The following is a 144,179-nucleotide window of genomic DNA, read 5'->3' on the forward strand; positions in this document are numbered from 1 at the left end:
CAAACTTGAGGCGATGCGCCCGAGAGGCCGCAGCAACATCGCCACCCGGTCCAGACGGGTGTTGGTGTTTCGCCGCATCCCGGCCAGCTCCCGCTCCAGCATGTCGAACCCGGTTTGCTGGAGCTGCAGGAACGGGTGGTCCTGCGGTCTCATGCTGCTGCTGCTGCCACGGCGTCTTGCTTGAGGGCGCCGCGCGGCTCCCTCAGCTGCCCCGTGCGCACTGGTCCCGAGGCCAGGGTCTTCTTCCTGAGAAGCTACGTGACATTGTTTTGATTTATTTTATGGCTGTGTTACATTTATTAAATGTCAAAAATGATTAAAAAGATTTTCACGAGACATCTCTATTTATGTGAACTTTATTTATGTACCTTCGGGTTGGACAGCTGGTGCATCGGGTTGGGTGCCGACCTCTAAGCCCCCAAAACCCTCAACACTTTCAGCGGTCAGTGTTGACGCAGCGATATCCTCTGCTGGCGTGAGGTCCTGGTAACTGCCAGATCCTCCTCCAGTCTTTTGACGTGCTTTCAAGTTGGCCGCAAGCTTGGCCTTGCCTCTTCTCCTGACGTCGTTGTATCGCTTACGGCAATGGAGAGATGTCCTATTTTGTCCAGCTGCTGAAACAATTACGGCGATTTCCTCCCAAGCCGCTTTCACGGAAGCAATTTTGGGTGGGTTTCTCCCATCCCCATATAAAGCCAACTCGCGTTCTTTGACTGCTCTGACAAGCACATCGGTATCTTCTGTGGTGAACCTTTCATTGCGTGCGCCTGGCAAACCCGCCATCATAATAGCAATCCGCCATGGAACATGCGCCGATCGTTCTTAAAGGGGATGCGAGAAAACGCTCTGATTGGTTCATTGCACGTTACGCCCAAACCACACCTACGGGTAATTAGGCTGCTTCAGACCAACCCTTTTGACACTTGCGCCGCGGCGGAAGTGTCATTTATCCGCCTGTAAAATAGCGATAGCGCCGTAGAACCGCCCACAAAGCTACTTGCGCTTTGCGCTTTCCCACTTGCGTTTCAGACCGTTAAAATAGGGCCCCTAATGTCTGTGGGCTCCGCAGCCACGAAAAAAATAGACAGTTTCTTCAATTCAGTACAAACGGACATCATTTTTATCCAGGAAACAAAGTGGGACAGAGCTAGTGTGGATTATGCAGCTAAACAGTGGGGAGGGCTAATCCACACGTCTTTGGGGATAGGGAAATCTGCTGGAGCAGCAACACTATTCAAAAAAGGCTCTGTGGCAGATGTCAAGTGCATTCACAAGGACAACTGTGGAAGGATCATTATAACAGATTTCAAATGCAACAATAAAGAATACAGACTCATCAACATCTATGCCCCAAATAATGAGTCAGAAAGGCAAGAAATGTTCAAGAATTTGGGAAAATGGTGTTTAAAAAACTGCATAATAATAGGTGATTTCAATGTGGCTTTAGCAAAAATGGACATATCTAAAAATAGCTTATTTAAGGGAGACATGAGCAGAACAGCCTTATTTAATCTGATAAATTATTTTAACATGTTTGATGTGTGGCGCACAGCCAACCCAAATAAAAGAGAATTTTCAAGGAGGCAAACAGTTTTAGGGGTCCTAAAACAAACCAGAATCGACCTTTGTCTCGCCTCCTCAGAACTCATCAATGACATCCAAAATCTCAAATACACCTTTGAGAGTGTAATACTGTCTTCCACCGAAAGTGAGGAGCAAGCCTCCTGCGCTCTAGCAGTTAACTTACACTGCAAGAGTATAGCCCAGACATCAAGTGGCCAGTGCAAAGCATGGGCGATACGTTTGAATGCGCAAAAATAAGATTCAACCTCAGTTTCGCGGAAAACAGGGAAATACGTTTACTCACGTCAAAAAAGGGAGTAGAGACCGCAGAGGACCTTACACCAAAAATAGCAGGGCCGATGGCCTCACTCTTCTGCAGCTCCAACTGACGCATCCTAACAGCAGTGTCAGCCTCCAACCTTCCAAGCTCTAACTCCCTCCAGAGAGTCCATTCACAAGTTTCTCTCTCTCTCTCTCTCCCTTTCTAGCTGAAGACGAGCCAACCGCACCTTTAACCGAGCATCAGCTCTAGCGAAAGAGAATCTACAGAAAGTGGATCAAACTGTGGCAACGTAAACGCTTTCTCCTCTGCGACTTCTCTACCCGAGGGGTAACAGTAACAAAACCAGAAACAGATGGTTTGGTCGCATCCTCTGCAGCCTGATCCTCAGCCCCACTGCTCACCAGACCCAGAGAGATCACTGCAGAAACTACCTCTGGGTTCGGCAAAATGAGGAAACCCTTGCTGGCTAAACCATCTACAACTGCAGATTTAAGATCCAGTTTACAGAGAGAGGTTGAGACAGATGCCATAGTGCAAAGCGAGAGCAAACAAATCAGCCTTCCTACACTTGTCCAACTGATCCAATGTAGGAGCCACAAAGTCATTTAAATTAAAATCTGCCATATCCTACTCAGCATGAAGCAGAAAGACACCAAAATCAAAATCAAATCACCTCCGTACAACTACGGTAACGAACAGCACCAACCAGCAGCGAGAGTGGTGGTATTAGTACAGGGTGTCACACACACAGAAAGAGGTCTGGCTTCAAACAAACCTCCCCAGGTCCTACTCAACCCCCACTCCACCTGCCTGTCTTCTGAGGCGTACCGGGCTCGAGAGATTTGCTCCCCTCCCCAGGATTACCTCAAAAATAAGGAAGGAAAAACAATAAAAGAGTGTTCGATGGAAAGGCTGAAACAGCCAAGCTGAACACTCACCCTGACTTTCCTGAGGAAGCTGTTACACTGAACAAAAAAACAGACAATGGACACCCACACACCAATACTCACCACAGAAGCCACTGGAGATGTTCAAACAACCCTTGTTCAACAATCTAAAACTACAACAATTCCCCAAACTCCTTCGTATCCCGGACGAGCCCCCAAATATGTTACGTCCCAGTGGGGACCAGGGAGTAACAGTTGATGGTAAGTGGTCGAAGGAAGAGGGGGCAACACCGGTTGAAAGAAAGAAAACTGTTTAACAAAAAAAAGGCAATGGCAACAAAAGAACACTGCTCCGCAGAGAATCACACAAAAACAGGCTTACACTGAGCAGGCCGAGACCGACCTGGTATCAACAAAAGACACTCTCAAAGCATGCACGGCTGTCAACTGAGCAGAGAAGGGCTGTCTCAGGCTCACTTCCTGGTCTTATACTGCTCACAGGGGGCGGAGCTCAGTGAGCACACCTGCACTCACTCAAGCAATCACTGCAAGTAGCACCTGAAGAAAAGGGGAGAGGGAGGAGAGAACAGCATCGCCACAACAAAATACAATCTCACATGTAACAATGGCTTTCATGATTCCTAAGCTCACCGATCATTTTCTTTTCAATTTTATGCTAACGTATACTACATTTCAGCAGTAAATATTAATCTTTCTACTGCACTACATTTGTGATCCTTATAGCCACTTTGTAGATTCTGATTTGACATTTAAAAGCTGTGAGTGTTTCTGGCAATCTGCCGGTGCTCCCTGCATAGATAAAAATAGCAAAGTGTGGTGTTAAAACATCTTTAATTCAATTCAGTTCAGTTTATTATGTATAGCCCAGAATCACAAATTACAAATTTGCCTCAGAGGGCTTTAAAATCTGTACACATACGACATCTTCTGTCCTGGAACCCTCACCTCGGCACAGGAAAAACTAGCATATCTAGGGGCTGGACCAAGGTGAACCTGAACCAGCCCTAACTATAAGCGCTATTAAAAAGGAAGGTCTTAAGCCTGTGTAATATAAAATAATCATGACAGCAGTATTAACCAACACACTTCACTTTATTAGTGATATAGGATAGCCATGACAGTTGTATTAACAAACATAAAGTAACCATGACAGCTGTCTTAACAAGCACGTTTTACTTTATTACACGTAAACTCAGGCACTCAGAAAGAGTGGAAAGGTGCTGCAAAAGGTCAGAAACGGCGTGGGAGCATCCCCGCGTCTACACACCAACCTTGAACAGCCACACCAGGCCAGGAAGGGCCTGAGACACACACATATACAAATGATGAATCAGTCACACCAGGCCAGGGAGGGCCTGACACACACACATATACAAATGCACACCAGGCCAGGGAGGGCCTGACACACACACATATACAAATGCACACCAGGCCAGGAAGGGCCTGACACACACACATGATGAATCAACCACCTGGCTTAAGGAGTAGGCAAGGTCGTACTCTACGAGGACAATACCCTCTCTGTAGAAGACAGACAAATAATAAAGATAAGGAGATAGAACAGATTGCCCAATAAAACCCGTTCACACCAGATTCGCACATGTACACTCGACAACATACACACACACTGAAAGATGACAGCAACCAATGGGACGTGAGCCAGTGTGGGCGGATATGCCCAGAGCTCCAACCAGGCCGCTTATAGCTAAAACAAGCACCGCCTGCTACTTTAATATTTGACCAATAGGCTCCCTAAAGGAGAACCTATGAAATCCGCTGCGCACCGTGTGTTAAGCGCCTTTTTTACTTTGGTACTCTAACTCTGTTAGACATCCATAATTAGGACCGTGCACGTATAAATGCCGGAAATGTAATACTCTCACTAAGCTTGCAATAAAGCGTTTTGACTTTAACTCAACTGTTTCTCTCTGGTGTCTGACGAATCCTAAGCACAACAAATTTGGTAGCAGAGGATGGTTTTCGGAAAAGGATTCGCGACAAGGAGAAGTTTTTAAACTTATTTTCTTGTCTTGCAGACGCCGGAGCGCTCGCCGACAAGTAGAGGGATTCTGCTGACCTCGGGCCCGGTTTCGGAGACAAGGCTTAAATCAAGACTGGAGTAGGCCTAAGTCAGACTAGTTAATCCTGGCTATTTAAGTGGCTTGCATGAACATGGCATAAATTTGGCTTAGTTAGTCTGAGACTATGGAGTCCTGGAGTAAGCTTAATGAGAACACTTGGTTCAAGCCTCATTAGACTAAGTGGAAGCACAGGCTGTTGGTCCAATTGTGCTCATGAAAACCTGAAATGGAGTATGAAACACCATTGTTGCAGTGAATTTTGAGACAACACAATGGCAGAGGCAAAGACAATTCGCTCCAAAAATTATAGTGAGCATGAAAAAACACTACTAAAACTAATTGTATCGAACCATCCAGTCATTGAAAGCAAAATCCATACTGCTGCTATTGAACAGAAGAAAAGAAGTGCTTGGACTGCAATTGGCAATGCATTCAATGCAAATGAAGATGTCACCACAAGAACAGTACAACAACTGCAGGTGAGTTAATCTTCATTATTAGGCACAAAAATATGTGTTTGTTTCCTGTTGCCTATACCCTGCTTATTTATGGCCTACCCAAATACAATACTCCTGCTGCTTGTAGCATTCACATTGAATGAATATCCTGTTTAAAAGGATAGTAACCTATTTTAAAGGGGCATATGCATGTGAAACATGGTGGTAGAGTAAGATATGTTGCACAAAGGAAAATCCATACCTATATGTGAGGGGGAAAGAAATATAAAATAAAATCATTTCTCCACCATGACCTAAATTATCAGGAGACAAACTTATTTTTATTATGCCTTATCAGTACCAGTATTTCAGATTTCCCATATTACTATTTTTGTGACATCAAAAAAGAAAACTAATGAATGATATCTGCCTTCATAGGTTCTATGGAAGAACATTAAACTGGGATTAAAAAAAGAGAATGCAGCAAGCAGAAGAGAGCGATTTATTACAGGTGGTGGACCACCAATAAAGGACACATGTGATGAATTGGGTGACTTGCTGTCTGGTATAATAGAGCACCAGCAACCTCTGGATGGTATTCCAGACAATGACCATTTGGACAGTGAACATGGAGAACTGAGCACAAATGGTAAATATACCTTAGGAAGTAAATTGGTTACAGGACCATATTAGTTGATTTGAGTTTGTAACAGTGGTCTTTTTTTCCAGAGGAAACCAATCAAGAGCCAGTTCACAACGAGCCTGAACCCTCCACATCTGCTATGGCACCCCTGGGAGATGAAGCTGCTACCATCCAACAGAGACCAAAAAAGATAACTATGCATGAAAAGTTAGCCAGAGAATTTCATGAGCGTAAAATTGAATATTTAAAAGAAGAACATGAAATGAAAATGAGAATTCTAGAGGTTGAACTGGATATGAAATTGGGAGAGAGGGCTATGCTCCAAAAAAGAATTCTGCATACCAGTAGCCATGGTGAATATGAGGAATTGTGAAAAATAAAAATAAATGTATTGTCATTTGGCATGTGAGTGTGAGTGAGTATTAATCATCACAAACTACATTTTAACCAGCATTGGTTCACTCGTTTAATTTTGCTACATTATTGTAATTTTGTACAGAAACAGTATGCAAGCAAAACTATACCATAATGAATACATTCCATATTTAAATGCTGAAGTGCTGCACTGTGAAAGCAGCTCTGTGTGCAAGTCCTCGCTGGTCATTGGCTGCCTCTGCCACCATGGGCACATCTGCATCATCCTGATCTTCCATTGGCAGATCAGGACAGCCATGCTGCTTCAGGTAGTTGTGCAGCACAGCTGTAGCAATGATCACTTTGCAGCATCTTCTTGGCTTGAAACGAAGCGTATTTCGTAAGCACTGGAATCGAGTTTTCCATACTCCAAACATACGCTCGATCATCCCTCTAGTACGGATATGAGCTCTGTTGTACCTTTGCTGCTCAGCTGTTGTGGGATTTAGATGTGGTGTGAATAAATAGTTACTCTGACCATATCCACTATCACCAAGTAGTAGTCCACTATGTTGTCCTCTCTCAAATTGTGCACACAATGAAGAGTTGAGAAAAATCCTTGAATCATGGGTTGCACCTTTCCAACGGGCAACAATGTTTGAAAACTCCAAATTAGGAGTGCATACACCCTGAACATTGATTGAAAAAAAGTTCTTACGATTCCTGTATTCCTCTGCATCAGGAGTTGATGGACACTTGATGGGAACATGACATCCGTCTATACAGCCAATCACTCCTGGGAAGTGCCCATATTCATAGAATTGCACTTTATAGTTGGCTTGCCCAGCAGCATCAGGGAACTTGATGTAAAGACTCCTCAGTTCACAAATGGCACTGCAGACTTTGTGAACTATTCTACATACAGTTGGTTCACTGACACCACACAAATCACCAGTTTCACGATGAAAGATTCCACATGCCAAGAACCTCAAAGTGATCAGAACTTGCAGTTGATTGGACACAGGCCTTCCTCTTTGAGACAGAGAGGAAAGTCTAGGCTCAAGCAAAGTAATTATCTCCAATGCATTTTCCTTGTGCATACGAAAGCGGTCTCGAAAAGATATTTCATCAAACTGATTCAATGGATCACTCCTATCCAGCAGTATTCGTCTGGCTGGCCTTTGTCGTGCATGTTGGTCCTCATTTAGATATTCCAAATAGTCCATGCTCCCAAACAATCCAAGCTCAGTTTCACAAACAGTAGCCTAGCCTACTAAGCGGGAGTTAAACCTGCCTCCTTGGCAGATTAGTTTAAGCTTCAATTCAGTCCAATTTAGTCCTGGAGTAGCTCTAATGCTCAATTTTGCAATCGGCTTTGTTTAATCCAGAACAGGCTTAATCCACAACTATTTTAAGCTACGTCTGTGCAAGTGAATTTCAGTTAAGCCAGCTCAAACAGCATTTTAGTCTGGGACTAGGCTTAAGCCCTGTCTCCGAAACCGGCCCCATGAGGACTAGAGTACCAGCTAGAGGAATTGCGGTTGCGGAAGGAAGAGTTAGAGAATGAAAACTCCAAACAATCGGCCACGACAGATAGAGTGCGCTTTAGAAAACAGTTGAAACCCAGCAAGATGATTCCAGTGGTCATCCGAGGACGGAATTTGGAGTATAAGCCTTGGCAGAGTACAGATATGTCAAACATACTTGAAAAGTTACCTACTCTTCAAGATGGAGCACATCCTTGGATTTCGAAATTGGAAGAGATCATGGTGGGAGAGCAACCGGCCATGGGAGATATCAAGAGACTCTTGGCCAACCTCGTTGGAGTTCACGCTATGGGAGAGATTCTACAGAAAGCTGGACTTAATCGATATGTGGGAACTGCTGTGAATGATTCAGAGCTGTTTGCTGCAAATAGAGGTCAAGTGTGCAGGGCGCTGAAAGAAACATTTCCGACAAATGTACATCCTGACAATATTTTTATTGAACCACTGGGACAAGAAGAAAACCCGAGGGCCTATGTGTCGAGAGTTCATCAAGTGTGGAGAAATGTCACAGGAAATGACCCGGATTTGAATCAAATGGAGAAGTCAATTTTGCGAGCCAGAATACAGAAGGGGTTGCCCCTGCCAGTGAGAAGCAAGTTGGCAGAGGTGGTTGGTCTTGGAAGCATGGCAAAGGGTGTTTATACGGATCATATAGCCCACCAAGTGGAGCTGTATAGGAAAAAGGAACATGATCAGAAAGACCAGGACCAAGAGACCCTCAGGAAACTTAATCAAATACAACTGATGGATAACAAGAAGATGGAGAAGAAGCAGGCTCTGGTTATGCAGAATCAGGCTCCACTAAATCAACTAGTACCACAGCCGCAGCCGAACCAGGTTCAGCTCCAATCATTCCAGCCACCGCCGGTGGTTCCAGTCGTCTCCTACCCACAGCCAGCTTTTGATCAAGCGCAGCCCTGGAGAGGAAGAGATCAAAGAAATTTCGGAAGAGGAGGAAGGTTTAATCCAAACTTTCAACAGCAATCAAACGAATGTTATACTTGTGGACAACAAGGCCATTTTACCTGCGAGTGCAACAGGTCAAGAGGAAATTTCAGAGGAAACTTCAGAGGGGGATTCAGAGGAGGATTCAGGGGCCAATTAGGGACACCCAGAGGACCGGTGAACCCTTACAGAGGCCCGGAACCTGGGTACTAGGGGTGCCCTGAAGACTCGAGAGGGGGTGTCAGCTGGTAGTATCAGGGCCGGAGAAAGATCCAACAATAGAGGTAAAAGTAAATAATCGTCCAGTGGAAGTGATGGCGGACAGCGGAGCTGCTTTTACCTGTATTCGGCCTGAAGATGCTATACATCTCCCCATGTCTGATCAATTGATTCGGACAATCGGGTTCGAGGGAGTGAAACAGCTAGTTCCTCTCACTAAACCAATCGAGCTCAGCTATAAAAAGCAGAAGATTACGTTACCCATATTGGTATCAGAACATACACCTATTGCACTTTTGGGAAGAGATGCTATGTGTAAATTGGGGTGTACAATAAAGTGTAAACCAGACGGCTGTCAGGTTGAAATGCCAAACGAGAGTGTTCACCAATCATGGATGACAACAGAGACCGAAGCTTCTACAGTATGCTGGATCGGAAATCTTAATGAAGATTTTTTTGAGCCAGTTAAGTTGTGGGAAAAGTTTATCATCGTAAATATGCCCAACGCGAAGCTTCCAGAGTATCCATTTCACTGCACGCTCAAGTATTTCAATAATGATGCTCAAATAAACGCAGAAGAATGGCTGAGTCGACAACCAAAACAAGCTCAACTAAATTCGGGCTGTATAATTTTGGGACCACAAGGAGCAGCTATGAAGATACACAGAAATGACTATTTGGACAAAGAGTTTGATATCGAGAAGAGTGTGCCACATGTGACCTTGTGGGTGTGTGAAGAACATACGCAGAAGCAATGATGGCGGAGGCAGAAGAAGCTGTTTTTACACCAGTAACAGAGAATCTTGCCATCTGGAAGAGTGAGGATCAGAGGTTCATTAAGATCATGATCTCTGCTCAAGGACAAGGACAGCCACAAACTGTGCGAATGACACATGATGGACACTAAGATGGACACTAAGATGGACTCAGACTCAATGAGAGAAGAGATGCTACAACAAGTTCCAGAATGTTTGTGGGCTCGGCCTAGTACTGATATTGGACTTGTGAAGTCAGCTCAACCAGTAAGAGTTGAACTCCGACCAGGAGCCAGACCACCTTGGAAGAACCAGTATCCACTGAGTGAAGAGGCAATCCGAGGAATTGAACCACAGATTGAAGGACTTTTTAAGGCGGGTGTTTTAAGGATAACACAGGATCCCCAGAGCAACACGCCTTTGTTGCCGATAAAGAAGCCAGATAATTCATATCGCCTGACACATGATTTAAGAGCGGTCAATGAAGTGGTGGTTGATTTTCCAGCAGAAGTGCCGGATCCACATACTTTGTTAGCCCAACTTCCGCCAAATGCGACACATTTCACAGTGTTAGATTTATGTGGTGCGTTTTTCAGTGTTCCACTTAGTAGGGAAAGCCAAAGCTTATTTGGGTTCACGTACAACGGACAATCTTATGAGTATGAGAGACTGCCACAAGGGTTCAAACATAGTCCTCACATTTTCAACAAAATAGTGAAAGACGATTTGGATGGGATAGAGCAGGTATTAAAAAGCAATGTAATTCATTACGTGGACGACATCATCATTTGTTCACCAGATGAGGAGACATGTCATAAGGACTCAATTAAATTGCTACAAATACTGGCAGAGAGGGGTCACAAGGCCTCTCTGAAGAAACTGCAGTATTGTCAGGAGAAGGTAACTTATTTGGGTCAAACAATAACGCAGGGACACAGAAGCATCTCTGATAGTCACGTGGAGGCTATTCGCAAGGCTCCAAAACCCAGAACAGTCCGAGAGATGATGACATTTCTTGGTATTGCAGGATATTCTTCAGCATGGGTTGAGGATTATGCTAGCTTGACGGGGCCTTTGAGAGCTATGATTAAAAGTACTGGGAATGCTAAGCTACACTGTAATCTGTCCTGGACACACGATGGCCTTTTGGCATTTGAAACGACAAAAAAGAAGTTGCAAGAGGCTCCGGCGCTAGCAATTCCAGACTACTCTAAGAATTTTGTGTTATATGTATCGACTTCTACTGGGGGTAAACATGCATATGCAGTTCTTTGTCAACCAACGGGTACGGGGACGAGTCCTCAACCCATTTCATATTACTCCACGGCTTATTCAGAAGTGGAGCTAGGGTTACCACTGTTACAGAGCTATGGTGGGAGTTTCTCTAATGTACAATAAAGCATCATCTGTAACAATGGGTTATCCAGTGACAATTCTTACACATCATAGTCTCAGAAATCTTTTGAATTATGGTAAGAACAACTTGACTATGTCTAGGCTCAGAGACTATCATAGGCTCTTAGAGCAGGAAGATGTTACCCTAGCAAGGTGTGTTACGGTAAATCCAGCTGAGAATTTGCCAACTCCAGAAGATGGTGAGCCACACGATTGTGTTCAAGAAGCAGAGAAATACTCTAGGCTTAGATCAGATTTACAAGCTCTCCCATTGCATGTGGTGGACCTGGAGTATTGGACTGATGGGTCTTGTTATCGTGTGGGCGATAAATTAAGTGCTGGCTATGCGGTAGTAAAAGCCCAAGGAACTGGATTTGCAGTTGAGAAGACTGAAGGGATACCACAGCCTGCATCGGCACAACTTGCTGAGCTGGTGGGGCTAACTGAAGCGTGTTTGTTGGCAGAAGGGAAGCGAGTGACGATATATACCGACTCTGCATATGCACATAATGTGTGCCACTTGTTTGGAGCAGTGTGGAAGAACCGAGGGTTTAAGAAAACGGATGGTTCGCCGATACAGCATCACGCCCAGATCATGAAATTGCTGCATGCTATGATGAAGCCTAAAGAAATAGCAATAGCTAAATGTGCGGCACATAGGAGCAGTGGTGTAGTCCAGGGTATACGCGGGTATACGGCGTATACCCATTTATTTTTCAGTCAGCATTGCGTATACCCACTTCTAAACCCCCCCAGATGCGCACCATTCAGTAGTATCTGCAAGCGAAATCGCGCACTTTTCCCCGGTGAAGCCATGACCCACGCTACTCTGCCACTTATTGGCTAATACTCGCTGCCTTTACTGATTAGATTGGTTAACTGTAGGCATGACGACGAATGAGCCAATCGGAGGGAAACAAGTGCGGGTCATGCCGAAGTAAATATCGCGAAAGACTAATTTACTTTTACAAGTTTACTTTAAATGATTTTCTATAATAATCCGGTAAAATGAAGCGAGCTATCCAAACAAAAATTTCATTTGACAATTTCAAACGTCCTCGCGAATCAATATCAGCCAGCAGCTCAGCAGTTAATGTTAGCGATCGTACACCGGTACAGTTACCGTCGACGCCCGCTTGCCCCCGCCCCGTCGGAGAGGAGGCTGTCAGTAAAGGAGATGCTGCCTCTCCGCCCACAGCCAAAGATGCCGGTACAACTGCTGATGAAGACGTACAACTACGGTAGGTTTCATAATAGTGGCACACTCTGGCCCATGCTATGTGTTGCGAATCAGCTGTTCAAAGACACCGTTTACAAAATAAATTACTGATTTGCCATGTGAGAGAATAAGTGTCATTCCAGGAATAAGGAATAGTTGTCTCTCACTAGTCTGTGGGCCAGTATTTGTTTAGTCATTTCATAATCCTTCCTCCCTGAGATCAAGCAGCAGAAATTATGTGCCAATGTAAGTAAACTAAAAAGAGTAGTCTCAAATATCACTGTTTCTAAAAAAGGGTGTTTAGGGCGTTAAAAAAAGGGCAAACATTTAGAGTATACCCACTTCTCCAGGGACCACTACACCACTGCATAGGAGGGATGCATCAAGGGTTTCACAAGGGAATAGAGCGGCTGATGAAGCTGCAAGAGCAGTCACAGGAGCAGATAAATTGGGCAAAGTTCTTCTCGTCACGCATGAAGTGAACTTGGAAGACAAAATTACGCTCAAAGATGTGATTTTAATGCAGGAAGCTGCTCCTGAAATGGACAAACAGTTGTGGCTAGACCGAGGTGCCACCCGAGATTTTACTGGACTTTGGAGAAATCATGAGGGGCTGATACTATCACCTCCAGACCTGTTGGGTCTGATGATTGTATTTTGACTCTGGAGGGATACTGAACTACTTGATTCTGCTAGGATAGACTAAGTATATTGTTCTCTGCTTTCTTAAAATTGATCTTAAACTGTACCAAGCCTGCTTAAAAAAGGGTTAGTGACTGATGCTGATTCTCTTGATTCTACTGTTCTGACATTCTCTAATCAGGAAGTGTTTGATGCTCTGTTGTGTTTGATGCTCCTGTGCCTTTAATCAGGAACTGCTTTGAGAGGTGTGCTTTAGCTTCAATAGGTCAATTGTCCTCTTAACTGCTAGGGGGAGTGGCTTACACTCCTGGCAGACAATGAGCAATCAGTAGGTAGGTCCTTAACCACTGCTGCTGCCTGGAAGCGTCAGGCAAACGAAGGCTAGGGCGAACAAAGGCAACAGGGCGACTTATTCAAGCCAGACTTCGTCAAGCAAAGACTTCTCGAGCGTGTACTTGTACGGGTCAGTAATTTGTTTGTACTGACTACCATGTGTCTGCATCCTATTTCTGTCTGTTCCTCTGTCCGGTGGTCACGTAGACAATGGGTCACTCCCAGGTGCCGTGACCCCACTAACCTCATCTATCCCACTCTCTCAGCCCATGGTGAAGAAGTGGTGTCGAGGGGGCTTTGGAACTGCCAGTCGGCAGTGCCGAAAGCTGAGTTCATCTCAGGCTACGCATCCTTGCTCTCCCTCAACTTTCTTGCTCTAACTGAGACCTGGATCACACCAGAAAACACCACCACACCCGCAGCTCTCTCAGATGTGTACTCCTTCTCTCACACTCCTAGAGCTGCGAGGCGAGGTGGTGGCACTGGCCTGCTAATTTCCCCAAAATGGAAATACTCTCTTGTCTCTGTTCCACAGTTCTCCCCTTCCTCTTTTGAATTTCATGCTGTTACTGTCACTTATCCAGTCAAGCTCACCATTGCTGTTGTGTACCGCCCACCAGGCCCTCTTGGTGAGTTCCTGGAGGAGCTTGACACACTAGTCTCGCACTTCCATGACGATGGCTCCGCGCTCATCATGCTCGGCGACTTCAACATCCAGACTGATAAGTTAGAACCTCTGCTTTCCTTCCTCTCCTCCTTTGACCTCTATCGCTCTCCCTCTCCTCCTACCCACAAGGCCGGCAACCAGCTGGATCTTATCTTCACTAGACACTGTTCTACTGCTAACCTCTCTGTCACTCCCCTCCAGCTCTCGGACCACTACTTCATGTCCTACTCCCTCTCCCTCTCCTCTCCCCCCTTACTTCCTCCACCTACCCACATGGTTTCTACCCGTAGTCACCTCCGCTCCCTCTCCCCCGCTGATCTTTCCTCTTCCGTTACCTCTGCCCTCCCTGACCCTGAATCCTTCTCTCTCCTATCCCCCGATACTGCTACTGATCTTCTCTCCACCCTTTCCTCCTCTTTGGACAACCTCTGTCCCTTCACCTCCAGGCCTGCACGGCCAACTCCTCCTGCCCCGTGGCTGTCGGACTCAGTGCGTACTGATAGACGGAGCCTAAGAGCGGCTGAGCGTAAATGGAGAACAGGCAAACTCCCGGAGGACCTTCTTAACTTCCAATCTCTCCTTTCCACTTTTTCCTCCTCTCTAGCTACTGCTAAAGTGGCTTTTTTCCACTCGAAAATCCTAACCTCTGCTTCCAATCCTAAAAAACTCTTTGAAACTTTCTCTTCACTCCTCCAACCCCCACCCCCTCCTCCTACTTCCTCCCTTCTCCCTGATGATTTCGCCAACTTCTTTGACAAGAAGGTAAACGATATCAGATCCTCCTTCTCTCAGCCCCCCTCTCCCTCTCTACCCTCTACAGCTCTTCCCCCTCAGCTCCCCCTTCCCTCTCCACACCCAATCTTACCCCATTTTGCTCCCCTCTCCCCTAACGAGGTCCTCGACCTTGTTACATCTAACCGCCCCACCACGTGCTCCCTTGACCCGATCCCCTCCCCTCTTCTTCAGTCTATTGCCACTGAACTCCTTCCTTTCCTCACCCACCTCATCAACGCATCTCTCGTCTCGGGATGCTTTCCCTCGGCTTTCAAGACTGCCAGAGTCACCCCCCTTCTGAAAAAACCATCACTTGACCCCTCTGGTCCTTGTGCACCTCCGCCCCCTGGTGATCTCATCTTTGGACCCTCTTCAGTTCGCCTATCAACCTGGCATCGGGGTGGATGACGCTGTCATCTACCTGCTACAAAGATGCCTTTCTCACCTGGAAAAGGCTGGAAGCACTGTGAGAGTCATGTTCTTCGACTTCTCCAGTGCCTTCAACACCATCCAGCCTTTGCTTCTGAGGGACAAGCTGGAGCAGACCGGGGTGGACCACCACCTCACTGCATGGATACTGGACTACCTCACCAACCATCCACAGTATGTGAGGATAGGGGAGTGTGAGTCAGATCGGGTGTCCTGCAGCACGGGGGCCCCACAAGGAACCGTTCTGGCTCCATTCCTCTTCTCCATATACACTTCGGATTTCACATATAACTCTGCTACCTGCCACCTGCAAAAGTTATCTGACGACTGCAATCGTCGGCCTCATCCCCGTCGGCGATGAGAGGGAATACAGAGAACTGAACCAGGACTTCATAGGATGGTGCCGGCGGAACTGCCTCCAGATCAACTCTGGTAAAACCAAAGAGCTGGTGGTGGACTTCCACCGGGGAAAACACTGTCCTCCGGAACCAGTGAACATCCAGGGACAGGACATTGAGATTGTGCAATCTTATAAGTACCTGGGTGTTCACTTGAACAATAAACTGGACTGGACTAATCATTCAAATGCACTGTATAAAAAGGGTCAGAGCAGACTATCTGCTGAGGAGACTGAGGTCCTTTGGAGTGCAGGGAGCACTCCTGAGGACTTTTTTCAACTCCGTGGTGGCATCAGCCATCTTTTATGGAGTGGTCTGCTGGAGCAGCAGCATCTCAGCAGCAGACAAGAAGAGACTGAACAAGCTTGTCAGGAAGGCCAGCAGTGTGCTGGGGTGTCCATTGGATACGGTGGAGGTGGTGGGAGACAGGAGGGTGATGGCCAAGCTGTCATCCCTGATGAACAACACCTCCCACCCCATGCAGGACGCCCTGGCAGCTCTGTGCAGCTCCTTCAGCCACCGGCTGCTTCACCCCCGGTGTGTGAAGGAGAGGTACCGCAGGTCCTTCCTTCCTGCTGCTGTCAGGTTACACAACCAGCTCTGCTCCCAGCCGACCACATGACACATGACAATAAAAACACTCTGCAATAATAGTTAATATAGTTTTTTTTCTGTCTGTAAATATTATATTTCAGTTATTGTGTTTTTCTACTGTTTTTATTGCTTATTTATAATACTTGTTTTTTTATTTTATTTTATTTTCATTTTTATTTTTATCTTGTCTTTCTTTACTATGTCTCTTGTGTGCACTTTAACTCTATGCTGCTGTAAGCCTGCAAATTTCCCCGCTGCGGGACTAATAAAGGATTATCTTATCTTATGTCAAGAACTTCAGACCGGTTTCTCTTCTACCCTTTCTATCCAAAACACTTGAACGCGCTGTCTCTAAACAACTGTCTTCCTACCTCCACCAGAACAACCTCTTGGACCCCCACCAGTCCGGGTTCAAGGTGGGTCACTCGTCAGAGACGGCCCTCCTTGCGGTGACAGAGTCGCTTCACGCTGCGAGAGCGAACTCCCTCTCCTCTGTCCTGATTCTCCTGGACCTGTCAGCGGCGTTTGACACGGTGAACCACCAGATCCTCCTCTCCACCCTCGAGGGGATGGGCGTCTCAGGCTCTGCACTCTCCCTGCTTGCATCCTACCTGACAGGCCGATCCTACCAGGTGACATGGAGGGGGGCCGTGTCAGAACCACGCACACTGTCTACGGGGGTTCCACAAGGCTCAGTTCTGGGCCCCCTTCTCTTCTCGCTCTACACAACATCTCTGGGTTCTGTTATTCGCTCGCATGACTTCTCTTACCATTGTTATGCCGATGACACCCAGCTGGTCTTGTCATTTCCTCCCGGTGACACCCAAGTGGAGGCACGCATTGCTGCGTGCTTGGCTGACATCTCGAAGTGGATGGCGACACACCACCTGAAGCTCAAACTGGACAAAACCGAGCTACTCTTCCTCCCGGGGAAGGGTTGCCCGCACCGAGACCTGTCCATCACCATTGATGATGCCGTGGTGACGCCAACTCTGACTGTGAGGAATCTGGGTGTGACCCTGGACGACCAACTGTCGTTCTCAGCAAACATTGCATCGGTCACACCTCTCTCCTGCAGATTCCTCCTCTACAACATCAGGAGGATTCGCCCCTTCCTCACTGAGGAGACGGCGCAGGTGCTCATCCAGGCTCTGGTCATCTCCCGCCTGGACTACTGCAACTCACTACTTGCCGGAGCCCCGGCGTCGGCCATCAGACCCCTGGAGCTTGTCCAGAAAGCTGCAGCACGTCTGGTGTTCAATCGCCCCAAGTTCTCTCACACAACTTCCCTTCTCCGTTCTCTACACTGGCTCCCTGTAAGAGCTCGCATCCAGTTTAAGACTCTGGTGCTAGCCTACAGGGCAGTGAAAGGAACAGCTCCTTCCTATCTCCAGGCCTTGGTCAAGCCCTACACCCCTGCCCGACCACTTCGCTCTGCTGCCTCGGGGCGACTGGTTGCCCCGTCGCTCAGAGGTCCCTGCGGCCGAGCCACCCGGTCACAGCTTTTTTCTGTCCTGGCCCCTCAGTGGTGGAATGAACTCCCCACCGACGTCAGGACAGCAGAGTCGCTGCCCATCTTTAGGCGCAGGCTGAAAACTCACCTCTTCAAGAAGTACTACCCTGAGCCTTCCTCGTAGCACTTATTGCACTCGTATTAGTTGTTGCACTTACTGTAATTGTATCAGTTCGCTGCACTTATTGAATTTGTATGCTGCACTTATCCTATTCGTAGTAGTTTGTAGCACTTACTATATTCGGATTAGTCTGTTGCAATTATTGTTTTCGTAGTAACTTGCCTCTGCACTATACTTTTGCTCTGGCTTATGCTTTAAGATGCTTGTTTAAGAAAGGAGATGCACTTATGACTTCTGGTGACTAGTAGTTCTCTTGAATACCTATGTTGAATACACTTCCTGTAAGTCGCTTTGGATAAAAGCGTCTGCTAAATGACTGTAATGTAATGTAATGATTCAGGAGGCGCATGGTTTAGCTCACGTTGCAAGGGGGGAAGTTAAGAGAAAGATTACAAAAGAGTATGGTTTTTGGGCACCATGTTTGCTTGAACAGATTGATTATGTCATAGGCAGGTGCACTATCTGTCTGAAAAACAATGTTCGGAGTGGAGTGACGGTTCCTCCTGGCCACATCCCAACTCCAAGAGGTCCTATGCGTGAACTAGTTGTGGACTATGTTGACATGATAAAACCGATTGAAGGGAAAAGATACATGCTAGTCGTTGTGGACAGATTTTCACGATGGCCTGAGGCTTGTCCAACAAAACGGAAAGATGCTCAATCGGTTGCCAAGTTCTTATGTAGAGAGGTCATAAGCAGGTGGGGACTTCCAGATCGAATATCCTCAGACAATGGGAAAGAGTTTGTGGATAAGACGGTGAAATTGATTTTGCAAAAACTAGGAATTAAACAGCGTCTTGGTGCAGTCTATCATCCGCAAAGTCAAGGGATGTGCGAAAGAATGAATGGTGTTCTGAAAAATCGTATTGTCAAAATATGCCAGCACACGGGGTTAAATTGGATAGCAGCGCTTCCATTGGCGTTAATGGTATGTCGCTCTAGTGAGCTCCGCAATTTACATATGACACCTCATGAGTTGGTTACAGGAAGACTGATGCCAATGCCTTGTCTGCGGACAAGTGGGAAAGGTCCAAGTCTGGCCCTTTTAGAAGATGAAATGCAAACATATGTCACATACATGGTTAATCTACATAAAAGAATATCCACATATGTGTCTGACAGGCAAACTAAGGAGGAGGTGCAGGAGAAGCTCAATGAGCAAAAAAGGATCACAGTGCAACCTGGAGACAAGGTGTTCGTGAAGGTGTTTAGACGGAAGTGGTATAACGAACGCCGGGAAGGACCATTTGAAGTAGTTCGCAGTACTGGAACCGCGGTCCAGGTTAAAGGGTCTCCCACGTGGTATCATTTATCACATTGTGTCAAAGCGCCAAGTGAAGAGGCGCCACATTCACCGATCCAAGATGTTGAAGGCTCAAGAGAGCCCGAAGACAATGTGGAAGAACACACACCAGAGAGGGAGATGCATGAAAATCCCCAGAGTCAGAATTCAGAAGGAGAGATCGTCCAAGTTGTGGACAATGTGGACGTTTCTGTGCATATTCCTGATGATGCCAGAAATGACTCGGCAGTTGATGGACAGGAAAGAAGATTTAGAGACATTGTCTTTCAACATGTCCCAGACCCAGCAGGACCTATTTCAGTTGCCTGCAGAGATATCAAAGGGCGGTGACTCCGCTGCAGGACAACCCAGGGATCCAGTTAGACAAAGGAGCCCGAGACCAGTTAGGAGAAGAGTCAAACCAAACAGTTACTAGAACCAGGGTTGAAGCAACCTTGGGGGAGTCAGTTCGGCTTCCATGTCAGTGTACAGAAGAAAATAGTGGTAAAGGGAAACTCAGAGTTCAGTGGGAAGATGGCCATGGTAAGATCTTAGATCTGTCAGAGACATTACCATTAGGGAAATATACATTACTTAATGACAAAAGGAGAGTGAAGGTTGAGGGAGACTGTAGTCTCTATGTACATAAGCCTCAACAGGAAGATCAGGGTGATTACAGGTGTTCTTTTTACGATCGACATATTGGAAGTGAGCGGTCCGAGTTAGGATTTAGAGTTTGCGTAGTGTCTCTAGTGATACTAGGGGGGAATAAGAGTATAGACTTCCAAGATGTTGGGGAAACAAGAGAATTGACAACGATGACATCAACTCTCCAGACGAAAGCTGGGAAAATGGAAGAGAAATCTACTCTTTCAATGGCAAAAGCTATTGAAAGTATAAATGCATCACATGTAACTACAAAGGCGCCTCAGGTGGTATCTATAACGTCACCTCCTTTGAGTACTGTGATCAGAGTTAGGTTAGGAGGAACAGTTTACCTTCCTTGTCAATGTGGGAGATGGAACAGTGGTGGTAACTTGCCTCCCAAATGGGAAAATAGTCGTGGTGAAGATTTGTTGTTGACAAGACCTGAAGATGACATTGTGCCTCGTGATCAAAGGAAGTATATTTTGTTTAATGAGGTGAGGTGGAAGAAAATTAAAGATGATTGTTCCCTTGTCCTGCGTAACGTTACTCGGGAAGACGGAGGAGAATACATGTGTACTTATGTAGAACCGGAGTTTAAATTTGTTCCATATCAAAATTATTGGATCGAAGGTCGTGTAACTCGTAGAGTGTCACTCCTGATAAGAGATTTGGGGCCTATTGGAGTTTCTACGAATACTAAAGGGGTTCAGAAACAATTTACTACAGTAACTACTCCAAAGGTGATTAGTACACAGATGAAGCTTGTTACGTTAGTTCCAGAAACAACTAAGAATGTTCATACACCTACTCAGGCTACTACTCTAGCTATGACTTCAAAGGGGATGAATGCTGTGGCTCAGTGGAGAGCAGGGTCGTCCCCCAATCAGAGGATCGGCGGTTCGATCCCTGGCTCTGGCAGTCAATGTCGATGTGTCCTTGGGCAAGACACTTAACCCCAAATTGCTCCCGCAGGCTGTTCCTGCGGTGTATGTACGTGTATGAATGTTAGTTAGGGTCCTGATGGTCAGGTGGCACCTTGCATGGTAGCTCCTGTCATCAGTGTATGAATGGGTGTGAATGGGTGAATGATTAGTAATGTAAAAGCGCTTTGAGTGGTCGGAAGACTAGAAAAGCGCTATACAAGTACAGTCCATTTACCATTACAACAGTGACGACATCTGTGGCATCTACGACATTTGTAAATATAACGCAGACATCTAATATGACATCTTGGACATTTAAGGATGTGATTAATGTAACCCAGAAGCTAATGTCAAAAATAGAGCCTAGCGTGAACAGCAGTAATGACATTGTTGAAGTTAGAGAACAGAGGATAGAAGAGAGGTATGTAGAGTCATCTATGACAGCTCAGAGGACTATTTCAAACGTAGATAATAACTTTGTTGACTCTGATCAGACACCAGAGTACATGATGGATCAATACCATACAGTACAAAAGAGACACTAAATGGAAGGCATTTGGGTTTGATCCTTCAGTGTTACAAATCGCAGACCCTTGGGCAGGTAGGAACTTATGGTTCCAGCAAGTAACCCACTCCGTAAGATCGGTTGTGAAAACGGATGGTCCATGTCTGGTGAAAGTCCTATCGCCGAACTCATGGCCTTCGATTTTAGAGACTATACCAGAACCACTAACCACTAGGTGTCAAGGTTATGCATTATCATGGCTGTTGTATCACCAGCAGTCAGCAGGAGATGTACTGATGTCTTGGTCAGTGCATCTGTTTAGGCCTAGATTTACTTGTTCTTGGTTGATGGAATTATCATATGTAAATTTACTTGATCAGCATGAAGATATCAGAACAGCGTTCCCTGATATGACCGTGAGGGAATTTTCCTGTCTACATTGTTTAATGGATATTTCAAGGTTTTTCACTCTCACTTTTATACTCTGTACAGTTGCTTTAATGTCATTGAGGAGAGGACGCTGGCGTTTGTCTGTTCGCCGCTTCTCCTTCTGTGACTTAAAACTCTGTGATTGTATCCTATCTACCTTGTGTTTTTGAATGTTTTAATTGCGGTACCTTGGGATTCCAACTTTTTCGGATCTCTGGATCTCATCGTTTGACCATCCACTGCCTACCGATGGTGTACCTGCCTGCTACCGGCTACCTGGAGCTGCCGTCCTCGCCCTGGGGGAGTTCCGCGCCCGGGAACATCGCACCATCCCCGGCGGATAGCCTCTTCCCGGCGTCCGCGGCGAGCTGATCCTCGGGACTGCTCCCCTCTGCACGTCTGCTCTCCATCTCTGGGACCCCGGTCCAAGACCACCAGCAAAGCGACACTAGCAGGCAGGTGGGTGGTGCTGGCGTTGCTGTGGCTAGCGGCTAGTGAGGCTACACAACATCTTCCCTTGGACAGCATGACACTCACTTATTCCGCCGCCCAACTCCTCCGAATCAAATCCACAATCTCCCCTGGATATGGAATCCCCCTCGCCATCAAGGAACTCGGACTCCTGAGTCGGCCCCGCTATATCCACAGAAGCTGTCGGAAAAAGTTTGTTTACCACCGGCGGCATGATCGTTACATTCCTTCCATCTGGACGTCTGTCGCACATCTGACACGTCATCAGAGCGCTGCCGCCTCGGGCTGTAGTCCGTGCCGTAGTCTCGCAGGAAACACCGCGAGACGGTCACACACCAAGCAGGACAATAAACGGGGAGCTGATTCCAGTATACTCCGCCCTCTTCAGCGTCACACCACCTCCTCAACAAAAGTCAAATTTGAACTTTTTAACACACAATCTCTGAACAATAAATCCTCCTTCATTCAGGACCACATTGCTGACAAACAGATTGACTTCATGTGCCTCACAGAGACATGGCAACAACCTGAGGTCTATTCTGCCTTGAATGAAGCTTGTCCTCCTGGCTACAGTTACCTGGAAAAAGCCCGCTGCACTGGCCGTGGTGGTGGCTTAGCTGTGGTATACCGAAGCAATTTTGATTTGTCTCCCCTGCCCCTGCCTGCATACGCTTCATTTGAATGCCTTGCATTTAAATGCAAACCCCCTTGCTCATTTACAATACTCTTGGTCTATAGGCCCCCCAAACCTAACTCAGCTTTCATCCCAGAGATACATGACCTCCTCACCACACTCTGCACAACCTCAGCTAATATTATAATACTTGGTGACTTCAACATTCATGTTGACACTCCCTCCTGCCACCCTGCTTCTGAGTTTCTGCATCTCCTTGACTGCCTCAACCTGACACAACATGTTGTTGCCCCAACACACACCAGGGGGCACACTCTTGACCTAGTCATCACAAACTCCACTCTCATCAGCAACCTTTTGGTATTCGACCTGGGCGTGTCTGATCACAAGGCCATTTCAATGGAGCTTCCAATCCTGTTCCCCCTTGACAAACCCAAACGTCAGATCAGCTTCAGGAATTTAAAAAATATCAACCCGAACTCCCTAACTTCTGACCTACAGCATCTTTCTTCTGTTAATTTTCAAACAGCCACTGACTTTGTGAATTTCTATAACGCATCACTCAGCAGTCTCCTGGATCTCCATGCCCCTGTCAAAACCAGAACAGTTACCTTCACCCATTCAGCCCCCTGGTATACCAGCCAGCTGCGGGAAATGAAGAGAGCAGGACGTGTCCTCGAACGGCGTTTCAAGGTTTCAGGTCTCACAGTGCACAAAGCAGCCTATCGGGAACATCAGAAGGCCTACTCAAAATCCCTCAGTGATACACGGTCTCGCTTCTTCTCCAATCTCATCAACAATAGCTCTGGAAACTCCAAAAGACTTTTTTCCACTGTCAATAACCTTCTCAAACCTCAAATCCCCCTGAAACTAGACACCACACAGGAGCAGTGCAACAACTTCATCTCTTTCTTCAGGGCAAAGGTAGATAACATCCGTGCTATCCTCTCCACCCCCTCTGCCCCCACAATCCCAACTGTCAGCCCTCAGCCTGGGACGACCCAACCTCTCTGCTGCTTCCAGGACATCACACAGCGTGAGGCTGAGGAAATCATGAGGAAGATGAAACCCTCTACCTGTGCCCTCGACCCATTCCCTTCAGCTTTGATAAAAACACACACCTCTGCCATAAGTCCCATGATTACTAAAATCATAAACTGCTCCCTCCAGACTGGCCACATCCCATCTGTCCTGAAAACTGCAGTCATTAAGCCACTCCTTAAAAAACCCAGCCTTGACCCGGAAGTGCTTGCTAACTACAGACCAATCTCAAATCTCCCGTTCCTTTCAAAAGTGCTGGAAAAGGTAGTTGCTGCCCAACTTCACGACCACCTTCAAACAAACAACATGTTTGAAAAATTTCAGTCTGGTTTCCGCCCTGGCCACAGCACGGAAACTGCTCTGGCCAGGGTCACTAACGACCTACTGATGTCAGCTGATGCTGGCTCACCATCCCTGCTCATTCTCCTTGATCTCACTGCAGCTTTTGATACGGTTGACCACCACATTCTCCTCCATCGCCTACACTCCACCATCGGACTATCTGACTCAACTCTCAACTGGTTTACCTCCTATCTCACTAACAGAACTGAATACGTCTCCCTGGGAGAAGCCAAGTCAGACACACTCCCCGTCTCCTGTGGTGTCCCCCAAGGGTCAGTCCTCGGACCCCCCTTTTCACTGTCTACATGCTTCCCCTTGGCCGTGTCATCAGCCGGCATGGAATATCTTTCCATTGCTATGCTGATGACACCCAACTTTATTTCAAAATCAACCCAGCATCCTCTGACACCCTGCCATCTTCCACACTCACCACCTGCCTGGGGGAGACAAAGGCGTGGATGAAGGAGAATTTTCTGCAGCTTAACAGTTCAAAAACTGAAGCCATTCTCATTGGCACCCCACATCAGACCCGGTCATCCACCATTACCAGTATCACCTTCGCCGGCCACGACATCCACCTTTCTCCATCAGTCACCAACCTTGGTGTAATAATGGACCCCCACCTGACCTTTGAACTTCACATCAAACAGCTTTGCAAAAACTCTTTTTACCACCTAAAAAACATTGCAAAACTCCGTCCATCACTCTCTCTCCCAGATGCAGAAAAACTCGTCCATGCCTTTGTCTCCACCAGGCTGGACTACTGTAATGCTCTTCTTGCCGGGATCTCCAACAAAAACATCCAAAAACTCCAATACATTCAAAACTGTGCTGCCCGGATCCTTACAAGGACACGAAAATTTGACCACATCACACCAATTCTCAAATCCCTCCACTGGCTCCCTGTCCCATTCAGGATTAAATACAAGGTTTCCCTACTGACCCACCAGTGCCTCCATGGTAATGCTCCTATTTACCTGAAGGAGCTAATCACCCCTCAGCCCACTTCACGACACCTCCGCTCCGGTCAGGCAAACCTCCTGCAGATCCCAAGGACCAAACTCCGAACCATGGGAGACAGAGCTTTCTGTCACGCCGCTCCCTGTCTTTGGAATGCTCTCCCTGACCACCTGAGAGCACCACTGACCCTGGACACTTTTAAAAAAGGCCTAAAAACCTACCTTTTTAAAAAAGCCTTTCATTAGTTGTTTCCTTTGGAGAGACGTTCTATCTCTAAATTTTAACTTTTACTTTTCTTTTTTTTTTTTATGTAGCACTTTGAGATTGTTTGCTCAATATAAAGTGCATTACAAATAAAATTCATTATTATTATAAGAAATCTGACAGTGATGATCGATATCGAAGGAGAGGAGCGCATCACGATGATGGAGATGCTAAAAGAAGTAAGAAAAGAATGTGGAGTGGTAATAGGATGCAGATACAAGACCCCGAAGCAGTACGAGGTGACAATGAAGGAGATGAAGGGGAAGGAGCGCCTCTTGGATGGCATAAAAATTAAAGCAAGCCGTATATGTGCCAAGGAATTAATAAACGACAAAATGGTTGTATCTTTTATCGGACTGCCGACATACATAGAGGACGAAATAATTAAGGAGAAACTGAGAGAGTGGGGTGTGTCGGCAGTGTCACAGATAAGAAGGAGGATGTGGCCGGGGACGGAGATAGCTGACGGAACCAGATTTGTCAAAGTAAAGTTTACGGCAACAGTGAAATCATTGCCATACTCCACAAAACTTGAGACAGTTGGGGGGGTGGAGCACTTCCGAGTAATACACGACAGACAGGTAAAGGTCTGTCGGATGTGTATTCAGCCGGGCCATGTGGTCAGAGACTGTCCGGATTTCAAATGTTTTAGATGTGGCAAAAGTGGCCACTACGCACGAGAGTGTGAGGGCCGCGACAAATGCCAAACATGCAACAAAGATTCAGAAAAATGTGTGTGCTCGGCGTTTGAAGGAGAGAGGAAGGAGGGCCAAGACCCCACTGACAGAGAGGAGGAGGAGGTGTCCCAGAAGGCGGAGACGCAAGAGGGAGCGGGAGGCCGAGGACAGGAGGAAACTTCGGTGGTCCCTGAAGTCGCTGATGGTGATGACGGCGGTGATGGTGGAGACCCGGAGCTTTGGCAGAGCGAGGAGGCTGGTGTTGTGGGTTCTGTATCTGAGTGTGGGCGACAAGTCACCAATGCGGACCCACCCAGAGATCTGCTGCCCGCTGAGGACGGCGGGGAGACGGGTGGAGCGACGGAGGGAGATGGGGTGGAGCAAAGGTGCGGCAGCGGTCACTCCGAGCAAGGCTCTGAGGAGGAGATGGAGATCTCCTATGAGACTTTAAAACAGTTGAAAAGGAAGAAGAAAGCGACGGAGAAAGTGAAGGTAAAGAGATAACACATGATGATGGCTTTAATACCTTTATTCTAAGATAAAAACAATGAGTGCCATGTTGAAAATTGCCTCGCTAAATGGCAATGGAATAAGAGACAAACAAAAGATGGAAAAAATAATTGCAGCATTAAAGGTAGATGTGCTCTGCCTACAAGAGACACATTGGACGGACGACATTATGGGGAAGATCCGCATGTTATGGAAAGAATATATATTTTCAAACAACGGAAGCCACAGAGCATGCGGGGTAGCGATACTGGTTAAAAAAGGGAGCTTAACTAACGTCAAAAAAGTTTTCCAGGATGAAAAGGGGAGATTAATTGTCATTGATTTTGAACTTAAAAATACACATTTTCGGCTGATTAATTTATATGCACCAAATCACGAAACAGAACGAGTTGAAATATTTAAAAAAATGGAACAGCTCTGCGTAGGTAACTGTCTAATAGTGGGGGATTTCAATGTGTGGTGCACAAAATTAGATACTTCAAACAGTTCAAAGATAAGATCAGACGCATCAAGGAGCACACTTAATCAAGTGATGTCATGTAAGAATATGGTTGATGCGTGGAGATGTGAGAACCCTTACAAGAGAGAGTTCTCAAGAAAACAAATGGTCATGGGGATTTTGAAACAGAGCAGAATTGATTTGGCATTAGTAAAAAGAGATATCCTAAGTTTAGTGAAAAATATAAAATATAATTTCTTTGGAGTTAGTGACCATGCTGCTATGGTTTTTGATTTTGGAGTTAACATAGAAGAGAGAGGAGGGGGTATATGGTGCTTAAACTCAGACCTACTGACAGAAGAGGCGTACAGGAAAAATGTGTGCAATCAAATCAATGATGAAAAAGAAAACCCGCTGTTTGAAGAGAATGTGTGTGTGTGGTGGGATTTAGTGAAAGAGGGGATTAAATGGAGGAGCATCAGATATGCTAAGCAGAGAAGTTTCATAGGGAAAAAGATGGAAAATGACTTAAGGAGGAAGATACAGAGGGAAGCAGAAAAAATAGAGCAGTACCCTAAGCATGACAGAACACAACATAGCCGTTTACAAGCGGATTTGGAAAATAATGAAAGGGTAAAATGTGTGGGAGCGATGGTAAGGAGCAGAGCGCAGTATGCAGTAGAGGGGGAAAAATGCACTAAGTTTTTCCTCAATTTAGAGAAAAAAAAACAGGGAAAAAGATATATTACAGAGATTGAAAATGAGAAAGGGGAAAAAATAACTGATTTTGTGGGCATTCTGGAGGTAGTAGAATTATACTACAGGAAGCTGTTCAAAAAAGGGGTAACTAGACAGGAATCTGTGGACACAGTTCTGGATACTTTGAATACAGAGATATCTGAAGAGAACAAAAAGATGTGTGATGAGGACATCACGATTGAAGAAATAAAAGCAGCAATAGAACAAACACAACTCAACAAAAGCCCCGGGTCGGATGGTCTAACCCATGAATTTTACAAGACTTTTGCAGATATCTTGGCGCCAATAATGTTGAGGGTGTTTAGATGCATGGAGGAGAGGAGGATGATGCTGGAGTCGATGGCAACAGGGGTCATCACTGTATTATTCAAAAACAAGGGAAGCCCTCTTAGCTTGGATAACTATAGGCCTCTTAGTTTATTAAACACTGACTACAAGATTTTAGCGAAAGTACTCGCAAACAGACTAAAAAGAGTAGTAGGGACAATAATCTCGCCGAACCAAGCGTACGGTGTACCGGGGAGGAGATAACAGACACTGTATGCACCATTAGAGATGTGGTAGAGAGTATGGTTAAGGATAAAGAAGGAGGGTTGATACTGAGTCTAGATCTAAACAAAGCCTTCGATAGAGTAGAACATGTTTTTTTGGAGCAGGTGATGGAGAGATTTGGTTTTGGGGATAGGATTATGAAATGGATAAAACTTTTGTACAGAAATGCAAAAAGCTGTGTAAAAGTTAATGGAGCTCTAACTGATGCCTTCCCACTAGAGAAATCAGTGAGACAGGGATGTCCTCTGTCCGCAATATTATACTCCTTAACGGCAGAACCCCTAGCAACTTTGGTTAAAAACGACACTGAAATAAAAAGCATCCCAATCCCGTGGGCAATGAATAGTGTGATACACCAATTTGCGGACGACACAACATTTACAGTCAAAAATATAGGTAGCATAAAAAGAATAATGAAACACATTGAAACGTATGGGAAAGCATCAGGAGCCAAAATAAATATAGAGAAATCAGAGATAATGTGCGTTGGGGATATAGACATCAGAGAGTGTGATATCCCCTTTAAAGTAGCAGGGGACTTCATTAAGATCCTGGGAGTCAACATAGGAGTAAAAGCAAGGGAAGCTAGGGATGCCACCTGGACAGGGATTCTGAATAAAATAAAACAATCATTAAACTTTTTGGAAACTAAGAGGCTTGAGATTGCGAGGTAAGGTATTGGTTGTAAATTCTTTGTTATTATCTAAATGTGTTTATGTGATGGGAGCAATTGATTTGCCAGAATGGGTGCTGAATGAGATGAGGGCTGTGATTAATAATTTTCTGTGGGGTGGGAAAGGAGTTAAGATATCAATGAAGACAATGATAGCAGATTATGAGGAAGGAGGGCTGAAGTTGGTTGATCTAGACATAAAAAGGAAGGCAATTAGGGTGAAAATGTTGAGAAAGTAATTATATGATGAAGTGGATTATGGGTGGAAGGGGTTCTTTAAGGAATTCTTATGCAAAGGTGGGGGTGTGGAGAAAATGGAATTTTTATGGGCTTCAAAAAAACAATGACAGAAAAACTGCCAATCTTCTACCAGGAAGTTTTCAGTGCGTGGACTGAATTTGTTGAACATTTGAGATATGATTGTAAAAACATCAACCAGGTTATAAATCAACCGATCTTTATGAACCCAATGATACGTTAGATGGCAAAATGTTGTACAACAGGCTGTTTATGTGTGCTGGAATCAAACAGATTAAGGATATAGTATATGAATATGTTACTGGCTTTCTACCAAATAGGGCCATTTATGACTGAGATTAGCAGATCAACAGTTGATAATATGTACGGGAAAATCAAAGCAAGCCTCCCTGGGAACTGGGTAGAACTGATACCAGAGCTATATATTGAGCAAAAGGAAGAGAAAAAACATTTATCGGCTAGATCTCAGAGGAGGGGAAGAGGAAGGTGCGTCCCGCTTGGTGAATACCGACTTGTGCGTGAGGGCAAACTCATCGTCCTAGGAGGAAGCCTGCTGCAGGGTGGTAGCCTTCTGCTCATTTAAGTAAATGACAGTACGCTCAGGTACACAGATCTTAAATTCCTCCAAAAGCATGAGTTCACGCACAGAGGCAAAATAGTTAGCTTTACAGGCAGCACACCACCGATCGAACAAAATCCCCTTCTCTCTCGCAAGATCCGCAAATGTCTGTCTGGAGGTTTTCCTGAGATTGCGAAAATGCTGCCTATAAGCTTCAGGCACCAGCTCATATACCCGCAGTATAGCATCTTTTATTGTCTCATACACAAGACTGTCTTCCACCGAAAGTGAGGAGCAAGCCTCCTGCGCTCTACCAGTTAGCTTGCACTGCAAGAGTATAGCCCAGACATCAAGTGGCCAGTGCAAAGCATGGGCGATACGTTTGAATGTGCAAAAATAAGACTCAACCTCAGTTTCGCGGAAAACAGGGAAATACGTTTACTCACGTCAAAAAAGGGAGTAGAGACCACAGAGAACCTTACACCAAAAATAGCAGGGCCGATGGCCTCACTCTTCTGCAGCTCCAACTGACGCATCCTAACAGCAGTGTCAGCCTCCAACCTTCCAAGCTCTAACTCCCTCCAGAGAGTCCATTCACGCGTTTCTCTCTCTCCCTTTCTAGCTGAAGACGAGCCAACCGCACCTTTAACCGAGCATCAGCTCTAGCGAAAGAGAATCTACAGAAAGTGGATCAAACTGTGGCAACGTAAACGCTTTCTCCTCTGCGACTTCTCTACCCGAGGGGTAACAGTAACAAAACCAGAAACAGACGGTTTGGTCGCATCCCCTGCAGCCTGATCCTCAGCCCCACTGCTCACCAGACCCAGAGAGGTCACTGCAGAAACTACCTCTGGGTTCGGCAAAATGAGGAAACCCTTGCTGGCTAAACCATCTACAACTGCAGATTTAAGTTCCAGTTTACAGAGAGAGGTTGAGACAGAGATGCCATAGTGCAAAGCGAGAGCAAACAAATCAGCCTTCCTACACTTGTCCAACTGATCCAATGTAGGAGCCACAAAGTCATTTAAAATCTGCCATATCCTACTCAGCATGAAGCAGAAACACACCAAAATCAAAATCAAATCACCTCCGTACAACTACGGTAACAAACAGCACCAACCAGCAGCGAGAGTGGTGGTATTAGTACAGGGTGTCACACACACAGAAAGAGGTCTGGCTTCAAACAAACCTCCCCAGGTCCTACTCAACCCCCACTCCACCTGCCTGTCTTCTGAGGCGTACCGGGCTCGAGAGATTTGCTCCCCTCCCCAGGATTACCTCAAAAATAAGAAAGGAAAAACAATAAAAGAGTGTTCGATGGAAAGGCTGAAACAGCCAAGCTGAACACTCACCCTGACTTTCCTGAGGAAGCTGTTACACTGAACAAAAAAACAGACAATGGACACCCACACACCAATACTCACCACAGAAGCCACTGGAGATGTTCAAACAACCCTTGTTCAACAATCTAAAACTACAACAATTCCCCAAACTCCTTCGTATCCCGGACGAGCCCCCAAATATGTTACGTCCCAGTGGGGACCAGGGAGTAACAGTTGATGGTAAGTGGTCGAAGGAAGAGGGGGCAACACCGGTTAAAAGAAAGAAAACTGTTTAACAAAAAAAGGCAATGGCAACAAAGAGAGAATCACACAAAAACAGGCTTACACTGAGCAGGCCGAGACCGACCTGGTATCAACAAAAGACACTCTCAAAGCATGCACGGCTGTCAACTGAGCAGAGAAGGGCTGTCTCAGGCTCACTTCCTGGTCTTATACTGCTCACAGGGGGCGGAGCTCAGTGAGCACACCTGCACTCAATCAAGCAATCACTGCAAGTAGCACCTGAAGAAAAGGGGAGAGGGAGGAGAGAACAGCATACCCACAACAAAATACAATCTCACATGTAACAATGGCTTTCATCATTCCTAAGCTCACTGATCATTTTCTTTTCAATTTTATGCTAACGTATACTACATTTCAGCAGTAAATATTAATCTTTCTACTGCACTACATTTGTGATCCTTATAGCCACTTTGTAGATTCTGATTTGACATTTAAAAGCTGTGAGTGTTTCTGGCAATCTGCCGGTGCTCCCTGCATAGATAAAAATAGCAAAGTGTGGTGTTAAAACATCTTTAATTCAATTCAGTTCAGTTTATTTTGTATAGCCCAGAATCACAAATTACAAATTTGCCTCAGAGGGCTCTAAAATCTGTACACATACGACATCTTCTGTCCTGGAACCCTCACCTCGGCACAGGAAAAACTAGCATATCTAGGGGCTGGACCAAGGTGAACCTGAACCAGCCCTAACTATAAGCGCTATTAAAAAGGAAGGTCTTAAGCCTGCTCTTAAAAGTGGTGAGTGTGTCTGCCCCCCGGACTGAAACTGGAACCTGGTTCCACAGAGAGGAGCTTGGTAGGCACAGTTTTTGCTTACAGCCATACCACCCTGAACACGCCCCTTTGAGGAAGTGAGTTGAGGAGTGAATTGTTTGAGTGCGTGGCACATGTCTGGATTTTCCTCTCGTCTTCTTCGCCCTTTCTACGAGAAATACCGACTTTTAGTTTAGTTTTTTCTTTGTTTTTTTTCCCCCAACAGTGTTTCACTGTCTGGGGGACCTTTTTCTACCTTTTTTTTTCTCTCTCATCCCCTTTCTTGGGCGCTTTTTTGTTTAAAACATGACGGACCAACACTAAAACGAACACGGAACGGCAAAACGGCAACTGAGACGGACAACGGACTAAAAATGAATTCAATGATGGTCAATGGGAATGCTGAAAAAGAAAGATGACAGAAAACTCAGTGAGTGTTGAGCTGGAGGGAGAAAACTCCATAAGCGCAATGGAACTAATGAGATGTGTGCGAGAGCTCTGCGGGGGTCTGATGGCCTGCCGCTTTCTCAGCACAAACAAGTATGAACTGACAATGAGCCATCCGAAGGGGAAGGAGAGACTGCTGGAGGGACTCAAGATCGGCGACACCAGAGTGCATGCGAGGGAGATCAGCAATGACGAGCTTGTGGTGTCCTTCCTGAATCTTCCGTTCTACATCGAGGACAGAGAGATCCTGGAAAAGCTGCAAGGCTGGGGAGTATCGGCGGCATCACCAATCAAAAGAAGGATGTGGCCGGGGACAAAGATCGCAGATGGAACCCGTTTTCTGAGGGTAAAATTTAATGATGTACAGTCACTGCCATATTCGACCAAATTCAATACAGCTTTGGGTACAGAATATTTCAGAGTCATCCATGACAAACAAATTAAAGTGTGCAGGATGTGTGTACAGCCAGGGCATATCCTGCGTGAATGCCCCGAATTCAATTGCCATATATGCGGTGTACAGGGACATTAAGCAAGAGAATGCGGACAAAAAAAACAAAAACCCAGATGCACACTGCCACAACGCAGAAAACATGTGCATATGCAATGAAAGCGAGAGTGAGGAGGATGCCATTTCAGCGTCAGAACAAGAGTGTAGTGATGCAAATGGCGAGGGTGATATAAGCGGAGAAGCAAATGGGAGGGAAATTATGTTGAAACACACCGTTATTGCCGCAGGTGGAGAAGCTGAAAAGCCCTCCACTAAAGCGCAGGCGAGGGTGAAAACTGGGAGAGAGATGCGCTGAGAAGCTGGTATCCAGCACAAACGGCACGTGCGTAATTACGCACGGGGAGAAGCAGGGGGAGAGTGTGGGGGGAGAAACGAGGCTCCTGTGCTCTGTAACGGCAAAGACAGACACACCGACTGTCTTACCTGATATTGTAATGGAAAATTATATTAGTGTATGTTGGAAGTATATAGTGTAAAGGTTTTGAATGAAATGTACTATGATGTGTACTCTAAAGGTCGAGAACCTCGTCTCTCTGTATGTTAAGTTACACTGTGTGGAGATGTTACACACCCCCCCCCCTCCTTATGTCCCTTCACCTCTTTGTCATTCATGCCCCCACCTTTTGGCCCTCTCACACCTTGGTCCTTCCTCCCCACCTGAGACTCATACCCACCTTTTGGTCATTTTCCTCTCCTTTGTTTCTTCTTTGATATTCATGCACCCCTTTTGTTCTTCATACCCCCCTCCATGACACATTACTCAGAACTGAGCCTGGCCACCCCGGCTCCCATATATACAGGGGTGAGCAGCCTGACTCGGGAGTTCAGTACTTTGCAGGCTCCCGGTGACTCTGTAAACTTCTGGCTCTTTCACGCAAAGAAATAAAATACCGCAAGGACATTTCATTTGTCATTTGATCATTATTTCAACGCTCATTGGGACTCATCTCGGGACATAGATAGTACTAGTACAAATTGGGTATTAGTATAGTAAATTGTATTGGAAAACTTCCACCACAGTTTTGGCGTTGTTGACAGGATCCATAGCAGATCGCCCTGAGGAGACGGAGGAACGGTGACTGATGATCCAGGAAAAACACGCCTGCCTCTACCTTGACATTTTTGAGAGAGAGAGGACCGATCCACCGACGACCCTGGGCCATCTCTACTGTGATCCAAAGAACCTGATTGAGTCCACAAAGCAACAGATAACCGGGTGAGACGTTGAAGTTCTGATCTTTGATTTATGAAATAGTCATAAACAATTCTATTCTTTTGATGAGAGTAATGCTATCCTTTTGATGAGGATAAGGTATAACACAATTCTATTCTTTTGATGAGTAATAAGTTAAAAGGAGAACTGGAAAACAGAAATGGACGTTCAGATTAATTAGAATCTGAGTGTGGTAGTTTGTTGACCTAAGAAACATTGGTGTAAAAGTGACTGTTGTTCATACACAGTGTTTGAGAGAGAGGTGACTGCGCCGGAAAGCGTAACTCATTGTCTGTCTTAGCTTTATCTTGGTTAAGCTATAGTAACCTAGGCCTCACTGGGAAGCAGTGTTGAAAAAAAAAATAATTAAAAAAAAAAAAAAATAAATAAAATGAGAAAAAGTTGTGTACACACACCAGAACTCGTCGATTATGGGTTCAGGTAAAAGCAAGGCTCAGGTTTCTCCTCCTGAGGGGAAATGCATTGATGCCATGAGGTCCAAATATGGAGCAGGAAGTATAGAAGGTGTTGGGATATGGATAAAAGAATATGGGTTTCCTCCAGGAGGATCATTTAGCAAAACTCAACTAGGGAAATTAGAAACAAAATTAAATGAAGTGAAGAAAATCAGAACTAAGGATTTAAAAGATGTAGAAGAACAAATAAAGTGTTTGAAAATGTGGCAGGATGAAGCGGAACGTAGGGAAAGAAGGAAAGTACGCAAGCAAATGTCTAGAATCACTAGAGTCACTCCTGACACAGAATCTCCAGACACAAATCTAGATACATCACCTTATGCTTCTCTGTTTAAGGAACTGTCTGGTGTGGACCCTGATCTGGACACCCATCCTCCCCCATACAGCCCTCCACCGACAGGACAGCAGGCCGAAGCCGAGGATGAAAGGAACGTCTCCCAAAGCAAAGCCTCAGCCCCTAAAGCAGGACCCTCCAGCTCATCCTCCCAAGGAGGGGGCTCAACCTCCTCTAAAGGGCAGGGTGAAGCCTGCGGAGGGCCCGCACCCGCAACAACTCGATCCAAGGCAAAGTTGGAGCAGATAACTGTGCCTCCACCTCAAGCCTCCGCTTCCGACGTGTCTGATGAAGAGGAAGAGATGGATGAAACGACCCTCCAGGCACCTATGGTACAGGTAGCCGGTGCACAAGGCACCACCCTTGTCCATCGACCATGGACAGCGAGAGACATTGATCAGGCCCGTATAGAACTTCCTCCGCTGTCTGCAGGAGGAGACAGACTGGCAAAACAACTGTTTATGTTCTGCCAAGAATGGCAGCCAACTGAAAACGAACTGAAAAGACTGCTCCTTAAACATCTGGGCGCAGCAAACTATGCTAAAATAAAGGTAACATTTGGAACGGATGACAGGCGGCTCAAATCCGCTAACTGGGATAACGAGGACAACAACCCCTATTCCAGATTCCTGGAAAAACTCATGAAAGAGATCACAACGGCTTTCCCCGTCAGAGTTGACATGAAGAAAATCACCACATGTAAACAGAGCGCTAACGAAAGCATTGATGAGTACTACACCAGGCTCCATCAGGTCTACGGCCTCCACAGCGGACAAGAGGAGCCTATGAACCTGGGAGGAGAATGTGGTATGTGGGAGACCCACCTGCGTAATGCCTTCGTGGATGGTCTGCATGGAGAAATTGGAAGACGGGTTAAGGAAGGCTGTGTCGATTGGGAAAATGCCAGACTGTCTGAAATCATGAGACATGCACGTCATGCTGAAAAACACTGTTCTGCAGAAAAGAATAAAAAAGAGCAGACACAACAGAGTGAGCTCCACATGGCTCAACTCTCCCTGCTCCAGGCTGTTGAACAGATAAAGTTGCTGCCTCAAGGACAACAACATCACCAGATACAAGAACTGACAAGATGGCAACCACAAGAACAGCATCAGCGTCAACCATGGCATGTGGGACGAGGGCAAAGACGAGGAAAGGGAAGGGGGAGAAGGGATCAAAACCAAAGTGCCCCTCCCCTTGCAAAAGACCAATGCTACATTTGCAGACGTTATGGGCATTGGGCATATGACTGCCCTGATAGACAAGGCCAAGGAGGAGACGGGACAGGCAGCCACCATGAACAGGCAGATTGACATCAGGCTGTTGCAGAAGGGGGGAGAATGGAGTGTGCAGAGACGGGAAACCACCCACCTACAGCAACTGAGCAGGGAAGTAACACACACACACACACACACAAATGAAGAAAATACTTTGTCTACTGATTTGACACAGGCCATTCAATTATTTGAGAAGAGAACATTAAAAAGGCCTCTTGTAGAAACATATGCTAAGTATATGAGTGATGCTTACAAAACTATGCCTATGACCAAGGTCGATGTTACCGAATTAGAATTTTTAGTAGACTCCGGAGCAACAAATTCAGTTATAATGACAAAATGCATGCCTACAGCTAAAATAAGTGACAAATACATCTATTCTCAAGGTGCGTCTGGGGTCACTGTGAAGGAACATTTTACCACTCCTTTTAAGTGTAATTACTCTGATGACGTTGGACAGGTAAAAACTAAACAAGCTTTTCTTTTGTCTCCATGCTGTCCCATTAATCTCATGGGTAGAGATTTGATGTGTGCACTGGGCATTAATCTCATCTCAACCCCAGATGGACTCAGAGTAACAAGAACGCTTCCTGCTGAGCCTTCTATGGTTAAATACAGCTTACAGATTCCTCTGTATGTTTACCAATGGAGGATTCCATTTCCGGTAGCTCAGGAAATGGCTTCCTTGGCTCACAGCCTAGCTAGTCCACTAGCAGATTTCATGTCCCCTGAACATCTACACTGCACCACACATGTTCCACATGGACCTGACAAAGACTATGAGGAACATTTCTTCAGAGACTTGAACGACAAACTTTACACATGTGACTTTTATGTATCAGACTCATGTGCTATTTCTGTCTCCCTCTCCACTGACCAGTTGTCCCTGTTCAAGATTGATGGCTCTTATCCTCATGTCTCTCTCTCAAAAAGCGATGACGAGAAATGGCGAAATCTGGGACCCTTTGTGAGAAGGTGCAGATCATTAACCGACTGGACTTCCACTCTGGATCCCAAGGTCATGTATTCTTCTTCTTCTGCTGGTGTGTACAGACAGCCGTTCCACTGTTGTCTCTACACCTTAAGAAAACAGGTTGCTACAGCTCTGCCATCACCTGCCAGCACACCTCTGCGCAACATCCAACCGGGTGACTATGTGGTAGTGAAAGATTTCAGGAGGAAACACTGGAAAGCAAAACGTTGGCAGGGTCCCTTCCAGGTGCTCCTGGTTACCTACACAGCTGTCAAGGTAGCTGAAAGAGCCACGTGGATCCACGCCAGCCACTGCAAGCTGGTTCCTCTGCCAAGAGAACCCCCACAGACACCGACTACAACAGAAGGATAAAGCATCTAGTAAAAAGACGAACGTCCTCGTTGGAACAAGCTCAAACGTGACGTACAAGCGCAGTTCTTGTGTCACTACCGCGGGATCAACTCACTCCATCATGGAACGACCACAACCATGGTATCCAGTCCGTCGCCTAGGCTGTGGCCTTAGGGGTTCCGTATGTGTCCTAACGGTTGTTACTGTAATCATTGTAATCCCTATCCTTCTTCTATGTAGACCATATCCTCAGCTGCCCACAACCTTGGTTAACGTTAACTTCACATTAGACAACGCAACCAACCAGATTCCATCCGGCTATTCAAGTGATACTGATGATAGTGACTCGGATGAAGAAGCCCGTGTATGAATAATATGTATATACTATGTTTGATCAATATAATGATCAAAAGGGGGGAATGTAATGGAAAATTATATTAGTGTATGTTGGAAGTATATAGTGTAAAGGTTTTGAATGAAATGTACTATGATGTGTACTCTAAAGGTCGAGAACCTCGTCTCTCTGTATGTTAAGTTACACTGTGTGGAGATGTTACCACCCCCCCGCTCCTTATGTCCCTTCACCTCTTTGTCATTCATGCCCCCACCTTTTGGCCCTCTCACACCTTGGTCCTTCCTCCCCACCTGAGACTCATACCCACCTTTTGGTCATTTTCCTCTCCTTTGTTTCTTCTTTGATATTCATGCACCCCTTTTGTTCTTCATACCCCCCTCCATGACACATTACTCAGAACTGAGCCTGGCCACCCCGGCTCCCATATATACAGGGGTGAGCAGCCTGACTCGGGAGTTCAGTACTTTGCAGGCTCCCAGTGACTTCTGGCTCTTTCACGCAAAGAAATAAAATACCGCAAGGACATTTCATTTGTCATTTGATCATTATTTCAACGCTCATTGGGACTCATCTCGGGACATAGATAGTACTAGTACAAATTGGGTATTAGTATAGTAAATTGTATTGGAAAACTTCCACCACAGTTTCGAAGGCAGCCAAGACACTCCCTCCTCGCTGCAACCCCCGTTAACCCATACAAGTATTGACTGACTGAGATGGACATCTCTCAAATAAATCAAATAAGGAAAAGGCAAACAAATGATTGGCAACTACAGAAAAAAATCCAAAAGAAATAAGAACAGGAACAATAACTAATGGCAAAAAGTAAACACATACTCTCTTTTTTTCTACTCCATGTAGAAATAAAAAAAAAAAGCCCTCTGAGGCAACATTCTCTCACTTAATGTCTGTGGGCTCCGCAGCCATGAAAAAAATAGACAGTTTCTTCAATTCAGTACAAACGGACATCATTTGTATCCAGGAAACAAAGTGGGACAGAGCTAGTGTGGATTATGCAGCTAAACAGTGGGGAGGGCTAATCCACACGTCTTTGGGGATAGGGAAATCTGCTGGAGCAGCAACACTATTCAAAAAAGGCTCTGTGGCAGATGTCAAGTGCATTCACAAGGACAACTGTGGAAGGATCATTATAACAGATTTCAAATGCAACAATAAAGAATACAGACTCATCAACATCTATGCCCCAAATAATGAGTCAGAAAGGCAAGAAATGTTCAAGAATTTGGGAAAATGGTGTTTAAAAAAACTGCATAATAATAGGTGATTTCAATGTGGCTTTAGCAAAAATGGACATATCTAAAAATAGCTTATTTAAGGGAGACATGAGCAGAACAGCCTTATTTAATCTGATAAATTATTTTAACATGTTTGATGTGTGGCGCACAGCCAACCCAAATAAAAGAGAGTTTTCAAGGAGGCAAACAGTTTTAGGGGTCCTAAAACAAACCAGAATCGACCTTTGTCTCACCTCCTCAGAACTCATCAATGACATCCAAAATCTCAAATACACCTTTGAGAGTGTAATACTGTCTTCCACCGAAAGTGAGGAGCAAGCCTCCTGCGCTCTAGCAGTTAACTTACACTGCAAGAGTATAGCCCAGACATCAAGTGGCCAGTGCAAAGCATGGGCGATACGTTTGAATGCGCAAAAATAAGATTCAACCTCAGTTTCGCGGAAAACAGGGAAATACGTTTACTCACGTCAAAAGGAGTAGAGACCGCAGAGGACCTTACACCAAAAATAGCAGGGCCGATGGCCTCACTCTTCTGCAGCTCCAACTGACGCATCCTAACAGCAGTGTCTCCAACCTTCCAAGCTCTAACTCCCTCCAGAGAGTCCATTCACGCGTTTCTCTCTCTCTCTCCCTTTCTAGCTGAAGACGAGCCAACCGCACCTTTAACCGAGCATCAGCTCTAGCGAAAGAGAATCTACAGAAAGTGGATCAAACTGTGGCAACGTAAACGCTTTCTCCTCTGCGACTTCTCTACCCGAGGGGTAACCGTAACAAAACCAGAAACAGACGGTTTGGTTGCATCCCCTGCAGCCTGATCCTCAGCCCCACTGCTCACCAGACCCAGAGAGATCACTGCAGAAACTACCTCTGGGTTCGGCAAAATGAGGAAACCCTTGCTGGCTAAACCATCTACAACTGCAGATTTAAGTTCCAGTTTATGGAGAGAGGTTGAGACAGAGATGCCATAGTGCAAAGCGAGAGCAAACAAATCAGCCTTCCTACACTTGTCCAACTGATCCAATGTAGGAGCCACAAAGTCATTTAAATTAAAATCTGAATACGGACCTAAGAGTGGTAAGCATGCAAAGCTGGAAACTTGTGTCACAGATTTCCTTAAGGACTGGTTGAAGGACCTGCCCACTGTTGATTCACACTACTGCAGAAGCACAGCAACCTACAAAAACAAGAGGTTCCTTCACCCAGGCACAACCATCTCCCAACTACATAGGGAATATGAACAGGCGGCTGCAACTGTTGAAGTGAGGGCAGTTGGGATACGACATTTCACAGATGTGTTCCATGAAGAAAAGAAAACTATTCCGTATTCATCCCGCGAAAAGATCAGTGTGATGTTTGTGTTTCATTCAAGCATGGGAATATCAGTAAGGTTGAGTATGATGCACATGTTGCCAAGAAAGATAAAGCGAGGCAAGAGAAATCCCGCGACAAGGATTCTGCAAACAAAGAGAAGTCCGTTTGGACAATGGACTTGCAAGCCGTGCTGCTGTCTCCAAGAACCCAAGCCAGCAGCATGTATTACAAAACGAAACTGCAGATCCATAACTTTACCCTCTTCAACTTGGAATCAAAGGAAGGCTACTGCTATACTTGGGACGAATCAGAGGGTGGCCTGAAAAGCGAGGTTTTCGCACATCTACAATATCGCCATTTTGAAGGTGTGATCAAAGACCATCCAGAAATCAAGGAGATAATAGTGTGGAGTGATGGCTGTGGTTATCAGAACAGAAATGCAACTGTGGCAAATGCATACTCTGAGCTTGCCAGGAAACACGGGGTACTAATAACACAGAAGTACCTTGTTGCAGGGCACACACAAATGGAGTGTGACAGCATGCATAGTACCATTGAACGCAAAATGGTTGTGGATATCTTCACCCACAGAGACTATGTAATCATACTCCAGACTGCAAGAATCAGACCATCACCCTACCATGTGAAGGTGCTCAAGCATGAATTCCTGAGTATGAATGATTCTTACTTCTTGAGCATCAGACCAGGCAAGAAAGCTGGAGATCCGACTGTGCATGATTTGCGGGCTCTTCAGTTTAGCAGCGATGGCAAGGTCCATTTCAAGCTATCCTTTTCAGAGAACACTGCATGGGAAGCACTGCCACAGAGGATACAGGTGCCAAAAGAGCCGATGGCATGGATAAGAGTATTTCCATGTGCTCTGCCAATCAAGGAGAGAAAATTCCAGGACCTTCAGTCAATGAAACATGTCATGCCGATCGAGTGTCATCCCTTCTTCGACAACTTGCCTCATCAATAGGCATCAGTCAAAATAAGTGAGAATAACCCAGCTCAGATAAGCTGGAGGGAGAAGTGAGGAGATGCACATGCCTCCTCAGCGTTTTGTTAAGTTATTAACGTTAAGGCTTAGGCCTACCCTTCCTCATGGTCTGTTACAGTAGTGGGAAAAAAAAGAAATGCACTGTTTTGCCTCACTTATTCCAGAATTAATTCGGCCCAAGTCAGGTTCAAAATTTAGTAAATCACAAAGGCATGTTCATAAATTGGCCTAAGTCATCTTATCCTCTTATGTTACACAATTGACTGACATCATTATTTGTATATCAATAGTAATCTATTGTCATAACCTTTGTGTTTGAAATGATTCATAAATATCATATACTCTATATATGGTTCAGTTTTTTCTGTTTTCTGAACAACTTGAAAATATGACTTAGGCCATTACTTTAAGAGGGTGACGATATCCTACTCAGCATGAAGCAGAAACACACCAAAATCAAAATCAAATCACCTCCGTACAACTACGGTGACGAACAGCACCAACCAGCAGCGAGAGTGGTGGTATTAGTACAGGGTGTCACACAAACAGGTCTGGCTTCAAACAAACCTCCCCAGGTCCTACTCAACCCCCACTCCACCTGCCTGTCTTCTGAGGCGTACCGGGCTCGAGAGATTTGCTCCCCTCCCCAGGATTACCTCAAAAATAAGAAAGGAAAAACAATAAAAGAGTGTTCGATGGAAAGGCTGAAACAGCCAAGCTGAACACTCACCCTGACTTTCCTGAGGAAGCTGTTACACTGAACAAAAAACCAGACAATGGACACCCACACACCAATACTCACCACAGAAGCCACTGGAGATGTTCAAACAACCCTTGTTCAACAATCCTCAAACTACAACAATTTACTAAACTCCTTCGTATCCCGGACGAGCCCCCAAATATGTTACGTCCCGCTGGGGACCAGGGAGTAACAGTTGATGGTAAGTGGTCGAAGGAAGAGGGGGCAACGCCGGTTAAAAGAAAGAAAACTGTATATTAACAAAAAAAGGCAATGGCAACAAAAGAACACTGCTCCGCAGAGAATCACACAAAAACAGGCTTACACTGAGCAGGCCGAGACCGACCTGGTATCAACAAAAGACACACTCTCAAAGCATGCACGGCTGTCAACTGAGCGGAGAAGGGCTGTCTCAGGCTCACTTCCTGGTCTTATACTGCTCACAGGGGGCGGAGCTCAGTGAGCACACCTGCACTCAATCAAGCAATCACTGCAAGTAGCACCTGAAGAAAAGGGGAGAGGGAGGAGAGAACAGCATCGCCACAACAAAATACAATCTCACATGTAACAATGGCTTTCATCATTCCTAAGCTCACCGATCATTTTCTTTTCAATTTTATGCTAACGTATACTACATTTCAGCAGTAAATATTAATCTTTCTACTGCACTACATTTGTGATCCTTATAGCCACTTTGTAGATTCTGATTTGACATTTAAAAGCTGTGAGTGTGTCTGGCAATCTGCAGGTGCTCCCTGTATAGACAAAAGAGCAAAGCGTGGTTATATAGTATCTTTAAAAGGCCCTTTGGTAGGCACAATTTTTGCTTACGGCCATACCACCCTGAACACGCCCAATCTCGTCTGATCTCGGAAGCTAAGCAGGGTCGGGCCTGGTCAGTACTTGGATGGGAGACCGCCTGGGAATACCAGGTGCTGTAAGCTTTTTTCACTCCTCTTTACAAAAAGCAGAGGGCGCTGCTGCTTTTTCAGTGGACACCGACGGGGCGGGATCTTCAAAGTGATAAATAGCAGCTTTTGGCAGCATTTGTGGTGTTAACTTCAGTTTTACATGAAATTGACCTGCAATTGCAAATACTGCTGTTTAGAGCCAGTTTCTTGTTGGCAATCATGTAAACTAGGTATTATTTCAGATAATCAAAACTTCAGTCACTATCCTGCAGAAATGTGTTTTGGGAGCTTTACAGTGATAGTTTTACATGAAAATGACCTGCAATTGCAAATATTGCTGTGTAGAGCCAGATTCTTGTTGGAAATCATGTAAACTAGGTATTATCCCACTGGATCGAGTGATATTTGAAAGATTCACAACACTTTGTAAGAGTTTAGGATAACAGAGACATGTGTATTTCAAGGAGTCTTTTCCCTCCCCCTCTTCAAACACCAGCTACGGAGCTCTGATTCTGGGGGACTGCACTGACTCACTGCTGAATCAGCAAATTGACATTTACACAGGTTAGACCACGCCAGGCCCACTGTGACTCTGGCACCGATGTTTGCACTAACTGAAGGTCTGTCCCCTGGAGCTGCCGTCCGCCCTCCAATCTGCAAAATAGTCTACTGGCGGAGGGGAGAACGAAACGAAAGGATAAGATGTTTTCTTGTTTCTGGTGCTTTGGATTTAATCCATTGGATGAATCTAATAAACAAATCAAAACGAACTCTGACCCTGTCCATACAATGTAATCGAAAGCCCTCTGGGCAGCTCTACGTCTTCATCCTCTTATTTTTGACTAAGGACAGACTCTTGAGGTATAAGTGAGGACTTACAAGACAGGACGGGTAAAGCCAGCTGCTGGTATTTCAAGTCACAACCCTATGAATTGTGGGTATCTCTCTGTGTGCGAGTTGCCGATTTCACAGTGCAGCCCACTGCGGGTCTGTGAGTGTGTACATTGGGATTGGGACTAGATATAACACAATGTCTTTGACAAACGTCAACACTGTAGCCTTCTTACATTCTGTTGATAATGTTAGTTCAGTTTTTAAATGTTTTGGACTAAAATTCAGGCCAGATTTGACAAATGTCACCTTTAAATCCCATCACATGCAGTTTAAAGTCGATTCAAAAGGATCCCTCCTCTGTCGCTCTCCCATAGGTTTCTTCCTTTTTTCTCCTTGTTAAAGGGTTTTTTTTTTTTAGGGGAGTTTTTCCTGTGACAGAGGATCACATGTGTACAGATTGTAAAGCCCTCTGAGGCAAATGTGTGCTCATGAAATATGGGCTGTTGTGATATGTCAGACACATTAACCTCTGGGCTAATGAACTGTTCTGCTGTCTGTAAAACATCACATTAATTCAATACATAAATACCCATACATTTATAAGTGACTTTAAAGACCATTGTTATACATATATGTATTAATATTATAGCAATAGGGAAATTATTAAGATGAATTACAATTAGTGACACACTTTTGGTTTATTATGTTTTATTCCAAAAAAGAAAGGAAACATCTACAGCATTGTTGAAACGTTGTATTCACAACATTATAGACCAATTATGCTCCTGAAAGGGTTACAAATGAAAGAAAGCATTATGTACAATATAAATAAAAGTAAAAAAAAAGAAACATTTCTGTGTGAACCGAACTGAAATAGTTGTTCTTAAATTCAAAGCTTTTTCCAGAAAAAAGGCTGAACAATGTAAAATCAATGAAAAACAGCCTCCTTTTACAGTCCCTTTGTTGTTTTAAATAGGCTAATAAAAATATAACAGTATGGAACACTGTCTTCTTATCAATATTAAAATGGATATGAGGCAATAACAAAGATTAACCAGGCAAAGGACAATACAGATGAGAATACTGCTTACATTAAAATATTGCGAGAGCTAATGGAAGACATTTATTTTACAATCCTCTGTGTCTCTGCTAACACTGCTGGGTCAACAGATGAAGTTGAAAATTGGCATTTCAAGTCAGAACAAATTTAAAACATTTAAAAATCTGAACATTTCTGAACCGTTTGCTGTCTTCGATCATCTCATCCATGTACCTCGACTCAGACCGCTGACTGGAGGCATCCCAGGTGGCAGCGGAGGGGGTAGCTGATTGAGTCCAGCAGCTGGTGGAGGGGGGTACCCACTACTCAAACTAGGGGCCATCCCCAGGACTGAGGGAGGAGGAGCAAGCAAGTAGCTATAGGCTGAGAGTGGAGGAGTGTGGTAGGATGTGGTACCTGGGGGGTAGTGGTGGTAGCCCAGTGGTGGAGCACAGGCCTGGGGTACAGTGGTGTAACACTCTGTCTTCATCAAGGATTGGAGCTTCTGGTAACCCTCGCTGGACACCAGGGAGCTGGAGGTGGGGAGGTCCATGGGTAGAGGAGGCGGTGGAGGTGGGCAATGGGGTAAAGGTGGGGGGGGTGGTTTAGACAACAGATCTGGGGCTGGTGGGTAAGAGGAAGGGAGTTTAAGGTCTGTGGGAGAGGAAAAAGATGAAGTGAATGTGTGAAAACAAAGTGTGGACGAATTTGTCTTTATGCAACAGAGCGAGACCATGGGTACATCGCAAGTCTCTTATTTGTCATTTCCTTGCTCCTATATATCCTATATATATATTTCTGTATGTGTATGTATGGATTACTTGGGTTGTTACCGACATCTGGTGAAAATTTCATGTCAATAGCACCTTTAGAAATATATTTACTGAGAAAAATGGTGACGTGTTCAATACTTATTTTACCCGCTGTATATACATATATACATACAAATACATCCATTTTCCGTAACCTGCTTATCCAGTTAAGGGTCGCAGGGGTGCTGGAGCCGATCTCAGCTGTCAATGGGTGAAGGCAGGGTTCACCCTGTGTGTGTGTGTGTGTGTGTGTGTGTGTGTGTGTGTGTGTGTGTGTGTGTGTGTGTGTGTGTGTGTGTGTGTGTATACATACATACATACATACATACATACATACATACATACATATATACATACATATATACACATATATACATACATACATACATACACATATACATACATACACATATACATACATACATATATATACATATACATACATACATATACATATATATATATATATATATATATATATATATATACACACACACATATATATATACATACATACACACACATATACAGTGGGTATGGAAAGTATTCAGACCCCTTTAAATTTTTCACTCCGTTTCATTGCAGCCATTTGCTAAAATCGAAAAAGTTCATTTTTTTTTCGCATTAATGTACACTCAGCAACCCATCTTGACAGAAAAAAACAGAAATGTAGAAATTTTTGCAAATTTATTAAAAAAGAAAAACTGAAATATCACATGGTCATAAGTATTCAGACCCTTTGCTGTGACACTCATATTTAACTCACATGCTGTCCATTTCTTCTGATCCTCCTTGAGATGGTTCTACTCCTTCATTGGAGTCCAGCTGTGTTTAATTAAACTGATTGGACTTGATTAGGAAAGGCACACACCTGTCTATATAAGACCTTACAGCTCACAGTGCATGTCAGAACAAATGAGAATCATGAGGTCGAAGGAACTGCCCAAGGAGCTCAGAGACAGAATTGTGGCAAGGCACAGATCTGGCCAAGGTTACAAAAGAATTTCTGCAGCACTCAAGGTTCCTAAGAGCACAGTGGCCTCCATAATCCTTAAATGGAAGAAGTATGGGATGACCAGAACTCTTCCTAGACCTGGCCGTCCAGCCAAACTGAGCAATCGTGGGAGAAGAGCCTTGGTGAGAGAGGTAAAGAAGAACCCAAAGATCACTGTGGCTGAGCTCCAGAGATGCAGTAGGGAGATGGGAGAAAGTTCCACAAAGTCAACTATCACTGCAGCCCTCCACCAGTCGGGGCTTTATGGCAGAGTGGCCCGACGGAAGCCTCTCCTCAGTGCAAGACGTATGAAAGCCTGCATAGAGTTTGCCAAAAAACACATGGAGGACTCCCAAACTATGAGAAATAAGATTCTCTGGTCTGATGAGACCAAGATTGAACTTTTTGGCGTTAATTCTAAGCGGTATGTGTGGAGAAAACCAGGCACTGCTCATCACCTGCCCAATACAATCCCAACAGTGAAACATGGTGGTGGCAGCATCATGCTATGGGGGTGTTTTTCAGCTGCAGGGACAGGACGACTGGTTGCAATTGAAGGAAAGATGAATGCGGCCAAGTACAGAGATATCCTGGAAGAAAACCTCCTCCAGAGTGCTCAGGACCTCAGACTGGGCCGAAGGTTCACCTTCCAACAAGACAATGACCCGAAGCACACAGCTAAAATAACAAAGGAGTGGCTTCGGAACAAGTCTGTGACCATTCTTGACTGGCCCAGCCAGAGCCCTGACCTAAACCCAATTGAGCATCTCTGGAGAGACCTGAAAATGGCTGTCAACCAACGTTCACCATCCAACCTGACAGAACTGGAGAGGATCTGCAAGGAAGAATGGCAGAGGATCCCCAAATCCAGGTGTGAGAAACTTGTTGCATCATTCCCAAGAAGACTCATGGCTGTACTAGCTCAAAAGGGTGCTTCTACTCAATACTGAGCAAAGGGTCTGAATACTTATGACCATGTGATATTTCAGTTTTTCTTTTTTAATAAATTTGCAAAAATTTCTACATTTCTGTTTTTTTCTGTCAAGATGGGTTGCTGAGTGTACATTAATGCAAAAAAAAATTCTTTACTATGAACTTTTTTAGCTTTCTGATTTTAGCAAATGGCTGCAATGAAACAAAGGGTGAAAAATTTAAAGGGAAAGTCTGAATACTTTCCTGGTTATCAAATACTGTACCCACTGTATATACATATACATACATACACATACATACATACACAAAAACAGCACCAGTTGTCAACTGCCTTAAAACTGTTTTAGGCAGTATGTATGTATGTATGTATATACATACATATACACACATATATATACACATATATATATATATACATACATACATACTGCATAAGTAGTCTTATTATATGAATCATTTATGTCATATACATTGAATGTGTTGTATCTCTGTTATGCTGTTCATTCTGTACACATGACATCTATTGCATTCTGTCCATCCTGGGAGAAGGATCCCTCCTCTGTCGTTCTCCCATAGGTTTCTTCCTTTTTTCTCCCTGTTAAAGGGGTTTTTTAGGGGAGTTCTTCCTGTGCCGATGTGAGGGAAGGACAGAGGATGTCGCATGTGCACAGATTGTAAAGCCCTCTGAGGCAAATTTGTAATTTGTGATTCTGGGCTATACAAAATAAACTGAATTGAATTGAATTAAAACAGTTTTAAGGCAGTTGACAACTGGTGCTGTTTTTAAATGGCGTTAAGGACAGAAGACACCGACCTTGGTTTATGGAGACTGGAGGAGGAGGAGGGGGTGGAGGAGGAGGTGGAGGAGGTTCTAGATTTGTGAGCTCTGGAAAACAAAAAGACAAGAAAATTACAGTATATGGATGAATGAGCTTAAACTCACTTATAAGTCCTTCAGGAGGTTTGGTGTCTATTAGCACGGCAGGATTTTTACTTACTAGTGGGCTTGCTGTCATCTTTGGGAGAGGGCTAAAAAACAAGAGAACCAGGATCAGTGGGACTCAGAAAAAGCACTATTTAAGGCATCAAATGAAACACAGGCCCACTCACCTGAGCCGGTCTAGGTGGTCTGGGGCTGGTCTGAGGGGAGGCCTTCTTGGCCAACAGTGGGGCAGTGGGGGACAGGATGGAAGGTGGTGGGGGGTCTTCACCAGTCCCCATCGCTCCATCAGGTATCTGCTGCTTGGCCTGAGAATACAAGTCCAGGATCTGGTGACAGATATCTTTGTAATGGAGGAGAGTAGGAAACAGGAGAAGATGTAGAAAGATATGAAAACCTCATACTAAATATACAATGAAAAATGTGGCAGTATTCCCTTTACCTTCCAGCACCTCCACAGGCACATCATGAACAAATTGCTCCCACCAGCGCCGGGACGACTGCTTGGAGGTCCAGTCCTGGATGTCCAGCTTACTGAGACGTCCAGCCAGATACATCACAGCCACCGCTATGATCTGTGGCTCCCACTGCAGGGCCACCATGGTGCAAAGGCTTAGGAGGAACACAATGGATAAAATAATCATATTGCTCTTGTACACACCTTGTAATCTTGCACATGATAAATTCCACAGAGTACAAGTCAAAAAGAGTTTAGAATGATTCGTTGACATTACAGAACCATTACTAGAACAAGAGTTTATTCTTCTATCATCCTTGCTAAGTCTGCACAAATGACTAAGTGAAAAGTAAATATACTGAATATTGGCACAAAATGTTATATTCTTGGTCAGCCTTAAAATCCCTATTTCAATCACAAATACTGGTTTTCAAGCTTACCTGTCATTCACAAAGGTCCAGGCCATCTGAACCAGCTTCTGCACCTTGTTCTTGTCACCTGAAAAACAGTAGCAGTTTGGCCATCAGCTTCTTTCCTCTCTCTGCAATTGGATACAGGACTTTCTAACCAACAGAAGGTGGTGTTTTGGTTAAGGAGGTGTAGTTTTCTGTTAGGTTAGAAAACTACACCACCTTTCCCAAGGGTCGTGTGCCAAGTCCTTGCCCAACTGCCCGACTCATCACCAGTTCTCTACTTCCTGCCACTAAGACTGTCCAACGCAAGTGGTGTCTGCAGAGGCCTCGCAGCATTGTCAGGGACACATCTCACCACCACAGTCTGCCCTGCTCACCTCTGAAAAGGCACTACTATTCAGGACTATCCGATCCAGGATCAGCAGGCTCATGCCCAGCTTCTTCCCCCTCGATTATCACCTTGCTGAACTCTGCACAATGACAGCAATCCTTTCTTCCCCACTCATGGTACTTGTGCCCTGAGCAATGACGCTAAAGTTGAATCTAATCCAATTCAATTTCTTCTGAAAATGTTGTTAATGTAGGGGACTATGTTGTTTCAATACTAACAATACTGTCACAGATTTAGGCAAACTAATTCATCCAGCAACACAGTCAAGGTCTCAAGTTAATTCATGTCCCTATTTTCTCAATATAATCGTATATACTAGCTCTTTGCTAAATGCCAATGAAAAGGACAAAAAGAAACAGGAGTACCTTTGAGTTGCTTGGCATAGCGCAGCAGGAACTGGTAGGGATGCTCCACCTGCAGGTCAAACTTGATGGTCTGCAGCAGGATGCGCTCCAACACCATCACCTCCTCCTGTAGGGAAAAAGGCATTGTTCCTTGAGAAAATGGTGACAGACCATCCATAGATAGATAGACTTACAGTCTGCAAGTTGTCTGAAAAGAAGAAGTTGTCTGTAGTGTGACAGCATAAAATGCATGTTTTCACTAAATGCAGTCAGAGAGCCCCGGAGGGCCCCATTTCCCAAAGCACTTCAAAAGGTAGAACATGTGTCTTACATTTGAGGGGTCTGGAGTTTCTACAAAGCATTTGACCTAAAGACACTTTAAAAAAAATTCGTAGAGCATTAAGGCGGTCTTAGGAAGTCCATCAGCTTAAGGAGTAAATGCTAACCACTGTTTTTGTTCATTTAACCTTTTATGGTTCATAATGACTAGTTAGGCTTTTTTGTTAATGTCCAAGGGAAAGAAATGAGCTGGAGTAAACTGATTGATTTACAGCCTTTATTATCCCAAAAGATTTGTAAAACAATCCGTGTGCTCCAATCCCTTTGGCTCTGTGGAAATTTGCTGTCCTAAAGCTGAGAAACACCTGATTCAGCTCAGTACTGCTGGAAAATGCGCTGACAACCCTGTTTCAACTAACTTTGTATAAGTAATCTGTAGTTGAAGGGACAGTGTGTAGAATTAGTTAATATCTAGTGGTGAGCTTGCGGTAACATGAGCCTGCAAAACTATGGTAATGCCGTTCACCTGGCTCGGAGGCCATACATACCATAATAACACTACTTTAGGAACAACGGAAGTCAGATGGTAAATCGTGTGAGAAGATCCATGAGTTTATGAGCATCCCAAGCAACAGAAAAATCAACTTCCTTTTTCATGGCGAACAAAGCGTTGCCACGGCAACAGCGTTCAACAAAAACTCACAATATTCAGGATGATGCATCAACAAGGTCTTAAGGCTTTCCTTACCAAATTTGAAGTTGATCTGGTTCACTGGCTAGGAGCAGTACATCAAAGTATAAAGCTTGTCATTTCCTTTTGCCAGTAGGTTGCGCTATGCTTTTGTGATTTTTTTTTTGCATTGGAATCTGTTCAGCCCTGAACCAGCATCATGCAGAAGAGATTTTGGCCAGATTGGACTATGTACCTTGGAGTTACAACAACTTCCTTTTTCATGGCGACAGGCACGAAGTTGCCACAAAATGGTCGCCACGCCACGTCAAGGTCCTTGGATCAAACCTCACCATTTTGATCACTTTTGACCATAAAGGTCTCAAGATCACCCTGACCAAATTTGTAGTTGATTGCATAAATTCTGTAGGACGCCTGAAAATGACAAAAAAATGCCTTAAAATGCAGCAAATTGAAAAAGTGACTATATCGCCCCCTAGCGGTAGAATGGAATGAAAACGTAAGGGTATGTAACAGGATACCTTGTGAACATACGCTGCAAATTCCGTGGTTATAGGTCAAATGGTATTTATGTTATGTGTATTGATGTAGGAAGCCACGCCCCCTATCAAGTTAATTGGTCCATATATTCTAAATGTAACGAGTGATCATCAAGCTTTTGATAACTTTTGATGACATTGATCCAATAATGATCCACAGAAAATTTGGTGGAAATCGGACTGAGCGTTCAGGAGGAGTTCGCAAAAATGTGTTTTTCAGAAAATTCAAAATGGCGGAATATTTCGGTAGGCGGAGCTTAGGGTCCCAAGAGGCTTATTTGTCGAGCTCATGGAGGTGCATATGTGTGTGAAATTTCAAGTCAATTCGACTTACCGTGTCCAAATGGATTACTTTTAAAAAGTCGTCATTGTAGGGGGGCGCTAGCGAGCCATTTTGTCATATCCAAATGGGAGACCTTGAAAATATCAAATTTTTCACCAGTCCTGATATGAATTTCAAATTTAGTGAGTTTTTGAGCATGATAAGGCCCTCAAAAAGGCCCTCAATAGGGCCTTCGCAGCCCGACGTTGTCAGTGCTCAGGCCCTAATAAAATCCTGTGATAAGAACGACTTATTGTTTAGCGACCTGATATTTAAAATACCAAAATGAACAGGCTTGTTGTTAGGAGCATGAGGTGGCAGAGGTTGCAGGGGGACTTGAATTAAATTCTTATGATTAGCACCAGAGGGGAGTGCAATAGAGGGTGCAGAGGGTCTTTGATAGGAAATTATTATGGCTACACCCTGGACCTCTGGCTCAGCAGTACAGCCCATGAATTATCCTTCAATTATAAAATACATAATCACAAACTGTAAAGGCATAAATAATCCTGCCCAGGCTAAACAAACAAGACAAAAGAAAGCAAAAACACAGGCAAGAAAATATTCTTTGTTTAAGGGTCTGAAAAAAACTCTGTGTTTTTACTTTTTTTACTCAAGCATGTACAATAATTCTGTTGTTTTGCTAAATATTTTAGGTAATTTCACATATAATGTAGCTTGAAAAGAGAGCTCAATTACCCATCTGCTCCACTGAAGTTTTTCCAGCACCATGGACAGTGACATTAAGACACTCTTGACAGCTGCATGTGCCTTTTTGAAAGTGCATGTACAAATTTAAGGTTTGTAATATTGAACTACAGTCAAAAACTGTGATCCTCAAAAGAGTATTTGCTATTGAGTAATAGGGCTGAGAAAAGAGGAAAAACTAAAGGTTTGTGATTAAAATAATTTCTTCAATGACTTCTCTGAATCCCCGGCTCAATTTGCCATCATTTCAGCACTTTCAACAATACAGTACAGGTTACACCCTGATGAAAGGAATCCTCGCTACAGACCTTGGGATCATCTCCAAACTGTGCAAACTGGATGTCGTTGAGCAGGCTGCGAGCTGTCTTGATGATGTCTTTGCACTTCTTTGGAGTTTCCTCCACTTTGCCTGCTAGGAAAAGGCAGCATCCTCCTGTCACCTACAGGTAGAAATACACTGTAGTCCTTCAAATTGTACAGTAACTTCTGTTGTCACTGCACTGCTGGAGTAATGTATATATGCTTCTATAATATGAAACAGATTAGAGTCAGTCGAGGTGGTCGGGGCTGTGTCCAGTGTTTCCACAACACAGCGCAGCAGTTAGTTATTGCAGTTCAGTATTGCCTCAATGTAAATAACATTTAGAAAACATTACAAGCTTAAGTTTAAACACGCAGTATGTTTAACGGTCAAAATGTGCTTTGTAAAACAACTTTGTGTTGCCCGTAAACTCAGTGGAGAAGTGGAGCTCCATCATACACTCACTGAGTGGTTAGCACAGAAATGATGAATAACTACATACTTACATATCTGGGAAACTGCTTGAAGGAGTGGAACATGTAGAAGCGGTGGAAGTAAACGATTCCAGTCGCCAGTGTGTCATAGTGCCTGCAGACATAGAGGTTAAGAAGACTGACAACAACAGCAGTGTGGTTATATCAGTCTTTATGTCTGAGATAAGAACTTAAATGGAGGCAATTACTGCTGAGGATGGGTAACTGCAGTATAAATGAAATGCATGTGACAGATGAAACAGTAGTTCACTCTGCAGTGATCATTGATTGTATTCTTCTGTGTTACAGGCCACATGTGGCATTACAGCCACCCCACCAGGGTGTAGTAGTAACCCCGGTGCTATGAGAAGGATACAGCCCGAGCCGCGTGCCAACATCGAAGATGAACCGGGCCCCCTCCCTGCGGTACCGGGCCTCAGTGGCGGGGTCCAGCCCCTCTGACTGGGACGGAGTGTGGGCCAGGTCCTTCTTGTCCCAGTACCAGCATGGCTTGATGTGGTCCAGGGTGGCCGCGTCCTTCCTGTCCCGGGTTAACACGGGTCTGATGTGGTCCAGGGTGGACAGCAGGAGCTAACGCCGGGACTGAACGTCGTTGTCTTGCTTTTGCGGAAGAAAAAAGGCATGAACGCTGCTGTGAACTGCTCCGGCTCCTGACTCATGTGTCGCTGCTGCCGCTCCATCCAAACAAAGGCCACCGGCCCACGGCGGAGCGCTGGCACTGATTGGCACGTCGTCAGCCAATCAGTGAAGCCGATGCTACCATGTAGGGTCACTGCAAGCGTTCTAAAAGTAAGTGTCCAATTGTAAGGCGAGTTGGGCGGGTCGTCCGTGAAAGTCCACAGACACCCTCTGCCCTCACGCACCGGATTGGCTGTTCCGCGCGCGTGCCGCCCCACAACCAATTAGAATGCCAGAATCCAGTGGGCGTGTTCTACGGCTGCTCCAATCACAGGCGCGGCTCAGTCAAGGTTGGCTTCAGTGCAGGAACAGAGGAACTGCTGCTGTCACTTAAGAAAGGTATGAAATGTTTACGGTGTGCTTAAGTGAAGCTCTGACTCGGCGTTATTCTGTAAAAACGCATGCGTTTACTGTGGAGGTGTCTGCATGTTAACAGGCAGTGTTAGCTAGCCAGCAGCTGCAGGAGAAGAGCCTGCTCTAAACTCAGGCTGATCCTCTATCACTTGACAGCCTAGCAGCTAGCAGCTAGCAGCTAGCAGCTAGCAGCTAGCAGCTAGCAGCTAGCAGCTAGCAGCTAGCAGCTAGCAGCTAGCAGCTAGCAGCTAGCCTCTGTGCCGTCAGGTGAGCCAGCTGTCCGCTCGGATGGGCGTGAGTCCTCGGTGCTAGTAAGCTAAAGTTAGCAGCTGGCCTAGTACGAGATACTGCAACGAGCCGAGGTACTAGTGATGTTGTTAACCCTCAGATACAACGCCACCTACGCTGTGAACCACTTTAACTTTAGCTGCATGACGTTGTAATGTACCACTGATCAGTAACGTTGCTACATGTGAGCTTCAGCATCAGAGGGACATCCGTGTACACTGAGACATGAGGGACATGTGAAGTGTCCCCACGTTTAAACAGCTTTACTGTAGGAGCTTCACTACCTCATGACTACAGTCACATACATGCACATCTTTATGTTTCTACCAGGCACATGTTTCATCTGTGGTCATCTTCAAAACCACTTATTGTTGATTTCCTTTCAGTCACTGATGACTAGGCTAAAATACAACCAATCTTAAAGCTAACTGGAGGAACTTAAATTTGTTTCTTTCTCTGAATTTTTCTAATTACTGTCACTGTCAGTGATTTTCAGACGTGACTGTCACAAATGAATAACTGATAAAAGCACTATAAACATGTCTAAGCTACGGCGTCCAGTGTACCTACTGTAATCTCCAACAACAGTTGATCACTGTTGAAAATACTACAGTGCTGTGCTGTATAGAAAAGCCATTATACTGTTATTTAAGTGGTCCTACTGTAATCTCCAACAACAGTTTAATACTGTAATGTTATATTTACAGTAAAATGCTGCTAGAAGCTGATTTTAAAATGTTACATTTCAAAATAAAACCCCTTGAAAATTGACGAGATGGCCTCACAATATTAAGCTTTAATTAAAGCCAATGCGGTATCAAACACATCAAGTAATCAACTATTTTAAAGTGATTGCATTTTTGCAAAATACAATTAATAAAATCCTCATGCTGAACTGCGTGTCCTAGTCCATGTACCCTGAATTCGGTTTCCATTCAGTTTCCTATAACTCCCATGTGTATAATGCATTACAAACATACTTTTTTGCGTAATAATCCCCTTATAGCACTGTATAGTCATAAGTACTCAATAATATTCACAATTCAATTCAATTCAGTTTATTTTGTATAGCCCAGAATCACAAATTAGCCTCAGAGGGCTTTACAATCTGTACACATGTGACATCCTCTGTCCTTCCCTCACATCGGCACAGGAAAAACTCCCCTAAAAAACCCCTTTAACAGGGAGAAAAAAGGAGGAAACCTCTGGGAGAACGACAGAGGAGGGATCCTTCTCCCAGGATGGACAGAATGCAATAGATGTCATGTTTACAGAATGAGCAGCATAACAGAGATACAACACATTCAATGTATATGACATAAATGATTCATATAATAAGACTACTTATAATAACAGCAGCAATTATTATAGTAGAATTATAATTATGAAAATAGGGATAGTAATGTGATTAATAATAATAATCGAAGTAGCAGTGGGTGTCAGTCGGCTCACAGCAGGAGGCACGACTACGGTCCAGGTACCACAACGATTCATGGAAACCTGCAGAGCGAGAAAGCAAAAAGGGCTTCAGGGTGGAAGTAAAGCTAAAATGCTTAATGGTACAGGTAATAGTAATAGTAATGTGACTATGCTTTATAATGATAATCAAAACACATTATAAAGCAATTTACAATGAGTTAAAAGGTCAAGTATCATTATATAAATAATAGTTTTCTTTAAGTAAAGTCAAAAAATATCATTAAATATACGTAAGAACAACACACTAAATGTTGAAATAAAAACAAATCTTAGACTTGAAGCAAACAATGGCCACTTAGAGTTTATTCAAATTACATCATAATGAATTATAAGAGTAATTATAATGCATTATAAAAAAGACTAATGTATCAGACCTATTGGAATTATAATACACAATGGTCCTTGCAATTGAGAAGTATTATAATACTTGACTTCATAAGTTGTTATTAAATGCATTTTAATGTGTTATGATGATTGTTGTAATGTGTTTTATATAAGAGTGTTAATAACTAGAATCATACAGTGCTAATAGCTAAAATGCATTATAAGTTTGTTTAAAATGCATTATCGACATCACAGAAAGTGTTAACCCCTTTTGTTCTTGAACTACGATAAGAGATGGCCCTACAAAATTACATTTAATAAAGCCACTGCTTCAAACATATTCAGTAGTTAACAAATTCCAAGGTATGACATTCTTGAAAAATACAATCAGAACAGAACAATGAATCATGTCAAACAGTTCTCAACAATCTGCTTACAACTCACTTCATGTACCCATAGATTATTTGCACTCAACACAGAATCCCATTGGATTCATCAAATAAGAATTCTAAGTTGTTTTCTCATTATGATGACTTCTGTGTCTACTAAAAATAAGAGAATAATCTGATTTTGAGACCCAATTTTATCTTTGTGAGAAAGGAAACAGACAGAAAGGCTTATGTTCTATACTCCATGCCTTGCCTATGTGACACTTACCCAGCAGTATCAGTCATGGACCCGCTGGGAGGGTCGTGGTGCGCTCAACATCGACCGCAGGGCAGACATCTGTAGAACACTGACAATGGTATCTAAAAAATAAGTATCTAAAAAGAAATTGTGTGTATAGTTGGAGTAGACATTAAAAACAAAACTTACCTCATCAAGGAGTATCAGTCCCTCAGTTTCATCAAAGTTGTCCATCAGCAGCTCTTATTGGCAACAGCTTGCTGATAAGCAAGTTTCCCTGAGGAGAAAGGCAGCATGAAACATCTTACAAACTGTTTTACTTGAAATAACAAAAACCCCACTATAAATGGTAAAATACAGGCTAGGCCCTTAAACTGCGTATATTTTATAACGCATCAAAAGAGGATCACATAATATTTCAGACATTTGATGTAACTCAATTCAATTCAGTTTATTTTGTAGAGCCCAAAATCACATATTTCAAATTTGCCTCAGATGGCTTTACAATCTGTACACATGCGACATCCTCTGTCCCGGAACCCTGACCCTAACATTAACTAAATCAAATGTAATTAATAGCAATTTATAGCAAATTATAAAGCTAAGTTAACACAGCCTTTTATGTTTAAATGCAAATAACGAAGCTATTTTAAACTAACTTAACCCAGTGTGTTCATTTGATTGCTGAGAAATTCAATCATGTGGCTATGAAAATCAAATAACGCCACACATTGGTAACGAAGTTAGACAGAAAGATATCGATATCAAAATGTATTCTCTCAGCAGCTAGAGGAGAGTACGATAGCTAGCTAACTGAAGTTAGCTGAAAGTGTTTTGCATGCATGCTAGCAACATGCGGTGACCACCAAGTAACGTTACCGGGGAAAAAAACATCACTACCATGAAAATTGAAACTAAATGAAATAACTCGGTAACGCTTACTTTGATAACATCCAAATGACCTTGTTCAGTAAACCAGGGGAACATGATGGACTACGGAGTCCGCCGCGGTGTGCAGTGTTTGTAGGAGGAAAGCAGCAGGTGGTCTTTTACACTACATGTACTTCTCCCTGTGTGTGTCTCACGCCGGGATGCTTATTTGAATACACATATTTGATTGGCTAAGAAGCATCACTAAAGATGTGTTACAACGAATGCCAGTGGTGTTGTGTGTTTCCTGGACCACTGAACGAATTCCGCAAAGGCTGGAAAAGCTGTGCTGGTTAAAATAGTAAAACTCCGTCAAAGTTAAATAATTCTCAATTATCTATCGCTTATAGGTCCAGGTCCGGATACAACGGCGTCTGCGTCCAGACCCGGACCGCGGCCCACCTATTAAGTGACCCCTGGTTTAGGGTCCTTTTTGGCATTTTGCCTTTTACACTTGTTGTCTTCTTGCTTTTTCACAATCCATTTTGTTTGTATGCATTGGCGTTTCGAAAAATAACGCAACGAACAGCGCCTTGCGCATAAACACATTTTGTGTGTGCTTGTAGCCCACGCGCCATCTGCAGAGGATCGCGCTAAGGTGCCAAGCGGAGGTAAAAAAACAAGCTATAGTAAACCAAATGCTGCCGTGGTGGTTTGACTGATTCCAAATGACGGAACGAAAACCACATAGGATCTTGGCATCAGTTTCATTTTCCATTCTTGGCCCCACCTTGCTAACCTACTGCTACTTATTTCTGTAGTACTTCTATGTGCGTTGCATATTTGACAGTTTGGCAGAATTGTTGTCCTTTACAAATAAGATTTCGTACATGTCTAAATCAAGAAGGCTTTTAACGGTTAATAGTGCAGCACTACTACCTGCCAGGCAGCAAACAGCAGGCAGATAGAGTTAGTCACTAGTTGGTAAACATAGTGGACCATTTGGTAGCTGAAGAGACAGATATTTTTCTCAGGAATTGGTGAAGACCAAACCAGAGCTTAAATGAGATTTAATATTGGACTAACGCTCATCAGGTGTGAGCTGGATATTAAGCAGCTATTTGCATAACTGCATATTATGTCAGTTTTTATGTTTTCATTGACCCCCAAGTGACCAGAAAAACCTCATAAATTCAGCTTTAAGGTTTGTAGAGCGTTGCTTTGTTACAATTCAGCTGTGGCCCCAGAACAAGGCCCTATGGGAGGGTTAAAGTGCAGTCACTGTAGTCACTGAGGAGTGGCAGTCATGATTTAACCTGTGTTTGTATGCCAGGATAGGCCTGAAGCTCTGTTCTTAAGTGATTGGTTTAGGACCACAGTGACAACTGCTTTTGAATTTCACTGAGCAGCCGCCTGGTGACACTGTGTTGGAAGGGTGAGGTGGTTTGGTCCTTCTGTTGGATGGACAGAGACGCCAAAAATAGCCTTAGCCACTTCCTTATCTTTGCTAAAGTGTGTGTGTGTGTGTGTGTGTGTGTGTGTGTGTGTGTGTGTGTGTGTGTGTGTGTGTGTGTGTGTGTGTGTGTGTGTGTGTGTGTGTGTGTGTGTGTGTGTGTGTGTGTGTGTGTGTGTGTGTGTGTGTGATAGTACCCCTTTAGTGTAGGAGGGATTCTCAGCTGATCTCTGTAGCGACGGTGCATGAAACTGCTGTGATATCATCTTTAATGCGGCACTAGTGGACCTCTCAACCAAAAAAAGGAACCAAACAGAGGAATGTCTGCACTTTGTCAATTCTATGTCCTAGTGTGGGCCCAAAGTTCTACTTACAACCACAAACAAAGCATACTTCTGCGGAAAAGCCTGCTGCAGAGATAGTTTGCTGAGCTTGCAGAGAGTTGCAGAGGTGAGCGCCTCCTGAAAATGTAACAATGCGCAAAGTTTGAGTGGACACTGAGCAGGTTTTCTGGAGTACTACCTCATATCCTGTTCCAACAACAGCACACCTTATTGATTCTAGGCACAGGGGCTCCTCCCCTTATCCAACTCTTTCATAATTTTTCTCCAACCATGAAAACTAATATGGAACTACTGAATCACATTTATCAAACAAATCAAAGACTGCCTGACAAAGGACTGGAAAACCGCGGGTCCAAATCCAAATGACATTACATGCTCAGTGCAATCCACTGCAGTATTATGCATGCCTTTTGTGTTTGAGAGGTGCCCTCAACAGCCCATTCAGTTGTAATGTGTTAATGAGTATAAATTAGGCATAACAAACCAAAAAATTGTTCCTACATAAAAGGGCTTACAGAGAGGTTGTGGATTATTTTGAGTAACCAGGTCATGATTTCTGGGAAGAAACAATACTGCTGAGTTTTCTATTTTGGATTCTTTTGTAATTTGGATATCCATTTTTAATCTACCTTTAGTGTTGTACATTTTCACTTTATTTGTAAACCATTCACAAATAGACTTTTTTGAAAATGTTCTACATTGTATTTTGCATTTCTTCTAATCTTTGTATAATCATACAAAATTCCTCTTTGGTGACTGACTCAATAAGTATAGTGAGCCTTTAGTAATTGTGCAAGCTTCAAGTTTACTAAATCTGTGAATTTGAAAACATCTGAGTTCTTAAATAATATGTAACATTTGGTTCATGATAGCCAACTCTGTTTACAAATCAGTTTCCTGTCATATTAATTGGATGTTGACTGTTCTGCACATGAGATAGCCCTGCTTTCAATCATGGAATAATTAAATAGATTATTTAAGTAAACTACTATTTACTCTATAAAAGACGGTTCAATAAAATATTAAGATAGTTGTTGAAAGAGATTGGAGTGGTTTGCTGTTCGCAATAGCAAGAAGACAGTAGAAAGCTCTCTTGTACTCTGGACTTTGATGCTGCACTGCGATCTCTATGACCTTCTTAGTCTAGAAAATATTTCATTTAAAAAAAACGTCCTCACTTGATTTGTCTGTGTATATATGAAATAATAAGTCACTGTACACCATGCCAAGAACTCATAAGCAACTCTAAGATTGAGACTAAATTGATTAATATCAAATTCTGAAGTATTACCTGTTTATATACATTTATAAAGGTGTGTCTTCCCAGCCCAGTTGTCCATCCAGCACCATGGGAAAGAAGAGTCGAGTGAAGATTCAGAAGTCCGGCTCAGGAGCCAGCACTGTGGTTTCCCCCAAGGAGATGATGAACCTGATCTCTGAGCTGCTGCAGAGTATGTTTAACTTTCATTTTCTACACCCTGTCCACCTTCATAGTCCTCAGTAAATCTTCTTTACTCACTCATTCCACATTCCAGTGGATACAGAATAGTCTAGATCAGGGGTGCCCACACTTTTTCGGCTTGCAAGCTACTTTTAAAATGACCAAGTCAAAATGATCTACCTACATTAAAAATGCTAAATATCTATTTATTTATATATGTACTGAGTATACTTTATATTTACAATATATGTTGGCGTACCTTGCATAACTGCATGAACCCTTATGGCACAATACAATTCCGTACATTTTTGGTCATTGCCTTACTCTGATGACAACTGAATTGAATCAGCCAGGGTTGCATAGTCCGGACAGTAGCTGCTGGTAGCCAGCCTCAAGCAGACTTCCAAATGATCATCAGTCATGGTGGAACGGTATTTGGACTTAATATTCTTCATGTGGGAAAAGGCTGACTCACATAAATATGTAGAGCCGAATAATGCAGTCAGGAAGGTAGCACGTTTCCTCATGTTTGGGTACTTTTCCTCTGTGAGTAAGTTCCAAAACTGTCCACGCGGACTTCAGCTGAATGTCAGACTGTAGTGTAAAAATCTCATCCTCTACTCCAGACGAGTTCAGGTGAAACAGCGTTGCAATTTTTGATGCGAGTGAATCAACCTCAATATCTTCCCGAAATAGGTAGCACATAAATGTAGCGACTGGCTCGAGTAAAGCAAAGTCTTGAAAGCGGTTACGTTCCCCTACTGAGGTCCAGGGGATGAGGGGAGTAACAATATAAAATAACCCAGGGAACAAGAATCAAGGGCGAAACGTGAGTAAACAGAAAATAGGAATTTATTAACTAACCACAAAAATGCTCAAAAGGCAACAACCAAAAACAACTTTCTTAAAAAGGAAAGCGATAATTACTAAAGAACTCCAAAGATCATCAAAATCATAAACTAACAAGCCCACACGCCTTGAGCAAGGAAGAGCGCAAGGTCACACTAGACACGTTCAGTTATCAGCTTCTACTTGGTCGACTGGCTCCTCTCTGCTTGCTTCTCCCGGCCTCTTAACCACCATGGCCCCTGATTATGGATTGAGAGCAGCTGCTAGGCAGGGAAAAGGGCGGCACCTGTGTGGACAACCAGGACAGAGCAGAGAGAGCAGAGGGAAGGCGCAACACGGCACGTATCACCCCCTCCCATAAGACTAAACTACACAGTTTGGCAAAAAGAAACCCCACTATACAATATTCTATACTTATTTTTTATTTTTCATTTTTTCATTTTTATCTTGTCTTTCTTTACTATGTCTCTTGTGTGCACTTTAGTCTATGCTGCTGTAAGCCTGCAAATTTCCCCGCTGCGGGACTAATAAAGGATTATCTTATCTTATCTTATCTTATACATGATTATTACATTCAATACTCTCACCCAACTTAGTCACTGCCTTAGTGATGGCTGGCGCAGTGATTTTATGCAAGGGGATGGCCTCAGGGAACCGTGTGGCCACACACATCACAGTTAGCAAAAACTGGTTACCAGACTTGGTTCTAGGCAGTGGACCAACACAGTCGACAATGACACGCTCAAATGGCTCACCAAGCAGGGACAGGGTGCAGAGGGGCTGGAGGCACTACCTGGTTTGGCTTGCCAACAACATGGCAAGTGCTGCAGGTCTTACAGAAATTCATTACATCAGCTTTCATTCCTGGCCAGAAGAAATGCTTCAGGATCCGGTCATACGTCTTAGTGACACCTAGATGACCAGACCATAGATGCTCATGCGCTAATGCTAGCACTTGCTGCTGACAATCAACAGGAATAACTACCTGGTAAACGGTGTCCCAGTCCTCACCTAATTCAACTGCTGCCTTACCGGACTGCGCAACCCACTTTTGCATCAACACGCCATTGTCAACATGAAAAGACTGCTTCTTAATACACTCGTTCGTGACTTCACAAGCTGCAGCAAAACACTTTGCCAAGGATGGATCACGTTCCTGGGCAATGATGAGCGCCTCACGGGTCAGTGGCAACGGCACTGAAGGATCAGTTATGGACTCTGTTACACCCTTAGGGTCCTTTTGAGCTGCTGTTCACTGACTGACCAACAGGGAGAGACATCAGAGAAAACAGACGCAAACAGGGAGTCAGATAAATCAACATCTTGAGCCTGTTTACGGGACTGGGCTCTAGTCAGAACGCTAACTTTAAACACATCTGGACTCTGAGACAGATCATCATACGCAGACTCAGAAATGGGGACATCAACAGCCTCAAGGGCAGGATAAACTTCACCTCCAGCTAGATCGTTCCCCATAATGAAATCCACACCATCAACAGGAAAACATGAGAGGACGGCCACTGGGAAGAAACCATTAATCACTAAAGGGCAGAGCACTCGAAAGGATGAAGGACTGCGAGCCACCATTGTCGCGTGGCACCGTCACTGGGCGCTGGTCCTCTGCCTCTCCTGTGAGAGACACATGCCCTTTAGAGATAAACGGTTGAAAACAATCATCAGGCACTTTTGGAGCTCCATCCTGGCCAACGGGGGTCACCGTTTTCACAAACGCCACTCCCTTTGGCTGCTGCCTGGAAGCTGCCCCCTGCTGCTTCCGTCTCCAGGCTGCACAGTCTGCCATCAAATGACCAGGATCATGACAAAAGAAACACGGTCAGTATGGCAGTCTTGATATCGATGCTTACTGCGAAAGCCACTGGAGACAATCTCTAACAAGGAAATCACACGCTCAATGCACCCAATCAACTCGTTGAATCCCGGACGAGCCCCCAATTGTTACGTTCCCCTATTGAGGTCCAGGGGATGAGGGGAGTAACAATATAAAATAACCCAGGGAACAAGAATCAAGGGCAAAACGTGAGTAAACAGAAAATAGGAATTTATTAACTAACAACAAAAATGCTCAAAAGGCAACAACCAAAAACAACTTTCTTAAAAAGGAAAGCGATAATTACTAAAGAACTCCAAAGATCATCAAAATCATAAACTAACAAGCCCACACGGCTTGAGCGAGGAAGAGCACTCGGTCACACTAGACACGTTCAGTTATCAGCTTCTATTGTACAATCTTCTGTTTTTGTTCAACTTTAAACCTTCCACAGTGTGTTTTCTGTTCATGAAAGTTCATTTTAACCTTCTTGGCCGGCTAACAAGCCTTATCCATCGTTCGGCTGTAACATCTCGACTCACTTGTGGTTGCAAAAAGCCAAGATGGCAACAGCCAAAAACCAAGATGCAGACGACCAAAATGCCGAACTCAAGCCTTCAAAACGGAAGTCCACTATCTAATGGGTGTCGTCACAGTGACTATGTCCACTTCTTATACGAAGTCTATTTTCGCAATGTCTTAAAAGTCTGTTTCTACGTATGCTCCCTTAACAAAGTTTCCCAGTCTGTGATGATTACTTGTTGCAGATAATTGATGTTACATTACTTAGCTTTCACCAGAAGTGCATCAAACTGTCATGGTTAACAGTTGCATGTTTTTCAGGTTAACGCGTCATGGGTAAGGTGTGAGTTGGCTGTACTGTTAATTGAAAGTGATATAGTTGAGGTGTTTATGGTCAGCATGCTTCCCCAGAATGCAGCAGTGCAGCACCCTCTGCTGGTAAAGAGTGGGAGGAGTACATCCAGATCAGAGGCCTGGTGGACAAGATTCGCAAAAAACAAAAGGGTGAGGACACGTGCATGCAGATAAGCACACAGTATTATAAGTAATATTAAGTAATGAGAAATATTAGATTTCATGTCTTTTAAAGTCAGAGATTAGTTTATAGGTGAAAATAATGCTCTCCCATTTTTGCTGTGTATGTATTCAGGTATGTCCATAGTATTTGACGGCAGCAGAGAGGACTACTTTCCAGAGTTGTTGTCCTGGGCTCAGGAAAATGGGGCGTCCTGTGACAGCTTCACAGTGGCCAACTTTGGAATGGAGGGCTACGGCCTGCGGGCCACCAGAGACATCAAGGTAAGCTAAACCCTCTGGTGGTCCCTTTTTTGTGTTTTGAGGTTCCTCCAGTTCTTAAACCATTTCATCAACTCCCAGTGCAACATAAAATCAACCTCAACATTTTACTTAAGCTTCAACCTACCACCTGGGGTCCCTGCAGACTCCAGAGGTATACTTTTATAGGTGCTTTAGTCTATCGTTTGAATCTTTCAGGACTTTGTCAATCAATTAGTTCCTATAGACTTGTTTTTTTTTACCTGTGCGATCCCGCCCATGGCAATTCTGACACCTCGTATTGCCAGATATGAAACAAATTGGAAGACAAACGCCGTGTGCTACAGCCATGTCAGCCAGCAAACCAACTTGATAAACACAGATGATGTTGGATTCCTACCCAACCTCAAAAGTCTGGGCATCTTTCTAAAAAGCTACATGACCAGGGATGTGGTAAAACAAGGGTTAATATTGGAGATGCATTTGCAAGATTGAGACAGCTAAGAGGACTTTAAGACAGATGCAGGGCTGGCTAATGTTCCTTTGAACAGGTTAGCATTTAGCTTCAGCTAAGGTGAGCTAACCGTACATTCAGGTACTCTGATTAACAAAGTATACGCCCTCATGCTCTCAGTCACACTGGAGGAGAGGAAGAGCCACGGCTGTTTACCACCTCGACAACACCCAGCAAGACAGGAAGAGACTACTGTTTTTTTCAAACAATCAATAGCTTTTCTCCTCAGCAGACATGGATGGAACTCCTCCCGTGTGTTGTGTCAGATTGACAGAGGCCGAGCAAGTTTGTTACATAGTGTTGAGTAATGCTTAAACTGTTTCTGTGTTGTTTGTGTGTGTATGCAGGCAGAGGAACTCTTCCTGTGGATTCCCAGGAAGATGCTAATGACAGTGGAGTCTGCCCAGAACTCTGTACTGGGTGAGGATTTTAGACGATAAGCACAAGTCACGTTCTTCTATCCTGTAACTGATTGTAACCTCCTTGTCTCAGGTCCCCTCTACAGCCAGGACAGGATCCTTCAGGCCATGGGCAACGTGACACTGGCTTTTCACCTGCTGTGTGAGAGGGCAAACCCTGCTTCATCCTGGTTGCCGTACATACGCAGTCTTCCTCAGGAGTACGACACGCCGCTTTTCTACCAGCAGGATGAGGTGCAGGTGCTTCTGGGCACACAGGCAGTGCAGGACGTCCTGAGCCAGTACAAAAACACGGCACGCCAGTACGCTTACTTCTACAAACTGGTACAGGTGGGCAGATGCACTGAAAACACAGACACATGAAGACATATAGATACTGTTAATGTTAATGTAGTCCTCTACTGCACAGTACATTTATGCCAAATGTTTTGTGAGCATTCCTATGGAAGCCAAGAAAATGTAGATAAACTAAAAAAGAAACGTAGAAACCAAAAGTAGAAATGACCATTCATACTACTGCTTAATGTGTTAGTGCCAGATATGGGAAGCCCCATAGACCTTTTGTCACAGTAGACATTTGTTACTAATGTAATATGTAATACTAATAACGTTAATGATGGTTCTGTTCCTTGAGTCGAGATGAAATGAAAAATGCCTTTTTTTAACCCTTTCAGATCACATCCCCGGCCATATTGTGCACCTATTTAACAAGATACTCAAATATGAAAAATTACTTTTCCTCCCATAAAACAAAATATGATGTGTGCTTACGTAAGCAAGTACCAACCAATTTCAACCAGTGATATCATGACATCCATCCATGAATCAATTTGCAACCTTTAGTGTCAAGATGGGTGTGTATGGAGCCACAGTCCTCTTTAGCTGTGTGTTGCGCTACATGCTAAGCCCGGCCACTTTTAGCTGTCCAATCAAATGCCAAGGGTTTGATTTAAATCCCTTCTTGTAACCGTACACCGCCCAAGTATTCAGTTTCACTGGGAAATACTCAAAGTACAGAAGCTAAAGACTCTCTCACATGTGTTTCACTGTGACTTTAAATGTTCCGGTACGCTTTGGTTGTGTTCCGTTCAACAGTGTACATAAACAGTACTCCCTACTCCCTGTTCAGGGAATGTCGGTTGAGAGAACTTCCCTCCACAAAATGTATTCATTCGGAACACCCTGCAACCATGCAGACGTCACTTGCTCCATGCGTTACCCTGGCAAAATAAGCAACTCTGATACCTGATTCTTCTAGGGTTGAAATTTTACTCTACTGAAATAAAATATTGGATATATATTGAAAATAAATAAATGTGGTGGTCTCCTCCCTCCCTGTATTAAAATTTGGATTCGATATCAATAACATTATCTATAAACGTCACAATACTCGATAAACAGCAATCAGAAGCACAACCAAAATTCGGGTCTGGCATGCATCAGTGAACGTTAAAATTTGTTGTCATAATGAAGTTCTATGGAACCTAAACCTAGATATTGGTTTGGATAACAAAACCTATGCTAATGCTCCAGCGAGGTGCAATGACTGATGGGTCATCTGCTTGTCAACTTGTGGCGAAGTGAAAGTCGCTGTTCCTTTCTTCTCTACACTGTTCACAGTTTCCTTTGGACTGAGCAAGTGTTCTCCCTTTTGATGGGATCTAACTAGGCGATCAGAACGCACAGTGACAGTGATTAATACCAGGGCCCTGGAACTGGTAAATCTAAAAAGAAGGAAGCCATTATTAATATAATTTATTACACCTGTTGACATGTAAATATATAAGTTGTGACAAAGGTATATTACTGTACACAAGTATAGCTTTGAGGTAGAGGTTATCAGTGTTTTCCTTGTTGGAGACTATTACCCCAGTGATGGGGTATCTGATGGTTGGAGTAACTACGCTGAGATATCTGAGATGACATTATGAAATGTGAGGCTTTGCTTGGGTTTTACTGGTTTAAGAGTTAAGTGGCACAGCAGTACCTAAGGTAGTTAAGACTTGTTTCCACCTCGACTAGTGACAGCTAAAACAACACTTCATATGGACTACACAGCCATTGTTACCCATCCATACAGGTATTTTCACTTCTTTACTTTTCTGCCTAATTTCTTGATTTCTCTCAGACCCTGTATCAGACCCTGTATTGTTGCACCTGTTTAGGTGAGATTTTCTGATGGGACATTCCTGATCTGAACTCTAGAAGTGTAACTAGTTTGCAATACAAGCAAAGAGAACCAGGATGTCTTTTAAAAGTCATTGAATCCCACAGCTACCAAAGTTAAATAGCACTCTGTCGGTCTTCCTTGCCTCCAACGACACATCACGTCAAGGTTGAAGATGTGATTAATTATATTCAATTCAAACGAAGAGGGACTCAGATGTGAGCATGTCTTCATTATTACAAAGCCAGCATAGCTCATTATGGCAGCCTGCTACCACTCACCAAACCTACGGCAAACTCAAAATCACCATCGCATTTAGCAGTTTTACTACCTGAAAACAATAGTGACAACTTCAGTTGTTGTTTTTGTTGTTGTTGTTGTTACACTTTTGTTGTTTCAACAGTTTTACTCCCCCAAAAAGTTATGTCTGCAACAAAAGATTGGAAATGCATTAAACTGGAAAGTTGAATAAACAATGATGTAAGCTTAGTGAACCAGGATATCGTTACATTCAAGATAAGGAAAGTGGAGATGAATCTTCTGATGAGCTAGCTAACTGAACACAATCTGTTGGACTTGTAGAGGAAGTTAAATATTGATATAACGATTTCAGTGCAGCAGAAGTCTTTCTATAAAGTTGATTAGTAGAGGTACCCCATAATACTACAGTCGATTTGCTAAATGCTGTTGAGTCACAACCAGTCACATAAGTGTCCACAGAAAGATACAGGTTACTTTGGGGTGTCCTCCCGTTTTTCTCTTACAGGCCTTTTTCCCAGCAGGCATTTGGACTTGTCATCACAGGACATCATTATGAGTGGCTCTGTTCTGTTCAGTGTGACAGTGAGCCAGCATGAACATTACCAGGACCCTGGAACTGAAGCAGCTAAATGGATTCCAGACTTATTATGTTCATTGTTTACACCTGTTGTGACCTATCATATACAGTGTATGGTTGGTATGTATGGTTGGCAATCCCCCGTCCTGTCTGGATAACATTTCCTGATGCTGTCTGAGCACTTTGGTTTCGCCCTCATTACACTAGTTCAGTCTGAAATACTCTGCCATGGCCAGCAGGGGGAGACACTGTGCCAGAATAATATATTTAAAATAGCAGTGGATTAGTTTGAGGAAGTGAGCAAAACCTTAAATCTAAAGAGGAAGCGCAGGCAGAGTTGAACTAACATGGTCTGATCAATTGCCATTAGTGAAGAGAGGAGCATGGTCCTCCTTTTGAATTTAGCTGGCATATAAACATGTTCTAATCACAATTTGCTGATGACATAGTAATTATAGTAATTTAATTGATTTAATGTTTTAATTTGAACGCGCTTTTAGTTATGTGTGGTGCAGTGTTTATTTTCTGTACCACTGTCTGAATTCTAACATTTGATTCCATATCTTGTGGATTAGCCTGCAGGGACTGCTGATGGAATGTAGTTATTTAACTATGGGACAGTCAATTACTGTCCATGTAAATGTGTGCCAAAAAACACACATTTACATATAAAGGGCAGCTGTAACCTCTTTCATTTTGAGTACGTTTGTGAAATTTTGAAATCTTCATTCAAAGACTTTCAGTCCAGTCATCTGCCAACAAATGGAATAAGACATGAAGTCAATGATTATGATATATGATTTGAATATTGGTTATCAGGCCCAAGCAACACAAAATGGGATAGTTTTTTGAAAATATGCTAATGTCCCATTATTAAGCTGAAACATGGTAAAATGACAGCCAAGGTTTGATCAGCAGTCATTACAGTCCTTCTTTCTGGAATCCTCTCATATCAAAGAAGCACTGAAAGAAATAGTTTTCAAAGAATTCAATCTATTTGTCAGGCGTTTGTTTTAATTAGAGAATGAATGGTTTGCACGTTAAGATAACAGGCATGATATCTGTACATTGAATAGAATATCTATAATAGATGGTGGGTTTGATTGTTTTTTTAAGATAAATGATTATCTTTTGATTACGTTGTAATTTCAGTGGACTCCACTGGGTGGCAGTGTTGTATTCTACATGACTTCATGGCAGTGAGGTAGAAGAAGAGTCCCAGTGCTTAGTTACTGACCCGGTACTCTTTGTTTTAATGGTGTGATGCGGTCCATGTGATGGATGTTGATTCTCTGGATGCCGTGGAGACCCATAGCAAGAAACAAGCCATCGATACATTTTCTTTAAATTATTAATAAGGTGATGTTAGAAGGACAAATACACGTTATATAACATGCAATCTATAGTACTCCGCTAAAGCATACATTTTATTCTGCTAAAAAGTCTACAGTGGTTGTTGGGTGTCTGTCATTCACATTTAACCTGAATGTTGCACATACTGAAACTCTTTGTTTTGATATCAACTTTTGATATAAACGTTTTTTAACTTTCTCTAGTTCTGGTGTTGCAACTGAGAAAAGAGGCACGTTAATGAAACCAAGTGGTTACAACAAGGCAGTGTGGGTTTCGTGACTTTGACTGTGTGCTAACCCCATAGTGATGCAAAGAGACTTCTCGCTAAGTAGATTGTCATGTGGATAATTTAGAAGGTAAATTTGAACTAGCCTATGTAGAAATTTACATGACTAGCATCCATAAGGAAGAATGAAATATGGTATGCACTTAATACCTTTTATTATACTCTAGTTATTTACTAGTACCAGCAATGCAATATGTTATCTTTATAGCTTTGTGATAAACTGGGACCAATCACTTGTTTTTTGTTATGTCATTGATACATGGGCACAGAGTATGACAAAACGAATATATAACAGAATATTAGAGATTTGAAATTTGTATTTTGGTTATAGTGATTTTTAGTTTTTTATTATACTTAATTTGCGTTGACTGAAAAGAACAAGCCGCTATCTGTGTCCTAAATGCAATAAATCTTTCATATTTAATGTCTGATTATTTGTGTTACAGTAGAACGGAGTATGGACGTTTTGCTTTTTGTCATGTAGATACAAGGTCCAAAAGAGAACAAAGACCTTCTTATCCAAAATAAATCCTCTGCATTGTTTTCTCTTAAGAGTTAGATTTAACGATTTGAGCAACAAGGAGCTGAATTTCTAATAAAATTATATATATTTGTGTATATATTTATTGAAAATACAAAAATAATCTGTATACAAAAATTATATAAAGAAGCATGTCTTTTGCCATATGAGAGCTGTGCATTTGGCAATATTGTATTTATACACAGACGCCAAGTATCAATCTTTTAGTATATAAACTATTAACATTGCAAATACAAATTCAACCTTGCATTTTATCGCAATATATATTATTGCAATACTCAGCATATCTTAAGTTTTAAATCGCAATAAAATCGTATCTTGACTTAAGTATGATGGTGCTATGGTATTATGGGGCCTCTGGTGATTCCTACACCTACTTGCTATTAACTTGATGAAGCTTTGGATTACGGAGGTTGACAGAGTTCATTTGAATGCATCGGTTTTCATGATATTAACCACTTTTGAACTCTTTATTGAATATATTCAGGAATTTGGCCAGCTGTCTTCTTTGTGGAGAAAAGCCAACAACAATCCTTCCTCCCGTGCACGTTCACGTTTTGATTCGGAGTGTGCACGGAGAGGAGGGGCTGTTCACGGGCTGGTGCGTTGTCTCTGTGTCTGTGTGAGAGACACCAATGCACTGTGAGCAGCTCAACAGTGAAACACAATCGAAAGAAAATGGATATGTGGCGGTCAGTGTTGGTATTGTTGCAGGCCTGCACAAATATATCAATGTATGAGAAACACTGTTATCAAATGTGGACGTCTAGTCACCGCAGCAACAGTGCCCAGTGTGTTAAGCTGTGAGGTTTGGATGGTAGAGTGCTGTATTTAATAATGATCCTCACACACACACACACACACACACACACACACACACACACACACACACTCACACACTCACTCTCTCTCTCGTGTAGCCCCTAACGCTGCCCCCCCCCCCCCCCCTCCTCAGATGACCGGGCTGGAAAATTAGCTTGTCACATTGGCTTTGAATTGAATTGACCTGAATGTACCTTCCTCAAAAACCCCTCTCGCTCTCTTTTTCTCCCCCCGGTCCTCGCCTCCCCCTGTCTGTCCTGTGTGTTGGAGGTATGATCAGCCACACAGACTGATATATGCTGATGTATAGAGACAGGCACTACCACTGCTGACATTCCCCCGAACAAAGAGATGAGCCTCTTGCATTTAAGCACTTCCCAATCTACAGTTCATTACTTTATGGGAAGCAGGGGGGGCTTTTTGAGACCATTTAAGTAAAATAATGAATATATATATCATTATTATCAGTATTTCAGATCTTTAATTGTATTGCTATAGTTATCTCCCAGAGAATACTGAACCTGGCTTCTTCTTTTTTTTGCTATATCGTGGCAATTACCTTTATTTCTTATTTACTTTGTTTTGTAAAGGGGTGGGGAGATATTTTGTCTGTCAGGGGTTCTTGAAATAAGTGATTTTCCCACCTTGACCAGGGATTGTCAAAGCCTGTAACTTTAACAATCCCAATTTAGGAAAAAAAAAATTGAGACGCTATGTTAAACATCACTTAAACGCACTGATTATACACTCCCCCCCCCCGATGACGGGGGTGTGAGGGTGCAGCACAGAGCTGGTCCAGCTCTCAGACCTGACCTGTAGGTCCTGTAAACCATTTGCCATTGACACACAGTCACACCTAACACCCTACTGTAGTACACTGCTTCAATACAGTTATTAATTATACTATTGTTGGTTCTATCAGCTTCATCAGGCCCGGTCAAACTGCTAGTTCATGCTCACTTTTGTCAGGCAAAGTCACAGCCCTGGAAGTGGCTGGCAAGCAAGTAACACACAGTCAGACAAAGATGCACTGCTCAGCCAGGTTAACCAGATAGACGGATGGTATGCACTGCAAGCTACACCAATATAACATTACTGTTATTTTCTGACATCAGAGAGGAGTTCACCTCATTTCTGTCAATTCACTCTTGTTGTGTTTGTTTCTCTTTTTGTTACCAGGAGGTTACTTCTGCTTCATCCCCTCATCAAAATTATAAACATTGACACCCGCTTTAATACAAGGGGAAGGCAGGCCTCTTGCTTAACTTGCAGGGGCCTTCACAACTTGTGTAGAGAGCAGATACAGTAGGGATGCCTAAGCTCTGTTTCAAGCTCTCTTGTGGGACATTTCAATCACACTTGGGGCTTTTGATGAGCTTTTTTTGCCAAGTTATGGCCAGTGGAACAAAATGAAAACATAAAACGTTCATTATCAGCTTATGAATTGGATATTGTTTTAGTTGCTTGTTTATACAATTTATTATTTTAAGCTGTCCGTTTTTGACAGTTGGTTATTTATGTCAAAATTGGTAATAGTAACATTGCACTCAATGACAAAAACGAAAATCAGATGGGCCAATATCTTCAGGCACTATAATCAAAATAGATCACATTGACACAATACTCAGCCATGATGAAGGTCATTAATTGGACCTAACAATTAAGGGCAAAACCAATTTAAATAAGACTTGTTCATATTCCATATATATTTGCAAAGTTAACTACAACAATTTGGAAACAGGACTTCTCCCTAAAATCAGATTAATGATCTTTTTTACTACTTTTGTGATTACAGAACAAATAAACTGGATGTCTCTGGTATTTATAAGAACAGCAGTTGGTATATGGGGAGTTACTGTACCTAACACGTTGACATGAAAGTGGAAACAATCTCTTTGCATCTCATTTATTTGTATTAAATGAAACCTTTTTGTACATAGTATTTGTAATAACTTGATTTTCACAATATAGACATTTTACAGATCTTGCTACAACAAAAATCTAATTTATCAAATTAATTTGACATTTTTCCCTATCCTACATCTAACTCTCAGCAAGAAAAGCAAAAAGCATATATCCCATAACGTCAAACTATTCCTTTATTTGAAAAAAGTTTTGTTTGGTTGGAAAGTGGTCTACAACATTGTAAAGAAAACAGACTTTGTAGTCAAAGGGCCTAAAACAAGCAAAATCAGCTGTACAGTGATGTAAGGGCCCAATTGACCAACAGGATTTCAATATATCAAAATCCCAGTGTGAGAAGTATTTCCCTTCCTTTCATTTCCCCCTCCTCTACTCGTCCTTACTCTGCTTTCCTTTCTTTCTTCTATGTTGTCTTTCTTTACTTGGTTCTCACTCCTTCACCCCTCCTTCCTTTTCAGTTCCTGCACTCTCCTCCTTTTCTTCATTATGCTCCTCTCCCCTCCCTCCCTCTCTCCCCTGCTTAAGCTCAGGACAGTTTGCTAATGGCTCTGGTGGGTGCTGGCTGTGGCTTTAAATGGAGAAACTGGTTGCATAGAGACACACACACACACACACACACACACACACACACACACACACACACACACACACACACACACACACACACACACACACACAGTTTAAGACCCGGATTGATGAGGCAGATTTATGACGGCTGCTGGCCACAACAAATTAAGTTGACAGTGATGTATGTGAGGGGCCGAGTGTCGCACTGCACCACACACACACAAACACACACACACACACATGTGCACCCCAGTGGTGGCCCCCTACTCCCAGTCCTTGTTAGGCATCCCTGTCAGGCAGCCCCCTCCAGCATACCTGCATAATGATATTCCTCATTCTGATTTGTATTTTTACCTTCTCCCTCCCTCCTTCCTCTCGTCCACCTTCTTCCCTCTATCCCCAGACTCATCCCGCCGCCAGCAAACTGCCCCTGAAGGACAGCTTCACATTTGATGACTACAGGTCAGTGTGTGTGTGTGTGTGTGTGTGTGTGTGTGTGTGTGTGTGTGTGTGTGTGTGTGTGTGTGTGTGTGTGTGTGTGTGTGTGTGTGTGTGTGTGTGTGTGTGTGTGTGTGTGTGTGGAATGATAATGGGCCTGTTTGTAGATTGGCACATCATCTTTAACATGTTTGTGTGTCCTTTCTCTAAGAATATGTTCCTAAGAATAATTCTGGTTGATCATACCTTTAGTCTTATATTGGTAGGTGCACTAGGATATAGGTTTGGTTATCAGTCCTTTTGGTAATAGTAACATTGCACTCAATGACAAAAACGAAAAATCAGATGGGCCAACTATCTTCAGGCACTATACAAAATAGATCACATTGACAACGAATTACAGCAGCCTTGATGAAGGTCATTGTTGGACCTAACAATTAAGGGCAAAACCAAGAAATAAGACTGGGAGTATTCCATATATATTTGCAAAGTTAACTACAACAATTTGGAAACAGGACTTCTCCCTGTACGAGATTAATGAAACGAAAGCTACTTTTGTGATTCGAACTGCTGGCTGGATGTCTCTGGTATTTAGTAGGAACAGCAGTTGGTATATGGGGAGTTACTGCAGGCTCTGCTAGCAGGGAAACCCATCGTCATCCACAAACCTGCAAATGGAATACTCTGTGTCAGAGTTTGCTGGAAGTTTTCTAATGTAATAATGTGGAGTGTGGTGCTTCACTTCGCCCTCATGTTTGTAGAGTTCCCTCAATACTTCACCTTCATTTTGCAAAGACTGCATTTGTCTTCCCTCTGAGCTTTTAAATGAGCTTCTATACTTGTCTTCATTGAGGATGAATTCTAGATGACTGTAGCGTGTGCATGCAGCACGCTGTCAGTTGTACTAATCAATCGCAGCACCGTTTCACCTTTTGTGTCCGGTCGACATGGTACAGAGGAACCCGAAAATGATAGATTATGTACTGTATATTTTGTGATTCAATTCAGAATTGTAGGCTGCACGGTGGTGTAGTGGTTAGCTATGTCGCCTCACAGCAAGAGGGGCCCGGGTTCAATTCCCGGGCTGGACAACCTTCTGTGTGGAGTTTGCATGTTCTCCCCGTGTCAGCGTGGGTTCTCTCCGGGTTCTCCGGCTTCCTCCCACAGTCCAAAGACATGCAGCTTAGGTGCATTGAAGACTCTAAATTGCCCGTAGGTGTGGATGTGAGTGTGAGTGGTTGTTGTCTCTATATGTCAGCCCTGCGACAGACTGGAGACCTGTCCAGGGTGAACCCTGCCTTCACCCATTGACAGCTGAGATCGGCTCCAGCCCCCCGTGACCCTTAACTGGATAAGAAGGTTACGGAAAATGGATGGATGGAATTCAGAATTGTGGTTGTGAATAGTTTGAATAATCAGCTTACTGTTACTTTGTTAAGATGCCAGAAGTGACTCACCAGCTACCTTGTGAATGCAACGTTACCATAACTGATGGAGAGAATGGCAAAAAATACAAAACACATCACCCAAGCAGTAGTACAAATTCTCCATTAAGCTTAATTCTTGCATTGGAAAGGAGGAGTGAGAGTGGGCTGCTGATGAATTATCCCCTAAATCTCTCCTCCACACTATCTTCTCTCTCCATCCTCCTCCCTCTTCTTTTCCTCCTCCTTCTGCTCTGTTCGCCCTCCACTCTACTTCTCACCCCTCCATCCTCCTTCCTTCTCTCTTCTTCCTCATCTGATGCAAGGATTCTCTCTCTCTCTCAGCAATGCCGATGTTAGAGTCGATGAACTTCCTTGTCCATAATGAAGCAAGACCTGCTATTGTCCAGGATGTCCAATGTGTTCTCACAGAAATATGTGAAATGACTACAACCTGTTAAAAGTGAATTACGTTGTGGCGGCACTTAATGTGTCAAATTCCATGTTGGCACCACGGAAACAATTCTACGTTAGATTAAGTAACATAGTTAGCTTCAAGGCTACTAGGTTATTTATCAACAGAGTATAATAGGGCCGCTCAACGAAATGCAGTTTGTCGTCTCATTTGGCTACACAAGAAAATCAAAAAACAAATCTATATAATGCGGTGCTACGTCATCTGATACTTCTGTATGTCTTGCCAGATGACAGCAGGGTGAACAGGCTGTGGCTGAGTGGGTTTATCTTTTTATATAATTTGAGCTCATCAATATCACAAACGCGTCACAAACGTTACTTAAAAATGACTCAACAAATCTTTGAGACACAAACAAACGTCTGTTTGTTGAAAGTCTTGAGTTATTTTGACCCATCCTGCCCTCCATACTGTAAGTCGTCTTTCTCACTCTTCATACTACATCACCAGCTCTGAGCGTTGCCTAGTAAATTGGATGCATTTAATGTATGTGTCCACCATGAAAAGAACCCTAATTGACTTTGCATTGGTATTGTTTCTTTGGTGTCAACACGTCATTTTACCCCGTGACATGCCATCACAATGTAATGCGGGACAAGGTCATTTCATGTATTTCTGTGAGACAGGTTGGGGTGTCGGTGGAGTAAAGGTAACAAGCGGGGATTGGTTGATTTTATGTGACAGGTGGGCGGTGTCCTCCGTGATGACCCGCCAGAACCAGATCCCAACTGAAGACGGCAGCAGGATCACTCTGGCCCTGATCCCCCTCTGGGACATGTGTAACCACACAAATGGACTGGTAAAGTCTTTATCCAACACTCACATGTGCTCGCATACACTATGGTTGTTTTCATTAACATCACAACGAAATGTGTTATGATTGCTGATATGCAGATCACCACCGGCTACAACCTGGAGGATGATCGCTGTGAATGTGTGGCGCTGCAGGACTACAAGGAGAATGAACAGGTCAAGATACTTTTACTACTCCCACTTAGGTCTTTATTGTCTCAACTGCTATTGATGTTGGCAGCAAAGTAAGAGAAGGAGAGACAGAGGTGAAAATGATCATTTTAGAAGTTGTTGCTGACCTCAGGGTTCCCCTACACTATAATCAGCAGGTGGCAAGCAAACACACCACACAAGCTTAGATTATGAGGAGTTGTAGCATTTATTCACAGACAAACAGCCGAAACTGTACACACAATAGAACATTCACAGCGATACCATTGTTGCTAATTTCATACTCACCGTCACACTCACGCTCCCTCTCTCCACCCCACACACACCAATGTTATGCAGATTCAGCTAGACGGTGAGGTGATCCTGCTTTTGCTGGTGGACCAGAGGAGGAGCTCCCTCCCATCTGCTCTTCTCCCTCCTCTTGATTGCTTTGTTTTACAATGTTGGTCTTATTGTACAGATTCACATACACTGTGTCTGCTGCAGCAACCTTTTCAGAAAACCCACCAGTGTACCTCAACTAAAGCATCATGGGAACGCTGATGAAAAAAACGCAAATAATGTTTGTCTTATATAGAAATAAACTATAAAAAATAGTAAGATGACAAAATCCATCACATTTTTTTTTTTACTTATACATATTTTGACAAGGAGCCTTCAATTGTATGAATGAGCTAGTCTTACAGCATGTTAAGTGCTACTGACATGCTTATTGATGACATTTTCCAAATAAATTATGAACGTAACAATACACAGCATGCTTAAATGAAGCGAAAGATGAGCGGAGGCAGTCTATGGTTCAAAGGGTTAAAATGCTGTGTATTAATAGCTCTTAAAGAAAACATCAAGAGACGTGATGATAATGTTGCTGATGCTGATAATGTACTCTTCCTGTAGATTTACATCTTCTATGGCACACGATCCAATGCCGAGTTTGTCATCCACAACGGCTTCTTCTTCCAAGACAATGCCCACGACAGAGTGAAGATCAAGCTGGGCGTCAGTAAGAGCGAACGCCTCTACGCCATGAAGGCCGAAGTGCTGGCACGAGCCGGCATCCCAGCGTAAGTTCCAACTCCTCCTTTTGTCACGAGGCTGTCCACGACTAACAGTCCTTCTCTTTCCTCTCTACTGCAAATACAGCGTCTGCGCTCAGAAGGGAATGAATCTGCAAACTCAGCCAGAAGCGTTTTACTCTAAAGCTGTTAATGTGGGTCAAGGAGAGCTTCAGGTTCAAGACTTAACTCCACACTGCCGGGATGCACTCTTTCTTTTTTCTTTTTTTTCCCAACAGTAGATCAACAGTAGGCCCCCTTTGGCGTAATTGAAGCACAAAATAAAAATGTTGCAGCAGGTTTCTTTTCTTTTTCTCCCCCACCCCACCAAGTATCAATTTGCCATCCGCCCCAACACTTTAATCACCAAGAAGCTTAATCATTTTATCATTAGCCCCTTAATTGTATGCAGCATTCTCTGCTCTGCAATTTTAATCAGACGCCTTTTAATCTCTTATTGATGACAGTCTAAATCTCAACAGTGGAAATTAAATGAAACAATCCCTGTTGTTGCCGCGACGCTCTATTAAACTGACAGATATGCTCATAGATCATTTTCAAAGGAAACCGCAACTGATTTAGTGTCGGGCCTCGCTGAGATGTTGAGCGGCTGCCGTCGTCACACTCTTTTTACAACGTGGAAATCCCTCTTTTACTCCTACTTCATTTCTGTTTGATAAGTGGAATTAAGTAAGCATATCTGACTATTCATTTTCAAATTTGTAATTTACTCTTCCTGTTAAGTCCACAAATACTGTACATTAGAGAACAGCATTTTCTACAGAGGGTTCACGTTCCTGAGCTGGCTGCTCTATCTCTGGAGCAGTGGACACATAGATCAGTTCATAGGAGTGGGGAGGCGGCTTTAAGGCGTTAGTGTGTTACCGATCGCCACATCGATCACTTTGCTGAAAATATGGAGAACCTATTGTCCTCTGTGTGCTGTTATGAAGGGGAATGGATTTTACTGAGACCTGAATCACAATTGTTCCATATATTTTCTGTAACTCTGCTGACTGTCACAATCCTGAGGACTATTCCAAAACAATAACATTAGTATTAAGTTTAGAGACACAAGAAAGACAAGAGTTTGATTTGATCTAAAAGGTGGATGTCCAGGCAGAGGTGTGTCCTCATTGGTGCATTTTAGACTCGTTGTTGTGCAGAATATTATTTTGTGTAAAAGCTTCAGATTTCAGATTTGTTGTTTCTTCTTCTTCTTTTGTATTTGTTTTAAAGATCCCTGTACCCCAAATTAAACAAACAAAATAATCAAACCACAAAGGCTGGATTTGGCTTAGGGAATATCTACAACTATACAGTTGTTATTGTATAGTATTTTATATATTTTTATAGTATTTTTTTTTTTTGTCCTTCTCTGTTAAAAGTGAAAAGGTTGGCATGCCGACAGCTCTAATGCTCACTAATGAACATGTGGCCTGTTGTCTTGTTAGTTTAACCTGTACATGAACAGAAATATTTCAAAATCGGCTTGTGATTTAAATGGGAGTTACATTGTGGCACTGTTTCTTGTTGGCAGGTAATTCATCCGCTCAGCACTCAGATTGCCTGAATCAGTCGATGAGCACAGGTTTTGGATAAATAGATGTACTTTAGTACAACCAAATTGGGAAATCATTGTGTTCCAGCACCGGGTGGTCCAGGCATTACACAAGAACAGTAAATACACATTAAATATACATATCAACACTCGAGATATATCTGTTTGTTCAAAGGGGGGTAAAGGCGGATGCAATGGGGGCAGTGGGGTTGTGTGGAAGTTTGGGTGAGTGATGGAGGTGAGGTGGAGGAGACGGCTAAGAGCTGTGAAGTAAACCAGTTGAAGAAGCAGAAACAGCTGAGTTTTCTTCCCTTCATTCCAGTCCACACCCTCGTGTTGTTGCTAGAGTTCGTTTTCCAGCCACTGACTGGAGGAGGCCTTTGTAGCTCCTCAGCTTTGTCGTTAAGCTAAGCTAAGCTAGGCTAACCACGCCCTGACTCCAGCTCTGTACTGAATACAGTCATGAGATTAATATCCATCTAACGCTCAGAAAGAAAGCGAGTAAGCCCATTTCACAAAATGTTGAACTATTCCCTTAAGTTCTCGCTGCATTTTTTTTGCTTCTCCCAGTTCAAAACGTTTATAACATTCAGCTTTTTTGCTATTTAATTAGTCCCTTATAAGTTATCCTACATGTGTTATAGGTAAACAATTCACATATTGTCTTTTTGATTCTTGGATGTGTATATTGATTAATTGTTAAAATGTTGGTTGTATGTTTTGTTTCCAGGTCCTGTATCTTTGCTCTGCACTGTAATGAACCCCCCATTTCAGCCCAGCTCCTAGCCTTCCTCAGAGTCTTCTGCATGACAGAAGGTAAGACGCTGACAGATACTAGCAAACACTCACACACACAGACACTGAAAAAAACAGCAGCAGGACATTCCCCATGGAAACTCAAAGCCACAAACATGGAAGCACACTCTAAAACAAACAGCACCACAGTTTCTGATGCTCCTCCTAGACTGTTGTCGAGCTACTGCTTCCTGCTCACGTCAACGGAGGAAAAGAGGCGGAGAGGAGGTGGAGGTGGATGTGGAAGGTAAAGGGAGGGAAAGAGCAAGGCCTGTCCATTCCTGGGCTGGTTAACTGATTAAGGCAGGCCACCAGATGTGTGGAGGGAGCAATCCACCGGGGGATTTACAATATTCATCGTCATGTATGCAGAATGGCAGCGGTGTCAAAAATCCCCAACGAGGCCACATCCTCCTCTGTCACGGGGCTCATCTTCAGGACCCGCTTGATATATTATTCAATATTTTTGCAGCATGTAAATTTTTGAAAATGCTCGTCTTTGTTTGTGTGTGTGTGTGTGTGTGTGTGTGTGTGTGTGTGTGTGTGTGTGTGGTGTGTGTGTGTGTGTGTGTGTGTGTGTGTGTGTGTGTGTGTGTGTGTGTGTGTGTGTGTGGGGTGGGGAGGTATCATCTCTTGCTTGAGTGTGTGTTGACATTTCTTAACAGATGTGACTTGATGGAATAGTGTGCGCTCACAAGCAGGGAGATGTAGTTCCCCTCTTTCACCTGACCGTGTAACAAAGCCAAGCTTACATTTATTCTCTCCACCTGTTGAAAGACCAACCCAGTCTGTGCACAATCACTGGCCCTTCTAGCTTCTTTTCCTTCTTCTCTTTGCCAATCCAGTTCAGCCAGAACTTTTTCAAAAATGATCAAAAAAATCAATCTCGTCCTGCTTGAACTTTGCCTTTGAAATGTAACCATTGACTTCTCTGGTCTGCGTATCGTAAACGGTTTAGTCTGATGTTATAGGAATCAGACCGGGTGACATGCTTAAGAATAACTATATAGAAATAGCTAATGTTTTGTTTACTTATGTAGGTCATATAGAGGCATCAGTATTAAATAGACTGTCTCATAACCAATTAGAAGTTCCCTGTAGTTACTCTAAAGAGAGCACATTAAACAAAAAACGGCTAAATATTTCATTTTTACCAATTATAGAATTGTTGCTTTAGCTCCAGCCGTAAATGGAACCAGTCATCCGTTACTTTCCCAAGAGACAATACAGATGTGTGTAGCATTACTTCACTAAAAAAGGTATGGAAGCGGATGAAACTAGTAGCTAGTATCTCTTTGAAAAGTGTATGAGCATTGAATCTGAGGACTACTTGTCTTTCCATCCATCGCTTTTTGTTGATAGGCCAGATTCTGACCATCATCAGGACCATTTCTGATCGGGGCTGTTTTAAAAACAAGTGAAACTATATGTTTTTCTTTGGTCTATTCCAAAGCTTTGGACCCATGAAGACCTCTACTCTGACAGCAAAAAGTTTGCCTCTACAATGTTACATATTTATAAAAGGGAAGAAGAAATAAGCTGCCTTTCTGCAGGTTCAGATTTTGTGAACCTATAACCTCTTTAGAGTCAATGTTGCTCACCTCCAGTACAGGTCTTTCATAACTTGCAGGTGTGTTTTTTTTGTTTTTGTTTTTGAAGAATGCTACCATTTATTTTGCTTTCAGAGGAACTGAAGGACTACCTGCTGGGAGATGGTGCGGTCAATAAGATCTTTACTCTGGGCAACAGCGAGTTCCCTGTCAGCTGGGAGAATGAGATCAAGTTGTGGACTTTCCTTGAGACCCGAGCCGCTCTTCTTCTCAAGACCTACAAGACCACCTCACAGGTCAGTCGGCTGGAGTTTAAGTGAGGTTTAAAGTTGCCATAGGCAGGGTGTCAAGGGTTCAGTATGGTTCAAACTAACTGGATCATACAAAGGTTTGATGGCCACAATCGAACGCATAATTGTTGGAATGAAGATTCCAGAAAGTCACAAAAGTGGTAGGATACAGCTACCCCAATGCTGAAGTGTTTTGAAGATCTGACAAGCGCTAATTGAATATGTGTGGTTGAATTTCGTATTCTTTACTTTGTTGTGACCATTGCTCATCCCCCTCTTTCTTCCCATTTCCTTGACTTTATTAAAACTGGCCCGGTCTCTTCTAGGAGGACTGCTCCATGCTTGAGAAACCTGACCTATCTCTCCATTCTCGCGTGGCGATCCAGCTTCGGCTGGCTGAGAAGCAGATCCTAGAGAAGGCGTCAGCCAGCGGGCGTGCCAAACGTCTGCATTTTGAGAAGAAGCTGGAGGATGGCGCTCCCCTGCCTCGGTACGAGGAAAGCGATATTGCTTTGCTGGAGAACACTGACGCAGATGCAAAGCTTCCTATCATTCTACGCAAGCTTGAGGAGGTTGAAGAAGGCCAGGAGATGCAGGTGGAGGAACACAGTCACCTCCTCAATGGGGAGAAGGATGTGTTTGGTATGGATATGGAGGCTAATGGAGAGCCTGTGCAGGAGGAGACTCGGGAGAAGATCAGAAAAGATGTTTATTCAACTTTGGACTCGATTGGAAGTTCAACCCAGAGCGGCCAAAGGGAAGTGGCCAACCTAAGTGCCAGTCGAACTGAAGATGATCCCAAAGAGAACAGTGAATAAATTGATTTCACTTAATGCCACAGCTCATGCTATTTATTTATTTTTGTGTCTGTTAAATGACTCAGAAATAGAAAAGCTGATAAAAATGGAATTTGAAGTCACAGAACTGTTCTGATCTTACGTTCATCCAGCGTGGCTTTTCTTGGTTTTTCCGCTTCAGAACACATTTTAAAATGCTGCCAGTGTGTCCTTCAGCCTTCTGTGCTGAACCGCTTTTGCCTAAAATTAGCTTCTTTTCTTTTTTTTTTTACATTTGAAACTTTACATTGAATCAGCTGGAAGCCTACAGGATCGGAAGAAAGTGATGGGGGGGGGGGGCTCTGATTGTTAGGTGAGGGGAAAAACATGGAGTTAGGCAATGTTATCTCCTCAAAGCCAAAATGTCTCTTATCTTGTGAATTGGTTGGTTTATTACTGCAGTTTGTCTCCATTTATGTTCAGTCTGCTTTGAGTTGACAATCGAATATTCCCCAGTGCATTGTGGGCTGTGCTACTGAGTTAAGACCATCACTGCCCTCTACCCCCTTTTTTCTGGATGAAATCATTTCAAGCTAAACAAAAAATGATCAGTCTATGAGAATACTTGTTTTAAATGTATGGTAACTGTAATGGTTTGGCCATAATGGAAGATGGGCTTGTGCATTCCTAATGAAAATGTTATTTTTTACCATCAAATTGTACATTTTCCGTCATAACTTAGTTGCAGCCCTCGTCAAGAAACATCTAATCACGTTTAACTGTGTGTTTTTAAAAAGTATATTTATGAATGTACCCAGTTTACCTTGCAGTGATTACTTGTGGATGTCACCCAAAGGGAGTGATGAGTAACCCAGTGATCACTGAGAAACCCATATGCTCCACGAGGACGCAGTGACACAGAAGACCATTTGATTTAGAGTTAGTTTCAACATTATACGGAAGCAGTGTCAGAAGGTTTCTACTCTCTTTAGTTAGTTTTAATAAGTAAGTCTGGCCACAATAACTCTGTGCACTGACGTGAAGAGCCACTGCTGACTGAGTCCCTGACAGTCAGTACATTTTGGCCATCATTTCTATCAGATGTGGTTGTAGGTACTTCCAGTCAAACCCATTCACATAAACCACTGATTTGGTTGTGAATAAGAACAGTAAAATTCAAACATCATAACCTGAATTGTCCATTAACTCGCCCATTGTGTGCCTAGCTCTACTAAAGTTGTGCAGAGACACAGATTTGTTCATAATGTTACTGTTTGAAGCTCAATGGCAAAACATGATTGATATGGATTGACAAAATGATCTCAAGTCAAGGTCCACCCACTAGTTTTTCTGAGCTTTTGACCACATTGCAGAGCCTTCATTGGAACAAACGGTTCCAGTTGGTTAAGGTGATAACAAGTGGTTGTATGTAGGGCGGCCCCCGAAACATGCTTCCAGTCTTCAGTGGAGAAGACCCGGGTCAACTCACATTTAGTTGAATTGTTGCACTTTTTGCATCTGCTTCAGCGTTCACAGAGCAACACCTCATACCAGCGTGGCACACTATAAATTATACACCCAAACACAAAGACTGATGGAAGTAGAGAGGGAGGATGGAAAGGTTTCTGTCCACTGCGCTGACGCTCTCACTTCCTGTGCTGAACGCATCGAAGTCAGCTTAACTACTTCTGAACCAGACGCTGGTCCAAACCTTCTGCTGCCGTCCAGTGTGCCTCGGTGTTCTGCTGAACTTTCAGCTGCCAAACAGGAGTGAGAATTTTACAACTGATCCATGGGTGAAGCACTGGGATGTTTTCACACATCTAACGATCAGCAAAGGCATTACAATAGGAGTGGTACTGGTAACACATTAGGTTCATGTAGGCTGGTGTAACAGTTTAGTGTGAAACTCAACTATAACTTGGCCGAGGCCATGAACGATATATCTCTCAGATTTAGAGGTAAGGTGGAATGAAAAAAAAATCAACCTCAGTAATAATGTTGAGTGTAAAGTGTCACTGGAGTCCCTGTGCAGACTCTGAGTGGACGGAATATGCTGACTGTGGCGGGCCTTTATTGGTAATGGTGGACTTTGACCTCTTCCCAGTCCACTTCCCAATCAGGGTGAAAGTCAGTGATTGCCTGGAGAAAGACCAAGATTCACACCAGACACCAGGGACTAGAGAGGTTACCTTCTCCAGCCATATGCAACCAGCGATCATGTGCTCAAAGTGCCATATTTACTGTTGGTCACATGATGACATCTGAAGCAGCTCTAGGGAAACTGAGCCAGAAATATGTGGTTGAAAGCCCCTGAAGACGTTTGTCAGTGAACCTTTAAGTTAAGATTATCTTTGACAAAATACTGTTTCCAAACAGAATACAGCACAACTGCATTAGAGTAGAACTGTTTCACTATATCTTCAGTAAAGCTGAGCTTTATTTAAATAGTACGTAACCTAGGCCAAACTTACACAATCTTTTCTGGTTCTCTCCTCCTCTTATTCAAGTTCCTTAGAAGGAAATGATATAGCCATAAAATAAAGACATAATTGTTTCAAATTTAAACTGTTTTAGTCTACTATACCCTTTAAAATTGGTTGAACAGAGTGAACCATGCACTACTTTTGTTCATTAATAGAATCCCGTTCGACTGAAAGAATCATTCTTAGCGGGTTATTATAAGATGGCTTTGCAATGAATAAACCCAGAATTAAAATGTCTTTAAACCCAGGCTACCGTCTCACCGATAGCGAATAATTCTAAACCTCAAAGCGGTGTATCTCTTTGTACCTGATCTACTGTGACTCAGTGAACCTTGACTCCGGCCTGGTGATTTAACTCGACCTCCTGAAATGTGACTTGGGCTCCCTCCCGAGTTAACCCGTAAGGTTCTGAAGGCTCGATGGTGGTGATAAATGATCGCTGCCACAGTGTTTCCTCTTCTAGTGGTATGCATTGATATGACCGAAACTAAAGGTTCTGTTTACCTTGGGTCAGATCCGTAGGACCACTTTGTACAACACGATGCTCTTGTTTTGTATCACCTTTAATGTGTCACTTGTCTTTCTGTGGCTCGAGCACTTTTTCCATCACATTTTTATGAATCATGTTCTTTTAACAACCTTCTTGGAAACACACAGTCTGCTTGCTGCTTTTCTAAAAACATCTGTGTGTGTGCGTGTGTGCGTGCGTGTGTGTGTGTGTGTGTGAACTAGTCCTGGGTTTATTGTTCTAAGCTGAACCGGACCCTATACCATGTCACCCATTTGACCAGGTTTCTGTAGGCTTAAAATGACCCAGAGTGTACAGTGAAGCTGAAGCTGATAAGGAAATTGTCCTGAAGCTGTCGGAGATTAAACTTCATCTCACTTCTCACCTCTTGTGTTTAATGTTGTTTTTCAACCTTTGATCTTGCGATCAAGCCATATCCTCCTCCAGACATGAGGTCATCAGTCTTCTATTAGTCCTCTCCTTTCTGCTTTTGTTGCGGGGGAAAAGGTTTATTTAATGTATTTTCCCCTTTTTGCCCCCTGGCCCTATTACCAATTTATAAAAGAAACATTATCTTAAATCATTTAATTCAGGGCAATTAAATTTTGAAATGCTCCATTCATAATTCATGGCTCTCTAGGATAAAACCCCTTTAATCCTTGAATATATTATAATAATGGGCATTGGGGTGGGCAGCAGAGAGCGAGGCATGTCCAGTATTGTTAGTACTCGCTGTGTCAGTGCTGGAGCAGACCTGGGACCAGCACTCCCAAGTAATCCTGCCCAATGAATTATAAACTGCCATCCATATTAATATACGATGGCAGCAGCAATGGTCGGGCCCATCTCATTGTGGGACGGCACCAAAGTGTTTACTGGTGTCACGCTGGTGATGCTGGGCGGAGGAGGGGTGGGGTTAGAGCGCCGGCGTTTTAAGAGGTTTTAGAGAGTGAGCGGTGATTGAAGGGGTGATGGACAGATGCATTGTTACGTTGCTTTCTGCCATGTGCTCGCCAACAAGGAGATAGTCTTATAGTGTATTTTCAGAAAAAGGCATAACCTTGCTACATAAGAATTATGACAAAAGAAAAAGATGGAATATTATAAGAAAAAGTCACAATGTTTTGAGAAATAATAATAATAATAATAATCGATCCTTTATTAGTCCCACAATGGGGAAATTATTTCTCTGCATTTAACCCATCCCGGAGGAGCAGTGGGCTGCAATGAAGCGCCCGGGGAAAAGCGGTTTGCGATGGCCGGGAAAGTCATACTTAAGTATAAGGTGAAATGTTATATGACACCGTATTTCCTCCATAGACTTCATTTGAACGAGCTGCCCAGGTATAAATGAACAGCTACCAAAGTAAGTTTTGGGACCCATTTTAGCATTTTTTTAAATCCTTTTTTTTATCCGTCTGAGAGTGCCGCTTATCCAGGATCTAGTAACTAGTGAACTCTCCTCTGTACCTCTGCGATCAGGAGAAGGGTCTGCTGACATCGCACATGCTCCGTGGAGAAAAAAACGAATCCAGAGTTGATAAAGGATTAGGGAAAACCTCAGCACAAATATCTCCAAAACTGATGCATTCAAGTTACCTTGGATAAGTTAGTCTATATATGTTCTCAACACAACCCTGTCAATCTTGGAAACCCAACTCTATAAATAGGATATTAGCAAGCCTGTAAGGAGCCCAGCTAATAAAGATGGCTATGCATTCAGTTCCTTCCGCATGAACACAGACATCTCAGAGAAGCTTTGTGTCTTCCATTGTGTCTCATCATTATGTACATATGCTCCTCCTGACTTTGAAGTGCGGTTTACTTCAGTACTCTGAGACCAGGACTGCCCACATTCATCACGGGGCCAGCTCTGAAAGCTAGGAGTGAAATCTGAGATTTACATAGTATATCATTCATTCTCCAAATAATATAAGTTCTAACAAATTAAATAATGGAGTGAATTATTGGTTTCATATTTTGTTGCGGACATACTGGACAGGAAGGCCTTTTCAGCAACAGGTGAATCAAGCACACGTGTACATATTAACACGGTCGTACCCATCTTTACTCCTGAAAAGACACATTGAAAGGCAAATTAGACAGAAAATGATACAGGTGATACTGTTCTGGTCATATTTAGACCTTTAGTTTAAAGCTGCATGGCCTTTTCTTTGACACCCAATTCACCAATCTCACAATTATTCTCATGGTTTACATAACTTCATAAAAGGTATCAGAATTTTACAAATATGCCGTTGGTGTGTATTCATGCCTGTGGCACCATCATGTCAGCTTGACTTCCCCCATCCCCCTAGCTGCCCCCCTTTCTCCATAGCATGACTGACTATGACCCGACGCTCTAAGCAGCTCATAATGGAAGCATCCATTTATTATTGAAGAGGTGGGAGGATGGGAGAGAGCTCGAGGTGTTTCTGGTCTGGCGTGAGAGGTCTTCATCACAAAGGAAATGAGGAATGAGGGGACAAAGGATGGCTGGCGGAGAAGACGGAGTGAATAAAGATGGAGAGGAGGACTGAAGGAGGAGGAGGAGCACGGCCTCCTTCATCTCCTGAACAAACCTGTCAAGTGGGTGTGATGGGTTTAACATTTAAACAAGGGAAATGATATGTAGAACAGCAACAGCACTGGCAGAGGAGGGTAGAAGCAAGTTGCTGGGGAAAGACAGAGAGACCTTTGATGAATAACTTTATTATCTGTGATAACATGGAAAGCAGCAAAAAATTACGTAATAATGACACTCGGAAATGTTGTCAGCAAAAGTCCAAGTTAGGACTTTTATTGTTTCAATATATAACATTAAACTATCTGGGAGAAAATATGTTTTCCTCTAAATTTAATTGGGAATGCATTTTAGTTTAGGGCTGCACGGTGGTGTAGTGGTTAGCACTGTCGCCTCACAGCAAGAGGGGCCCGGGTTCAATTCCCAGGCCAGACAACCTTCTGTGTGGAGTTTGCATGTTCTCCCCGTGTCAGCGTGGGTTCTCTCCGGGTTCTCCGGCTTCCTCCCACAGTCCAAAGACATGCAGCTTAGGTTAATTGATGACTCTTGCCCGATGTGAGCGTGAGTGGTTGTCTGTCTCTATATGTCAGCCCTGTGATAGTCTGGTGACCTGTCCAGGGTGTACCCTGCCTTCGCCCATTGACAGCTGGGATCGGCTCCAGCACCCCCGCGACCCTTAACTGGATAAGCGGTTACGGAAGATGGATGGATGGATGGATGCATTTTAGTGTATGGAAACTTAATTTTAGAGCTAGTTGCTCTCTAACGGCAAATCATTTTCAGGGCATTCTACACAAGGTCTACTCTGTCAGCCTGAAAGACACGTTTTAAATGATTTTGTTGAATTGAGGTACGCTGTGAAGCTTGTAACCACTTAAAGCGCTATAAAGCATTGCTTCCATGAGCTGGTTGTATGTTGTAGTTCTTGCATGAGCATGAATGTGAAGGAGCAGCTGACGGTGTGATGCGTGTATATAAAATAGTTTCCAAAACTTTGTTGGTTTATAGGCAGGGTATCTTTAAACTTTGTTCTGTTTCTAATCATCATTTTGACTTATTGAATCCTAAATATTTCAACCTAATTGTCATCTTAACCCTCACTAACCCTGAACTATCTTTAAACTTGAAGGCTAGTCTTAATATCATTTTAGTCCTTAAACCCCCCAACCTTAATCCTGAATTTCCCCAAATCTTCTGTATTTCTAATCTAAATCTTACACGCAAAGATCTTACACCTTTCAAGAAATGAGGAGCAGCCTTCTTGTGGATGTCCAGGGCTCGTACAGTAGTTCAATAACAGACATAAACATTCACCGCAGCGCTGCAACCCAGACCCGCCATCCAGCTGAATCTGCTCTTCCTGTCACCATCTTGGTTTTATTTAGCATGCTTCCTGTTTTATTTTGAAGTTCCCTGCCTCTTGTGTCTTGTGTTCATTTCAACTCCTGCCTTTGTATGTTTTCCCGCTTTAATAATTGTCTACCCCGCCCCTGATCGTATACACCTGTAATGTATAAGTCTGGTCAGCCTTGTTCTGTTCCCTTGTGTTTCTCCCACCTATCAGCTGTCAGCCCTCATGTCTGCCCAACTTTGTCTTGTTGTTTGATTAGTTTCTTGTGCATTTATAGTCCTGTCTTTTGTCTGCTAGTTGTTGGTTCCTGTTGTGTTCCTTTGGATATTCCTTGTTCCTGTTTCTTATCATTTTCACCTACATGTAAGTTTTGTTTTGGACACCTGTCTAACTATTCCTCTGCTCCTCATGTGTGTCTGCATCTGGGTCTATTTCCTGTTGCCTCTTTACTGACCTGTGCAAGCAACATTTCATTTTTAATCAACCTTGAGCCGACTGGAACCAGAACATTTTTTTAACAGTGAAACATCTGCATGTGTAATGGATGCTGCCTAACGCACAGGGAGTATGGCAGCACAGCGGCTGTGTAGGGTCAGAGGTCACAGTGAGCCCAGTAGACACCTTCAAAGGGTTTTCATCTTGGGTTGTTGGTTAAAGTTAGAAAACATTTTAATTTTCTTTTGGATTTTTTTGCGCCATTATGGGTGTGCAAAGACTTCCAAATAGGATTTTGATCCCATTTGAAGAGAGAGAGAAGGATGACAAATGGACACATGTGCTCAAACCTGTGAACACAGATGCAAAAGGCATGCTGATGAGGGAGCATGAATCCCGTGAGTGTATATGTGTTAGCATGCATGTATATATGTGTATATGTGGTCCACCTACACACCCTCTCATACCCACAAACACACTCTCAGGCTTTTATGATGTGTCTTCCTCCTGTCTTTGATTTTTCTCCTTTGGATGTCCTTTCCTTTCTTCTTCTCTCTGATGGTAATGTGACCTAGAAACACAGAAAAGATGGCTAAAGAAAAAAGAGGGAAACAGACATGGAAAGAGAGACCAGCATTGTTGCCCTATCCATCTGATTTTAATGTAATAGTCGCTTCTTTCTTTCTTTCTCCATCTCTTCTCAGGGCGAGGAAACATCATTCTCTATTCTCCAGGTCAGAGAGGGAACAATTAAGTGTGGAGGGTGCTGGGAGTTGCCGACAGGTGATGAATGGCCGAGCCGGCTGCAGCTGACAATATGCAGACAAGCTAGATCATTTGCAAATGGTTGCGGGGAGATGGAGGTTGGGTGGGGTGTGTGTGTGTGTGTCGGGGGCAGCCACACTGGAAGAGGAGAGAAGAAGAGGAGGAAGGGTGTCAGAATGGAGCAGGGATGTGTGTGTGGTGTGGGGCTGGGCTTTTTTGGAGGGGGGGGGGGTACCCTTTCCAGGAACAGGGAGAAGGTGCAGGAGATCTCCTGTCTGAATGACCAATGACTGAATGAGCACACCCCTCTATTGGCTATCCTCTCTGTCTACCTGCACCGGCTCTGTGCATGCTCATCTCCGTGTCACAGGCCTTACTGTGACCAGAAGCATTTATTTAGGCTTCAAGTATACTTTTTCAACAAAACGCTTGTAAAAGTGCGGCATTGAATGAATGTGTTTGTAGACACAAAGCAGTGGCTGAGTGGTGGAAATGCAGTCAGCTGTGTCTTTAATTCCCTTAGCTTTTAGCTGATAGCCAAATGTTCCGTCCAAAACAATCCGGGCTCGGAGAAGTAGTTGGGGGGTCAGAGATGCTCTCAGCTGTGTTATTACTCGTGGCCCCTCGTGGGTAAGTATACTGAGTGATGAGTCAGCAGGCAGTCAATGGCAGTAAAAAAAAGTTTTCAATTCTATTTGTTCTGCCCAAAAGCACAAATTACAAATTTGCCTCATAGGGCTTTACAATCTGTACCGCATACGACATCCTCTGTCCTTGGACCCTCACATCGGTACAGGAAAAACTCCCCTCCTCCCAAAAAAGGAACAAACCTTAGGGAGAGCCACAAAGGAGGGATCCCTCACTTCGATGGACAGTGCAATAAATGTCATGTGTAGAGAATGACTGTTTGAAAGAGGACAATAGATACTTAGGCATGCAGCGATAACTGGCCACCTAAGATTTGATGCGGTTTGCCGCAGAAAAATGCGTGATTAGCTGTGGACAGACGCAGAGGATCACAATCGCACTCACTGACTCACTTACTAATGGATGCACGCAGACACGTGAGCAATTGCATAATTCTCCAGGCAGAAATAATGATAATTATAATGTCAATAAATCTAATAAATTATAAGTTTTAAAAAAAGAGTTATGTATAATAACACTTATAAAATAAATGCAGCTAATTGAAAAGGAACTCAACTCTTTATTTGCAAAGAAAGCAAGTCTTTATGTTTCAGTGATAACAGATAGTGACACACCTTCAACAGGTGAGCACTAAGTGAGCGAGTGAGTGTGCACCTCAGTGTTTAGGGCGACTAAGGCTCAGGGTGAGAGCGGGTTGTCCTTTCATCAGAGGTTTGAACCACAGCTGCTTCAATCCATGTCGATGTGGGCCAAGACACTTAACAGCGAAGGCTGTGCCTGCGGTGTGTGAATGTTGGTGTGAATGGTTGGTTAGTCCTGATGTGCAAGTTGCACCTTGCATGGTAGCCCCTGTCATCAGTGTATGAATGGGTGTGAATGGGTGAATGATGATATGCAGTGTTAAAGCGCTTTGAGTGGATGGTTTGTTAAGTGGCAAACGTAGTAGTCGGAAAGAGGGATTCTGTAGCTTAGAAATGTATAAGATAGCTGATTTAGTGTGATCCCTTAGTCTTGCATGTTTCTTCCTTTAAAGTGAATGTGTGAACAAAGATGTCAGAAATGTGGCCTCAGTAACTATCTAATTTCTAGGTTTGCATTCGCTTTGTATTAGGCATCTACTGTTACACTATGCTGAAATGTAAACTTAATGTTACTTTAGAACTAAGAAACTAAGAAAGACGTAAACATCCTAACACCAAAAAAAATCACAAACATAACTTTTAAATAACTCAACAACTCTTTGTTGCACGAGCACCGTCTCAAACCCCAGTCTCCTGGTTATATGTACTGTGCTTGTTTGACCCGAACCACACTGTGTGCATTTTCTTGCTCATCATACATCATCACCCTCCCGGAGCATATTTTCCAATCTTCTAATAATGATACGGATGGCTTTACATTATAGTTGCGTGAAAGCCCTTTGCTTCTCACACGCACGCTAACGAGGGTCTTTTGTGTTCCTATCAGACACAGGTGTGTTAATGTTACATGTGAAATGTCAATGTTGACTTATTTTACCGTTTTCTTAGGTTACTTGCGTAGCTCAGTTAAAACCACTTTCCTAACAAGCGTACTTATTTTACAAAACATCAATATTTTCCAAACCAATTATTCTATTTGTGTAATTAAACCTAAAAACAACTTAAACCTTTGTTTGAATTTTATTTTGAAGAAAGATTATGCGTGTAATAGACTTTAATATATTGTAACTCGAGTTCTATAAGCACAGGCGGAGCCCTCTCCTGAATTCTATGAGTAATACTATCCTCCAGCTACAAGCACAGATTAGCCCACGGTCAGGGCATGTCAATGTGATGGCCCCACAATATATAAGGCAGCACACACCTTACACTCATATCTTACACCCTCCTCAGCGACCAGAGTAGGATGGGCAGGTGTGTGAGTGAGTGAGAGAGAAAGAGAGAGAGTGTGAGTAAATGAGAGATAAAGAGAGAGAGAGAGTGTGAGAGAAAGAGAGAGAGAAACTGTGAGGGTGAAAGAGAGAGAGTGATCTAGTGAGAGAGAAAGAGAGTGAAAGATTGAGTGAGAGAGAAGGTGAGAGATTGAAAGAAGAGAGAGAGTGAAAGGGAGAGAGGGTGAGTGAGTGAGAGAGAAAGAGAGAGAGTGAAAGAGAGGGAGAGGGTGAGTGAGTGAGAGTGAAAGAGAGAGAGAGTGAGTGAAAGAGAGAGCGAGAGATAGAGAGACTGAGAGAGTGAGTGAGATAGAAAGAGAGAGAAAGGGTGAGCAAGTGAGAGAAAGAGAGTGAAAGAGAGAGACAGAGAGAGAGACTGAGTGAGTGAAAAGAGAGAGAGCGAGTGTGAGTGAGTGAGACAGAAAGAGAGAGAGTGAGCTAGTGAGAAAGAAAGAGAGAGTGAAAGAGGGAGTGAGAGAGAAAGAGGGAGAGATTGAAAAAGAGAGAGGGTGAGTGAGAGTGAAAGAGAAAGAGAGAGGGTGAGTGAGCGAGAGAGAAAGAGAGGAGAGTGAAAGAGAGAGCGGGTGAGTGAGAGAGTGAAAGAGAGAGAGAGTCAAAGATATTGAGTGAGTGAGAGTGAGAGAGAGAGTGTGTGTGAGTGAGTGAGAGAGAAAGAGTGTGAGATAGAAAGAGAGAGAGTCATCTAGTGAGAGAGAAAGAGAGTGAAAGAGTGAGTGAGAGAGGAGAGATTGAAAGAAGAGAGAGAGTGAAAGTGAGAGAGGGTGAGTGAGTGAGAGATAAAGAGAGAGTGAAAGAGAGAGAGAAAGAGGGTGGGTGAGTGAGAGAGAAAGAGAGAGAGAGTGAAAGAGAAAGAGAGGGAGAAGGTGAGTGAGTGAGAGTGAAAGAGAGAGAGAGAGAAAAGGAGAGAGTGAAATGGAGAGAAAGAGAGAGTGAGTGAGTGAGTGAGTGAGAAAACAGAGATTAGAGACAGACAGAGAGGAAAAGAAAGAGAGCGAGAGAGAGAGAAGACAGACAAAGAGAGAGACAGACAGACAGTGAGATAAAGAGAGAGATAGAGAGAGACAGAAAGAGACAGAGACATACAGGCAGACAGTGAGAGACAGACAGACAGAAATACAGACAGACAGACAGTGAGAGAGACAGATAGATAGATAGAGACAGACAGATAGGAAGAGAAAAAGAGAGAGACACACAGAGAAAGAAAAAGAGAGAGAGAGACAGAAGACAGACAAAGAGAGGGAGACAGAAGACAGATAAAGAGAGAGAGAGACAGACAGACAGTGAGAGAAAGAGGGAAAGACAGAAAAAGAGAGAGAGAGAGAGACAGACATAAAGAAAACACAGAGAGACAGACAGACAGACAGATGGACGTTATAACAATTCCTTTGCCTGAGTATCTCCAAGTCATTTGTGTATGTGTGTGCATGTGTCATTGTCTCTGTGTGTGTCAAACTGCACTAATTAGCTCACATCAATCTCCTGCCAGCATCACAGGTTACCATAGCAATATGACTTCAAAGAGACTCACAGGTACATAGGCTTTAAATGGAGTTTAAACTGAGGCGCGACTCTCAAACTACTACTGAGTATTCATAAAACCGTAGTTCCCATTTCCCTAAATACCGGACCATGATAGGCAGAATGACTTGATGAACAAAAATATCTAAAAATTGTGTCTGTAGTGTTAAAAATGTGGCTGTAGTGGCAATTTAGAAACGGGGTACGGTTCTCTGTGCAAGATCTTTTTGGAGTCTGAATTAACATGGGTCTCTATGGAGTAGATAGCTGGATTCCTCTCACTTTCAGGCTGCTGTGACCAAATGTATAAGTCTGTTGGATTCCACAGTGTTATGGCTGCTAGGACAAGTTTATCTACAATTTTCACAAGATTCTGAAGCTCCTCTCACTCTAGCAATGACATCACGAGCTCTAGGTCTGAACATTCCATCCAATACACACCCATTATAAAATCTGAAAAAGGCTTACATTTTCCTGAAACTTAAACTCTGATGTCATGAAATCTGTGCTAGCTATCAAAATGCCCAAAATGCCCATTTGGCCCAATATAGTCCAGGCTTTACAGCCTTGTTGCTACACAGCCAAAATATACCAGCGGCTCCGTGTCATGCAGCAGCGGTGGTAGAGGCTTCCTGCTGTCTGACCAGCCGGCTGAGCGTGGAAGCATGTTGACTGAGAGGCCCTCGTCTCCCAGACACCCTGCATCCTGAGTGACCACCAGACCCGCTGGGCTCATGTTTCAAACTATGACGCTCTCGTACCTAGAGCGTCATAGTTTGAAACTTAGGGCCTCTGACCAAGCGTCAGCATCCTTCTCTTTCTCCTTTTTAAATTGTCATGGCTTTCCTCCTCCATCTCTCTTCTCCTTAATCACCTCTCTCCTTTCCTCTCTCACTCAAACACACACACACACACATTTCTTAATTGACCTGAGGTGTGGACAGAAGCACCATTTAGTCACCTGACATGTAGATCAATCACTCACTTGATCGCTAATACCCTTAACAAAGGTTGTCTGCACTGGAGGACATCCGACTCATTCACACATACACACAGACACACAGACACACATTCACACATACACACATACACACAGACACGCAACCACACACATGGACACAAAGGTGGTGTCCTTGTTTTGCATGTGGCAGGTGTTGACTGTCTGCTTGATGGGTCTGCTATGCAGGAGCACTCATCCTTGTCATGTACTCTGTGTACATATATATATACATAGATATTGATATAGATAGATAGATAGATAGATAGATATAGAGATATAAATAGATATAAATAGATATAGATATAGATATAGAGATATAGAGATATAGAGATAGATATAGATATGGAATGACACATGGGAAAAGTATTGAACACGCTTACTGAAATGTATTTAATACTTGGTACAAAAGCCTTTGTTGGTAATGACAGCTTCATGACGCCTCCTGTATGGAGAAACTAGTCGCATGCATTGCTCAGGTGTGATTTTGGCCCATTCTTCCACACAAACAGTCTTCAAATCTTGAAGGTTCCGTGGGCCTCTTCTATGAACTCTGATCTTGAGTTCTTTCCATAGATTTTCTATTGGATTCAAGTCAGGTGATTGGCTGGGCCATTCTAGCAGCTTTATTTTCTTTCTCTGAAACCAATGGAGAGTTTCCTTGGCTGTGTGTTTGGGATCATTGTCTTGCTGAAATGTCCACCCTCGTATCATCTTCATCATCCTGCTAGATGGCAGCAGATTTTTATCAAGAATGTCTCGGTACATTTTTCCATTCATCCTTCCTTCAATTATATGAAGTTTGCCAGTGCCGTATGCTGAAAAACAGCCCCACACCATGATGTTCCCGCCTCCAAACTTCACTGTTGGTTTGGTGTTTTTGGGGTGATGTGCAGTGCCATTTCACCTCCAAACATGGTGTGTGTAAATGAGACACCTTTTTATAGGCCATCAGTTGGGACTGAACCAGCTGATATTAATTTGCACTGACAAGGGGCAGGATTGCTTTCTAATTACTGATAGATTTCAGCTGGTGTCTTGGCTTTCCATGCCTTTTTGCACCTCCCTTTCTTCATGTGTTCAATACTTTTTCCCTGTGTCATTCCTTTATTTTTTTTAACTTATTTTACCCGCTGTATATAGCTATATATATCTAGATAAATATATCTAGATATATATATGGATATAGATATAGATATATAGATATATAGATATATGTTTTTAAAGCTCCTAATGGTTTGGGTCCAGCCTGCAGACTCTGTCGTTGAGACTCTCAATAGAAGATCTTCATGAGTTTGCAGATTACCTACTTCTGGGTTTTTAAATACACACAACAAAATACGCAGCACAGCATTTTAAAACTATGCTCCAGATAATGGAATATTCTGCAAATATCCATAAGAGAGGCAGGCTCTGTTAACATTTTTAAACAGCAGCTGAAAACCTATTTATTTATTTTGGATTACAACTAATGTCCTACTTATCATCATTTCTTTTTGTTTTCTTTTTTGTAATTCTTACTGGTCTGTTTTTTTTTTATTTCACTTGTTCACATGTTTTAGCTATTCATCTACTGTCTCATTATTGTCTTCTGCCCTTGCTTGAATGTGTTGAATTTTCCTTTTTCTTTGTGAAGCACCTTTAGCTGCATCTCTTTTGAGAAAAACGCGCTATAAATAAAGTTTTTATCAATGGAGACCTGCGACTTTACTTTCTGTTCAGCTCACTGTCAGAAAGGGCTGTCTGACAGCAAGATAAAGCGGAGAAAATATTCTAGGGTACACTTAGGGTACAGATATGTTTTTTCCCAAAGGTGTCCAAGGTGTCTAGAATAGGTTTTGTGCCGACAGCTTACTACTGGAGGTAAAACACTGTCCATGGATCCTCATACTACCCCACTTCAGAGTTGTAACCTGCCTGATCATCATAAAAAAGCCCATTTTTTTATATTCATGCAGAATTACATCATCCCTCATGAGGCTCATGCTATTAGCAAAGTAAGGAATGAAAACTAATATTGGGGGCTGGGCTCAGGATATCTTTCCAGAATAAATCTGTCTGTTCTGAACATTATTGACAGAGTTTATTAGCAGGCCATAGAGATGACTTCCCTCTCCTTCAACCTGCTACTCTCTGCCCCCACACCCTCTCTGGTCTTTCTCCTGGTTATGGTGTGATGGCCTGTCAGGAGATGCTGTGAGAGGGCATTGAGACGACAAAATCAGCTCGGATCAGACCTGATCCCCTCACACACACACACACACACACATACAGGCAACGCGGTGTGCTGACCAGTGAGCGGTGAAGAGGCCCAGTGTCTGTGTCCCACCTCATCTTCATCAGACCTCCCAGCCCTGACCCAGAATCCTCCAGACCTGCCGCCCGGCTCCCTGAGTGTGTGTCTGTGTGTGTGTGTGCTTCCTCTGACCACATCCATGATTACTGTGGTTGTGGCCCTGGCTGCTCAGGTGGACAGAGTGTGTGTGTGACATGATGGCTTTTGGCACAGTGGGCTCTGCCCAGTAGCATGACTGTCAGGCCAAATATCTAAGATTGGAGAAGAATGAAGGGATGGAAAGAAGACGGAAGGATGGAGGAGAAAGTAAGGTGTGATGAAAAATAAAGTGTTCACTATGAAGTCATAGAGGGCATTACGTTACTTCCTTACATGCCTTACTTAGCCTTATGACACCTTCACATTCATTAGAAATGATTGATTGATCTTCATCTTCATTTTCCTTCTCCTACTCTTCTCCCCCATTCCACTTGTTTTATTGGTTACATGATGTGTTGCTCTCTGGGTTAGGGTTACTGTAATATGTAACATATTGACATTCATATTTTGGCCCTGTGACTGTGAGCTGTCCTGTCCTGGGTGTGTCTGCTCTATACATGCTGTGATGGTCCCCAGCGTCCTTACAGTCCAAAATGTGGTCTGCTTATTTTCACATCACTGTGATGTTTGAGCTTCACTGATGTCTCTGCAGGGTTTGCTTTCACTTTCACCTGGTGAAGCTCCCCTTCAATCGTAGTTTGAACCTGGATGTACCTGCAAGATTGAGTGAGATCACAGCTAAGTTTGGAGGCCAATAAGGTTCCAGCATAAAACTTAAACGTTGCGCCTCCAAGTCAGAGACACAGAATGAACTGGTAGAGTAGGAACTTTTGAAATAAAGAGCATGTGTAACTTTAACAACAAGGTCTCTCTAGCTGCTAAATGCTCTACTCTGTTCCCAAGCTAGCCTCTAACAGGGTCTGGTAGTGTAGAGTTTATTTAACTCTGAAAACAGCCCGCTTTCTGAAAACGACATGGGGAGAGCGGTGAGAGTGAACCAAAACATTAAAGTTGTGAGCCCAACAGATAACCAATGAGCTGAAACTCACTATAAAGCTCTGGAACAAAGATTATCTAAGGATGATTATCTAAATGGATCACTACCAGATACCTCTTTCACACTGTTTTCACATTGTGTTTAATACACCGTTATTATAAGAAATATGGATTATAGCCGTTAAACAGAATAAGCAGGCATACAGTAGAGCAGTACACGTGCTTAACCAACAATTTCACTGCAAACATCAACAGGTTAAAAAAAACTTCCCAAGGAATACATTCTGCCTTGTTTTTTTAATTATTATTTAGTTATATATTGAATGTGGAAAAATAGTGTTGATGATCAGTTTAGCAAGTCAGATAGGATTGTTTGTTCAGGCCAGCGATGCACATGACGTCTGACAAAGGGAGAAATGAACCGACCACAATGGAGAACTTCTTGATGTAAGTGTTCATGCACGTGCTCCTACAGAAGAAGAGAGATTACTTTAATGGGATGGATAGTCATACCAGAGAGGTCCAACTGACAAGACTACTCCAATTGAACAGAAACAGAGGCATTATATAAGAATATGTGAAAAAATATTAAGATGTAAATATCAAAAATAGTAACAGTATAAAAAAAATTGAAAATAAACTTAGTATGAAAACATTATTACTACATATTACCAATATTGCTAAATTATATTTTGAAATATCAAAATAATTTTAAATTGAATAATAACATAAAGTTCAATAACTGGACATAATGGGAAATAGAGACCGCGTAGCATCAGTATAAAGGAATCATAACAATCAATAACCATCACAAATACTCCAAACCATGTAGCACTATAGGACACATAAAGAAGAGAAAAGGCAACATGGGGAGGTGCAGGAGGAGAACAGTGAGGAGCTGCAGGAGGAGAACAGTTAGGAGCTGCAGGAGGAGAACAGTTAGGAGCTGCAGGAGGAGAACAGTGAGGAGCTGCAGGAGGAGAACAGTGAGGAGCTGCAGGAGGAGAACAGTGAGGAGCCTGCTGATGTTCCACATGATGACAGAGGGACCAGCAGAGGGCAGCGGAGGACAGTTCACCAAGCACAGGCTCTTTATTAACCCACACTGAGAGAGGGAGGGAGACAGAGAGACATAGAGAAACAATTATATCATATATATCATCAGGATTTATGAAACGTTTTCTAAATAGATATAATAGATTAGCTGAGTTTATCCATATCCCTGATCCCCAGAAACTGAGATTTCTATGTGTGGATAAAATCTAAGTACATGTTCTGTATTCTGTAAAAGTATATTTTTAATATTGGAATTATCTAATTAGTTTCTTGTGTTAAACGTAATCCTTCAAGAATATGTAATTTAGCTTTGGAAACAATGTCACTTGAATATTCACTCACAATAAAGCTTATTTGATTGAAGTGAGAGAGATAGAGACAGAGAGAGAGCTCAGAACTATCTGCTCTTACTCTGAGACACATTCTCATCCCGTCTCGTCACATACTGATGCTTTGTCTTGACCCGTGGCATCTTTTTAGAACGCAGTGTGTCACACTATGACACTCCACTACGGTCGCAGCAAAAGTAGTGAATTCAAACAAAAACACTAACTAAAGAAAAAAATGTAAATAACTGGGCATAAAACCAATCCATAAAACTAAGTAAAACGTAAACAACATTCTATTATAAGTAATATAATATAAGTATGGAAGACATGTCACAAACAATAACCTCAAAATGACTCTTTGGGACATGAACAACAGTCTTGGATATATTGAACATCTCCCATCAGAATGAACGTGAAGAGAAGGGGTTTTCTTTGGAGTGAGTCAGGGTGTGTTGATGCTGGGTAGGATGAAGATGCCTCTAAGCTCACGTAGCTCTTACGTCTCAATGGAATAACCACGCTCTGCATCTGTTTCCAGCAACAGTGGATCCCCCAAATAATGTCATTTGGGGGATCCACTGTTGCTCTCCTTTCTTGTATTTTCCTCTGATACCATTTTTATTTTTATTTCCTTCAAATATTGAGCCTTACTTTCTGTACTTTTTCTTTTGACAGATACTTTTGAACACCATCATTCATCACAATGTCCCCTTCATCAACTTTTTTTTTACTGAATTTTATCGATTGTTTCAAAAGCCTACAGCTGTTTCAAACGTGGCTTCAGCTATTTCAAAGGCGGCTACGACCACAGGTGCTTCCCCAGTGGACATTCCTTTTCTGTTTCCATTACTCACAGCCATAACTGGTTCTCCTTGTTTGTGAGCTGTTTCTATAAAAAGACCACAAATGAACACTGTAAGAATACTACTTGATTACTATATAGAAACTATTTAAACAGCATTTGTATGGGAATGATTCTGATGTTTTTTTGTGCAGCTACCCAATATTTCCATATGCTGTTTTATAGAAGTGAACATAGAGACATGATACTTAGATCATATAACAAAGGTACGAATTGCATTGACCTACATCATTTGGGTTGTGTTCATAGAGACATTGCAGACATAGGCACCCATTATCATGATTTTAACCAATACACAGACACCCACATGTCTGGGGAAATCAGGTCAGGGGCAATGTCAATTAATTCCCCACAACAATATATATGCGCTTATAGACAATCAAAGCTACATCTGCATACATGGCTCCATGCAGATCCTTGCTAGATAGTAGTTTACATATCTGCTCCCACATATGTCTGTACACAGTTTAAAGAAATATAAAGGAATCCAATGACAAGCCAAAGTCTTTATCAAGATGTTCATATGATTTCAAAGTTTCAGTGATCCACAATAGTTTGCCCTTTATCTTTCCATTTTCTGAAGCCATTGTCTATTTGCTAGAATTCTAGAATAGCTGCTATTTGAATACCAGCAGAGATTGAAATAGAAAATCAGTCTGGGCACAACATTAATTCAGATTTCAATTTATCACTTAGTAATGAGAGCATAATCCCCCATTTGAGCATGTCCACCTTTATCTTCTTCAGTAACTCTCCATCGTTGGCTTGTCAAAAGCTTTTTGATCCATATAACCATAATCACTAGAAGAAGTTTCAACTGGAGTTGTTTGCATCCATACTAATATTCTGAATGTTGTATATATAGTTCCTTTAAAGACTAGATTAAGCTTATCTGTGCTCATTTTAATATCATGTACACTCCAACACTCCCCCAAAAGTGGGGACATGTTGGAGGTGAGGGAGTGAGGAGACAGCTGAGGGGAATGATTTCTGATCAGGGACACTAGCTGTCCATGTGTGGCCAGTTCTTTATCCAGTAGGACTGTTCTCATGAACATGAAGAGGAAATTATAACTTCCTTTGCTGTGTTGACAAACTAACATGGTTTTAGTGCCTTTAATCACAACTCAGTATTCCAGGAGCTTATTCACCATTTTTTCACCTAACAAAAAAAGATAACAACAAAAAAGTGCATCCTTCAACAGTTTAAACTACCGGTCCCCTACTGAACAAGGCACTCGCATGTCTGTTCGTCCAAGTGAAAGAGAACAAGCAAGAAGAGTTAGAAAGGTCACGTCCACCAACACACACTCAGCAAGCTCACTCCCAGCATGCAATCAGGGAGTGCAAGAGGTAGTTTTCTTGATTTTATGAATTGTACCTTATTCTTTTTAATGACATTATTTCTTGGCAATAATGTTTTTGTTTCACTAATAACAATAAAGCAAGTTGACTCAGGAGTCAGTCGTGGTTCAGCCTGATAACATCAGAACGTCAGTGAATGTCTGTGTGTGTGTGTGTGTGTGTGTGTGTGTGTGTGTGTGTGTGTGTGTGTGTGTGTGTGTGTGTGTGTGTGTGTGTGTGTGTGTGTGTGTGTGTGTGAAAGAGAGTGTGTTTTCCAACATTTTGAGAACTCCTTTTTTCAGCATTGATCACTTCAGCTCTTATTCATGACTGTGTACCTGACCTTGACCTTATGTCACTGGGCAGTGTTAAACTGCGTGTTTCGCTCACTTACTGACAAAATAATGCCATTATGTTATGTCTTGCAGTGCAGGTGCAAGGGTTTAAGCTGTGCTGCTTGGCTCGCCTAAATAGATTATGTGGATATTTTATTTCAGTTATCTCCTGAAAATCTTTTTTGTTCCAATGTAATCCACTGACACAAAACAACAAGCTTGTATGAGGTTACATATTGTTTGTGCCTGTTCATAGCCTGGAATATCACTTAGAGAGACAAATCATATCCTGCTATCATCTTTCATCAATCAACCGCATTAAGCCTCCTCTCTCAGAAAATGGGAGTAGACTTGTTTGTGTGATTTGGCCCTGGATAGTCAGTGTGTTGTGTTTTTTTTTGGCCTCAAATGGAGAAAGTGTTGGGTGAGACAGCCAAAAGTCATGTCAGCATTGGAACAGAAAAAGGACATGAGAGCTTCTTTAAAACAAAAGCGTGGACTTGGCTCACCACCTCTGGGTTTAGGCAGAGCGTCTGAGGAAGACGCTAATTGTGGGGAATACAGAGCTTGGCAGTGCTGGGTTTCTTTCAGAGGCCAACGTTTGCATTTGTGTGTGTGTGTGTTTGCGTCTGTGCATTCCCTCACTTGATTGTTTGCTCACTATCCCCGTTCCTCCAGGGACTCTGATGGAAGTAGTCTTGCCGTCCGGCTGTCAAGCTAACCTGATTTAGTCATACTCGGCTGCCATTCTCCTTTGACACAACAATTGTGTTTGGTCTGGTGGCCGGTGGCCGGTCAACTCCGAGCTCATAAACTGGTCCGGGTGGACCACCTACCTCAGATCTCATTTAGCCTGCAGGCGACACAGCGCTGCCTATCACAGGGCTCCTCAGTGTTTTAGCTGTTTGTGTATGTTTGAATGTGTCTGAGGGTTTCTGCTGTTAATAAATAAATACCCATGAAAAGTATGTTTTTAGCTTTATAATTGGTGTATTGGGGTATATATATATGTGTATATATATATATATATATATATATATATTTATATCACTGACCTGCTGCAGCATCATCCTCCCTGTTTCCAATACTTTTTGCAGAAGAAGAATTCCCAAATGGTTTCAATAAACAAATTATCCCTCATGGTCAAATAAACAAATTTGATCATATTTACATCAAAAGACAAAAAACCTTTCTAACTCCTGTCTCTCTATTAGAAATAAACCAGTTACCAAGGTCACATTGACTAGTCTCCTTGGAGTCCTAACTGACGGAACACTAAACTGGAAGGGTCATGTTCGGTTTGTTTGCAATAAAATAGCAAAATGTGTTGGCATCCGATTTATCCTTACCTCATATACTGCAATATCATTTGGGGAGCTTCTTATCCCACTCACCTCCGTTAGCTTTATATTTTACAAAAAAGGTTTTGCAAAACTGCCACATTTAGCGGTATGGCAGAACGCTCAGACCCCTCTTCAATCAGCTCAACATCCTATCAATTTATAACATCAATATATTTCAAATTTGTACCTTCATTTACAACATTTAGTATCAGCCTGCTTTGCTTGCCATGCCATGGAAAGTATTATTCCAGCCAAACTATGATGTACATAACTACAATACGAGACATGACAAGCGGTTACACCTCCTAATGTTTCGCACTGGGATCTGAAAATTCTCTATGAGATATGAGGACCCTAGGACACACACACACACCTGCACACACACACACGCACACAAATACACACACACCCACACTCACAAATACACACACACACACACACACACACACACACACACACACACACACACACACACACACACACACACACACACACACACACACACACACACACACACACACACACACACACACACACACACACACACACACACACACACACACACACAGACTCAATTCATACATATTTGCAAATGGCAGACACACTCTTACTAGATTATTTTATTTATTTTATGTTTCTGCTTGATTTATGTTGCTTACTTCATTTTTGCTTTTTGCTTTTATGTTTGCATGTTTGCATGTTTGTCTACTTTTGTTGATTATAAGACTTTTGCATTTGCTCAAGATGTTTACTGAGGCGAGATTCCTCCTATAAGCCATGACGGGTTTTAAATCTCACCTGCACAACTTGCTTCTTTTTCTTTTGTTGTGTTTAAGCTGCTTTGTTTTATTGTACAAACAACTAAATCTCAAATCTCAATGTGTTAAACTTGGTTTGTTAAGTTTATGATGTGAGTAAAAGGATCTTGAAAAAATGACGTGGTGGATTTTTATGCTTTAGAGCTTTGAAATGCAAAATGAATCCAGAAACAACAACATTCATATATTATACCCGTATAAAGTTGCTTTGGCTTATGTGCTAGCAAACCGTTGCTAATTATTACATTGAGCAGACGCAGAGCAACATTAGCATTCACTTGGAGTTGTTTGTCTATCAACATGATGAATGTAAGTCCAATATTCACTCTGGTTTGGTCTCCACCAACTAGCTAGCTAGTTGCTAAAGAGTTGCTTGTATTGTATTGATTAGCGCAGGGGTAAGCAGACTGCACCAAAATGTTCAGACATCCATTGCAACATTTAGCATCACACATGTTTACTAAACTAAACAAAAGTAGCAAATAGCTTAACTAACAACAAAATGTTGTTATGATGAAATATTTGACAAAGATATTAAAATATAAAAGATTCAAGTTTGCTTACTTTGCTTATACAAATGTTTTTATATTTGATGTCATAAGAACAAACTCATGAACTATTTCGCAGACCTTTTTACTCAAAATGTAAGTCTCAAACCACTTGTCATAGCCTTTTAGGCTAAAACCATTTTGAGAGTGCAGCTCCTGGTTACTCCCAGTAGATAAAAAAACGAACATGAAGGTTTTACAGGGCTGGTCTGCTCATCTACAGTCGTTAATTGAAGGCAAAGGTAATTAGGACGTTACACTTAGAGTTGAGAACGCATCCTTTTTCTCGCTTCCACTCTCTGCCTCATTATATGAGACCCTCAATAATGACCAACATATACATTAACCATGGCTCTAATTGCAGTTGAATTAATTATTCTGAAAATAAATGTCTTTGAAAAGAGAGGAGGAAGAGAAAAAAAGAGTGTGAGAGAGTAAAAGGTCTTGAAGTGAGAGTGCACACATGTTTGTGTGTGAGAGTGTGTGTGTTGGTAATGAGAGCTCAGCGCCGCTGCTAACTTGCACTAAATAAATCTATGATTAGCATTTCCCCTTTAAAAGGAATAATTTCAACTTTGATATCCATAATTGTGCTTAAGGGCTTCTGCGTTTTTCTGCTAGCCCTCAAACGCTCGCTCTTCAACCCATGCAGAGACTATCACAGCAGCGTTTTATTCACTTAACACTTCATTTAGAACCTGTAATAATGAGCCTCGCTGAATACCATTTTTAATAAACCATTGCAACCCCCAAAGAGAAGCATATAACGGATCTGTAAAGTATTGAAATCAGCCTGTAGGCTACAGCATCATCAGTGTTTGCAGTTACACAGAACACACAGCAGAGCACACACTGGGAGTGATCACTCTTCTGTAACACTTTCAAACATGCTTGGACACCGAGAAAAAGAAAAGTCTGCTAATCCAATCTGCATACACGCACACACACACACACAAAAAGGGGTGCACACACACACACACACACACACACACACACACACACACACACACACACACACACCGGAGATGACTCCTTGTGAAACTTGTTATTTGCATGTGGCAGTGGCTGACCAACAGAGGGTGATGTTGCATTGCAGGTCTGAGTATAGAGGGTCATCATACTCAGCTGGGAGCAAGCGCAGCGCTCATCACATCAACACCTGCCTTTCTAATCTGGTTTTCATTACTGATGACTGGATAAAAAAAGAAAATCACCCCTTTAATGGATTATGCTGACATTAAGACTTGATGGCTGCTGTTAAAGAGGACTTGTCAGCTGCTCATTGATAAAAAGGACCTGGTAAAGCTTTCTTTAACTCGGATGCATCTTAAAACAACAACTAAATACTGCAGTGTATAAAGTTTAAATACATTTTGCTTGTAATTCTGTTTTAACTCTGGCTTGGGGCAAAAACTAATTTTCTTCCTTTTGAGAAAACACTCACCATAAGGTCCATTTTGGGGCTTTTGACCATATAACATGATCTTCATTTGCTCCTTAACCCTGCAAGGTCAATAATGAACTTTGAGAAAAAAAGTCCTTGAAGTGCTGAGAAAGAAAAACCTGCTAATGATGATCATGTGATATGATCAAAAGCCATGAAAGAGAAACTAAATGGACCCCATGATTCTATTTACCTTTTAACCTCAGCTAAAGTTACACTTACTTTCTTCATTGTCAGGAGATATCAACTGCTTTTCACATACTTCATCATCATATGGGATTTGACTAAATGTTTCAAATAAAAGCAGCTTGATTAAAAGCGTATTTATCAGATGCATCTCTCCCCAGAATACTAGTTTCTTATTGGCTGACAGCCCGGCTTTCACTTAGCTTAAAATTAAACTTAATATAGCATTCCCAACATAGCTTTTCTTGTAGTAGTGAACTCAATGTGCAGATATTTGTATTTCATCACACCCTTCTATATCTCCCAGAATGCATCTGAACACATAAACATCAATATTAGCAGTTTAGTGGTGAACAGTTGTTGGGAAAGTGATCTTAAAACTCGAAAGGACACCTCCACGTCCCTCTAATTAAAACTTAACCGCCCAACCGAGGCGATGTGAGATAGGAGGGGGAGAAAAAAAGGCTTATTTAGCATTAACATAAAAACAAACAGCCGCATATATATATGCAAATGAAGGAAGGGCAAAAGCAGGATGCCGGGAGCCATCCGCCATAACTCACACTGATGGCCTTTAAGTGAGAAATCGCCTCCGAAAAAAGGTCCAATAAGAAAGTGGGAATGATGCACCTGTCGCCCATCTGACTAATGAGCCAATCAGGTTGCAAGGACAAGGAGCACATCCGGGTAGTGATGTTGGCCTGGAGTGTCACTTGGCACAGAATGCACTCAAGATTCCACGACAGTGAGGATTTAGGAGCCTGCGATGAAATGAAAATGGTCCAAAAACATAAACATCTTAAAAGCATTAGAGCAGCAATAAGAAATGATTTACACGTTGTAACATTAGCAGGGCTCACACCAGAAACAGTGTGGACCCTAACATGACTGTTTCAAGGCATTCCCTGAATTGTGTGTGTGTGTGTGGATTGAATATGAGCGACAATGAAGACAGCTTCTTTTTTTCTCCTTCCGTCCGTCCACCAAGCCGCTCGAAGCAGCTTTAATCCCATATCTTCATGAAAAAACAAACAAACACTGGCACTGAGTCGCGCCTTAAAAATGACAATGATTTACATTTCAACATAATGCTCTCTGTCGGCTGTTATTGTGACAAAGTGCCGCATGTATCGCTCCCAAATGAAAGTGGGTGTTCTGTTATGCGTGCGACAAAGGCATTTGGACGAACCTGCCATCCTCTCCTTTTTCTTGTAAATGAGCATGGGAAATCTATTTATGTCCTCCTACAGTATACTGCTGAAATAAGGAGAGGCTTTTGGCTTATTTGGGAGACAGCCCGAGCAGCCGAGATGAGCCCCCGTGAAGATATATAGAAAGAAAGGCAGAAGAAGAAGAAGAAGAAGAAGAAGGATGGAGGAGAGAAGCGGGCAGCACTCGAGGCGATGCAGGAAAGGCAGCGAGAAGTCCAAACACAAAGCCGGCGAATGAGGGATAGGGAGAGGCGTTCTCTGCGGATGATCTGCCGCTCTGACAACACCTGGCCCAGGAACAAACTAGAGGCTTGCCTACATGCGAGGTAGAGCGGGATAAAAAAACAAAAAACCCTGAGGCCTGTACCCCCCCCTTCTGTAAGCCGTGGGGTTGAGGATAGAGATGGAGCGACAAAGTTGAGACGCAGACATGCAGATGAAGAAGGAAGAAAAAAAAAAGGAGTGTTTTTGGAATGTGATAGCAGCTAATCCAGCTCAGATGCAGTGCTGTAGGGATGAAGGGGCTGGCAGCTGTAGTTTCTAGTCAAGGCTGACTGGCCACTAGGTCACACCTCTGCTTTAAAAAACACTGATGTTCTTCTAATCTAAACCTGAGCTAGGTGGGGTTCCATCACAGAGATGCCACTGTTCAGCTACTGGAGCTAAGACATTCACTCTCACCCACTTTCTGCCTGCAAACGTGCATACGCACACACTCCCAAGAAGCCCCAAAATGTTACCTTTGCTTTCGCTGTCCTTCTCCTCTCCCAAAAGGGACTTGTGAGGATGAACATCACTGTATCTGCCTCTCTTTTGGGTGCAGCTCGATACGCAGCCAGAATGCAGAGACGCTGCTTTCTGCCACCAAACCAGTTATCCATCATCAGCACGCATCCACCAACTAACACATGCACGCTAACTGTAAAAGCAGGCACACACACACACACACACACACACCACACACACACACACACACACACACACACACACACCACCAACCAGTACAGTACACTATAGCTTCATTACCTACATTTGATGGTGTTGATATGCAGCACAGTGTTCTCTTGCGCTCTCTTTTTTTTTTCTCATTTTATTTTGAAAACCTCTTGATTAGTAGGATGACAAATCTTTCTGACTGGAAGTCACTGTTCATCCTAATTCCCCCTTTCCTCTCCACTCCCCTGAGGTCACCGTAAGGTCACAACGCTGCCCTATTAAAAACCCAACAGCTAAATCCTTAATTATTTTTCTGATATTGATACCACTTTCTAATAAATACGATAAAACATATCTGTGTGTATTCATGAACTGCAAGCTCTTTATTGTTAAATCATTTGAATATGAATATGGGTGGAATGTGTGTATGTGATCCATAAATTAGTGCACATTTCCAGGCCACCACGACGCATCAGTGACGAAGATATCGAAAGAAATGCAGCCAGCTATATGAGAGATGTGATGAAGCATACATCCCTATTGTTGGCTAAACTAATCTGATCAGTTGGTCAATCAAAAAAAAAAAAAAAAAAAGAAAATCAAAAAAATGTATGATTATTAATGTTTCAGGAATTTCAATAACAAAAAGAGTGAATTAATTATAAAGTAATGTATTATACCACGGGCCTTTATTGCGTTGAAGGTGTGTGCACGCACATGGAACAAAGTGGTTTAAAAGGGTCAAAAGTTAATTAAAGTTGAAACAGTATTTATTAATCAATGCGCGCTACCCAGAGAAAGGGGAACGTGTGTGCACATTATAGCACGCGACAAGCCTGCATGCATTCATAAATGTCAACGCGGGCTCGTGCAAAGTGTCCAGCATCCTGTTGCGACGTACGGAAGCGCCTCGGGTCACAATTGAACCACCGAAATAAATCCCGTTCTAATACCGACGGGACTCCGGCGGAGATGACTTGAGCGGCTCTGACCACTACTTCCGTGCGCAGTGTGTGCGAGGGTGTGAGAGCAGCGTGTGTGTGTGTGTGTGTGTGTGTGTGTGTGTGTGTGTGTGTGTGTGTGTGTCAGTGTGTGTGTGTGTGTGAAAGCCACCACTAGTCGCCCCCAGTGCTCTTCAGTCTCCACTCTCCATTCTCACCGCAGACTGAACGTCACGTCCGCACTTGAACTTGAGTTTTTCTCCCATTGTAGAAGCCAGAGAGCCGCACAGAGCCGCACAGAGCCGCACACAGCCCGGGGATGCGGGACTCTGCAGCTATAGCACAGAGAGAGAAGAGGGTGGCAGCAGTCTGTCCTCAGAGCAGCAGCGGGCTCTGACTTAAAGAGTTCAAGTCCAACCCGCCCGCCTGGCTGGCGCTGCCAGTGCAGCAGAAGAAGTGCCCACACCACTTTGGCGACATCCAGAGAAGTACCGAGAGGGAAATTGGATTCCTATTTTCCCCCACTTTCAGACGTTAATTGGGGGTCATTTCACCTGCTTGCTCCGGACAGGGACAGCGCTGTGTCCAGGGTGGCCGGAGAGTGGACACAGGTAGTGACTGTCCATCAGGAGGTGACCGCCGACCCCCGCGTCTCGCCGTGCCTCTCCTCCCTCCGCTCCGCTCCTTTTTTCCGCTCTTTTCTGACAGATGGTGTGAAGGTAGAGCCGGACTACCCCCCACCCCCCGTCCCCGTCCCCCCCCTCCCTCACCACCAGAAGGGAGGCGCGCCACCACTTTTTGGGCACACTGAACTCCGACCGATCGCCGGGGCCGCCAAGCGCTGCGCCACGGCCGGCCACCGCAGAGCGCAGGAGCCGCCGCCGCTCGCTGCTGGAGGGACATCCACCGTCGCCCAGGGGTCAGTTCAAAGGGCCACATTTGGGGCCAGCAGTGCAGAGTGGTCAGTTCGGGGTGGCCAGCGAGCGGACGGTTTTTGTGGCCAGTTTGCGGCCGGTATACACGAGCAGCAGCAGCAGCAGCAGGAGGAGGAGGAGAGCCGACCCTTCCAGCGCCGCTCTCCGGGCGATGCCAGTGTAAATGCCAGGGCGATGTCCCGACGCAAGCAGGGGAACCCGCAGCACCTGTCCCAGAGAGAAACAACACGTAAGTATTCCTGCAACAAAAAAAAAACCCAGAGTCGGCGGTTCCTTTCTCCTCTCTGTTGTCATCTTGAGAAGTTGAGTGGATTTCTTTTTCTTTCACCCTGGATGGTTCGGTGCGTAAATCAGACTTGGAACAGAAAGTTTGTTGAAGTGCGTCCTGAAGGCCAGTTCTCTCACCTCCTGGTTTTACTGGCAAAATTAGATAAAGGCCCTAATTTACTAAACTGATTATTACGGCCATAAATAGTCTGCTATTATTAGAGCAAATGTACACACCGATCAGACAGGGAGGACAAGCGGGCGGTTGCGTGTTGGATTCCTCCCGTGGAAGGAGCTCACGGAGAGGTCGGAGAGAGTAAAAAGAGATGATTCCGCTTTTAGTTTTTAAATGAATGTCATCTAGGAGAAAAAAAACTTCCATTTTCAACTTGGAAAAAATATATATAATTACACCTCCCATCAATTTTGATCAGAAATAAAAAAATATATTTTTTACGCACTTTCACACGCAGACAGCGTTCCTTCAGCGAGGAGCAAATGAAACACCAGCTGTGTTAAAGATATATCAATATTCGATGAACAAAAATAAATAAATCACTTATGACTGAGAGTATTCATTTAAAACATATCTTTTTTATCTTTCGCTTCAAGAAAAAAAAAAAGTTTATTTGAACATAACAAGACAACGACTGCTCTTAATTATTGTTCCTGCTGCCGTGCAGGAATATTATGAAATGAAATAAATAAAACAGATGATATTCTTCTCTCTGCTCGCACTTTAACGGTGTAACACGTCGGGCTGAGTCTCTCTCGCTCCGCAGGGTCATTGAATCTTTGATGGACATAAGTGCCTCCTGCCAGCCTCTCTGTATTCACTTGATTTAGTTGGTTCCGTTCGATGTTTTTCTGCTGCGTGGCTGCAAAGCATCTACTTTGTAATATTAATGCTCGGGTTTGGATTATTTAATACCCTGCACGCCTTGACAGCGAAACATTCCAGGGTTTGCCCACAAGCACTGGTATATAGAGTGCAATACGTGACGGCATTTACGGGCAAAATACGGTACAATGAAGAATTGATTATAATAATGTGTATTAAGTATTAATACAATATTAAAGGCGTTTATTGTCGGAAAAGAAAATGAGCCAGAAAATAAATTTCATATTTTAGAAAGAGAGAACTTACTTTTTTTTTTTTTTTTTTTTTTTTTTTTTTCTGTTGTTGTTGTTATATGTCAAAACTAAATCACGCAAAGCATTCTCTCCCTCCATATTCAACGCAAACACCACGCTGATATTTTGTGCGTCTAAACTTCTCAGCAGTGACATTTCATCAGTTTTCAGCTGCAGCGCGCAGGCTGCTGTGCCCTACCAGAGCAGACCTTCATGCAGGACTTTAATTGCTGAAAAGCTGTTAAAGTTAAAGTAAACACCAGTAAGGGGACACTTAGTGAGGGGCAGCTACAAGCAAACTGTTATTGATTTTCAAATTTTGCAGTGATGAGTCTAAACACAAAGGAGGAATTGTTGATGGAGTACTTTTAAAATGCTGTGAAATATCACGTGAAGTTTGGTGAAAATGACTTCTCTCTTTTGTCCAGCTGGAGGTTATTTGGAAACACTCTTCTTGTGTGAAGTCTGTCGGATCAGATCACTTTCACTACAGTGTATCAGTGTGCACTTCGGTGTCACAGTGCATGTAATGTAACACCCGTATTTACAGCAGAGACTCAGCACTCCTCACCCAGGTCAGGGCCTGGCTGTGGGGTTCACTCCGCTGCTGGGAGGCCTGGCTGCACTCCCTTGCTCGTACAGAGACACACAATGTAAAGACTGCATGTGGCTCACAGCTCAAATTGTCTCCTGACGAGTGCAGATGTGCTAAACAGAGCTACAGTGTGTATTAGGACAGACAAACAGACGACTGGACAGACAGGTAACCGATATCGAGATGTGGAGAGACGAGAGAACGTGAAAATGGAGCTAAATGAGCTTCCTGTTTGTATCGTAACCAAGATGCTTTAAGCTCACTGTGTGTGTGTGTGTGTGTGTGTGTGTGTGTGTGCTTGCTCATGAGTGTGTGTGAAGTTTAAAATGTGTAAGAGATGCTCGCCAATTTAGTATGCTTGAGTACACCACACACACACACACACACACACACACACACACACACACACACACACACACACACTTATATATGTTTGTAGGGTTGCATGGACATCAACCCACACACACACACGCACATGCAAATTAACATGTGAATTCCCCTAACAAAAATATGCATAATTCTTCCCAAGCTGTCAGGTCATAAAATTTGACACACCTGTGTTTTTAAACGGAGCATTTTTTATTTGGATTTCACAACATGATGCATCACACTCCCAAATATAACATTGTGCATTAATGAAATATTCTCCAAGAAGGAAGGACAGAGGAAGAAGAGCAAGAGTTCCTCCCCTTGTTTGTCTTATGGTAGCGATAAGAATTGTTTAGAATGGTGAGACAGATTTCTTGTAGGTTAAATCGCTGATTTTTTAAATGCACTTTGGCAAGGCCTCGGTTCTAGTGCAACATTCTTACACTCAAAATATACGGGATATTGAAACCCCATTTTGCACACTTCCCAGCTGTCTCAAAGCTTAAAATTATTCTCCAATTCACCTTCTTCTCTTTAAGTTCGTCTTTGTGGTGTGAACAGATAAAAAAAAAAAGAGGTGAATCGGTGGAGATCTTTATATTTCTTTGTTGCCCAGGCAGATTTGGTGTGGGTTTTGGCATCGCCTCATCGAGACAGTTTACACCCGAAGGTGCAGACGTGCCGTCTGCTTCTCATTCACTGCAAATAACCCCAGCTTTCCTCCGAGAGGCTGATTTAGTGTGAAGCACAGGACGTGAGCTCCCATTGTAGCCGCACACACACGCACACACACACACACACACACACACACACACACACACACACACACACACACACACACACACACACACACACACACACACACATACACATTGCACACACAGATTTGCACACACACATGAGGAGAGAGAGCTGCGTGTAATTGCAATCGCCCACTTGAGATGCATGTTTCCCTTTGGCTTGTCAAATAGCCGTGCACCCTGCTGGGGCTAAGTCTTTGTCACTGAGACGGAGAGAGAGAGAACCTAGTAACTCCTAACTTCTTCATAAATGAGTCTTATTAAGTGCTGCAGCTGATTGTAATGAATACATTATGATATGCCCTAATAGTCATATCATTCATTATTTTAAATAAATGTCCTCTATAGGTTTAGAGACTGCCCTGGTAATACTTTATAGGGACGGTTCACTGAAATAAACAAAAAATATGTTATGGACAGTTTTTTTTTTTAATTAAAGGAACAGTCCCAATAAAAACTTTTGACAGATGTGTGTATTACAAAGAACAACCAGCACACTGTTTCTAGAAAGGCATATTGCTATTGACATTTTAATTTGATTTTTTTTTTACATTTTTTTTATTCACCACCATAGGTAAGTGAGATAATATTTTTATTGTTTTTATAGTAATTATAGTAATTCCTTTAGGTGCAAGTTGTTGTTATTTCTTGTTTTGAGCAGAAAACAACAAAAATCCGTTTTTGTCAGAAATGTTCATATACATGCAACAAAAAAAGTGTGTGTGTGTGTTTGTAAATGAGTGTGCACAGGATGAGGGATCCAGTTCCAAAAGAGCATGCCTTAACTCATTTTGTTCATCAGCTAGCTGTACACACTCTCCCACTACTGATACTACACCCACACACACACACACACACACACACACACACACACACACACACACACACACACACACACACACACACACACACACACACACACACACACACACACACCCTGCTATAGCCTGCATACCAGAGTGTTGGTTTCCTCAGCTGAGGCATGGTGAGCTGTCTATCTGTCAACGCTCATCCTTTAACGCCACACATCTACACACACACACACACACACACACACACACACACACACACACACACACACACACACACACACACACACACACACACACACACACACACACACACTCTGCCTCTCTACCTCTCCTTTGGTCTGTGTCTATGTCTCTCTCTCTCTCTTCCTGCTAGGGGGAGCTCTCAGGCTGTCAGTGCAGCGCTGGCTCTGCCAATGAGAGGGGTAGCTGAGTGCAACCGTGTGTGTGCGTGTGTGTGTGTGTGTGTGTGTGTGTGTGTGTGTGTGTGTGTGTGTGTGTGTGTGTGCGTGTGGGTGTGTGTGTTAACCAGATGACATCAGTGCTGAAAGACCACATTCACCTCTTAACTGTCAACACCTGCACACTCTGTACTTTACTGTCTCTTCACTTACACTTTTTATTTACACTGTGTACTGTAAATTCATGACAGTGACAGTATTCAGTATTCAGCATGAGTGTGTGTGTGTTTGTGTGTGAGCACACAATAGTGTATTGACATAGTGGCATTCTCGCTATTGTAAATTATTTGACTAAACATTTTTCAAGTTTTTGTGTGTGTATTTAGCTTTATTTCCGTTCATAGTATTTGTTTCCTAATCAAATAATTATGCCAGTTTGGTTTGAAGTTCGTTTTATCTTTTAGTTGAATTAAATTTGGTAAACTGCTTTAAAAATATTGCATGTGCTGAACAGCACTGAGAGCATATGAACTCTGCAAATTATCTCTAGATTAACCAATCTATTACATACTCTTATTCATTTGTAAATGGTTTATTACTGAGTAATACAATCATTAAATGTGTTGTGCTATTAAAATAATACTTTCATTTCATACTAATCTGAAATAAATGGTAGGTCTGTTATTTTGGGGATGAAGCACAACTCAGTTGCTCTGCTGTTTGGAGCTGTTTGCTGGGATTCTGAGGAGCGTTTGATTCCTACTACAGCCACTCTCAGACGGGTGACTCTGTGCTCACTTACTAATTCTTCCCTTCTCTAGTCTGAACTCTCTGCCACTCTCTGTATTAATGAAAGTGAGTCCAGCTACTACCACAATCAAACTGAAACAAATGTTTAGAATGATTTGCACATTTGCCTCGGATCAGATCAGCGTCTGGTAGGCTTGACTCGGTAATCCTGACGGACCAGAGCGGCAAATAGGTTTTCCTTTGAAATGGGGTCAAATCTGAAAATAGGCTGGGAGTCATAACGCTGGAACGTTTATTCTCAAGCATTACTGCTATTTCTGCTTACTTATGAAGGCATTTTATTAATTGCTAGAGCACCAACATGTTCTGTTCTAGTAGAAGTAATACTACTGTAGTAGAAGTAGTAGTGGCATTTCTTTTACTTTGAAAGTTGGCAGTAGAGAGGTGACAGGAAATAAGGTTAAAGCGAGGAGACAACAAGCAACAAAGACTGAAAATGGGGATGTTGTGATTACAGGGCACATACCAACACCGTCTCATCAGACAATGTACTTACATACACAAAAAGGTAGTAGATTTTATTAAACGTTTTGAGGTTACACATCATTTTTACAGAAGGGACACTAATACATTCTGACTTATGGCTCCAATTAACAAGATAAATTAATGACTTTGACTCAACAAATCAATAATGCTCCAAAAACACCACTCAGTAAAATTACTTGAGCTATTGTCATTTCTCACTCCAAACCCAAAAGTGGGAAATAGCAAATATAATAAAACCGCTACAAAAGTCTGGTAAGTTAACACCAGAAACAGGACAACACTTATGCCATATAATATATATATATATATATATATAGTCTCATATTAATATGATATCGATATATTGCCCAGCCCTAACTCCTAATATCACCATCATCCAGGATGCCTCAGGCATATCCATGATCAAACTGTGTGTAGTACTAACTTTGCAGTGGTGTGTTCAGTATTACTGCTACCAATAATCAACTCTGGACTCTGCTTTTGTTTGAAGCATGTGGATGATTTCAAAAGCCAATTGGAAACTAGGAAATAATTATTTATTTTAACCTTCAGATCAAAGATGTAAGTGTGTGTGTGTGTGTTTGTGTGTTCATATGTAGTAACCGTTAGTTTGTTCGGGTTTGGATGAATGTGGACTATTGCCTAGTGGGCGACTAATCAGTGTGTGTGTCTGCGGAGAGTGTGCGACTGTTCTGATCCGTGTGAGTGAGTGTGCCGTGCAGGCTCAGCCACAGACATTTCATCTTGATTCCAGCCCTCGCATGTGTATCTGTGTGTGGTTGAGGAAACAGTAAAAAGAAAACGTACCAGTAAAGTCGAGTTTTTATAGTTTTCCATCCACTCTTTTATTCTTAACTGGCATAACTTTTCTTGTTCTGGAATAAATTTGCAGGCTTTCATCATAAAAAAAAGTAGGATCATTAAAGCAATCTGTTGAAGAGAAGGGGAAACAAACATTTGAGAAGCAGCTTGCAGCTAACATGCTATCTCATCTGTGTCTGTGAATATTGTGAGGGTTGTGTGGACAGCGTGAAGGGTCTACATGGATTAACAACATGTTATCAGTGATAGTCGGTGAATGGAGGAAGCCGAACCCCGGAGACGGTAGCCCGCTCGGAGAAAACTCCTCCATGACGACAGGAACTCAAAGCAGTGGCGTTTTTGGCCTTGAGCAAAACACCATAGTCAGTTAAGCTTTCCAAATACCTGTTGCACTACCGTTAATGCAGATACTGGAGATGGAGTGTGTTATTTTTGAGCGGTTCATTTTTAGACGTTCCATTTCCTTTGATTTTTTTTTTTTGTTGTTCTTCAGCTTCGGTTAACTGAAATCCTATTAGCGCTCTTGCCTGACTCATCGAGCCTTATTAGGTAAATCAGGTGAAGTGATGCTTTTTCCTTTGCGTCTTTAATTTACATACACACCATGCACACCTCATCGGCGTGCAGTAATTATGGGCGACGAAACCACAACCAGATGCACATTTAGGTTTTTGACGCAGTCTTTTAATGTCCCTTGAAACTGGCTCTGGCTGTGAACATATAGGTTTTACAGTATATTTATAAACATTCATACATACATACATATCTGCATATATGTGTAGATATAACAACATTCTGTGGCTTTAAACGTATCAGACTGTTGGTGAATTCACACACACAGTAAGTCAACCGTATATTTTAGGTTGGACTGTCTTTTTTTTTTTCTCATATTATAATAATCATGATCTCTGTGATGAAGTCAAGTTTTCGGGGTCAGTGTTACTGTGGAGTGTGCTTGTCCCAGGTCAGCTCACTGGTTTTATTCTCTCTAATGTTTATTAGAGAAATACATTCTGCTGTACATGGCTGTTCATTTCAATAGCGGACAGATGGCTGCAGCCTGCAGGCCACACACACACACACACACACACACACACACACACACACACACACACACACACACACACACACACACACACACACTCAATGCATACAGTGTGTGTGTACCCATGATGTACACGTGTACATACAGACATGATACGACACACAATGCATCTAGTACAAACATGCAGCCCATGCAGAAGGAGCGGTGCAGTCGGTGTTTGGGGATGTGGGCTGACACATCTCAGGCTCTGTACACCTGCTCACGCACACACATGCTTCCTGTAGCCGTAGCAACAAAAAGCAAATATAATAATAATAATAATAATAATACATTTTATTTAACAGCGCCTTTCAGGTCACTCAAGGACACTTTACAAATTTAAAACAATTTAAAACAAGGGCAAACAAATAACAAAACCATTAAATATATACATATCATATAGAAAGCTTGAACCAAAAAAGGAATCTCCGCTTCTGTCAGAGCCTCTTCTTCAATCAATCAATCAATCAATCAATCAATCAATCAATCAATCAATCAATCAATCAATCAATCAATCAATCAATCAATCAATCAATCAATCAATCAATCAATCAATCAATCATGTGTTGGCCTGACGGTTCATACAAAATTATGTTCTTATTTTCTAATGATACATATACAGCCTTTAAATTGCATTTCTACAAACATTGCGGAAGTGTGTTTCTGTATTTGTGTGTGTGTTGGTGTGTGTGTGTGTGTGTGTGTGTGTGTGTGTGTGTGTGTGTGTGTAGGTCAATAAGTTTGTGGCATGTTGATAATTATTTGGCATCTCTCTCCCTCTCTCTCTCACATATCTTTCATACATATTTAAGTATAGCTTGGTAAACTATTTATATAGTCGATCATTTTCCTGTCTCCTCTTTTGGAATATTTTAATTGTGGTACCTCAAGCAGTAAAAAAAATGCACTTATGTCCAATATTAGTAATTTAACTTAATAATCATAGTTGGTAACCTGGACTTTATTAATTCCAGGTGCCATGATAAATCTGAGGGGTCAGAAGATGACATTTCTGATACTGTGTGGGGTTTTTTAAATTCATTTTTTACACATTTTTGTTTTTATATATTTATATTTAAATGTGATATTATTAGTAATGAGTAACTTAGAAATCAATATTAATACACTACAAAAAATCCTCTGCTGCCGTTATTTAGCGTTATTCTACAATTTAAGATCAGTGGCTGGATGTGCTCATTTTAAAATGGTGTTTTAATTGTGCTTGGCCTGAGAAGCCGCTTTGTGGGGATAGCCTCACACTCACAATGTCAAAAGCCTTTGGCAGTGAAACTGGATAGGACAAATGTGTTGCTAAGTGGGGCTGATTGTCTGTAGCCCCACTGAAATTTGATTGGCTACAAGCCAAGTACTGATGTTGTCATTTGCTCTTATTTGGCGGAGGTGAATATTTATTTAAAGAAGATAGTAATGGTGGACATGATGCATAATATGGAATAGAGCAGTATACCAGAGAGCTGAGGAGAATAGGTAGTTGCCTAATCGCTTGATAAGTTTAGAAATATGACTAGCGCTTTATGTCAAATTGTAAAATTGTGTAATTTGATTTTCCGTCCACCCAGAATAGTTGTTGCCCATTTTTCCATTTGTTATGAATTTTATCAGCGTCTCAGTGTTTTATCAGTACTCAGATTAACTGAACTATTATTACAATTTAAATTTACATAGCATGGTGTCCATTTCGCCAAGCATACAGTCATTTTTGCTAAGGACCCCCAAAAGGTTGTTAAGATAAGATGGTAGGGATCCACTGACTCGGATAACAGATGATTACTCTTCAACACACTGACTTTCAATTTAAATAAAAGATACAAACGTATTGAAAATTGTTGGATGCATTCCTCCCCCGATTCTGATTCTTATGATGTCTCTAGTGGACCAGATAAGCGGTTTCGGTCATACTGAAGCCTTTAGTAGAGGCTGCTGCTACGTAGGACACCTGCACAGCACACACACACACACACACACACACACACACACACACACACACACACACACACACACACACACACACACACACACACACACACACACACACACACACATAACACCTGTGGTTGCTGCTTCACACCTATCTCTGGGATGTCATATAGTATTCCAGGTGAAATGAACAGAAAAAGCAGCTCCATCCTTGTGTTGCTCAAGGGCCCATATCAGTGTCAATCATGCTTCCCAGCAAACAACGTGAGAATCAAACACACGTCATCTGATATGTATCTTCTGTTTTTCGTTTTTCTTATTGGACAGCAGAGGTTGAGCTCCCAGATGGCAGCCTGCTCTCCGACTCTCTATCCCTCCACCCGCTCCGCCTGCCCTCTCACCCTCTCGGCCTACCTCCCCACCCCTTGGACCCTAGTCTGGCCCACGCCCTGCCGTCCGGCCTCCATGCCGACCACGACTTGCTGACCTGCGGCCAGTGCCAGGTGACCTTCCCGCTGGGGGACATCCTCCTCTTCATTGAGCACAAAAAGAAGCAGTGTCAAACGCCACTGCTGGCCAATGGCTGCTACGACAAGATGAGCGACGGGGGAGGAGGAAGGGGGAGTCCAACGCTGCAGAGCCTTCATCACCACTCGCAGCGGGGGGAGCTGAGGAAGGTGGTCCAACCGGTGGAGATTGGCATCCAGGTGACACCAGAGGAAGAGGAGGAGGAGCTGGGAAGAGGTGAGAGGCGAAACAGGACGCCCATCAAAGGAATTTTCCCGAAGCAGGAGAACACAGCAGCAGGTAGGCATGATAAACACCCGCCCTTTAAATAAATAGTCCAGCTTTTTCATCACACTAAAGACAAACAACTTCTTCCTTTTTTTAGCAAATATGTAACTGCACATACACATACATAAATTTCCTTTTCAGCTTTTGTGAGGCATCCTGTTGAGACTTACCCATCCTCTCCAGCAACAGAGAGAGAGAGAGATAGAGAGGGAGAAAGAGAGAGAGAGAGAGTTGTTCATTTCATTAAAGGGAGAGGACAACAGAGAGAGAGAGAGTGGAGAGAAAGAGGGGAGCCCTAAACCCACTCAAGGACTCGGCTAGTTGAAACAATTTGTGAAAAACGTGACAGAGAGACTCACCCTGACTTTCATGGAGGAATCCAGCCTAATCCATCTGCTTAAAAGGTGAAAAGCTCATTAAAATTCAAATAAGCAAAGGAGCAAAAAAAAAAAAACACAGAAAGAGGGATTAAAAAGAGGCGAGTTCCTCCCCCCTTCAGAGGGGTAAAGAAGCAGTTTAGCAGGAGAGCAGCTGCGGGGGGAAGAGCCCCAGCAGTTATCTCTGAAACCAGTCAAGACGCTGAAAGAAAGCCAGAGGGGAAGAGCAGAATATTCCAGAACTCCTCTCAGCTGTCCTGCCTACTTAGAGGTCACTGCTTGTAGAACCACAACTCTGAAGCTCGGAGCTCGACAGCAGGTACACGCCAACGACCAGCAGGTGCTGAAATGACTCAGGAGTCAACAGCGAGATACCAACTTGTTAAAGATGAAGGCATATTGAAAAACAGCATTACTCTAGTTTGACATGTAGTGTGTGGCAGTTGAAATAAAACGCTGTTTAGGTTTACTGAGTATTGCAAACATAAAACCAGTAAGTATACCAGTCCTAGATGGCTCGAGAGGTGTATTTCTTCTAGAACTAAATAAAAAAATGTAAAATACATTTTCATCTGCAACTATCGGATTAAGACAGAATAATAGCGTGTAGGTAAAATAATTAAAATAAGTCAAGTTATTATACATTTTTTTTTTGAACAGGAATAAACCCATTGATGATGAACTAACTTAGGTGTAACATTTTTTAATAAGAGTTGCTTTAAGACAAGATTAAAATTTGACTGTAAAATAGATGAAACCTGGCATTCAATGTTCTAAAATGTCCAAAATGACGTTGCGTTGAAATCTGCTTCCAAATGTAGGACATGAATCGATTTGTTAATGTGTATTCTTAAAATTTAAGTTCAACCACTACTGATCAGTACCCTGAACCCCAATCTGGTGTTGGAAGGGTTTTTGCTGTAGTAACTGTGGAAGATCCATTCTTGGGACAGCACCACTCCTGGTTTGCGACACCATTTCAAAAGTTTGCTTGAAATCAGTTGGACAAAAAGCTAACTCAGGAAGAGAGAAATGTTGGCTCAAAGCCACGTGAGTGAATGCCCTCACATGTGACACTCCTGACTCTCTTTGCCCCTGTAGTGCGTTGGAGCAGGACACTCTTCTAAATGTGTCAGTCTGCGGTTTGGCCTGCGCTGTAAGACACTGTGTTTGGGCCTGAACTTCATCAATATTTTACCAGGCTGTTACAACTCTGCTAGGCAGCCACAAAGCACTGCTGAACACAGCACAGCCACCTGAACCTCTGAAAGGGCGCCACTTAGGTCCATAACTGCGCTCTGGCTCTACGTTTAATGCTTAAATATCTGAGCAGTAGGAGGGTGCAAATAGCTCTAATACAATCTGTGAGTATCTGCAGAGCTGCACTCAAGCATGTGCAGTAATTGATTATACTTGTTCACGTCATTAGCTCTGCATTATTCAAATGCATGTGCATAAGTATATTTTTCCCCCTGTGTTTAAACGTTTACAACATATATAACTGTAGTCCTCCTATGAAATGAACTCCACATGTGCAGAAGGTTTGAAATTGTAATTGCACAATATTTCCTCTTTAACAGAACGTGCAATCATTTTCACATTAAAAGCCACAACATATTAGCGGCTCAATTCGACGTGCACTGCAGCAACTGTAAACTATATTGCTGCAATAACATTTTATGTTTCAAAAATGACCCTCGTTATTTCACAATTTCCACAGGAAATATGGCCAACTAGCACCTTATTACCAAAAGGTGAGGACAGACGTGTTTATTAATGGAGCTGGAGTTTAATTTGGTAAGAACACGCTCGGCCCTGCTCAAAATTAACGGGGGACTGAATTATGGCAGGTGGAATTCTCTCTTTGTAAGTCAGACCGAGCTTTTCTTCCAATAGATTTTTACACCTTGCATTAAAAGGGGGGAAAAAGGGCGAGAGGGAAGAGAGCAGGAAGAGAGAGAGAGAGAGAGAGAGAGAGAGAGAGAGAGAGAGAGAGGGGAAAAGTGTTCAGGGAGTTGGGAGTGTCAGCTCAGAACACAACTGGTGACAACTCTTCGTAACTGGATCCCAGGAGCTCACACTACTCCTCTACTCTCAATTTTTTTCACTTCCTTGTATTCTTTGTGAGTGGAAGACACACATTCACACACGTGACGGTTTAGGGAGGGATCCATTTTGATTATGAGAAAGTCACTGTGAAAGCATGCACCCATATTTAAATATTGTGTGAAGAAATACTTTGATTGATCATTGTTTTGTCCGTGATACCGTGTAACTAAACCTTCAAAGACAGACATCAAACTGCCATATTTTACAAGCACATATTTAATATGTTTTTACAAACCGTGTCCATTTTGATATGGGACAGCAGTCAGCTTTCTCTCCACCTGTCATCCCGTTTTCTGGACGTAAATGATAGCCATCGAGGTGTACAGTAGACCGCTGTTTTTCTGTACATCACCACTGGAGGGAATATAACATGGAGAATATCCGAAAGCACCATTTTACCACACAACACACAGGCCTTTAGCGGCTTTGAGCTCACTAATATCTGGGGAAAAAGAGTAGACAGCCTCCTCTGGACATCCACCCAGCTCCTGACTTCACCCTCCACTCCTCCACTGGACCCAGTCAGCCCACACAAACCCATCTCTGTTATGGTTTTCTAATAATATTCATAAAATAAATAATAATATAATAATCATTTTGTATAGTCTTTGGATATGCAATGATAAGTGCTGGGTAATATGTTTGTTGATATTGTCCGATGTCAAATCTCTATTTGATCATGTAACAGTAAGATGGTGTGTGTGTGTGTGTGTGTGTGTGTGTGTGTGTGTGTGTGTGTGTGTGTGTGTGTGTGTGTGTGTGTGTGTGTGTGTGTGTAGCGTGCGTGGTGTGAACTAGGTCCCATGGTAACAAACTTACACCACTGGTTAGCCCAACATGCTATCATTATCTGAACACGAAACCAGTCACTGTATCACTGGTGAAATCTGATCCTAGCCAATAATCAAAATCCTCAATGCATTTTTATTTTAGTTATAAAATAAAATAAACATTTTATCTATTGTAAGATGACAGAGTTCCAATTATTTTTGTAGGGACAGATACAAATGTACCTCAGCTGAGGGATCTGTAGTGCTTCAGACCGACTGCTAAACCACAGACAGGGTTCTCCTGGGAGAAAGATCCTATTTTAGTTTGATATCCAGCAGCACTTCACATTCACACAGAGATCCACACTAACATCGACCAGTACCACCACAGTCACATGCTAGCAGGGTCCAGTTCCCCTTGCTCAACTAATATCTGGGTCTAGGGGCATGAGGGGCCACCTTCTGGTCCAACACCCTCCAGACTCCCAGGTGACTGTCAGTCAGGATAGATAAAACTCCTCGGAGGTGGAACCCTGACAGTTTGAATTAGAGAAAAGAGAAGAAAAAATATAACTTTTACTTTAAGGCACACGCATACATCCACGTAGCGTACACATATCAGTGGAGAGTGTTTAACACCACCTGACGCATTGCTGTGCAGCCCTTAAAGCCCTGTCAACCGGGGTTTAATTCAGACATTTAACCAAGTCTAGTTGGAGTGGAGAGGAACACACACACACACACACACACACACACACACACACACACTCATACAAGCACACACACACACACACACACACACACACACACACACACACACACACACACACACATAAAGGGGCGTGTAGTTTTGACAAGCTCAAATATGATGACACCCTCTTAATCTGACAGAGCCATTTGACAGGCTATGTGTGTGTGTGTGTGTGTGTGTGTGTGTGTGTGTGTGTGTGTGTGTGTGTGTGTGTGTGTGTGTGTGAGTGTGCCAGCTGTCTAGCACTACCTCTGCTTTAACATTTTTTTCTGTTGTTTTTCCCAGCTGACTTTTGTTTTCCAGTTGATTCTTTCTTTGTGTCACATTACATGGTTACACACACACACACTTACAAGTAACACACACACACAGCTTTAAGTTGATTGTTGGACAGAAAAAGAAAATAATTTATATGCATAATTTTAAACAGGATGTGCAATATGCAGAGTAAGACACAAGAAGAAACACACTTAATGAAAAAAAGCAAGAGGGCATGTTTGAATCTTAAGTAAACATAATGCACTTTGGACACACACACACACAAACACACATATCTTCAATAAATAATGACTGAGCACAGTGGCTGTCCCTAAAATATTTACCATATGCTTATTTATCTTCCAAATGAAACTGCACAAAGACTTAACAAAGAGCCCCGGCACAGTGTCTGTGTGTGTGTGTGTGTGTGTGTGTGTGTGTGTGTGTGTGTGTGTGTGTGTGTGTGTGTGTGTGTGTGTGTGTGTGTGTGTGATATAACAGCCTGTACTTTAGAGGCATTACGGTGCCCGCTGCTCATGTTTTTTTGCGTTGTTTCAATAAAGCTGGGAGGCCTCTCGGATGGAGCGCCGGCCTTTTTGAAGTGGTAATTACTTTGGTTTGTATCGCTGCTCGCTCTCTCTCCCCGTCTCTCTCTACCTCGCTCACCCTCTGTATCCTGTGTGCTTTTGGCTGGTTTCAGTTTGGGTGTTGGTGTGTTTGTCTGTGTTCACACACAGTATGATGCATTTTTAATAGGCCCGAAAGGATGTGGACGGTCACACACACACACACACACACACACACACACACACACACATCGAGCAGTGAGAAAACTATGCCTGTTTTTTTAGTCTGGAACAGTCCCTTGAGAAATGTAATTTATTACTTACTACTTAGTGACGAAGTAATGACATTATTTTACTTATTGCTCCACAGCTCAATCCGTGTCGTTACTTGATACATTCCTTTCTGTTACATGGTTGTTTTCATTCAAACGTGCCTTCTCACTACTCCAAAGCTGACACACCCCCGTGCTACATCGTCAGTATGTATGGCTGGGAATCAGACAGCCACATATTTTAGCATATATATATATATATATATATATATATATATATATATATATATATATATATATATATATATAAAAATACATGTGCATGAACGTGCAGTACACTTAAGGTCCCGGTTTGGGGGTTTGAAAATATGCTCAGCCTACCTTAGTGTCATAAAATGTCAAACAATCCCAATCCCACGCTGTCCTGAACATGTGATGTGAGCATGTGAAGCTTTGTGGTTTACCAAACAGCTGGCATACAGTCAGGTATTCATCAAGCCCCCAGGAAGGGCGGCAGGCTCAGGGCGCCAGAAGCAAATTTCACATAGTGGCAAAATGGTGGAAATGCAATTCACTCTTCCTTCATGTGATGCCATGGGGCCTGGAAAGACATTTTCTCATAGACTCACACTGAAAAAGAGACCCATATATATTTCATATAATCAACTTCCCAGTAGAAACACTTGAATATCCCTTATTTAAAACATTAGGTCCCAAAAGTTGTTAAATGCACAAATAGACTAATCAAGAGTTATTTTCCTTCAGTTGTTTATGTTAATGAGCCAGAGAATGTGCCTTTTTGATTTTTTGTCACAACTCATCATCTTTTTGTAAAATCAGACCTGCTGTGTGTGTTTGAATGGTGAGTACCTCTCATTTTCTCCATCCCCTCCTCTCTCCACCTCTTCTCCTACCTTTCCTCTGTAAATCCAGCATCCTGGACGCAAACCAGCCACTTAGTGCAAACCAGCTGAGACGTGAAGCTGGAAATGACACAGGCAGAGCTGGTTAGAAAGACATGGACAGGGGGGGAGAGGGGTTTTAACATTAATAGAGCATACAGAGGCATGTCGGCATCTCATGTGCTTCTTAGCATTTTCAAAATCCCTTTTTCCGATTTTCGCCTCGTCGCCTCTCTCTGCCACGTTAATCACTTTGCATGCGCTCATTTAAATATTAAAATTGTCTTTAATCATCAAAGCCAGTGAGCATCATGCATATTCATATAATCTTACCCCCCCCATCCCTCCATCCCCTGGATCTCAGGTTCATTACTCTGCTGCACAGCCATTAGCCACTTCCCTAATCACACAGTTTACACACACAGACTAGACCATGTGTGCACGCACACACATGAACACAGCTAGCCACCAGCGCTAACCAGTGCTAATCCGCTAACTAGACTAAAACACACAGGCATCCCTCCAGTCTAAACTGACGAGAAGACTTGTCATCCATCCCGGCTGCTAGATGGCTGGAGCTAGGAGTATTTGTCAAGAGGCTCGATGAAACCCTAATTTGCATAATGACTTTGTAGTTCTGCATTAATAAAATTTGCATATGAAGCCGTGTTAATTACTCCTGATCAGCCTTTTTTGCATTCATGCATGGTAATTTTCGGGGACTTGCGAAAATTGATGTCCTGGCGTCAGGAATGAGATTGGTGGAGGAGGCTCTCTCTGTGTGTGTGTGTGTGTGTGTGTGTGTGTGTGTGTGTGTGTGTGTGTGTGTGTGTGTGTGTGTGTGTGTGTGTGAAAGCAGATGAAGACGGGATGCAGATGATGAGGACAGGATTGTGGTGGTGGTGTGTGTGTGTGTATTGGGGGGGTACATTTTACAACACACACATTCACATATAGTCACAGAGGAATCTGTGAATATATTGTTTACTCACACTTCTTCATTTCAAACAGTACAGACTTTATTTTGCACTCAGCTTCTGAAACTAAATCTTAACATGTTAACGTGTTAACATTGCGGTGAAATATGGTGCAGTAGCATTTTAGATAAAACATCCCCCTAAATAGAGTCCCCTCTGATGTGTGACCCTCAGAGGTCGCTGGACCCCACTTTGAGAACCACTTGGTTTAGCAGCTACTGAGACATGACGTTTACTTTGCTGCTTTTTTTTTAATAGCTTTGAAAAATCAGCTTTCCTTTGATGAAAATGGCATATAAGTGAGCAAAGGTTGATCTTAGGAGCTTTCCGTTTTTTTAAAGCTTTTCCCTCAAGCACCAGCTCATTTAAATTCCCCACGGATTCCATCAGGTTTAACAAACCTCCTGCTTAACCCAGTTAGCGGGGATCTTCGTGGTCCCATTGAGTTTGGGCATTTATTCATGGTATTTTTTGTTGGCCTGTTGCTTGTGGTTTTGGCATATGTGTCATGTGTGTTGTTCTTAGATGCGCAAAAAATCTAGAACGCAGTGGAGGACTGTTGCAAAAAGGAGAGAAAATGCGTGTTTTCTTGCTGGTCTGTGATTCATTAAAATGCATCAACAGAATTAAAGGCAGAAGTTATTACCAGCATTGAGATTCTGAGGCGCAGGCCAACGCAGAGACGTTTCCAACAGGATGGTCATGATCACAGGCAGTCGTGGATAAAGATTTGAAAGTGGTGATGAATGATGAAGATTTTTCTATTGATTTGTTTTCTCTCCATTTGTATGGGTGGGAGCTGGTGAGAGGTCTGTGTTCTGCTCTGCATGTCACACTGATCACTTCTCATTAAGTGAAGTCCTTCCCCTCTCGGTTCTGTAGGGGGCATCAGTTCAGCCGTGGTGGCTCTCGCTGCTCATGCTAACCACCGAGCTCTTTCTCCTCTGTTAACTTATTCAAATGTAAAATGTCACTTTCTGTGCTTCCTGTGGGAGAAAGTTGGTAAAATGTATGCAAAAATAACATCAAACATTCTAGTTTTTGAACTGGTTACACTATTATCTCTGTTTGATTTGGAAGTATGAGCCAAAGTCCAGAGCTGCTGTGGAATTGTGTTTTTTGCCCTGCTACATACAGGCAATTCCTTTGTTCGCAAATCTAGATTTTCAGTAATGTATTATTAATCAAAGTATGTGTATTATTAAGTCAGTCGCATTTTGTGTTACATAACACCATAATTCACCTGCTATTGTTTCTATTGCAGTGTCACTTTGGAGGATAAGGAACTGTTAACACCTAAAGGTTGCTTTACTGATGACTTATGGAATTTCCATTTTTAAAAACAGAGGTAGACCTGCAGACCTTGATCCAAATGAATTATTCATTAACGTTGCTGAATTAGAGTCCAGCCACAATTTGTAAAATCAGTCTAATAGAACAACTTAGCAAAACGGACATATCAACAACATTCACTTCAAGTGTCATCAGAGCGGTGATGATCGCTCTGAGGGAAGTGTAATCTCTGAATAAACTATAGTACTTTGGTAAATAATCCCTCTGTCCAAGGGAGAGACTTTCATATATCGTGTTGGCTTCTGTGACTGAGAGATCAGATCAGGCGATAAAGCCCTAGGTGTAGTTTGTTTCCAATTGTGTCCCTGAGCTCGGAGGAGTTGTCAGGCAGGTAGTATGTGAAAGTGAATAGAGAGAGGAGAAAGGCAGGAGGAGGCTGATTGAGAGGCTTTGTGGAGTTGACAATGGCTGGATGCAAAGCTACACTTCCCAATGCATTCACGTGGACTCACTGCTGGTGATGTTTCAGCACACAGGCCTCCAGGAAAGGCTGCTCCCCGCACTCAACCCCAACGCCATTGTACGCTATGTAGACTGCAGTGTGTATATGAGAGAGTGTGTTTACAGTGAAACTGTGCCTGCTGCTTACAGTTTCTTGTGTGTGTGAGACAGAGCTTTGTGTCTATACAAATCTTAATTTTTGTGTCAAACTGGAACACATACATGTTTGTGTTTACACTGCAATTTTTACAAAGCAAATCTGTAATGTGAGTGTACGTTTTATTGTTTCAGCCAAATGTGTGTGTGTGTGTGTGTGTGTGTGTGTTTATATTTCCTTTTTCATTTATTCATTCATTATCCATAACTGCTTATCCCACACTGACACCTGCAGCGAACATGCTGAGAACATGCAAACTCCACACAGAAGGCCCGTCTCGCCCAGGAATTTAACCCGGGCCCCTCTTGCAGTGAGTGCTAACATCCACACCACCGTGCAGCCACGTTTCATTTTGTGAGGGTGAAATGTGTGTAAATGTGTACGTGTTTGTAAAGAGTTGGTCATTTGTGAAAATGTCTTTAGAGGCAATTTCAGTTTTGTGTTTGCAGACTGATGATTTATTTTGAATCATGACATACAGATATGGTCTGAGCTCCATATGATAAGTTCTTTCAGTACCTGACGCTTTCACCCTTTTTCAACACAAATTTAGGGACAGAATGAAGGTGAGTGTCACATTCTGGCATATCTAGAAATATCCCATCTGCAGTCGAGTAATAATTCACAATATTTACACTGAAATAAATGCATGTTTTACTGCTTTTTATCTCTGATACATGCAACACAAGTCAACCTATATCAAAGCTTATTTTATCATTAACAAGTTCCAATTAGATTGGAATAAATACAAACCGATACACCATATCCAATGTCGGATAAAAAATGATGTGCAGTAACAAACATTTAGCACCAAAGATGGAGACCAAAAAATGAAACCCATATTTAATTTCTAAGAACAGGATTGCATTTGTGTTTGTGCCAATATGAACTTGGCTACACACTGTGTCCTGTATGAATCAGGGTGCAAAGAGTCACAGTGTTCCACATAAAGACATCAAGCTCCCCGTCTCTGACTCCATGCTCAGTAGAACTGCGGTATCTTCCTACCACAGCGGGGGAATAAACTTGACAGTCATCTGGACTGGAACTGGCAATATATAAATGTTTGGCGCCCTGCTCAGCGCCAAGTCTCTCTCTAGCAGCTCTTTTTGCCTTTTTTTGATCACCTGGAAGTATCTCCTGTCTTCCCGCGTAACACTGTTGTAGACTCTGTATTTACTCCTGAGTTGTGTTGGACTGGGACCCAGTCGCAGGTGTTTCCTGTGGAGGAGTTCTCCATGCTGAGTGTCAGAGACCAGGCTGCTCTTAGTCTTGTCTCCTCCAGACAGAGCATTCTTTTTTCCTCACCGTCTTTGAGGATCTGAATCAGCATTCGTTCCTTTTGTCGTCTATCAGCCAGATACTGGTGGCTTTCACTTCAAGTCTGCATACAAGATTTGATTTTGTAAAGACAGAGTCAGAGACAGAGTCCTGCTAAACACAAACACACCACCTCAGAAAAAGCTATTACATACGGTAACGTTGATGCTTCAAAAACCTCTTCGGACAAATCAGTCAGACTCTTGACTAAAAATAACTTGACAATATTGTCACTGCACAATAGCAGGCAGCAGCGGCTCCTGCCCGGCCGCGCTGACATGATGAGATTACCACAGTGTTTTGCTGCGTTGGGGGACTCATTACTGCCCCTCTCCTCTACAATGGGCTGTTGGCGTTAAGCACCGGCCAAATCACCACTTAACAAAAGCTAATTTCTCACTTGGTTAAACTGGGAGGGATTAGGGGCTCTGTGACGGCGCAATCCATGTTTGGTGAAGAGTGAGGGATGGAGGGATGTTAGGAAAGGATTTAAACCTCAATTACAAGGGACTGAGGGCTTTGGTGCGTCCGTGGCGAAGGTGGGACTCTGAGGTTTAGCGACTTCGCTGGAAATGTTTGCCTCCTTGTCGTGCATGCGTGTGGGTGTGTATATTTGTGCATGCAGCCGAGGGTGGCATAGCCTGACAAATACATGTTGATCCCCTTGTTTAGTAGGGTTTAAGTCTCCCCGGTTTCACATACTAGCAGCACACGGGATCCACACGAGGAGGGACGACTCACAATCAAAGCTTGTGACACAACAGCAATTTAAACCCTTCCTGTTTGTGTCATGACATGGGAACAGCAGATGGTTGGGTCGGGTCTTACATTGTCATCCACTTCAAACACTTTTAAAACTCCTTAAAGAAGCTTTTTAGAACTTAATACTCCATACGACGCAGAACCACCCTACACCCCATTTAAACCACCAACACCTTTGCAATGTTGCATTTGAGGGACTTTTGAAACTTTTCAAGATAAAGGCACCCACTGTTTTCATCCTCCACACAGCTACCTTCTTCACTTTGTGTGCTTCTCGCTCCCCTCAATGACAGCAGGTTATTTCCTGGTCATTTGGGACAGCTACTAAACACCTTTACCCTTAGATGTTCAAGCATACCCATTAGCTTAGCATCATCCTAACAAAGTCCTAGCACACAGTAGAAGCCTTTCCAGCCCCATGTAGCATCTCACAGCACTGCGTAAAGCCCTTAAGCACCTCTTAAAACCATTAAACACCACCCCTCCACCACTGCAACCCGACCGACTTTTACTGGCTTGCAGATGTTGCTGTCTGCAGCGCTCAGATTCATCCATTTCTTTGGTGTGAGGAACATTCTTGGTGGCGGTGCAGTAAAACCAGAGCACTGTTGTCATCCCAAACCAGATTTTTTTAGCTGCTTTTAGCATCTCCCTTCTCCTCTAGAATTTTGAGGAGAAGAAGGGCGGGATGAGGAGGGGGTTCGATTTCCCCCATGAACACCAAACCCTTTCGTTTGTATCAAAGCTTTGCCTCACCCCCGCTGACACCCCTGAATTATTCACTTAGAGGAAAAGATAAACAAAGCTTGCTGGCTACAGTTGTTCTATTGATTTCTCTGGGCAACATCATAGATAACAAAAAGAGGGCCGGTGGAGGGGCTGCTGCTGTCTCTCTTTTTTTTTCATCTGTAAATAAATCAATAACATGCGTAGTTTTTCTCCTGAGAAAGCAACCTGTGTGCTGTTTCCCAGGAAAGTTAATAATGCATTTAAATTATATCTACTTTGTTATTTAGGTAGTTAGTGCATGTGTCTATGGATCGGGGGGGCCTTGCCATGTGGGAACGGTCTTTTCTACCTGTTGGTAAGGCTACAATTGCCCATCCCTTGGGTAAATTGCCATTCGGAGCAAGGTTGGGGGTAAACAATGCTGGCTGAGGGCCAACAACCGGTAGAACAATCACTCTGATTAGAAACAGGCAGGTCCTCCCTGTCCTCTACGCACACACTGAGTCTAGGGTTACAGACAACATCTTCACATGCTATGTCAAAGTGTCTTTCAGCTTGTGTGTGACACACAGCTGATTTTTTTGGCCCGTTTAACAACACTCCAGGCCAACCGCAGGATCCCTAAACTGCCCCTTTGGCGCCACTTGAATTCTTGCAGATTAAAAGCATACCTGGGAGGAAAGAGCAGGTTGGTGGGCACAGTGTTTCTCCCTCCATGACAAAGGCTGCTTAATCACCAGAGGATTTCTCCATTGTTTTCGATCCCCCTGCCACAAAGCACATTATTATGTCATCAAGATGCTTAGGTACACTCCAATACCACGTGGCCACCCATGAAGGCATTCACAACAACCACAGGATCTGAAATGTTTTCTTCCCCTGCCCAGCTGCGATTGGTCAGTGGATAAAGTGTGACCGTTCGCCAGCGGGCTTCAGCCCACGGCGGGCCTCCCATCATGGCTGCCGGCACAGGACCGCCATCTGCCTGGCACTGGTGAGGAGTATTGCTAGCAAGGGAAATCAGATCAGTGCATCCAGGGTAGTTTGATGTGAGCTTGACTGCAACAGCTAGACAAAAGCATTCATACACACAGGAACACTGAGAAGAGTGGAGCACATCCAGTAGCGGGTGCCCTGACCTAAACGGTCGGTACTTGAGTCTAATGAGCAGTGAAGCAGGCTGATCTCAGCTTTGACCAACACAGGCACTGTCCACAAATATGTGTGTGAGTGTGTTTGTGACAAATTCCTTCTGTAAAGAGACAGAAAGAAAGCTTATTTAGACCACTAACGCCACTGTAAGGGGCTTAAAATGCTGCTATTTTTGTCTTTTCCTAACTCTCGGTCACACTCAAATACAGACACACACCTCAAATAGATATCTAACAAAGAGCCCAAGGCACTAAGGAGCCACAAGAACCAAAAGTCCTCCAGTACATTTCAGTTTTTTGTTACTGAGGAACTACACATTTTAGGAAAATTAGGCTGACAATGGTTTTAACGCAATATCACTTTTCATGTAACTTTGGAACATGACGAGACAGCAATTTTGCTTTGGTAGGTTTCTGTTTTGATGTTTAAATTAAAATGATGTGCAGAGGTGGAAATACATTGAAGACACCAGGAAGGCCAAAGGAGGTCTGGAGTTCCCCTCGCATTTACGCTCATTATGTCGCCTTATTTTTAAAGTTTGTGACACAGCATGTCATAGGAAGCCTGCTCTTATTTATGTCAGCACACGCTGCAGCATTGGCCCATGACACCTCACGTCGTAGTATGACAGAGAGTGTGGCTGCACATAGTAGCGTGTCGCAGGATGTGGCTGCATGTTGCCGTGTGTTACCACTGCAGGATGTGGCGTGTGCGCACAATAATCTGTATTTGTAAAATCGACTGACCTACTGGTGTACCGATCATGTGGCAAGGGAACTGTTGTTTAAAACAAATAAAGCCGGTGTATTTCCCCTTTAAGAGATGGGAAAGCCTTGTTAGACTATGCTTCTGACTGTGTGTGTGTGTGTGTGTGTGTGTGTGTGTGTGTGTGTGTGTGTGTGTGTGTGTGTGTGTGTGTGTGATGGTATGAGGCTCAGAAAATGAAAACAGATTGGAGTGGTTATGGGAGCAGGCCTGCTTCCAGTTAGTGTGGAGACAACGAGAGCACCAAGCTGCTTTCCTTTCCTCTCTTCTCTCCTCTATTCTTCTCCTCTCTTCTAAGAAAAAAGGTTGAGGCTTTCATATTTTGTCCAGAATATTCCAGTCACCAATCATGAACTAATAACTAACAATAGCAAAATAAAAATAAAATGTACACAAATAAATATAAATATAGAAACCTGAGAAAATGTGGATTTGGTTTGGCTGTAGTTCATTTTAATGGAGGTTATAATGATAGACGCATATTCCTGCTACCAAACACTGTAGTCAACAAGCTACGGAACTTTCAACCAGTGTTAAGGTTCACATGAAGCTGTTGACCACTGTTAACTCTCACCACATAGTGACAGCTCCTCTGCAACTCACACTTGTTGACAGTTGTATAGCAGACCAGTAGACCGTCTGACCTTCAATAAAAAGTTGCATGTGTGAAAACGCCTGGTTAATCTCACCCAGGAACGTGCTGGAAGACAGACTGTCTAAAGGACTTAGGATACACTCATACTCCTGCACTGTACTCAAAGGTATATACTTTTACCATTATAGGATATATATCGCATTTGTCCGCAGGGACGGCCAAAATCAACACAGAATGAAATTTCTTCATATTAGCTTTGAGTCCATTTCGCAGTTTTTTTTATAAATACATATCAAAAGTGTTTGGAAAAAAATAACCAAACTCTATCTGCTAGTAAATGGATCTAGTTAACTAAAGGAATTTCTAACTGCTATATTCCATCAGAAAACCATATTTAAAACCAGTATGCACAGAAATTTAGAAAAGATATAATTGAACAGTTATATTGATAAATACAAGTTAAAACAATTACAATATTTTACAGACTTTCTTGTGTTGTTTGGATTCCTGAGCTGAACATTAATAAAATGATGGTTATGGTTAGGAGGATAAAAACAACTTGGGTCATATTTTGTATATTTTGTATATTTAGTCCTTTGTTATAATTGGTAATAGTAGTATTATACTCAGCAAATGTATTACTGATGGGAATACGGATGAGTTTACATTAATCCTCCAGGTTAGCCAAACTTAGAAATGAGGAGATATGGTAAAAATTGTACCCACACTGTCGGACTTTGACCTTCAGGACCTGCCATAGCTGTGGGCACACACTTTTCCTGTATAATGAGAGGTTACTACAGGCATTTTGGGTGCACTTAACCTGGAGAAACTGTTGACTTGTTCACAACCTGTCTCATCTTCTCACTATGCTTCTTGCCAGATCAGACCTTTTTGCAATGATCTCTGCAGATATAGACAGTTATTTTACTGAGCACAATGTCATCATAACTGATACAAATGAAAGCAAAAACAAAGAAAATAAGACCCAAGTTGAAATAATCCTGATTTTCCCTATACTATTAGTGTCATATGAGTATGATCCAGCAGTATTATGCACCATTATGTGATTTAAAAACTCATTCAAATGTTAGTTGAACTAATGTAAGGGGGCTTGCATGCAGGTATACAGTTTCACTGTGTCTCTGCTGCCTCTTCATAGCTCTCCAGTCATCCAGGCCATATAAGGGCCTCCAGCACAGACCTGTCCCCTCATCCCTCCATCCATGCCCTCCTCTAACCTCCATCTGGTCTGGATCTGCTCTCGTCCTGGACCTGCCCCCCCCCCCTCCCTCCCTCCCTGCTCCTACTTCTCGCTGCCATTTCTGTATAAACAAGTGGAGTCTGACCATAACACTCAGACCCCGGGCTACACTCCTTCATTTTCATCCCCTCTCCCCTCCCTGCTTCACCTCTTTTCCACCTCGCAAACCGTTTCTTTCTACAGCCGGCTGCACGGGTGAAGTTAGTCAACTCCAACATGTCTTCTTTTATTCTGTCGTTTTATACAGAGGACGCTATTTAAATGGCTGCTAAAGGTTACATGTACAAGAAAAGATCTTTGCTTTGCTCTGAAAGTTGAAAAGGTGGAGCTGATCAGAGGGCATAATGTTAAATTCATAAACCTGGAATTACACTCTGTCCTGTTCACTGGTGGAACGAGAGGTGCAGGAACAGCAGAGAGAGAGGAAGAGAAAGAGATACATTTTTTCTACTTGATGCTGGTGTCAGGCAGCGCTGTAATATGTCTTATTCAGACAGGAGGGGCACTGCTTCATCATAGTCTGGGATGGGGCTCTGGCATGTACGTGCGGTGTGTTTCAGGAGACTCCCACTTGGCACTGTGCAATTTGGACGAGCTTTATAGAAGCGGCGGGAAGGAGGGAGGGGATTTGGATCGGACGGACGACAGGGCGACATAGAGGAGAGAGACAGAAAAAGAGAGAGAGAAGGATCCAAAAATGTGTTGGAGCGCCGTCCCGGTCAAATCAGGCTCATGGCACAGTTTCTCTATTGTGGCTACAGAGACCAAGCCAGCTCTTCACCTGACAACATGTCAATGAATAAACCTCAACACTTTGAGGAGAGGAGCTGTCCTTGCAGTCTCCTACAGTAAACACTGAAGATCTGCATCACTACGCCCAATATGGATTGATCAACTTATACGTTCTGCAGTTTAAATACATCACTGTCAGGTTGCCACCAAATGGTCCTTCATCCAGAGGGTCTGTGTGGTACTGGTTTCTGAGTTACTGTGTCATGTGACTTCTCTTTAGAACTTTAAACATGAGTATTATCATTTTAGAACCAGCAAGGGTTACGGTTGCATGCTTTACATAATGCAATCAAAAAAAAAATGTGTTTGCATATAGAATGTCTAAACCACTCCAGACCATTTCCTGTTTTTTTCTTTGCCTCTTTTTTTTCCAAACCATAAATGAGTACATCAGTGGACGACATAGTTTAAGGAACAGCATAGGACCCTGTGCATTAATGCTTTATGTGCACTGTTCATGGACTGTTCATGGACTGTTCATGGACTCAGTGGACTCCAGTTGCACCAAACGTTCTTAACCATCCAAACCCCCTCTTAACCAGTTGTGCTGAATGATGGCTCCCACTTGCTCATGAATTTGAGGTTATTTTGCATATTGTTATTTGTTAGAATAGGTAACACCCTCTAAACACTATATAAGGGCAGGAGGATGTTCCATGTGCAAATACTTCGGCATACGATCAATAATAAATAGTAACGTAAGCAGGAGCTTAATGCACTCAGTGAGAGGAACAGCTCCTTCCTATCTCCAGGCCTTGGTCAAGCCCTACACCCCCGCCCGACCACTCCGCTCTGCTGCCTCGGGGCGATTGGTTGCCCCGTCGCTCAGAGGTCCCTGCGGCCGATCCACCCGGTCACAGCTTTTTTCTGTCCTGGCCCCACAGTGGAGGAATGAACTCACCACTGACGTCAGGACAGCAGAGTCGCTGCCCATCTTTAAACTCACCTCTTCATGAAGTACTACCCTGAGCCTTCCTCGTAGCACTTATTGTATTCGTATTAGTTTGTTGCACTTATTGCATTCGTATTAGTTTGTTTCTGCACTATACTTTTGCTCTGGTTTATGCTTTTAGATGCTTGTTTAAGAAAGGAGATGCACTTATGACTTCTGGTGACTAGTAGTTCTCTTGAATACCTATGTTGAATACACTTATTGTAAGTCGCTTTGGATAAAAGCTAAATGACTGTAATGTAATGTAAAAAGACATGTCATTGAACTTCATCCTGGCTTTGTCGGAATTGTCCAGTATTACACCTGTCTGTAATAGTCCAACCCTACTGTGCTGCTGTAAGAGCCGACACTTCTCTGGGAAGCCTTTCTACCAGCCCTGGAACATACTTGAAATGGTTACACTGTGTAAGCTCTAAATGTAAACCACACTAAGCTACAATCCATGGCCCCTTTCACTGGAGGCTAATATTGGCCCCTCACACCTAGGCATCCCTGTCTAATCATCAGCTCACGCAGGGACATGTACCAGGTGCATCCTGCATGGTGTGTGTGCGTCTAGGATTAGGAGGACCACTGGCACCGGGTTGTGTGTTTAGGGGAGGACGATGCCCCTACAGAGCCCTTTCCTGCCACCACACCTCCCACATACACACATACATATATTCTACACACACAGTTCTACACACACACTCCCCAGGTGCAGTGGTGCGGGCCAGTGTGTGGGATTAGCTGCTATGCTCTGGCACTCTCTTCTGTTAATCCCTCTAATTTGTGAACAGGGCATACACACACTCACTGCAGCAATTTGTTTTGGATTGCATCTCAACTCCTAATTTTGACTACAGCTCTGAGGACTATACTTGTTTCTTGTCAAGTCGTGTGAGTTCCTCTTCTTCCTCCTGATATGCTGAATGCATTCTAATTTGGCTATGATCAGCTAAGCCCTACTTTAAAATAATAACATAATATATACATACCATTATGATATAAAAATGCCAAGACCCAGAGAAGATGTGGTAATGCTGCAGTTTAGCTTGTGCTGGGATGAAAGCAGGTTGACTCTTAAAGAGAAAGAGTAAAGGACAGAGATCTACACAAAGAGGAAACACAAAAATCAATGCAGCTCATGTTAATTCTTTAGATGCTAACTGTTAACCTTTTTTATCTGCATTAGTCCTGGTGAGACTCACCGGCTCTGCTGTATACCAACACTTGCTCTGGTGTTGAACTCATTGAATGCTATTTTCCAGGTTGGAAAAACAACGGTTGCCAAAGTGCTTTGTAGATTAAGAATAAGGATGTCATCTTTGTGTTGCAGAGCCAGCAAGGTGGTGACTGAAAAAGGCCTCAAAATGGCGTCAGGCATGAATCAGATCGACGCAACTCTATAACTTATTGTAAGTTGACTTACAGAAGTAACAAGTAACTTGTTCTGTTGTTGTGAACAACATTACAGAGAAGTCAGTCCCTACTGATTGATAAGGGATAGACAACCCCTTTCTCAAAGAGAAATGACCAACATGAACGTAATGTGGACTTCACATGGTTATGAAACAAATGATGTTGTAATTGACGCTGTTACAAACGTGAATGTGATTATAGTCTATTCGGCGTGAGTATCAGGGAGGTTAGTTCTGATAAAAACGTCAATAAGAAAACCCTTTTCATCTTTTGTGTAAAGAAGCATACAACACTTTTCATTTCCCATTCATCCCAGATTTCTTATTTAAAAAACTATCCCCACTTAAAAATGAGCATAACATTTTTCTAAGCCAAATATTGAATTTTCCACTCAGCTTTTCACTTTCAGCACATCATAATTCACAAAAAGAAAAGGAAAAAAAACATTGGATGGGAACCCAGCTCATGGCATGTAGGCAGACAGAAACAGCCTGTATAGCAGCAAGAGTTTGGGGTTTGCCTCTTGGTCTGAAGCCAACAGCATCTGTGGCGAGCTGAGCTCAGAGATGACTCAGTTTCCCCAGAAGGAGTTTTTAGTCTGGCCGACCGAAGCTTCGGGAGCTGTGAAGTAGCTGTATTGAATCAGTGACTCAGACGCAGCAGATAAAGCCTGTACTAGCTTGAGATTCTCATTTCCGTACAGTTGGGGCGATTTAATTAAAGCTACTGCTGTGTGGTCCTGTAGTGATTTTACTCGCAAGCCATTAAAGCTTTTTAAAAAGCCTGCTGGATGACGTAAAAAACCCTGCTCTCTAACCACAAAACTAACAGACTGCTTAAAGAATACTGGGAACTTGGCGCCAAATGAGCTCTGCTTTTTGAAATTATCTCATTAGGAGGAGACACACGCACAGACTGAACACTTCTTAACTGTCTTCTAGCAAAAAAGAAAAACATTCTACTTCTTACCATGGCATGGATATGTGTTCACCTCCACATCATTCACATGTTAATGACACTGCTGGCATGTCAGGAAACTTTTTACAAGCGTGAAGAAAGGCCAAGAGAGGAACACACATAGTCATACACAAACACACACACACACACACACACACACACACACACACACACACACACACACACACACACACACACACACACACACACACACACACACACACACACACACACACACACACACACACACAGCCACCCTGTACCCCCTTGGCTCATGTCAGCTTTGTTGTGTTTGTAAATGCCTCGGTGCTGACATTGCTCCACTTACATCAAGACCTGCTCTGCTGCTCCACTTCCTGTATGCAAAACAGCTCAGGTCTCTAATCCACTGTTGATTGGACGGAGGGAGCGGGGGGGCTACTGTACAGCACGGTGTCCATAAGCCTCCTCGTTGAGAGATGAAGGTGAAGGAATGAAATGATGAGACACTGAGTGGATGGAAGAGAGAGAGAGAGAAAGGGAAAGCTAGATTAATCAGCGTTAGGACTGTGGTCTTGGAATTTGAAACACTACTAGAGAAAACAAAAACATTATCGTCTCAATGTTGGACTGAAAAAATAGGTTAGACCGTTCAAAAAAAAAAATATAAAGGATGCAGTGAAAGGAGAGCACATGAGGTGATTATGGCCCTGTTCACACCTGGCATTAACGTCATCCTATCACATGTGGACAGATCTAAGTACGTCGGTTCACACCTGGCACTAGAAGGCGTCTCTGCATGCATCTCGAGTGACCCCTTGTGACCTGATCTGCCTTTCCCGCTCTAAATGCAAATAAACACAGACGAAGAAATGCGTTGTTGTTTTAAACCGGTTTGTGTTTTTGACGAGCAAATGACTCTGTTAGTCAGCTAGAGACTGAGATAAAGAATTCAATCCACTGTGCCGCTGAAAGGCTACCAGCAGCTACTGACAACTTTTACGCTGGAATGTTTTCTTGCATGTTACATTGTTGACATTGTGAAACACACCTTCATTTTCAATATGACAACTTTGGCCATACCATTTGTTATTATTTGCTCTCTTGCACGACTACTATGACATGCT

General features: G+C 43.0%; 3 protein-coding genes and 1 non-coding gene across 7 annotated transcripts in view; 3 read left to right on the forward strand and 1 right to left on the reverse strand.

Annotated features, from left to right (window-relative positions):
* The first annotated feature begins 43,192 nt into the window (after nucleotides 1–43,192).
* Nucleotides 43,193–43,311, forward strand: LOC129104021 (5S ribosomal RNA). Its single transcript, XR_008531761.1, has one exon. It is a non-coding gene; the product is annotated as a 5S ribosomal RNA (ribosomal RNA).
* Nucleotides 43,312–44,857: 1,546 nt separating this feature from the next.
* LOC129103741 (cyclin-K-like) lies at nucleotides 44,858–57,753 on the reverse strand. Its single transcript, XM_054614331.1, has 11 exons — nucleotides 57,709–57,753; nucleotides 54,125–54,339; nucleotides 53,782–53,863; nucleotides 53,283–53,414; nucleotides 50,457–50,562; nucleotides 49,728–49,785; nucleotides 49,273–49,442; nucleotides 49,001–49,173; nucleotides 48,889–48,919; nucleotides 48,705–48,776; nucleotides 44,858–45,805 (listed from the first exon to the last, which is right to left on the reverse strand). Exons 1-11 carry the CDS (start codon nucleotides 57,751–57,753, stop codon nucleotides 45,369–45,371), a joined length of 1,521 nt encoding a protein of 506 aa, XP_054470306.1. The 3' UTR covers nucleotides 44,858–45,368.
* Nucleotides 54,713–84,717, forward strand: setd3 (SET domain containing 3, actin histidine methyltransferase). 3 transcript variants are annotated; one of them, XM_054614188.1, is made up of 13 exons: nucleotides 54,713–54,786; nucleotides 61,500–61,637; nucleotides 65,238–65,330; nucleotides 65,476–65,624; nucleotides 66,462–66,534; nucleotides 66,607–66,863; nucleotides 75,434–75,492; nucleotides 78,052–78,166; nucleotides 78,262–78,336; nucleotides 79,228–79,394; nucleotides 81,677–81,762; nucleotides 83,427–83,587; nucleotides 83,908–84,717. In XM_054614188.1, exons 2-13 carry the CDS (start codon nucleotides 61,535–61,537, stop codon nucleotides 84,397–84,399), a joined length of 1,830 nt encoding a protein of 609 aa, XP_054470163.1. In that variant the 5' UTR covers nucleotides 54,713–54,786; nucleotides 61,500–61,534; the 3' UTR covers nucleotides 84,400–84,717. The 3 variants fall into 3 exon arrangements, with proteins under 3 accessions (XP_054470163.1, XP_054470165.1, XP_054470164.1); XM_054614190.1 differs by having other exon boundaries at nucleotides 54,759–54,786; nucleotides 61,519–61,637; XM_054614189.1 differs by having other exon boundaries at nucleotides 54,763–54,786; nucleotides 61,514–61,637.
* A 28,419-nt stretch (nucleotides 84,718–113,136) lies between these two features.
* Nucleotides 113,137–144,179, forward strand: part of bcl11ba (BCL11 transcription factor B a) — a 40,880-nt gene continuing 9,837 nt past the window's right edge. Inside the window, exons 1-2 of one of the 2 annotated variants that reach the window (XM_054614224.1) lie at nucleotides 113,137–113,370; nucleotides 122,984–123,463. In XM_054614224.1, the coding sequence (XP_054470199.1) occupies nucleotides 113,316–113,370; nucleotides 122,984–123,463 (535 nt within the window). In that variant the 5' untranslated portion in view covers nucleotides 113,137–113,315. The remainder of the gene's footprint in view (nucleotides 113,371–122,983; nucleotides 123,464–144,179) is intronic. The other variant, XM_054614225.1, reaches the window with a different exon arrangement.

Source organism: Anoplopoma fimbria, chromosome 15 (assembly GCF_027596085.1).
Source record: "Anoplopoma fimbria isolate UVic2021 breed Golden Eagle Sablefish chromosome 15, Afim_UVic_2022, whole genome shotgun sequence".
NCBI classification, from domain to species: Eukaryota; Metazoa; Chordata; class Actinopteri; order Perciformes; family Anoplopomatidae; genus Anoplopoma; species Anoplopoma fimbria.

What these genes read in the sequence shown, in the direction of transcription:
- LOC129103741 (XM_054614331.1), bottom strand. Translation starts at nt 57,753, where the DNA reads ATGGACAACTTTGATGAAACTGAGGGACTGATACTCCTTGATGAG. An exon ending in AGTTTGGAGATGATCCCAAG is followed by an intron (nt 50,563 to 53,282) that starts GTCTGTAGCGAG and finishes TTTTCCCTACAG; the next exon opens with GAGGAGGTGATGGTGTTGGA. An exon ending in AGATGACAGCAAGCCCACTA is followed by an intron (nt 48,777 to 48,888) that starts GTAAGTAAAAAT and finishes TTTGTTTTCCAG; the next exon opens with AGCTCACAAATCTAGAACCT.
- setd3 (XM_054614188.1), top strand. Translation starts at nt 61,535, where the DNA reads ATGGGAAAGAAGAGTCGAGTGAAGATTCAGAAGTCCGGCTCAGGAGCC. An exon ending in TTCACATTTGATGACTACAG is followed by an intron (nt 75,493 to 78,051) that starts GTCAGTGTGTGT and finishes TTTATGTGACAG; the next exon opens with GTGGGCGGTGTCCTCCGTGA. An exon ending in GCACGAGCCGGCATCCCAGC is followed by an intron (nt 79,395 to 81,676) that starts GTAAGTTCCAAC and finishes TTTTGTTTCCAG; the next exon opens with GTCCTGTATCTTTGCTCTGC.